At 41.8% G+C, this 117500-nt stretch overlaps 4 protein-coding genes across 4 annotated transcripts; all 4 read right to left on the bottom strand.

Annotated features, from left to right (window-relative positions):
• Positions 1–6028: 6028 nt before the first annotated feature.
• On the bottom strand, positions 6029–7796 carry LOC308101843 (uncharacterized protein; the record flags this gene model as incomplete). Its single annotated transcript, XM_080451346.1, has 2 exons — positions 6029–7359; positions 7640–7796. 2 exons carry the CDS (start codon positions 7794–7796, stop codon positions 6044–6046), a joined length of 1473 nt encoding a protein of 490 aa, XP_080307472.1. The 3' UTR covers positions 6029–6043.
• A 14950-nt stretch (positions 7797–22746) lies between these two features.
• Positions 22747–36533, bottom strand: mogs (mannosyl-oligosaccharide glucosidase). The gene is made up of 5 exons (XM_080451969.1): positions 36396–36533; positions 34486–34855; positions 32290–32513; positions 31682–31875; positions 22747–25523 (listed from the first exon to the last, which is right to left on the bottom strand). The coding sequence occupies exons 2-5, from the start codon at positions 34838–34840 to the stop codon at positions 23753–23755; spliced, it is 2544 nt and encodes an 847-aa protein (XP_080308095.1). The 5' UTR covers positions 34841–34855; positions 36396–36533; the 3' UTR covers positions 22747–23752.
• A 3338-nt stretch (positions 36534–39871) lies between these two features.
• Positions 39872–68055, bottom strand: pdcd4a (programmed cell death 4a). Its single transcript, XM_080445699.1, has 11 exons — positions 67570–68055; positions 58096–58398; positions 57531–57628; positions 53103–53216; positions 52390–52611; positions 51520–51617; positions 50994–51108; positions 46656–46763; positions 45713–45823; positions 44126–44265; positions 39872–42113 (listed from the first exon to the last, which is right to left on the bottom strand). The coding sequence occupies exons 1-11, from the start codon at positions 67613–67615 to the stop codon at positions 42062–42064; spliced, it is 1407 nt and encodes a 468-aa protein (XP_080301825.1). The 5' UTR covers positions 67616–68055; the 3' UTR covers positions 39872–42061.
• An 8292-nt stretch (positions 68056–76347) lies between these two features.
• On the bottom strand, positions 76348–86990 carry LOC308105395 (uncharacterized protein). The gene is made up of 6 exons (XM_080456097.1): positions 86793–86990; positions 81675–81719; positions 80159–80224; positions 79905–80052; positions 79038–79199; positions 76348–78563 (listed from the first exon to the last, which is right to left on the bottom strand). Exons 1-6 carry the CDS (start codon positions 86979–86981, stop codon positions 77308–77310), a joined length of 1866 nt encoding a protein of 621 aa, XP_080312223.1. The 5' UTR covers positions 86982–86990; the 3' UTR covers positions 76348–77307.
• Positions 86991–117500: the final 30510 nt, after the last annotated feature.

Below are 117500 nucleotides of genomic sequence, written 5' to 3' on the forward strand. Positions count from 1 at the left end.
GCGGACCATGGCACACCACCGCGCACTTTCTAAAAGGTGCGCAACTGCGCATAAAATTACGCGGTGATTACCCCACAATAGATCAATTCGGAGGCGAATGTGGCCATATAGACATGTCTCAAGTAGGACCGTGATTATTAATAGGTACTTGAGGTGACCTGATACCTGAGGCCTGAGCCGTCAAGACGTCCCTTGATCCGTAATTTAAGCAAATAAATTCATTTTTCGTACATTTTGAAAGTCATTATTGGATTATTGTTGTAGAGATAGAATTGTTTGGAGTTCAAGCATGGATAAAAGGGAAGCTAGGCCCTTGATGGACCACTAGGGCCATACTTGTCTGACTTAAGATAGGCTTCAGGCATTAAGCAGCACCACAGTTGAGGATAGCTTGACGCTTAAGTGGCTAGAGTGTTGGGACTAGAAGCCTATATTATATGGGCTTACTGGAGGCAATTATTTGATTGCACTCTGAAAAAACTGCATGGTGGCTTACTGACAATTACACCATTTGACATTACAATGGCCTAAGCGTTACAGGTGTTCTGCTGATGCTCTTCTCCAGACTGACTCAGAATGAGCGAACAGTTCAAAACCACTTTGACAGGATGGACACGTTGGCTGTTGTGGGGTTGAAACCCGTAACCTTGCTGCTAAAGTTCAGTGTCTCCACTCACTAAGCCACTTGCTAAATGCCATGATGTCTCATGACCTTTAGGTATGACTGTCTCAACAATGTGGGACCTACTATTTACTGCAGCTATCCATAGGGAAATAAAAAGTGGTCCACAATATATATACCTTCCTGACATGACAGATGTAGACTACCTGGTCTTCCCCAATGAACCAACCTGGTGCCCTCAGCAGACAGTGTGCACACCGGACTTAATGTTTTAAAATACAGTACAAAATAAAATCTAAATAGGCTAAACAACACAAAAGCCAAACTTTATTCACGTGCTACTGCAAACCTATGTTTGTGTTTTTCATAAACGTACATGTAAGGACACATCGTTCTGCTGTGATGCTGATCCAACGGTTTCAAGCCCATCTAATCCCCTTCTCTGTTTCATTTAGAGGGATTCTTTTTTTATTTAATCCTGTGCCAAAAGCCTCATTTGGTACAGCAGATAAATAGACCCATTGACTTATCCAGATGCAATCCCAACTCATGCGATTAATTGGATGAGACAATAAAAGAGTCAAAATGCATTTTGGATATAGCTCCCTCACTGGTAACATGGAATACTTAAATCATATAGAACCACTGAAGTGGGTAAAATACCAATGCAAACAGTAAGGTTAACATGTTTGCATTAGCAAAGTGATGGCAAAGGGTCTAATGGACTTGATGGGCTACTGTTCACAGCAGATGGACAGGGTCACACGTTCTGAGATATCATAGGTGCTCAGTGGGGTCATGAGCCCTTCCAATACAATTACTTAATGGCCTCTACAATTACACACATTGTATAGTGGTCGCACCTATAAATGTCAGTCAGCGGAAAGGAAGTGGGTTGTGGTATGTTGGAGCGTGAGTATAAAAGCTTCATCTGGTCAAAGATGTTCAATAAGGACGACACAGCTGATGAAAAGTCCAAACAGCACTCCATGTACAGATCTATCAAGAGCCATTTTATCAGTATGCAAATGAGTATTTCAGTCGCACCGATGCAGGATTCCATCAGCAGTCACAGTTCAATAACTCTTCACTCTTCAAGTGTCTGGATAATGGTCACTGTGACTGCACAGCATGCAATTCAAAACCTCAACCATCCTTCACTGGACAATGCTAGCCAACTAACAAAATGCATAAGGGACTGAATGCCCCCTCCCCTACACACACACACACACACACACACACACACACACACACACACACACACACACACACACACACACACACACACACACACACACACACACACACACACACACACACACACACACACACACACACACACACACACACACACACACACACACACACACACACACACGCATGAACATCATTGGAGCCCTATTTCATTGTCAGTGATGATGAGTGAGTGATGGACAGGAGAGAATGAATTCACAGCACACTATCCATGTGTGTGCATTTTCATGCTGCTGGTACTGTATGTCAGCTAAAGTCAACGCAAATGCTTACGCACTGCCGTGGGCAGGCAAGAAGGGTGTTCTGCCAACCGGCTTCGTCACAACATCATACAGTAGGTGTCCTATACATACCAGTGCCAAGGAGTCCCTGCTACTGCCCGTCTGCCGGCCACCCGCTTGCCTGCCTCACTATGGCAGATTGCAAGAAACTGGCATGCATGCAAGCACATAGCCAGAGAAACGTGTGTGTGTGTGTGTGTGTGTGTGTGTGTGTGTGTGTGTGTGTGTGTGTGTGTGTGTGTGTGTGTGTGTGTGTGTGTGTGTGTGTGTGTGTGTGTGTGTGTGTGTGTGTGTGTGCATGCGTGTGTGCGTGTTAGGATCCCACTTTGACTTTCATGTGATAAAATACTTTTTCTCAAACTATCTACCGCTGCATACTCTGCCAAAAGCAGGAAGTGATGAGCAGTGAAACAGAGGAAAAACTTCTGTTCTGTTATAGTTGTTGTGTGTATAATAGGGTCAACATTGTTGACCCTATTATACACACATGTTGACCAATCAGCGTAACCCACCACGAGCGACGCTGTTGATGGAATTCACCATGTCAAACATGGATATAATAATACGGTTGCTGCGGAAGATGTGGTAAAATTCCCTGCTTGGGAGACACTTGTCCACGTGCAAAGGAACCAAAACACAGAACACAAACAGACAGTATCCTTTGATGGTCCAGTTTCACTCAACTCCCTCCCCATGAGATCGGGGAATTCCAGCAGGACTACCATTTTGTTTGCCAGGGCAGTTCCTCATTTACAGAATGTGTAATGCAATTTAAAGTGTTGATACAGTTATATTTTGTTGTTGTCTTTGTCCATAAATAAGGTGATGGGGGGTGCCTGGTGGCTCAGACTATTAGTGCACAGATGCCTGTTGTGAGTGCAAAGACCTGGGTTTGAATCTGACCCATCTTGTCTTGCATGCTCTCCTCCACCTCTCTGCCCTTGCTTTCATGCCTCCCTACACTGACCTATGTGAAATAAAGCATAGGCCTAACCAAAAACAAATATTTTAAAAATAAATAATTAACCTCAGTTATGCAGAGCCCTCCTTATCCAACCTTAGACACAGCCCTCGCCATTGGCTCAGGCTGATTTATTGTCAGTTGGACAACTTCGTGCAACGATAATGCCCCTATGATAATGTCTGTGTCCTTAATTCATTCATTACATCTGTGGGTCGATGGGGGGTCCCCAGATGACAATAAAGTGACAATTTAAGGATTTGTAAGACCTTTTTAATAAAAAAAAATATATTATATATTAAAAAATATATATATATACACAGTATATAGTTTTTATAGTTATAAAAGTTTATATAAATTAATATAGTTTGCTGATTAGTAATCAACAAGCTATACTTTAAAGAACTGGTCAAACATTGGCCAAATTGTCAAATAATTTGAGAAAGAGAAAGAAAAAAAATTTGCAAAGCCTTTTGAGCTTGTAGATCGGCTATTTTCACAAAATGTAATGTCTCAACTTCTACAATTCCAAGTGCTTGTCAGGGTGGGGGGTCCCCAAATAATTACATTCAAATATGATTCTTTTGGTGGCTTGCGGCCTGAAAAGGTTGAGAACCAAAGAGCACCTTGCCAAGGACAGTAATGATGGAACTGCTGAAGGAGATGTGACTTTCCTAAGACAAAGTACACGAGACAGGGTTCACTTGGCAGGGACTCACTGTATGATTCTGAACAAAGTGTCACTGCTCTATTAAATAATGGGTAGGCCTGTACAAGACTCTGCTTATATAACGCCCCCTATGGACCAATGTCTGTCATTTGTCATGATCTTATCTATGTTAGTTTTGCCCATACATTCTGTACAATTAACTTTATTTATAGAGATTATGGGAAATAGACTGTCTTTGCTATGGGTAAAAGCTGAAATGTTTACTATCATGTTTCTGGTTTCTGTGCCACATTTCAAGTGGGTTTATCATTACGTCATGATTTTACAGCCTTTCCCCCAAATAAATTGTTAAAAATTGATTGCAAAATAATTTCGTCACATTTTGACCAATCTCGTACCTTTCTCAAACTGTTCATGCATACCCTCTGGACCTGCCCAGCGATTTGAATCTCAATCGGATTTAGCTATGGGAGAAATGTTTTTTCCCCACAAAATTCAAAATGGCCGAAAAACATGACACTGAATTGAAAATGAATGTGGGAGGTAGAAGAGTTCTTGACTTTCTCTACCTTTCACTAGGTTTTTAATTTACCAAAATGTGATGTTTGAATAAGCCGTGAGGAGCTTCAATGTGTTTGAATGAAATGCCTATTGTGAGTCATCGGGACCGAGCTATGAAATGAGAAATGAGCTGAAGATAAAAAAAAAAGAAAGGAGCAGTCGCTCAGCTGGTTCAAGAAAACAATTACTTTTTATTCATAAACCTTTTTTCCTCTCATAAAAATAACAACATCAATATTCATTTAAGATAATGTAGAAACTGTTATATACAAAAACTCTTTATTTAAAAAGTTAATATAACTTAAGGCGAGTTAAATCACTTTTTTTGCAATACCCTGTTAGTGACAATTTCACCAAACTCTCACCATTTTGTTTTTGCTAAAGTGAAACATCACAATATATCTCCAGGGAAATAATACCCAGAGAGCCCCAACCACCCAAGGTAAAAACCTCCACAGGCCACAGCACAAACTCGCAGCAATGTGCGCTACTTGATTACTTCAAAGCAATGTTTGTATCTTCTAGCTCTGCTAGTTATCTCCAGCTTGATTATACATTACTTAATGTACATACTATAAAGTAAAACCACATCATGAAGAAAGCTAATAACACCAACTGTAGTCTAAGTGTGTGTGGTCCCTTTCAGGTAGATAGAAGTTCAATGAAATAAGAATTGATCATATCAACAGAGAAGTGAACAGATATATATTTTTAATATATCAATTTCGTAATATTTAAAATACTCTGCTGTGCTGAACAGTAGCACCCATATTGTTAATGAGTAAGAATGCAATTTGTCCCTTTAAAAATGGAGTTCAAAAGTGTTTGATGTAAAATATACACTTAGCTATAAAAATACAAAGAAGTACATTCCTACAAATATATTTATTTCCCATTTATGATAGGCTATATTTTTCCACAAATGTAATAATTCATACAATTGGAACACAACACAGGGGACTAAATGACGAAAAATATCAATGACAGCCAAATAATAAAAAGTTAAACAAACACCAAATCTTGGCAAAAGATTGACAGCTTATGGTCAAAGCCAATAAAATGTTCTCCTACAATCATGTCATAAACGTTGTCAGTCTCGTTCAATGTGGAGTGAACGACTGGCCTATGTACGCCATTGAAAGAAAAAAAGAACATTGACATAAACATGCATTTTACGAACCATTTTCCAAATCATTGCTCTAAAAGTTCTAAAAGCACAAAATAAAATAATCTTATGTGGAAACGCAATAATCTTTTTTTTTTAAGTGTTAAGTGCAATCCATCCTCAGTTTAACAAGGCGGATGGTAAAGGTTCTCTTGCTGAGGCTGGAGCTGTCCAGCTAAAGCGGTGCTGAACAGTAGCCATGCAATGCCGCACGGGAGTTTGCTTTCTGTTCGCTGGAACAGCAACAAGTCACTGTTGATGTGCTATTAACCCACTTTTTTTTTTAACAGTTTATGCATATTGCATAGAGTCAGCAGCATCAACAGCAGATCACAATAAAGACTAGACAGCAATACCCCTCTCTAACCCCACTCTAGCCCCTCTCGCAAAAAACCTTCACAAACGTGTCACACCACAAACGCCGAGACACTGACAAAGTGTTAGTGATTCAGCTCGCTTTATCTTCCAAGACGGAAAGATTAGAATGTGGACACACAGGGCTATTGTTCTGTGGACTTCATTGGGCTCCTCAGATTCCCTCGGGAAGAGTGAACGGCCACGTGTTGATCACTTGTGGCTTAAGTTCCATTTTCTCCTTCTGTTTCAGATGCACACGCCCGTGCCGTTTCCTCTCGTCGCTCCTGGCGAACCGTTTGCCACAGGTGTCGCAGGAAAACGGCTTCTCGCCGGTGTGAGTCCTGGTGTGGGTGGTCAGGTGGTCGCTCCGGCTGAAGCTGCGCAAACAGATGCGGCACTGAAAGGGTTTGTGACCCGTGTGGATGCGGATGTGCCGGTTGAGCTCGTCCGAGCGAGAGAAGCGCCGGTCGCAGTTCTCCATGGGGCAGGTGAACGGTTTCTCTTTGGCTTGGCCGTTGCCGGCGGCTGGGGCTTTTCTGGCGCGAGGGGCTTTCGGCACACGCGTGGTGTAACTTTGGGCAAAGGAATCTGGCAATAAGGAAGAATACAGAATGGAGTCTATGGTGCTCGGTACAGCAGATGGCGTGTATGAGGAATCACATTGATTAGTGGGCAGTTGGCGTTCAACTGGGAACGTGACTGGTTTCAGGTTAGAAGACAGGCCCATTGGTGCTGGGTAGTTACTGTATATACTGGAGTAGCTCTGAGAACACGTTTCAGAGAAACACGGCTCCTGTTTGATACCCCCTTCCACGTTAAACTCCATCTCTGGGTTGGGGCAAATAGGAGAAAATGTGTCTAAGAGTTCCTTTACATCCATTTGCTGCTCTGGGGGGAAGTCACTCGACATCGGGAAGGACTCGGTTTGGAAGCCCGTGTCCATGTACTCAGATTTGGGGAAAGTACCCCATTCGTAACAGCTGCTCTCAAACTCGTTCTTGACCACCACGGGGAAAGAGGCGGCTTCTGACTTGGGCTCCACGGTCTTGGGGTCTGGGACCTGAGGGGCACAAAAGTTCAGCTGTGGGCAGGCCGTATCTGGAGCCTGGCCTGCTGTCTGCTCTGGAGAGTACACGGGAGGAGCGGTGGAGTTGAAGGACTGATGCCTCTTGGCACCGGGGTCCCCAAAATCGTCATGGCCGTTTTCCACTGGCGAGGGTGATGGATACGTTCCATGGCTGCTGACATTACTCTGCTGTAGTAGGCCTACTTCAGTGATTGGCACCGTAGATATACCAACAATCTCTGTAATCATGTTGAGCAGCGTTTCTGTGCAGCACGACGCCCCTTGAGATGCTTCCACATAGAAGCTGCCGGAGTAGGCGACAGAAGAGGAGGGGGTGGTGTAGCTGTCTTTTGGGTTCTCGCAGGAGTTAAAAGCGAATTCTGAGCTGGATGCTTCGGTTTTGAGGGTGACGGGGGCTCCCTCTGCAGAATAAAAAAAAAGACAACTTTGTCATCACTAATGTTTTATTCTGATAACAAGCAATCAGTGCATATGAAACGAAAAAGGGTGCACCGTTACATAAACATGCACGTGTGATGCCTTATCGCCCTTATTATAGATGCCAAGCATAGCCAAAGTAACCAAGTGCTATGGCTGATATTGAAATCCACACATCTGACTCATTTAATTTGATTCACTGCATGCATGCACGCACGCACATTTCACAGCTCGTGCGCTGCTGTTGCAGTAATGCAAACTCACCATGGCCAAACTGAGCAGGTACCCCCCGCTCTGCATCCGCGTAGACCTCCTTGCTGTCTTTCCGCACGCTATTTTCCATTCCCATGGAAGAACTGTTGCAACTGTCAAAATGTGGGTAGAAAGAATCCTTGGCATTCAAATCCATGTTGTTCAACATAATTGCGAGCTTAGAAGTCCGTATCTCCAATGTGGGTGAGTGGTAGAAAACTAAATAAAAAGCTAAATTCTTCTTTCACCACGGATCGTATACAAATTATCCAAGGAGTGTAAATATGTCAAAAGGTGTAAAAAACAACAACAACAACAACAACAACCCCAAAACAATTCCTTATCGTCCAGTTAATTTGCGTGTCGGGTTATTTGCTGGTCCATCGATATCTGTTGCTGTGAATGTCAGATCAGCGACTACCGTTGTCTCTCCTTATATACACCTTGGCTGTTCTCTCGGCCCTCCTCCCCATTCATCACCTCCAGTGAGAGGATTCCCCGCTGCGTGTAAACTTCATGCCCATACATGGACAGAGGATGTGACGGGCTTCCCCCCGAAAAGGAGCGATGGATTTGATGCCTGCAACAAGTGGCCGTGATCTGGTAGCCACTCCAAGTCTGTTATGTCTGAGAATCAGCGATTGAGCAGTAACCATTTGTGATGTAAACAACATCACACATGTTCTGATTATCTGAAAAAAATGTGCTTGTGGTGGACATTTTTGTCAAAATTCTATTTTTGCCATGGACATACAAAATGAGTAGACAAACACATAAAGAGCTATAGCCCTAAATGACCAGTACAGGTCAGTAACTCTGAGAGTGGGGGTTTGAGAACCACTGTCCTAGACTAGTGGACTCCTAATGTCCCATACATAGTGTCAAAGTAAATCAGTGTCATACATATTCTGAAGAAAACCTGGAGACTGACATGCAGTAATTGGGTCTCATGATCAAAATGAAGAAATGGTGTGTAAAAACAAAATCTATGCATATACACACACACACACACACACACACACACACACACACACACACACACACACACACACACACACACACACACACACACACACACACACACACACACACACACACACACACGCACGCACGCACGCACACGCACGCACACATGCGCTATTGTTTTCCCTATACCCCCTGTATGAGGCTGAGAGTCATTTCGAATAGTTATTATCTACCACCTGTTACTTGCAGACCTCTAGTAGCCGCCGTTCACTACGTCGTTCAAGGATGGAAAAACTTAAGTGTCAACAGTAATGCGAGCATTTGAATAATCTCATAAGAACACTACAGTGATGTCCGATAGATCTCGATATAGATCTAAACTCCCCAAGAATGTAAGAATCACAACATGTGAACTAAAGTGAAACCTGGGGGAACGGACAAATCTGACACATCGTCACAACTGTTCAAATGATTGTCAGCGGGAACTCAAGGATTGAATAATGTATTGACTGAAAGACAAAGGAAGGGGGGATAGATAGCAGTGGCAAAAGTGCATATTTTATCAAGCAGCCATGTGCATGCTGTGGAACTGAAAATAGCAGATCTACCAGCTCATTTATAGCATCTATGGCAGATCTAAACTCATTTGTGTATAGTTGTGTGCTTGTAGATTGGCTGTTTTCACAATTGTATATATATCATTTGACAATTTGGCCAATGTTTGACCAGTTAAAAAAATAATAATATAGTTTTTTGATTACTTTTGATGCAGTACTGGTCTTTTTCTTTGCTTTCTTTAGGTATTAAAAGGGTTACTTAAATTGTCACTTCACTGTCATCTGGGGACCCCCCTCAAATCATGTGGGGACCCAACCCACAGGTTGAGAACCACTGGCCTATGCAACTGCTCTGTTTTTGTCAGCCACTCAATACCGCTACCAGGTCGCTGGAGAACGTGACTGCTCACATTGAGGGAGAATCTCCTTTGCCTTTATCGGTCGATGCCACCCCGAGGTGTTCAATGGTTGACATTTCCCATCCGTTTTTATTTCATGTTCAGTTTCACACCTGTTTCCGGATGCACACAGAAGTGGTCGTATTTTGTGTAATTCTCTGCGTGGAAACTTGGCGAGTTGCTGTTTCAGCACCACGGAGAGCGCCAGTGTGGCGGTGACTCGAGCCGATAGGGTTGTGGCCAATAGGCATTGAAAAATGACCGTGAACAAATTGCAACAGAAACTCTTTAAACTTTTTTTGTTTCAGAAATATGTTAGTAATAACATATCAAAAGTCCTAAGAAATCCCAGTAGTGGAACATATTGAAAAATACTGAAATAGGCGATGTCACAATTTCCCATTGACGCCCATGTTAAAAAATGATTTAAGCATGTTTTCTTGTCTATTTCCACACAAAAGGTTCAGTAGGCTACTGTCCACAAAACTGTGTTGGATGCAATACAGTGCTTGTGCCAAAAAAACTATCAAAAATCTTAACCCTTCAAGTGCCATTTCTGTACATTATGCATGTTTATGCACTCAGTTTTCATGTTAATTTCATACATTATAATGTGAAGCACTTAACGCTGCATTTTCTGTATGTAATAATGATAATAATAATTATTAATATTATTTAAAAAATATATAATAATATACTAAACCCCAAAATAGTATCCTTTCATTCTTAACTGTAACTGTCAAGTATTTATTGTGGTCCAAGTCAATTTGACAGCCGCATACAGCACCGTCTGGCATCATGGAGTCTGGCACCATGGAATCCACCTTAAGTTGCTGAGGACAATCCGTGATCGGCATATGTTGAACTTCATCGTGGAGATGCTGTCAAACTGCAGCTTCACTCTAGACCATATCGATGGCCAGCACAGCAGGCTCAGAAGACTGCGGAATGGTGTCCCCTAAGGGTCTGTTCTCTCCCCAATGATCTGTTTAACATCTACATGACTTACCACACCCAACATCTAAATACAGTTACGTGGACGACCTAGCCATCATAATGTGATCACCAACATGGAAGAAAATACCAACTGGGTGGCCGTAGCTGAATGGGTAGAGAGCTCGCCTCAGAAGCAGAAGGTCCCAGGTTCGATTCCCGGCCCGGCTAATTAGTGAGGTGTGCCTATGCAATACACCTAACTGAAAACGGAAGTCCTCCCATGGGATCTAACAGGCCTAATAATTATTGAAGGTGATGGAAGACGGTCTCAACCAAGACGTGGGCACCCTGGTAGCCTACCTCCGGAGGTGGCATCTGTAGGCAAAATCAAACATGTTCGTTGACAGCGCCTGGAATTCAAGCAAGCCCCACCCAGGAGTTGGAGACTGATGCTGATGCTGTCACAGTTGAAGGCAATGGACCCTCCTGAACCACCTACCCACTGGGGTTGAATGCTTCAAATCATCAATGAAGAAGTGGGGCTTGTCAAACAGCACAGAATGCCAGTGTGGCGAGGATGAGCAGACTGCTAAACATGTAATTACCACCTGTTTCCTATATGGACCACCCGCATAAGCCTACCTCTTCGACGTAGGACCAGAGACCAGGCATGGCTACGTGATGCTGGACATCTGGAATACATCAGATCTGCTTGAGTGATGGTGCCACTATTTGACATATTGGATGTGGTCCACAGTACATTTATACCACACGGTTAAAGTTATAATCAAAGGTTCCTATTTTGGGGTTTAGTAATACGAAAACTATATGGTCTGATGATGATAATAATAATGATGATAATAATAATAATAATAATAAACATAATTATACTTTCATACAGAAAATGCAGTGCTTTCCATCAACAAAATCACATGAACAGTACTACACATAATAATGTATATGAAATTAACATGAAATCCGAGTGCATAAACATGCATAATATACAGAAATGGCACTTGAAGGGTTAAGATTATATATATATACATATGTTTTGCACAAGCACTGTACTGCATCCAACACAGTTTCTGGTTGATTGTGGACAGTACTAAACCTTTTGCGTGGAAATTAGACAAGCTTAAACAAGCTTAAATAATTTTTTAACATGGGCGTCAATGTAAAATTGTGACAGCATTTTTCAATATGTTCCACTGCTGGGATTTCTTAGGACTTTTGATATGTTATTATAATATATTTATGGAAAAAAAAGTTGCTATTTGTTCAAGGTTAACCCCTTATTAGTGTGTTGGGGGGGGGCCCGGGGCCCACCTGCCAGGTCTGAAATTATCATACCATAACATTGTAGGTTACAATATCGGAATACGCCTATGTCCACAAAGAAACCCGCAGCATATAAGCTACTGCAGTTAGACAGCATGGCACATGCAGTGAAATATAGCCCCAGCGATTACTGAAATATTCTTTAATTATTATTTAGGCTAACATACCTATGCCATTAGGACCAGTTGTCCCAAAATAAACCCAATTAGTCTACATCAGTGGTTCTGAAACCTTTTAATTGCAAGGACCCCCATAACTCTGAGAGTGTAGCTACAAATGGAACGCCTTCAAGGAACCCTGAGGGTCCCTGGCAGGCGCGTAGGCAGGAGTTCTCAAAGTGGGGTCCCGGGACTCCCTGGACCCCACTTTGAGAACCACTGTTCTACATCATTGTGCTAGGCTATAGGATCTATACAGTGCAATACTCATGAGCAGGAGCTCTAACAAATGAGCATTGAGTCATCTTTTTGAAGTTACCGTGTGATAATAGCATATACGCTCTTTCATTTGCGGCGTTGACATTCTCCGGGAACAAATTGTTTTCACCTCTGATGTGCCCTCTAATTCTAGGGCCCCCGAGATGTTTAGTCTCACGGAACTGCCTTTAAAGTAATTCAGTCTATCAAAAACCAACTGGATCACGGGGAGTTCACGTCACGAGACGCTATTATGATGACCGCGGCGCTGCGGCTTTAACCTCTCTTTCCTCCCATAAATGCCAGAGCACAGGACCAAAGTAAAAGCATTTATGTAATGTTACCACTTACTGACATAGCACAAGGGCAATCGCATAGCACCTGTAAAAGTAAAAAGACTGCCTTTATTGTTTGCCCTTTTATTCAAATTGCGTGAGTGAGTGGGGGAAAAGGGAAAATCGAGGGGGCGCTTTCGTTTCTCGCACTTGAGATCTCGAGACCAGACAGTGAAACTAATGAAAGTTTACCTCCATGATCTAAGAACATAGACTTCAAAAGTGTTGGCCATGAGAGGAAGATGAAACATATTGTTATAATGAAAGGACATCTAAGCACTCCTTCTGAGTGGATCATTTCAACAAAGTAGAACTGAGACATACGCATTGATATAGTCATGGACTCAAGTAGTATGTCTGCCTTATTAATTAACCAAAACCAATGTACAGTACAGTAGGCTATTCCTTTGAGCTCCTAGAAGACAATGATCTCTAAATGGTACACTGTAATCTCTATAGTACATACATACTATGTGCAACAATCTAAGCCAGTATAGGGAAGGATTTCGTTATGTGCCTCACAATTCAACATAATGATCAGTTCACCACACCTAGTCAACCTAATTTAAACCTAAACCAATCTCAGAATATGCTACTTTCACACTTTTGTAAAGTGGGATTAGGTCTACATAGTTATTCAAAGGCGATCCATAGCAGGTCATGGAGATATAAAAGCATTCATAAAGGTTCTCTAATGGTCTCTAATTTAAAGACAAGCGACTTTCAGTCATTTCCCCCATGTCATAGGCTACTATATCAACATATTAATGTTGGCTGTAAATAAAAACAACTCAAGTAATACATCTTATTCTATACAGAATCTCATGGATATATTCCCCATCTAGATGTGGTGAAAAGCAATACAATTCAGCATGGATTAACAATACACTACTCAAACTGCCATCTTGAGAGATACTAATGGTCTCTTAATGAATGCTGCATGCTGGATGTGCATCTTGTTACTGGTGTTAAACCTACTGTAATTGACATAATTGATGTTGTTATGTTATTCTAGTTGACTGATTGAGGAAATGGGTTGGATTAGTAAATCAATGACTGTCCAATACCAATAGGTAATAGTAGTAGATATTATAAAAAATATTATTATTATTATTTATTGCCATATTTTAATTCATTTTGAAGAGAACCCTTGCAGTTGCCTCTGATGTAAATAATAACATTTTAGCTATAATTCAGTACATCACTTTTTTTTAACAACCTTTTTGGTTGATCTTAACTAAGGCGCATAATAATGCCAGATGCCAATGCATAAAGAGAATGACAATATTCTACATAGATATGGAAACACACATTTAAGACTTAAATGCTTTGCTGAGCATACCATATGGTAATAACATTCATTTCATATGCATATTAATTTAAATTCATCGTCAAGAACTCTGGTGTTCTCGTTCCATTATTGCTATTCCAACTTTCCAAGATACATAGCAGATTATTTTCTAGCAATCCCACAATAAAGCAAAGGGTGGTGGTATAAGATCCAGAGAAATGTGTCTACCCTACCCCCTCCCAAAATTACAATGTGACAACATGTCACATCTTAAGCCCCCCTCCCTCCCCAGGCAATAGATGAGGGAAACCGCTGCATTTTAAAGCCTGGACACAATGCAGCTGGTTAAGAAACCGCAAAAAAAGGGATTGAGAGTGCTAAGAGCAGAGAAACCTCTGCCGGAAACACAACTTGCTATAAATATAAGATACTCGCTTCAGCTGCCAAGATGCTCTCTCCCACCCCCCCCCCCCCCCCCCTCTCTCTCTCTCTCTCTCTCTCTCTCTCTCATGTTGGGTAATGCAATGTTACAAATATATCATTCAAATGCTGGACAATCAAGAAATGCAGGAAGTGAGAGGGAGAGACACAGAGAGAGAGAGAGAGAGAGTGGAAGCATAATTCTTTCTCTCTTTTGAAGAAACCATCTCTCGCATTCTCCCTCTCGCTCAATGTGGGAGTGGGTTAGGGAAGCCCGGTACCTGGCCCCCTATTGGATCACTGTTGGCAGTGGCAGGTTTCCCATTGCGTTCCAAAAATACTTACCCACATCGCCCACCTCGGTCCCCAGCCGCCTGTACTCTCTGCTTCTCCAGCAGGGATAGGTTAGAATCATATATTCCGCTCTCCACTAATCGTGACTGCGGTTGAGGGCATCAGTGATTCTTCAGCCATGCCCCCAGACTCCCCCACACAGAGCACGGTGCTAACATGGCTCCCCCACCTTGGCCCTCTTCTCTGCAGGATCCATACAAATTCTGCAGGCACTTTTGACAGAGCTGCTCTTGGGCCTGAGCGACCTGCTGTTATCTGTTTTGAAATTATGAATAGATAAAAAGTGACAATTAAATCATAATCTCATGTCAGGTATTAATACTTTAGATATTATTTAGCACCATAGGAAATATGCTGTTTAAAACACAAACTGTCAGACCTCTGCTTCGATGGTCAAGATACAACAACGATCATGTTTCTTGTCATGCCTAGACTACTGTAATTCCCTGTATATAAAACAGTTATCTCCCATCTCCGATTGGTACAGCTAGACTGTTAACTAATTCTAAAAAACGCAACCATATCACTCTTATCCTAGCTGCTCTTCATTAGTTGCCTGTGAGTTTCAGTTTAGTGATGATATGCCGGTACCATATGAGCGTGAGCGCAGCCTTAGATCCTCATAGGGCTTTTTTACCTTGCAGTTCTAGCTCTTTATTATCTTACTGCACTTCTTATCTTGTTTAGTAAAGCACTTTGTTAATTTTGTGGCATGCTTTCATTCCACTTCAATTGATGGTACAATAGGGAGTAGCACGTACGTGTCAAAAACGCAAAGACTGTATAATAATAACATTGTAGGCCATTAAAATTCCAACATGGGACTAATCAAAGACACATTTAGCTAATTTTACGATTGCCACGATTCGTTTCGTCAATTAGGATGTAACACTATTATCACACATACGCTCCTGCCAGTTTCTCTCATTCTCATGCAATAACAATGTGTCAAGAAATACACAGTGAACACCGGGTCCTGAAAAGGTAATGAAGAACCCATTGTTTCCTAGCTTTGCTTTTATTCATGGAGACACAATAACAACCAATCTAACATCTTAAAACAAACAGGAAACAGTTTAGGTGAAAAATTAAAGTAAATACCAACATAAAGTGTCTTTGTAAGGTTTTGGGCCACCACAAGCTCTGTTCAATAGGGTTAAGATCTGATGACTGCAAAGGCCATAATGAATCAATTAATCAATCAATCAATAAATCTATGATTCACATTTTTATACTCATCAAACAATTCAGTGACCCCTCGTTCCCTGTGGATGGGGGCAATGGCATCCTGGATCCAATAAGGATAGAAGTGTTTCATCGTGACCCTTCCCTCTAAGGGGACAAGTGAATCCAAACCATGCCAGGAAAATGCCCCACACAACATAACAGACCTATCGGACACCCTCACTGAAGGGGTCAAGCATTCAGACCAGTACCGTTCTCTTAGTTTACGCCTCACATGTATTCACCACTTGTGGAGAATATGGTGAAGGATGACTGATCTGACCTTATCACTTATTTCATTGAATGCAAACCCTATTTGCTGATGTCTGACCTATAGATTGAAATTCGGATGCACTTAAATCACTGTTCCTATTGAAACACTCGCCAGTCGAGTCTGTGACTGAAGCTCCTGCCATCAATGCCCCAATTTATTTAGCGAATGCAAAATCCTTGAGCCAAGTAGTTACCTCCCACGCTGGGCAAGACCTAGCCGGTTGAGTGTCTAAACGGAAGTACCGGAATTTGGCGGAAGTACCGCCAAAGGAAATGACGTTGACGCTTTACAAATCTATTTACATTCTCCGTGAATGAAACGAGTATTGTGATTGGTCGAAAAAGATCGTTTCCAAGGGAAATACGTACAACTTTAGTCCCGCCCCCCTTGTGAAGGATGGCCAAGCAGGGGCCATGTCTGGTCCTGAATCTATTCAGGGTAGACCTGCTGGGTGGGGTCTGACACCAGATGTTTGTTTGGGACCTCCTTGGACTCCTTTTCAAAGCTGATTGGATGGCTAAGTCAGCTGGTGGGGTATTCTTCCAAATTGGTCTTCTAGAATTAGGATGGAAGTCGAGCAGTGAGTGGGTTGAGGATATCTTCATGGATTGGCTTTGTTGTTGCTGCTTTCGGCTTGGGTTTCTAGGATTCTTTGACTTGGCTCTCAGGCATCGTCTCTTAGAATTTAGTCTCCCTAGGCAAACCTGGGTACTGACGGAGGACGCGACGTGAACGCTGACCCAATAACTTTTTCTTGCCATCTTGATTCAACATCGAGGTCAACTCAGCCTGCCTATGCATGCCACAGAGCATGATAGGATGTTAATTGCTTAATTGCATCATGCAGTAAACCTGTATAGGAAGCATGAGTTTGTCCACTCATTTATGTTGTTTTTTCCTTTTCACCTGTCGCGACCTGATAGCCAAATGGCACCAATGCACGATAGCAAGTCCCTGGATTCGCTTCCCGGCTGGCCGGACCATTTGATGCATGTCACCCCCCTACTCTCTTTACAATGTACACCTATCACACACACACACGCACGCACGCACGCACGCACGCACGCACACACACACACACACACACACACACACACACACACACACACACACACACACACACACACACACACACACACACACACACACACACACACGCACACACACACACACACACACAGAAGTAAGAGATAATGAACGAATGAGAGACACAGAAGTAAGAGATAATGAACGAATGAGAGTGAGTGAGTGTGAGTGAGAGAGAGTGAGAGAGAGAGAGAGAGAGAGAGAGAGAGAGAGAGAGAGAGAGAGAGAGAGAGAGAGAGAGAGAGAGAGAGAGAGAGAGAGAGAGAGAGAGAGAGAGAGAGAGAGCTAGAGAGAGAGAGAGAGAGAGAGAGGGAGCTTGCAGCTAACAAAAGTAACTATGGTAACGGCCAGCTCTACATTGCACTAGCTTCCACAGCTCTGGCCAGAAATAAAAAATGTTGGTGCTAAGAGCGAATCAGGTAAAGACAAAAGATCCAGGGTGAGACTATTTATAGTGGGCTTTACATAACACATACACATACACACACAAGCATGCACGTGCACGCACATCGGCACATGCACGCACATGCACACGCACGCACGCACGCACGCACACACGCACGCACGCACGCACACACACACACACACACACACACACACACACACACACACACACACACACACACACACACACACACACACACACACACACACACACACACACACACACACTCACTCCAGCTCATGCACACACACATGTGTTCGCCAAGGAAACCTGGCTGCTCAAACATTAACAGCGAGCTTCTGGAGGGGGGAAAAGGGCCTGTGTCTGAGGGACGTGGGATGCAAAGCGTACTAGCGTTGATAAACTGATATTACAAGATAATGAGTATGAAGAGATGATCATGAAAAAATATGTTGATGGGAATGAGGGAGATGACTGGGTTGACAGAAATTATGAAAACTGAAGATGATGGTGGTGGTGGTGATGATGATGGAGGTAAATATGAACATAATGATAATATAAGAGATTCAGCAGATAGAACTCTCAACTATATTCAGAATATCCAGATAAGTGACTAAATCTATATTAAAGAGGAAGATAAGCGACAAAATCTAACTCCAAGAAGAAGAAGCAAGCAGATAAGAACTCTAAATTCGATCAGAGAAATATAAATAGTGATTATCATTAATAATCATTATTCTACATTCTGCATAACACTATTTTGTTCCCCATCTGACCAGGATTTGAGTGACTAATTCACCCCCAGCTAACCAGCAGATAAAGCAAATCTTCATAACAACAAGGGAGATGACAGTGATGATGATGATAGTAGAACTAGTAGTAAAGAGAGAAGAGGAAGCAAGTCACATTGAGACCAAACGACAAGAATCTAGTAATTTTGTGTCCAAATATTCAAGAACTTGGGAATCCCGTACTACAAGCTTAGCGCATTACGGACACAACTTCTATGGCCTGAAACCCTAGTGCGCCTGCTCTATTCCGGAAGGAGAGTGTGCTTCCGGGAGAGCGTGCCCTGGCTGAGCAATTTTCATTGAAATTATTTTATATAGCTCTATGGATGGAGGTAGCCATTTATGTAGCATGACCATCATACTGTATGTAACATGATGCAACATGAGCATCATACTGTAGCATGATCATAATGAAAACGATGGTAAATGTCTTGTCTATTTGTCTGGGTGTAAATGTAAAATCAAAGGAGAGTACCCCCCACCAAACACTTCTGAGGACATTAACATTTTATGAATGCATTATTACAATATTTGACAATTTAAAATCCCTAACCCTGAAGCTGCAACAAATTCTGTTTGTAGATCTGCTATTTTCGGTGCTCGACACTGGCACACAACTATGTATAGCCTAAATCTAAAAGAAAACACACACACACACACACACACACACACACACACACACACACACACACACACACACACACACACACACACACACACACACACACACACACACACACACACACAAACTATCATAGCACCTCAAAACTGCCAACATCTCCCCAGATGGTGGGAACATATAAATCCCAGATGTACAGTACACACACAGAAGCTGTGTGAGGAATATATAGGTGATCCATGAACAGCAATTTCCTACAAATACAGCCTGCCATCATATCTTAAGCCCCAAATGGAACTATTAACAAAATTATCCACTTACACCTCTGCAATGCTATGCAGCTCTCTATTGTCAGTGAAATGATAGCTGAGCTGTATTCAAATAAGGGCCCTATCAACCTTTCAAATGCCTTATTAATTAGCTCCCTCTAGCATAAGTTCTCAGTAATTACATGATAATGTGTAGCTAGCGCTGAAGGACTCGTAATCCACTATTAAGGCAACTTTACGAACGCTTGTGAAATGTCCATTTTTTATTTTTTTTAACCACATAAACAAACTCTTCAGGGCAATATTCTACAGCTGTATGTGTGCTGTATGCACAAGCCTGTTAGTTGTTACAGGGAAGTCGCAAAATAGCCAACATGTTCCTCTAAGGAAAAGCTCTGATAGGGTGAGATGATATGCAAATTAGACCCTCTCCCTGACTCATCTGTTTATTATGCAGTCACATTAGTTAGATCTGATGCCGCCTGGCTATTATCCCATCGCACCATGGAAAAAAGGGGTCTTGGGTGAGGGGGTTGGATTGTGGAGAGTGCTTTAGTCACACAGAACAGCCATACTCTTCAAAGGAATAAATGCATTTTTTTTTCTCTGACAGTGGTTTGCTTTGAGGGGATGCAGCATCCATTTCCTCAGAGAGAAACAGTAAAACAGTCAGATGATATGGCTCACCAACGCTCAAATCCCATGATGATGTGTTTTGTGTTAAGGTCAAAGGTTGAACGATGGGCTTTGGGTCTCTGGGAGGTATTGATCGCACAGGCTTCTGATGGTACATCTGCTGGTAAACAACTTGTGAGGGCTCTGCTATCTTTCTGAAACCAAGTATTGTGTTTAGTTTCTTTTTTTTTTACTATTTGTATGGCATATTTATATTTAGTATTTTGACATGACAAATTGGGTGATATGCAGCATATGTCCCCACCCACGCATACACACATACACGCATACAACCTTTTATTTAACTAGGGAAAGGGTAAATGAAGAGCTATGGTCTTTTGCAATGGTGCCATGGATGGGATGCAGAATGAAACATTGGTGTTTTTACTGGTTGAGCCTATAAGGCATCTTTAAACATCCGGTAAAGGGTTCCTTATCGCACCTGCTTAAATGTGAAGTCATCTTCAAATGAACACTCTAACTCTAATTGAATTAATATTCTGACTTGATATGAATGTTTTACTCATTACTTATTCACTGACTACAACAAATGTACATGACATTTTCTTGGTCACATTGGTGCAGGAACCACTCAACACACAACAAGTGATGTACTGTAAGTACATAGTGATGTACTTGGTACAAATGGACAAGTCTCAGATCCATTGCAACTGCAATGTGCAGGGCAACGCTGGATAAACAGCACATTTCTGCTATTTGACATTTTGATGAACACATTAATGTCTGTGGATGGAGCTTGTTATATAAGCTACTGAGACTTTGTTTGCCAATCTGTGCCTTCACAACCAGAATGCAGTTAGCCGAGCACTATATTTAGCCCTGCAAGCTTACTGCAGCATGCTGGACCTTAAACTAAGCTACTACACATCTACTGTATCCTATTGAAAGGATTCATGAAAGACTGTAGAACTCAGTGGTCAACCAAAACACACACACACACACACACACACACACACACACACACACACACACACACACACACACACACACACACACACACACATAGAGAGCTCTCTTTCTCTCTCACTCTTTCTCTCCGAGAGCCAACATCAGTGCTCCCTGCACCGAGACACTGGTTATGTCATGTCAAAGTATTAATAAGAAACCTGGCTACTTGTATGGCTCAGTGTGAGAATGTATGTCAGCATGTCAGTGATTGAAAAGAAAATGCCATCCCTCCGTGTTCTCTCCGTGCCTTTTGATGTAATCGAAGTGCTCACAACAATGATGTGCCATGGAAACCGTGAGGGTAAAAACAAATAATTTGCAGCAGATTGACGTCAGCTAGTGACCTTCGGTTTGTGGTCTGACAAAAGGAGAAAGAGCCAAGCTGCAGCGTTTAAGGTCACAGTATGCTCAGGATGTTGATACCGTCTTCCTCCTGGATGGTGGAAGATTTTCTGCAGAACATCTTAAGTGTTGATGGTCACAGGATGACTTCAACAGATGTTTTCACTAAGTTAAATAAGGGCTCTTGTGCTCATAATATTGCTGCAGGAATATGTAAACAGCAAAACATATAAATGATCTTCCGGAACTCAAAGCTAAGCTTTGTACTTTGCATCTGTGATATTTTCTCTGGTAGATTTCTGATGCTGACCTGATACTGATGATATCTGCATGTGATATCACGAGTAACAGTTCAAATTAGACCTAATGTAAATACTGTATCGTCCTCATTGCAATATTGTAATAGTTATATTGTTCAAACAATGCTTTGTGTAATGGTAACTACTTTTAGAAAGTACTTTTAGACAATTGGGAAGACTGAGAAAATGAAGGAGAAAAAAGGGCTTCTAGTGGGATTTAATCTATTACCAATGATAAGCAGAAGCTATACCACTTGGGAAATAAGATTGCACAGAAAGGTGAAAAGTTGCTGATATTGACTGGAGGATCAAAACACAATGCACCTATCTAATACTCGATTAGGGTGCTTCGATTAGGGTGCTTTGAATTGCAATTATCATGGAAAGTCAATTACTGTGTAGTCAAATTAAATACAAGGATTATAACATTGGACTGTAAGACTATATGTGCGCATTTGCAAGTGCATGTTAAAGGGATATTTCTCTTTCAAAAAAAATGTGGGTCATTTTATCGTCTACTCAGGCTTTTGGGAGCACCCCGGACCATTTTTAAGTTGCTTGATTCAGTATTTAGATATTTGATATTCATTTCATCAGACACACCCCCTTCCTATACAAACCCATTGTAACTTCAAACTCCATTTTAAACATGTTAGATTCATCAGAAACACCCGGCGGTATGAGTTACCAGAACCAAGGACAGGTGTTTTCGATGAATCTATCATAGTTAAAATGGAGTTTGAAGTTACAATGGGTCTGTATAGGAAGAGGGCGTGTCTGATAAAATGAATATCAAATATCTAAATACTGAATCAAGCAACTTAAAAACTGTCTGACAAAAGCCTGAGTAGATGACAAAATGACCCAATTTATTTTTCAAAGTGAAATATCCCTTTAAGTACAATGCCTATACTGTATGTATCCTATATTGAAATTGGGAGGACCGGCCAGCCGGCCAGATCTTTTGTATGAACATGAGATGCACAAGCCAAATTCTTGATATGTTAACATACATTACTTGACCAATAAACAGATTCTCATTCTGAAATTTGACGTACCAAGACTCACTAAATATTTACCATTTTATTCTATGCTCAGTGAAGGTAAAATCCCAGTTATGTACATTAAACATGTTAAACTAACACAAAAAGAAACACAATTAGATCATTTATTGTTTAACAAAACAATTCCACAATCAGATTTCATATTATTCCTTGGCACTCAACCCACAAATTGTGTCACACCAATTTACTGGTGCTTCCCGAGACAATTCAGTCGAAGCTAACCAACACGGTGCAGCAGTGGTTCTCAAAGTGGGGTCCAGGGTCACTCAGTATCCTTGAGTGGGTTCCATTTGTACACTCTGAAGAGTTATGGGCGTCCTTGAATTAAAAAAAAGACACAGACTGACTGTCTGACAGACTATAACACAAACGGTTTTCATTCCAAGATCACCAATCAGGAATGAATAGGAGTTCAGACCGCATAACAACACAAATTGCACTCATTTGTGAAATAAGTCCATGGTCTGATCTGCTGTTGTGAATGAGAGTACTAGTCTTCCTGCACAGCAGTATGTAACATTAACCGCATATTGTGTGTTCAATAGGGCTGCACAAATAACTGGGAAGGGGGGTCACTATATCGTCTTCTACATTTTCCAGAGGGAAACATCTTCCCAGACACATCCTGAACCACATAATAGTGCAGATTCATAGGCCTATACATCATGTTACACATTATGCTACCGTTATCCTTTCCTATTAAACAAAATGGCCATTTCAACGTGTATCACATTCCATACCACACACACACACAGTATTCAGAAATATCAGACTTCTCAAAACAAACATCGGCAAACAAAAACTGGTCTACAATCATTTAAATAAAATTCGTTTAAATAAAACATAATTTCATAAGATGCCTGCATGGAACCTGAGGGTCTCATTAGACTAAATAGAGGTTAATACCAAACGAACAATGCTCTTGACAACATGACTCTAACTTTGGGGTTTGCTTTCATATCAAAGGGGTAGGAACATTTGACCAATCAGATACATTTTCTTAATCATCAACACTTTAAGTTGCAAAACATTGTCTGTATGACAAATGAGAACCAATATCTTTTATTTCAAAAGACTTGAGGTGAGATCTAACGTATCAGTACTGTTCAGCCATCATTAAAACTGTCAGGGCTGACCAGCCTGTGAAAGGGTGGCTTCCTTGGCCTCTGCCAGTGCCGTCGTTGTATTGTTCCCAGATATACCCTGTCTCAGCATATTGCCTGTAAACATTGTTGATAATATTTGTCCTGAGTTCCTGATAAAGGACAGCTGCCTTCTCCTGATATGGGCCTTCTTGGTTGCTGTAGTGGTGCAGGGCTCTCACGGTCAGGTAGTTGATGTTGATCCATATGGGGCCCCTCCAGTAAGGGGCGTCGTGTTCCGTATTTCTCTTCATGTACATGGGGTCAGCCCTGGAGAGCGAGCGGAGGCCGTAGGGAGTCCACAGCTTGTCCGAGTCCCTCATATCTCGCAGGATGTGTTCCAGCTTGGGCGAGTTTGGCTCAAGGATGTGCAGCAGGAAAGGGAACAAGCCAACGTAACCAAAAGCGTTTACATATTGCAGTTTGGGGGCACGGCGGACTGAGCGCACTAGTCGTGCCACAGGGAACTGGTGCCGTGGCTGCCCAGGAGGCACGTACACCTTTTCCTGCTGTAAGGACACTGCCTGGGTGTGGTTGCCATAGTCACTGAAGGCATGAAGCTGCTCGGACCAGTAGTACTCACTGAGGAGGCCGTTGTCGCTCAGCACTAGGTGGGTGCGCTCATATTCCTGGTGCGGTTCGCCCAGGAGCTGTGCAATGCTAGCCATGATACCCGATGCCAATGCCATCCAGCAGTGTAGATCCACATGCCGCTCGTCTGCTGAGGGATGGGAGGCTCGTGGATAATCATCGAGCCCAGATGTCAACGTCTTGGGGTTGAGGAAGAGATTAGTATCCTTGTCACGTCCTCGCCAGCGGTACGAGTTGGGCAGGAGCCCAGACTGTGTGGTATTGTACCACTCAAACCAAGTTTTGAGCCTTGGGTACAGCCTTCTGAGAAACGGAAAGGTCTTCTGAGATGACACAGCATCTGGGTTTGAAGAGTACTGCTCAATGAGCTCCTGAAGTACCAAGAAAAGGGTGGGTGGGTTGGCGTTCTCATTTCGCTGGACCACAAACTCAGCGGGGACCTTACTTCGAGCCTCATCGCCGAGGATTTGCTCACGGGGGATCCAGCCCTCAACGTTAATGAGGTCCAGCCAATGAGAGATGGATTCACGGGACACCTGGGGGTCCCACTTGCTCAGCAACAGCTGGTGAAAACCCTCATCCCACAGAAACCCTCTTGGGAAGAAGGAGCGGGAGGGTACAGCAGTGAACAATGTACCATCAGGGTAGAGAAGAGGGTATTCGTTGTAGTGTGACTGGACCACCGACTGACCATAGAAATAGCCCATCCCACCCAACATATTACTGAGGGCTGCCTTGCTGAATTTAACTTGAGCCTGACTGAAGCCTTTGCTCTCGAGGCCAAACGTCTTCTCAAACTTGGCATTAAAGGCAGCTTTCCTCTTTTCCAGCTCCTCCGTCATGGTGGCGCCCACCAGCTGGTTGGGCCGGTCATGAAAGCTTTCGGACTCAAACAGGACTTCAATCTGGAACGGAGTCTGGATGGTCACCTGGTGAACCACAAAGTCACTCTCCTTCCGGGCGTCAGTGGGTTTCTGTTGGTGCTGGTGGTGGGGCGGCTTATAGGAGTCCAGGCCAATGTAATGCCTCTTCTCACCAGAAGGGGGGTTGTAGACGAACCTGCGGTTTAGACTGTTCTTCACAATGTCAGTCAGCTTCTCCAAGCCAGGAGAGACCGTCTGAAGGTAGTTGTAACTGCAAAGAGAAGCATTGATCACACTGTCACTTGGCTTGGACATTAATGACCTGTTTTCTTCACCAGTATAATTCAGTATGTTTGCACAATGGTAAGACATTAACACATTAACTCATTGACTACTGGAGTAAAAAAAAAAACAGTGTTTGCAGCTGTCAAAGCCACAAACGTAGATAAACGGTATGAAATATTATATTATATATCCATGGTATTGCATAAACTCCCAAGAGATGGTTAACCATTAGACACCTAGAGCATGTTGTAGACAAGTATTACATAGTTTTAATGTCATACACTGGTAAAGTAATACAACTTTACCAGTTATTAGTATCTTTTCAATCACCATTTCTTCCAATTCAGCTCCAGCCTCTAGGGTTTTCTTTTAATTCATTCTGTCATTATGTTATTATACTGTGTGAAGGCGCCAGTCCACAGCAGAGAATGACAGATCAGTACTATGCCTGTGTGGCTAGATCTCTATTCTTCAACAAGGCCTTACAGTTTTGTCTCTCCATAAAAGCAGGGAGCTGAGAAAAGGCTTTTTTCCTAATAAAATAACAAGGAAATGAACGGTGCATGTGTTTTTTGCGATCAGGTGATTTCTTGCTTCCCTGCTCCACTGAGGGTCAAATGGTGACTCATATGTTAGCGAAGAGCGCTATCTAGCGTAAAACATGTCCTTGGCGGTGTGGGCATTGGATTGAGACACGTCAAAACCAAGCCCCCAGAACCGAGAGGGCGCATTGGACATGTTGGTCAAACATAGGTACTGCAGCTTATTACGGCTGGGGCCAGACCATAGGCCGTAAAAAATATGGACGAAGGGAACGGTGACGTCACCCATTGGTTTCTACAGACCGTAAATGAAGCCGATTGTTCAGGAACGTGCAATCCGCCATCTTTAATATATACCATTGGGCACGTCGGAACTCAAACGCTATTGCTTGAGACCAGACATGTGACCAGGGAACCGGAAAACAATCCCCAAAGAATGCTATTGGTTGGGTAGCTTGTCAATCAAGAGCGGGGGCGGGGAATGAATACTATTGGTTGTGTAGGTTGTCAATCAAATCATCCCGCCCCTCCTGGAGCATAGCCTACTTTATCGTCAATTTTAGAATAAATGGGACATAATTTAGCAAAACGCATATCATGATGATTGAAAGGAGACTTTAAACTAGCGACTGGAAGCATATAGTATTTATGACCATTTTTATAAAGGTAAGAAAATCTAAAGTCAAAAACCCATCCGCTTACAATAAGAGAATATTCCTTCTGACACCTGCAGGGGTAAAACAGCGCCATACAAGCCATTCATATGAACTGTCTCTCTTACGTATCGGCTTCAATGTAAATATGTCAGGCTGGCCCCTTGGGCCAGACACATGAATGAGCGAAAACGGTTTCGACCAATGGGCTCGACTCACAAGCTTGCGCACAGGGCTGCACACGGAGGTGGCGCCAAACGCATCACATAAGCCCCAAATACCCGTCACATTTCCCAACCCAAGAAGGGGTGAAAAGGAAGTATGCGCTGGGTGAGAAACTCCATACAAGTGGATGGGCGGGGATTTCCGGTGCCCTCTCTATTATTTTTAACTCTATGGTCAAAACACGTCACTGGCAGTCAATGAGTTAAAACATGAGGCAGATTCTCAGTAATTCTCAAACTTTTTGGTAATTCAAAATTATTCAACATTTTTCAAACACTTTCAAGATTTTTCTAAAATGTTCAAAAATAGCAGATGTACAAGCTCGCAGCGCGACACGAAGTGACACACTATTTTTGAATAGCCAATGCTAATGCCGGTATTTTTTTTAAAGGCAGTGGCTCCTGGACCATATCAATATTAATAACCTTTTATTATATAAAAGGTTATTAAAACATTGTACTCATCATGAATATCAAACAAGACATGCAATTGAAGGAAGGTTGAATTTTCCCAAAGTTAAAACATCTGTTATACAGAAAACTGTTATGTATAGAGCTATTGGAAGATGGAATTCATTGCCGAGTTATATTGTTCAAGCCAATACAAAAGAGGGTTTCAAAATTATGGTAAAACAGTACCTTCCAATATTTCATGAACTTTAATGATTTTGTGTTTAACCTTTGACATCTTATTGACTTGTTTGTTATTATCATGAAATGTATGGTTTGGGAAAAAAAAAAGAAAAAAAAAAAAGGAAATAATAACAATAATAATAATGTATGGGTAACCCTTTTCTCCCTTTGATCATGAAATGTACAAAATTGTAAAATTGTAAATGTATTTCTGAATTTTTGTAGGTGAACTATTGTCTTTGTCTGTGTTTGTATCTATGTTCGTTCTGTATGATGTGTATTTGGGTGTGTCGGACCCCAGGAAGAATAGCCATGCTTAGTGCAAGTGCTAATGGGGATCCATAATAAAGTAAAGTAAAGTAAAGTAAATACAGTACATCACACCCACAATATGTGTGAACATGGTTGTGTTTAGGCATTACATTATAGATGGTTACATTTAAATATAAAGGTAAACATATTTGTTTGGGGCATCCTGGTGGCGTGGGGTAAAATACAATTCCTCCATGGCGACCTCCGGCTTGGCCGGGTGCTTCAATGTAGACAACTGCCCGTGTTCAGGGGTGGGAAGCAGGTATGGGAGGGTGCTCTCTGTCGCTGCACTAGTGACTCTTATCAGGTTGGTCAGGGAGCCTGATAATAAGAGTAGAACTGGGAGGGATAGCATGTATCTCTGTACGCATTATGCCCTCCCGGTGAAACTCCTCACAGTCATGTAAAAAGAAGCAGCTGGCGACTCCATGTTTATCAGAGGAGACACGTGGTTGTCGACTCTCCCCAGACCAAGAGAAGGGGAGGGAAATGACAGGGACAATATAGAAAACTAGAGGTTCCGGCCGCTACGCAGGGCTCACATCTAGAGTTTGAGCCCCTAGCAGGGACCCCGCCCCCTGAGTCGATACATTTATGGAAGGATGATTGTTATTGCTTAAACATGTACCGTAAATTTCGGACTATAAGCCGCGACTTTTTTCCCATTTTTCGACCCTGCGGCTTATATAACGGTGCGGCTTATCTATGGATTTTTACAGCTAACGGCCACTAGGGGACCTCCTAAATCTATGGATTTTACACCCGCGGCTTATAGTCCAGTGCGGCTTATATATGTTCCAAACATTCAATTTAGCTGCTGCGGCTTATAGTCAGGTGCGGCTTATAGTGCGAAAATTACGGTAATTTTGTGGGACATGCTATGCTATATAGTTGCTGTTTTAAGATCTGGGAGGGAGGTTAGCCAGCAGTTAGCCAATAAGATTGCATGACCTCAAACTTGAGCATTTAGAGCTTGTAGAAATTGAGAACCAGCTCAATTCAATAGAAGAAAAAAGAACAACAGGAAGGTAACCAGCAAAAGCTAAACGTAAATAGAAAAATAACAATCAATGCATAATGAATAATAAGGGAAATATAATTTGAATAGCATCAGCCTGTCTCTGTTGACAGCAGTCCGTCAAAGCTTACAGTATATGTTAAGTTGTTTACTGCTATCAAACAAGTAGCAAATCTATACTAGCTGTATATTGATCCTTGATGTGCCTTGAGGCTAAACTGTTAACATGCCAAAACATGGTCTCATATAACACAAAGCTGTAGTGCAGTTTCCAGCCATATCATGGTGGATAACAAATACATTGCTAGTCCCTTTCCTTTTTATGCCAACAGTTCACATAATTCATACAGTATGATAAGTGCATACCGTGCCATTTCTCTGTCTGCTTTAGTCTTCTCTGGCCTTTGTGAAACTTTGCAATATTGGTGTTTCATCTGACAGTTGTTTGGAAACATTTTTCCTCCACTTTGTATTCAGTCAAAGATATGACTCCATTTTCCTATTATGTGTTTTTATTAAAAGAAATGTGATGATCTTATATTCCAATGTAATTGTTATCCTTCTAGAACAGGACCTATATGCAACATACATGTTATTTGCATGTTCCTTTACCATCTTATTTTTGGATAAGCAGTTCAGGCGACATACGACACACATTGTTTTTGGTTTTGTGCAAGGAACTTGCACTCATTACAATTTGACAGGCCATCTGTACAACACACACTTGAAAATGTCCTCTGTACTGCCTGTCATGCTGCTTCCACACATTGCCTTCCTGCTGTCGCTTCATTGCTTTTTATTAAAGCCCACCATTTTACACAATTCATTCTGGTGAACACTCATATTTCACATTACCCAAGACTATAACAGTTTTATTGCTCATTTGCTTTCATTTTGAATCTTTACAAGTTCTGTTTTATATATATATATAAATTTTGAGCAGCCAATTATTTTTCCCCTTTTCCTCCCAATTTAGTCGTTATGCCAATTCCCCACACACTTGTGTGTGTGGCCTTGTCAGTGCTTTTTTCCACCTACTGGTTCACCTGCCAGTGAGGAGCTTCACCGAGAGGACGTTAGCGTGAGCGGGTGAACACCCTATTCCTCACAGTTCAACATCCCCTGCTGACAGGCTCCCTGCCTAACCTGTAGGAGTAACTGGTGCAGCGACAGATTTTCCTCCCCGTCCGGCTTCCCTCCGCGAGCATGGCCAATTGTGCTCGTATGGACGCCCAGAAGGCGCCGTGGCGGATTCAAACCCACAGTCTCCGGTGGTAGACAGGAACTTTACCCCTGTGCCTTTTACAAGTATTTCTTGGCATTGACAAATAATATATTCCTGCCATTATAGCCTTATCTATTTCCACAATCATTTTCTTTAGACGGATGCTCTATATTCAGTTATTCACACATGGCTTTGCCATTTTCTCGAATACGTATCCATATATAATCAGTAGAAATATGTCATTAATTTTGCTTAATTGTTGACAAAATACACCAGGAGGCAGGCATCATTTCCACAAGTCAATATAGTGTAGATTAGATACTTTTACATATCAACTACAACTACAAAAACTTAGCAAACGAGGTAACATTACAGTTAATTGCTGATAGCTCTCAACAGCATTGATCTGTTAGCTAAACAGAGAAGTGAGGCTATTGTTGCAAAAACAATAACCAGCTAACATTTCAATTTCATATAAACTAACAGACTACAGTAATGTTTAATAACAACCTTACCCACACGCCACACAATCAGTCTATCTGAGGAGTCACACCTAATATTAACACATATACACCACATCTAGACTAATCCAAAATTAACCACCTTCAAATGGTAAATGGCTCCTTCAATCATGCAATCACTTAAAGGAGTAGTTCACCCCAAAAAATACTTATTTTCTATCAATTACACACCCCATGAAGCCTTGAATTCATGGATTTTCTTTGGGTTTCGTCGCATTCCTAAGCCAATAATTTGATGACCGTGTGTATTTCCAGTAGGAGACACAAAGAGTCTCCTTTTTGTCTCCTACCGGATACATTAGCCGATAGGAGACGGTTATCAAATTATTGGCTTAGGAATTGGACAAAACCAATAATAAATCCATGAATTCAAGGCTTCATGGGGTGTGTAATTGATAGAAAATAAGTAATTTTTTGGGTGAACTACTCCTTTAACATATATAAACCTCACTTGCTGCCATCTTAGCTTGTGTCTTATCATGATACTGTATTCAGTATAGCACATAAAAAATAGTCCATGCCTTGAAGTGAGATTTGTTCTCTTAAAGCTGTTAGAATAAAAGTTCTATCATTTGTATTCATTCTAGACAGGCACAGTTGTCCCTTATTACTTTGAATATCAGTACTGATGTATTGGTAGAAGAGTACACAGATCATAAAGATGACATAATGCCTCTTACCATAGGTTCCCACTTACAGCAAGTTCAGCAGGACTCAGGTAAGATGGCTACCACTACAATACCATTCTAAAATGGCAATTCTTAATTATGTCATTTCTACAACCCACAACTACAAATCCCACAGCACGGGAGGACAGTTCACAAAAACGCTAATAAACAACTTACTTTTGGGAACAGTGACAAATTGGCTTTGTCACTCTCTTCATATGCTAACGGTCAATGTCTGTGTGCAAGTTCAGATTAATTGCGCAACCCACTGAGGAGAAAAATGTGGATCAGACAGAATGACAGACAGAGGTTCTTTCTTTTTATAGTAGGATACTAAGATTATTATACCTGGCATACTTGACACTGGAGGACTCCCCGCCGGTGACAGGCTTGCGGAAGGTGATCTTGTAGTTACCAAGTTCCTCAGAGAACCCAGTGATGGAACTCAGGCGACTCTTCTCTACGTGGGTCTCCACGGAGCCCTGTGTGTCTGCTGCCGCATAGAACATCAGAGAGATGACTGGCGCCTGGGGGGCAGAACTCTGATGGAAAAAAGGTCAAAGGAAACCCGTGACAACCTGTGATTATCATTTGTTTGAGACAGAAAGCTTTGAATACCATCACGTAAAGCAATGAGTTTGGTAATTTTTGGGACAGTTTATAGTGGTGCATAAAAAAAGCTGACAAATTAAGTTCATATAGAAGAATGAAGAAATTTGACATAAATGTTCTTATTCAATTATGCTCATTTGTGGATTGCATTCCTTTTCCACTTTTACACATGCAGTATACGAACACTCCCCTCTGCCTGTACTCTTTATACTACTACAATACTGTATACTTGCTGTCTGACTGGACAGTGTGATTAACAAGTAAAGCTCAAAGTCAACATATGCTTTGAACCTCAACCTACTGTAAAATAGTAAATACAGATTATCCTGCTCCTAAATCCTCACATGCTGGTTGGCAGTGATCCTCCAGGTCCAATCCCCACCATGGTCCCCGCCGGCCCTCTTGACAAATTCTGTGGTCAGGGTGAAGTCAATGTCTCGGACTTCCTGGACGCCGAAGGTGAGGCCATCGTGCATCTGCCAGCCATAGCCTAGCAGACGGTCTCCCTGTTCACAGGTGTGCCTCAGGTTCACATCCATGTCTGAGAACTGACGCATCCACATCAGACCTGGGAGATAGAAAAGGCTATGTGACTTTGCTGGTATGGGATACTCAATTCTCTCTTGTGTAGCACTGTTTGCAGTGGTGTGTTCTCGATTTTTTTGGAGGGTATACTATAACAATTCCCCCCCAGTTCCTCCCACACGTACGGCACGCGCGCGCGTATAATTAATTAATGTAAAAAAATTGCGCATGCTCCGCGCGTGTTTCTGCCCCGCACAAACTCGGCCAGGCCCACTCAGGCCCAGTTTCACAGTAACACTGAGTACACTTACAATATGCTTTGTACTGATTTTCTACTGTTTCTAATGTTAATCACCCCGTAACTCAACCACTTCGGAGCTGCTTTTAGCCTTGGATGCATTTTTTTTGTATTACCATAGAAGTGCAAGGATTGTTATAAATAAATGCTGGTTAGGCTTATCAGATATAATAGCAGTGTTAACAGCGAGCATTCCTGTATCTATTACAGAATAGTATTAACTTTTTCAAGATTTTGCAGTACAATGATGCTCAATTTGAATACTAATGAAGTACTCAATTCAGTGACCTACGTTCAATGAAGTGAATGGCAGGTCGTTGAAATGTGTAAATTCCTTCGCCAGTAGCCATTAATTATCACCTCAAGAACAATAGCCACGCACATGATAAGCCTCAGAGTTAGACTAGTCAGACGGTCAGACAGACCACATTCTTGCTGTTTGTATTGCTGCGCCCCCCAGCCCAGCCACTCCTGGGTGCAGCGTATCAGATACGCCGTTTCAAACTGTTTTTGAATGTATACGGTGGCGACGCAAAAAATCTGCAGGCCATACTGCGTATACAGCGTACCACGGTAGAACACACCACTGACTGTTTGTCGTCTATGCGCACCCAACCTTTTAAGATGAAGTAATAAAATTGGGCTCTGGCTATATATTGGCTGAAAACTACAATTTTAGTTAGTGTTGGGTTATTAGAAAACTGTAAACGGGAAGCATCTTGCGCCAGTGACTTAAAGGATATCCTACACACAATAAAGCATACTACTCTTACTGATTAATTGACAGTATGACAGTAACGGACATTGGTAGCCTACACCTTTACATAGTATGAGGCAATTGTTGGTCTGCTGCAAAAAACACTGGTTCTCAGCTCCACTTGTTTATTTGCTGTTCAACGTTTTGATCACATTGATCTTCTTCATGACATCTTGGTCTGCTCCCATGCTATTTATATGTATTTATCACACGGAAAAGTTTGTAAAATGATTTTTTATATAGTTTTGCTGTTAATCTCGTCATCTGTTTACTTTGGATTCTTCATTCACCGTAAAGGAATGTAATACAAATGAAAAATGTCATTGTATTCAACAAAGCCATGGGGTGAGTAAACCATGGAAATTAAGTATTTTTTTTGGGTGAACCTGCCCTTTAAATGAGATGAATCGTCCACTTAAAGGAGTAGTTCACCCCAAAAAAAAACATTTTCTATCAATTACACACAACTAGACCATACCCGTAGGGGGATATGAGCACCCAAAGTGCACATCCCGTCGTGGAGGCACAGAACACACACAAACACCCGCGCATATACAGATCTAACAGGCGGAGCCGTCCCCCGTCGCCAACACACACACTCAAAGAGTCTCCCACTGAATCTCCTACTGACTGATAAATTATTGGCTCAGAAATGTGATAAAAACTAAAAGATCTCAATGAATTCAAGGCTTCATGGGGTGTGTAATTGATAGAACATTTGTAATTATTTAGGTGAACTACTCTTTTAACCCGTAACTGCTCCCGGGGTGCCGTATTAATGGCACTTCCCCACTGCTCATAATAGTTAGGATGAGAAAAAAAATTCCTTATGTGCAAATGTACAGTGACAAATGCCCCCCCAAAAAACTAAAGGTGCCTATCCTGGGTAGAAAGATTGGTGCACACACACCCAGAAATCTGACATAAAGGAAGAACACCAAAAAATAAGTGGCAAGCTACCTGTGACAGTAGACCTGGGACTCCTGGTTTTCATGCCAAAGTATACCTGAGGCCTGTATGACCCCCAGAATCTTTCAGGGGAGACCTCAGCACTGGTGCTGTTGGCATCAAGGACACGGGGTGAAGGGTGAAGGGTCACCACTCTTTTGGCCAGGGCCGATCGCATGTACAGAGCATAGAAGAACCAAATGAGGCTGAAGATGCAAAGGCCAATGGAGATGTTGATGAATACTTTGCCGATGTCAAGCTTCTTCTTCTTTTCCTTGCGGTGCAACACAGTGGGCTTCTCATCTTTCCGCGGTAGGGCTAGGGGAGCGGATTCCCCAGCCCCCACCCTCTTCCTCTGCTTGCCCATCCGGCCCTACTGGAGCTGAGAAAAAGGACAGCTTTTTCAACTCAAATGAAATAGTAACAAGTAATTACAGTCAAATAGTTCTGTTCCGATATGTCTGTTTGGACACCAGTAAAAGGAGACAAATGCGATTGGACAAAGGACTTCCCACCCAGCATGCATCAGGGTGCACAACACTGACTTCATTCATTGTTGTGTATACTGCCCTTAATATTTCAGTCAGGAATTGGGTTACATGTTTATAATGATCAATGTGCGTTTGTTTGATTATTTTCACGGACACATTTGTTACACAACCATGGGCTTTGGGAGGAAAGCAGACAGAACACCCCCTCTGTTTATATCTTAGGTAGAAGTATAAAGACACCTGGCTGGCTGCAAATAAACCCGCTTCCTGTATTCAGAAGTTGTGATGTTGCTTCCTATGAATCCTCTGCCCACCCAGTCATTACAATATTATGCCATTCATTGTCAATTTCATAAATGTGATGATTGCTTTTTGATTGATTGATTGAATACTTTATTAACAGTTTGTGTGTGTGTGTGTGTGTGTGTGTGTGTGTGTGTGTGTGTGTGTGTGTGTGTGTGTGTGTGTATATATATATATATATATATATATATATATATATATATATTAATGCATAATAACGTTGTCTTCAGAATATCAAACCTTAGCGGCAGACCGGGGGCAGCTTTCTGTGATTGGTCAGTCAGGTCAGCTAACCAGCTAAACGTTGTCAGGTATTTTAACTCACAGTATATTATAATACATTCCATCTCAATCTGGAAGGATTTACCTCGGGAACAGGGTTTATTGAAAAGACGCACATTTTCAACACACAACTGAACTGAACCCACGGAATGACACGGTGACAGGCAGCCGTGACTGAGACTAGCCATGGTTCACATGACGCTCGTCGGCATGGAACCACTTGTTCCTGGTTTGCGAATATTTTACATTTACAACAGCTACATCTATATAAACGTTCAGATTTCAAATATAAAGTGCTAATCCCCAAGCCACTGATGTAACAAGTTAAAGTGAACCAGTCTAAGTGCACGTATCTTTCGTATTGTTCAATAAAAAGCATTTTAATCCGATCGGCGGACATTTTCAATAAAATAACAATTAATGTATCAGAGTGCAATACATCTCCCAACCCATATGGGCGCGTAATTGAAAGCAAACTCGGAGAAAATGGCCACCAATCGGATTAAAATGCTTTTTATTCAACAATACGGAAGATACGGGTACTTAGGCCGGACCGCTTTAACTTGATACATCAGTGGCTTGGGGGTAAGCACTTTATATTTGAAATCTGAACGTTTATGTATATGTAGCGGTTGTAATTCTCAAACCAGGAACAAGTGGTTCCATGACTGTCATGATATGACTGCCATGTTTCAGGGCTATGACTGAGCCCTACAACTAGCACGATGCAACATTGCATCGTTTTCTGTGTCTAATATTAAGGAGTCTGGTTTACGACTATTAGACGTTATAGTGACGGAACGTTCACACATATGTTAGTAATGGTGTGTTGTTATTGTTACTCACCTGTCCAATGTAACAGATTCTCAACTGTTCATTATATCCGTTGCTAGCTAATGCACTAGTAGCTACTTCCTGGTTGTAAGCCTACTGCCCCGCCTCCACTTCACCACCACCACTGACGTGTTACTCCCATGTGTTGACTGCTGGCTGGTTGCGTGGTCCAGTGGTTCTCAATCTGTGGGGCGGGACCCCCACATGACAGTGTAGTGACAATTTAAGGACTTTTAAGACCCTTTTAATACCAAAGAAAAAAAGAAATGGAAAAAAAAAGACAAATTCTGCATCAAAAGTAAACTGAGTATACTATAATAACTGGTCAAACATTGGCCAAATTGTCAAATAATTTAAGAAAGAGGCAAACATTGTGAAAATAGCTCACAACGCCTCGCAAAATGCAAAGCATTGTGAGCTTGTAGATCTGTTATTTTCACAATATTTATCTGTGGAACGAGTCAAACAAAATGTAATGCCTCAACTCCTACATTCCAAGTGCTTGTCAGGGTGGGGGATCCCAAGTTCACATCACACGTGACAGATTATTTTGGGGGGAAAAGAACAGATCAGCCAGCTTTAAGCCTGATTTATACTTAATTGCGTGCCGGTGTCGTGCTCAGTGAATAGCAGATTTACAAGCTCATGTTGTGAACTTGTAGATCTGCTATTTACGGCATGCAACTTAAAATGTTTAAAAAATATTCAAAATATTTTAATTTTTTTCTCAATATTTTTTGAAAATAGCAGCATGTCCCATTTCACGTTTTCAAATGTATAAAAATCTTTTGAAAATAGCAGATCTATGCAACGCATTGTGAGCTTGTAGACCGGCTATTTTATCTCCTGCCTACTGTAGACTTATTCAGTTGGTTCATTCAATTACCTTTTTATAGCTCACAGCATCAAAAAGAAGTGGTGGATCAACTTCTGGCCAATGGATATTACATCAATCATTGCTATGTTTATCGTACAGTAAACTATTATCAAGAACCCACAAAAGGAGAAAATGCTCCCGGTTGTTGTTTGCTTTTAACTCTTGTACCCACTAACTCTTGTACCCACTGGATTATATACTATACGTATGTGCAAATGTACCCTTTCGGGTTGAGTTAAATGAACATTCAGGTTTTTACCATGTATTCAGTTTATTCACTACAGGTAATAATAATACACAATAATAATAATACAATACAATAAAACTATTAATAAGCACAGGTAATAACAACAATATGATACAATGAAATATAATATATACAATAATAATAATTAATTCAGTGTCATTGTTCACAGCCATTGCCAATTCTGCATGTCTCTACTGTGGTCCACCAACCTGGTCCATGATGAGACATGCCAGTATAAGTGCAAAGGTGTATGGGCCTGTTGCAGAGTCTGTTCTGTACAGCAGTCATTTAAGTCCACAAAGCCCAAGACCACTCAGGACTTGTCCTAGCCCTGGTCCAGAGCGTTAGTGAGTTCTCTCGAACTCACTAGCGCTCTGGATCAGGGCTAGACTTGTCCCAAGCCTTATCCAAAACTCCGGCTGGATATTCGGATGATGCGCTTGGTCAGCCATGTCCACAGCATGCTTCCAGAACGTGTCAGACCTGGAGAGTACCGCAGCAAGCTGAAAGAGGTCCGAGGCTGTCGTCGGTTGGCTGTCGTCTGGCCTGTGCAGCCGTTAGCTTTCTTCAAAACTCTTAGTATCGCCTCCAAAGCGTCCTTAATCTCTCCACCTCCCTCCTTGCTGCAGACAGACAATAAATCCTTCAGCAGGAGTTGGTACCTAGTTATTCTCTGGAACGGCTTGATGAGGAAGGAGCCGAGAGAACTGGCCACGTCCAGACCATATTTTAGCTGGATGTGGTGAAAGTAGGATCGAGCGTGTTTCTCCACTACAAGTTCACTGGAAGCAGCCATGTTCATGCAGTAGTTCACATACATGTCAAACTTCTCAGCCCATGCCACAAAGCAACGTCCCACATCAGCTGGAAGCTCACACTCGATCAACTGCTTAAGGAAAACATTTCTATGGAAGTCATGGATGTCCTGCATGTTACCAAAGATGATGGCTTCCTTATTGATGATGCCTGCAGGTTTCTCCTCCACTCCACTGGTCATCTCCCACAGGTAGATCTCCAGGCATTCACGCAGATCTCTGGTGTAGGCTTGCTCCGTCTCCAACAGTTCATCCATGATGAACCGCATCTTCCGGGCAGACTTCTGGTCGTCTGTCAGAGGCTGATGGCCGAGATGAAGTTCACCGAGTTGCTGTTTTGACGGCCGTTTTTGCAGCAACGGTCCCTGGTGTTTGTGAACGGCGTCCTCTTCTGGCTCCTGGAAGCTCTCAATGTTCAATTTTAAGACATTATCCTCTCCGCCGACCGTTAAGAAGTGTAACTCCTGCAGGTCTAACTTGAAGAACGTCTCCTGGTTGAAGAACTCCTCAACGTCTCCAGCGAGCATCATCTGAATCTGTGTGTCTTCCATCATCACTATCATCATCAACTGACAACCTGTGGCTGCGAGCGGCATTTTATAGCCTAGTGTCTGTGACGCAGCATCAAATTCGAAAGATGCATAAAAGAATAACCACGTTAACGCGCCTGTGATTGGCTGAGCGCAGGTCACAGGTTAACTTCATGTCTCGTGATCGCGTCGTGACCACGCCCACCGCGCGTCCGCCCAACCAGCTGGCCTTTAACTTTCAAACATAAACACTTGTGAGCTTAGCTAACGTAACGTTAGCTAACGTAACGTAACGTTAGCTAACGTAATGTTAGCTTAGCTAACGTAATGTTAGCTTAGCTAACGTAGCTAGCTAACGTTAGCTTAGGTAAGTAAGTTCCATGCAGGTATTAAACTGCATAGTAAAAGTCCGGTAATCAAAATTTACTTGAGTAAAAGTCAATGGTGTAAAGTAACTAAGTACATTTACTCAAGTACTGTACTCGAGTACAATTGTTAGGTACTTTTACTTTGAAGTATTTCCAATTGTCTACACTTTTACTTCTTCCACTAAATCTCGGAGGCAAATGTTGTACTTTTACTCTACTACAATTATTTGAAAACTTTAGTTACTAGTTACTTTGCAGATATAAATAATTACATTTATAAAACATACATTAACCACTTGCCGATACAAGCAACAAGTGAGCTTGTAGATCTGATATTTTCAAACATTTCGTACTTTTACAGTTGGTACTTTAAGTACATTTTGATACCAATACTTTTGTACTTTTACTTAAGTAAATTTTTAATTCCGGACTTTTACTTGTGTGAGTATTTCTACGTTGCAGTACTTTTACTTAAGTATATATCAGGCTAGCTAGCAGATCTGTTCTTTTTGGCCAGCGGCATTAACCACACATAAATCCTCTATACACAGTACACCTCTCACACTCACACACACACACACACACACACACACACACACGGTTGTGATGACAAGATAAAGACAATACAAAATCACACAAATGTGATAAAGAAGTGGGGAATAAGTTGTTTTATTGAAATACAACTTCGAAATGAGCTTATGCGAGACACAAAACTGGGAACAATCTGCTAAATCGAAAAATAAAATGTGAAGGTTCTGTCAAAAAAAGATGACTCTTTGTGTATGTACAGAAATGTACACCAAAAAAATGCCTCACATTACTTAAAAATTGACAGCTGCATGCATGAGGGTGTGTGGGTAGCTCTGGATATTTCTGAAACATAAATTGTTACAAATCTACACATTTAGAAAGGATTTCCCCCCTAAATCAATTATTTACATTTGGTTGCATTACAGTGTGCAACAATAACACACATTGCCAGATATCCTATACGTTTTAAAGTCAATGTACCATAAATGGGTTCAGGGTGTGTTCTTTAGGGGTCAAATCTAACAGTGAAACTCTGGCCATCAACTGTCACAATCACATCTTGTTAAACCCACATTGACCAGAACTGACTTTGATACTGGGGGTAGAGTAAAGCAATACAGGAGCAGAACAAAAAAAAGTCAAGTTAATTGTCACAAATCAAATGCCTCACTGAATGAGGGGACTACTGAAAACAGGGGTCTTGTAGTTCTATTAAGATGTGGTGTGTATTTTCCTGCATGATTTAGGACTGATAAGAGGTGACGAGGAGGCTTATCAACCACTCCATTGGCCACTCTTGACGCCTGGATAGGCACTGTCAATCAAAAAAAAGAAAAGACCAACCCCAACCCATCCATTCTGAACTGCCTCACCATAACCCATTAAAACCGGGAAAATATGTGTCATTTTAGATTTTAGATTGAGATTTTAGCAACATACGTTATAGCAACATACGTATTTCAGAAAACCCTTAGGATTTAGAACAATTGTTCTAAAAAATAGCAGATATACAAGCTCACAGCGTGTCACTTTGTGCTGCGCTGCGAGCTTGTACATCTGCCTTTTTGGGGGAAATTTTAATTAAAACATTTTTTAACACACAAATGTTCTTTTCTGGGGGTCCCTCGCACAAAACCTGTTCAGAAGGGGGTCCACGGCCAAATAGATCATCATTTTCGGGGTTTGAGAACTACTTATTTAGAAGGCATTTGTAGAATCGGTCTTAATGGGTTAAAAATGAAAGGTCGCTCTAAAGTAAGGTAAATGCCAAAACCATTAATACATACACAACCATTATAAAAGGCTAAGTAGACCTAAACCATGGCAGGAAAATCCACATCACAGTTTAACACAGAGATGTTATGACCCAAACCCAAATGTCAGCGTTTGCTACTGTGTCAGCAAGTCATTTAAAGAAAAGAGGAAATTAAAAATGCAGTTTTCCCATGTTGTGTCTGCAAAAAGTTAAACAAAAAATAAAGCTCGACAGATCCTCAGCTCTAAGAAACAGTTGGGCAATTCCATTCTTACTCTGAGAAAGAATCTGAACACAAGTACACTGCCCTGAAGTCTGTTTCATTTGAGCACTTCTCAAAGACTTTTGCTTTGACGGCTGCACTTTACAAAATGAACTAGGTTGAGATGAGAGGCTGAGGTGGCAAGAACAAAAGCCATGAAACCAGCAGCGCCAGAAAGAACACAAAGAACATTATCTTTGAATGAAATTACAAATAAATCTGAGGCAGAAAATAAATTGCCACGGTCCTTACTGAGATGCATAACCAAGTGTTTGCTGAGAAAAGGCAAAATGCTGTAATTTTCCACCTCATTTAAGTGTCATACTGTAGCTTAAGTGCTTATACATGCAAAAACAAAAATGATACAACAGAGGAGAAATGTGGTAAAAAGCTGCAGTAGAAGCACGACCAAAACAACCTTCATCCCCAGCGCCAAATATCACCCACATTCAACTCCCATTGAACCCAGTGAACCCCCCCCCCCAGACCCACTTCCTCTGAAGCTTCCACATGAATCACCCATGACTGACAGGTACAAAGAGGCGGGTGGGGCCGCAACCTCCGAAATAAAGAACATTTACAAACCTTTCAATAAAACATAAGAAAAACAGAGAGATGGGAAAACGTGAAGGGAACTCAACGCCCTGGTCTCTCTTAGGGCTGCTTTAAACTATGTGTGGCTTTGTGTTTACTGATGACACCAATCAGGAGCAGAAAAAAGTGAGATTAGAGCGCCAGTTTGCCGAACTTCAGGAAGGCCGACTCCCTTCCCACATTCACTTCCTCATCTTCATTAGTTTTTAATCCTGCCGCCATCTCCCTCACTGACAAAGCGCTTCCGCCCTCTAGTGGATAAAGAAAAAACAGTTAAGAGGCTGACACAGATTGACATTTCTGAGCATTAATATGCTAAATCAGAGTGGTATTAAAGGCCCAATCAGTGATAAAAAACAATAAGAGTACCGAAGTCCTGACGTCACTCGTTCATCCCCTGGGTCACGGAAGTAATTTATCTATGGCGAATAACATTGGGTCATCTTAGAATTGTCTCATAAGAATTGTGGTGCAAAAATAAACAAATTGTCATTGTGCTATTGTCAGGGAGGCAGCTCTGCATCGTTTACGATAGTCAGTCACTCATATTTGATACAGTAGGTTTCTGGTGAAGATTTAATTAATTCGGTGGCGGTAACGTTTTCTTGGCGTCAGTTGATGCTTTATATCCATAGGAGTCAAACCGGCATGCTCATTTGTTTATTTTTGTAACACAGTTCTATGGGGATTCAGAATGGGGGGAAAAAACGTGACCCAGGTAGGATGCGTAAATTACGTCAGACTTCGGTGGGAAGCCCCACAACAAAAAAAGAAAGAAAATAGCAGTTTATTCTCTAGTCTAGTTCACATAGCAGTTCTTCCTGTTCATAGGATAAATCAGGTTTTAAAATGCATTTGCTGTATTTTGGGGCTGCAATAGGTTGTCATTTGTAAACATTGACGGACCTCTTTTTTTCTTATGCAGAAAAAAACAATGAACACGTTTTCAATCAACCAATCAATCTGTTTCAGAATGTGAATATAGCCCTATGTTCAAAACAGTCCTGGGCTGGACCTTTGAAAAAGGAAAATGCCAATATGTTTTGGTTTTTGGCCAGCAATAGTTTTATAATAGGTTAATTCTAGTTGGTATAACAGGTATGAAAAATATATTAACCATATCCTTGACCTATATATTAATAGTTTACTTTGTGTGTGTGTACATATATATATATATATATATATATATATATATATATATATATGTCACAGTACGTTTGGAGAACCAGTACGATTGAAGACAGAGCGCTCGTTTTTAGGCACGGGGCTTCGGGGCGATGCGGGGCTTTTCGAGACAGGGTTTATTAGCGAGGCTCGCGAGGAGGAGGAGCTCCTCCTCCTTCTCCTTCTCCGTGTGTGTGTGTGTGTGTGTGTGTGTGTGTGTGTGTGTGTGTGTGTGTGTGTGTGTGTGTGTGTGTGTGTGTGTGTGTGTGTGTGTGTGTCAGGGAGAAACTAAAACAAAAGCCAGCAGAACACAATAAAAGTATCTTAACAGTCCACCTGATTCGAATGCTATCTGCATTGAATGGGGAAATAGGCGAGTTTATTAGACCTTTGAATGGGCGAAATAGGCGACCTACTTACCTACCCACGATTTATCAGACCATTCATTGGGTGTTATCAAGACATACTAACCTACCAACTGACATGACTTAATAGTTCAGTTTAGGTTTCGCTTTTGGTTTTGGACCCTGACGGAGGCGCGCAGTCACAGGCGAACTGTCACCCCGTGAAGGACCACAGAGGGAGCTAAGGCGACCGAGTTGCCGTCCTGAACGGTGTGACGTTCGCCTGTGCCTACTCAGCGCCGTTTGAGTTATGTACCGATAGGCACAGAATCGTAAATATTGTTGTGCGGACTGCTCCGCCTCCAAGTAGGTCAGTAGCTCCTGAATGAATGGTCTGATAAATCGCGGGTAGGTAGTAGCCTATTTCGCCCATTGAAAGGTCTAATAAACTCGCCTATTTCCCCATTCAATGCATTGATAGCACTCGAAGCCGGTCACACACGCGCGCACGTGTGTGTGTGGTCGCGGCAATATATGCTTGTGCACAAGCCTGGCTTGTGGCTCCCTCTAGTGTTGCTTCTACAGAATTGCTGGGTGGGTGGTAAAAACGAGCGAGCCTTCTTCAATCGTACTGGTTCTCCAATCATACTGTAACATATATATATATATATATATATATATATATATATATATATATATATATATATATATATATATATCAGCAATATTTCATATACTTCTATCTAGGCTCCGACCTGGAGGGACAGGCATCTCTCAGCTGTTTGGTGATGACCGATTCCTGGTAGCAGAGGTCCACAAACGTCTCCATAATGGAGTGAGCGTGAGGTACATCTACGTTGATCTCTGGGAGTGCATCGTACACACGCTGGAAGCCCTGGAGCAGAAACAATGGGCCATATAAAAAGAACAACATCAAATATATGTATGTAAGACATACAGTATGAATATGAAGATGGAAATATAATTTATATATATAGAGAGAGATTGTAGACGTGGATACATGCTTTTATGTATGTTTAATCTTAAATTCTTTGTCTTGATAATTTATCTGTATTCTTTCTTTTGGTGTTTTATGTAATTGATTATCATGGCTTGAGTTAATGTAAAATTTTCTGTTAGTTGTTGTATTGTGTTGAACTTGTAAAACATTAAACATAAAAACATAAAATGTTAGAATTCTTTGTAATCAACATGTTTTTTAAAGCATTATTTACTGTGCCTTCCAAAATTGCTAAAGATTGCAAGCAACAGTATCTAAAAGAAAACAACATAAGATTGCTTCGTGCAGAATCTCTGACCTACAAACTTGAATAAATCGGTATTCTAATTCAAAAGATGTTTTCAAATATACATTTTCTTGGCATTTTCTGCTTTCTTCAGACAGGAGAGTGTAGCAAGACAGGAAACCATGGACAGAGAGAGAGGACAGACACGCGAGAGAAGACAACAGGAGTCAGGTCCTCGCAATTCACAAGGAGCACGTGGCCAGTGCACAACTCACAGGTTTTCAAAGGGGGGGGGCAGCAGAGGGCGGCAATTGGAAATGAGAGTATATTATAATACTGCATATTATACTGTGTGTGTGTGTGTGTGTGTGTGTGTGTGTGTGTGTGTGTGTGTGTGTGTGTGTATATACACATGTATACAATTTACATATCGTCTGTCGGGTGGAAACCTCATATGTCCAAAACAGTTACTTTTCAGGATTCCAGGCCTCGTTTTGAGCTTATATATCTGCTACTTTTGATATTTCTGTGTGACACTGTAGCATGATCAAGTAGGGCATTAATTTACAAAAACACAACAAGTTAGAATATGGAGATAAGAGGTTTCTGCCCGACAGCAACAATTTTAATTTTAATCTCTTTATTTTGGTGCTGAGCCAAACTGCAAGGGCAGAGAAATTATTTAGAAAAGAAAGGGCTCACAACTGGCTTTTAATGTTCCTACTGTTATTGTAACACAATGTTTCGACCTTTGCAGTCTTTTCTCCAGGTTAAAAAGTGGAAGACAGTGAAGGTTGAAACGTTGTCACAATAAAGTCACAACAAAGTCTGATGTAAAGCCTGATTAATACTTTGTCGTGAGACAATGTCACGCATTTAAAATAGCAGACCCACAACGCGCGTTGTGAGCTTGTTGGTCTGCTATTTTCGCATTTGACACTGTCATGCGACGGAGCATAAATTTAAAATATTTTGCAGATCGGCTAGATGTAGTTTAGTTTCTTTGTTTTTTTCAAGCCATTTTTTAAACAGTTTGGTTAACTGGTTGCGCCACCAGGCACCCCAAGAACCAAATTTTCCTAGAGTGGGACTGACCCGGTTCATCTGGTCCACAGTGATGAGGCCACTCTTTCCGAAGGTCTGAAGTAGCTTTGCCATCATTTGGACGGCTGTGTCTCCTTTAGACTCCAGGACCATCACCACGGCCTATCAAATCACAAACAAAAAAGGAGAGAATATAAAACATCTACAACTTTGACTTTTGTTTTTCCACAATAGGGCATATGCAATTCTGATTTTATGCTTGAGTTTCATAAATGCATCTTGACATGAGCCATGGTATGATAATTTATGGATTTTTGTTTAGTGTCAAGGACCTCTAGTGTTCAAGGACACTTGAGTGTGCAATGTGCAACTCTGATCTCTTAGTTTTCAAATTCAATAAAAAGGTCAACAGTTTAGATTAAACTAAACTTAGTTAAACTAAGTCTGTTATGATCACTGATAATCAACTGTGTTTTACTGTTTTACCACAAGGTGGCAGTGCTGTATCTTGGTTTGTTATAGGCTCTGTGCATGTAGTCCAGAGTTTCAGAAGGTGGTATACAAACATGCGTGTTTCCCATAGCTTCGTTTGATGGTTCAGCAGCAGACTTGAACCGGAAACACATTATGAACATGTCATATGTCTTTCTGGTTCAAATCTGCTGCTGAGCCAAACAAACAAAGCGATGAGAAAATGAACCGGAATGGGAAACATGTATCCCACCTTCTGGAAACCCGGGACTACAGTAATGCACAGAGCATATTGTGCAAGTCCCAAGAAAGATAATGAAGAAGGCCCAAAATAGCTGCAAAGACCATACCATCTCCTTCCACTGATCTGAATAAGTTATGGAGGTCCAAGTCATTAACCAGTATGCCAGACCTACATTGAGGGCCAGTTGGATACAATATATACAAGACTAAACTTCTAAATAATAGGGCTCTTTTAATGACTAAATAATTGTATAGGAGGAGGACTGGGCCTGGGTCAAACCTCATAGACCAACTCATGGTGGAAGTGTGGCACCTCCAGGTCACGTAGACAATGTTCTGCTTCCGACAGAACCCCCGATATCAGGTACTCCTTCAGCAGGAGATTCATCTGAAACACAGAACACAAAAGTGTGACAAGCGATTTTGGGTGCAAAAATTTAATAATAATACAATTAATTTATAATGCGCTTTGCACAGGGTTATAAAGTGCTTTACAAAAACATGTAGCAAGAAAGCAACAAGGAAATAATAGTAAAGCAAAAATCTAACTAAACATCAACGCTAGTTCACAATGCTAAATGCAATAACTTGGGCATGTCCGAGGTCAGATGTCAACGTGTCTGCTACCGTAGTGAAGAAACAGACTGTCTGGAAGTAGCCCATTTTGATAACCAAGTTTTAAACTAGCAGTTGTTGATGTAAAATGAATCAAGATTGAACATCTACATGACCTATTTACTGCCTAAAATGAACGGGTTGATTACAAACAAGCTGCCAGAGCTGCATCTCCTCCATGCCAACAGCTCTACTGGCTGGGCAGAGCAGTTGGCCAGAGCTGCGTGGGGCACCCGCAGCCAGTGGTGTAAAGTAACTAAGTACATGTACTCAAGTACTGTACTTAAGTACAATTTCAAGGTATTTTTACATTCTTCATTATTTTTTATTTTCGATTTTCAATACTTTTACTTTTACCCCACTACATCTCAGAGGAAAATATTGTGCTTTCACTCCACTACAATTATTATGAAAACTTTAGTTACTAGTTATTTGGTAGATTTGGATCATTATTACAAAACAGACATTAACCACTTCAGCCCTATATATATTTCGGCCATTTGAAAATAGCCGATCTACATGCTCACAATGCGTTCATTGTGAGCTTGTGGATCTGCTATTTTCAAAAGATTTGTATACATTTTGAACTTGTGAAATGGGACATTCTGCACAATGAGTACTTTTACTTTTGGTACAAAAGTATATTTTGATGCCAATACTTTTGTACTTTTACTCTAGTCAATTTTGATTACCGGACTTTTACTTGTAACAGTATTTCTACATTGCAGTATTGATATTTCAACAATGCAGTATTGTTACTTTTACTTTTAAGTAAAAAAGAAATGAGTACTTCTTCCACCATTGCCCGCAGCCATCCCTGCTCTCTATCCACAATACTAGGGATAGATTGTTTATGCATGTTGTTTAGTATGTTTATCTATCTATCTACAACTGTTGGTTTAATATTCGCTACTTCCTTAGAGCAGTTTGTTTCTGTCCATCTCAAGCGGTCCCCGGTGGTCCAAGCAGATCAAAGCAAACAGCTGCATTTATACATTAATACATTTATAACTTTCAAGTGAAGTTTATGGTGGAAAAGGGAGGAGTCACATATACTATACATTTATAACTTTCAAGTGAAGTTTATGGTGGAAAAGGGAGGAGTCACATATACATATACACACACACACACACATATAATTTATATAGCAATGCTATGAACAACAAACACCCCTCATCGGTTTCCTCTCAACATGTTTGAGGCATGAAGTCTATGCACCAAATTCTGGATATAGTTTGCACCAACAATGTTAAACTCTGCTGAGTACAAACCGGGAACACATTGTGCTACTGTAGTTGAACTGAATATAACAACTAATTTCCTGTTGTTTTTATAATAGGATCTTGTGCTTTTTTATCCATTTCTTTTAGACATTTTTATCCACTGTGTTTCACACGGTGGAATTTTGAACAGACCACAGCATTTCAGTAAGGGAAATCAGCCTATAAAGTCTGTCCAGTGCAATCTCCTATGGAACTTTCTTGGCGCACTGTACTGAATGGCAAGAGAGAAGCACAGGTGCAAATGTGCACACGGATGCACACACCTCAGCTGGGGGTCCACAATGTAGCTCACCTCAACATCAAACCCTAACCACACCATGACTTCAAGAAATCGTCTGTTTTCCAAAAGCCTACACTAGTCTACAGCCACACACAGATAGATGCACAATGTTTTTAAGTGCGATTGTGATTTGTGAAATTGAAACTTGTGATATCCATGGCAGAGCAATTTAGTTTATTCAGAATGGGTGTGGTAATAATGTAAACCATAATTGGGGTGGCTTTAATTTTACCCTTTTCCCTCAGAATCCCAGCAAACAGCTACTGTACTGCCATTATGCAAAGTCTGACCTACACAGAGTTTCCATGTTTTAAGCAGAGCCACAGTATAATTTCAAGCCACTCAATGGGACGTTCAAACAGGCCATAACCCAAGCTTTCCCTTTTCATTATTTGAAAAAAGGAGAGTAGGCAGTCCACTCGCCAGCTAATTTGTACCTTTTCTTTAAATGAGAACAGCAGAGGAACAGTATAGGAAGCCAGGAGAGGGCCCGGAAAGAATTAGATCCAGCGCTAACATGGGTGTATACGAGTCCAGAAGAGGGGGGGTCTCAAGTATCATTACACAACGCTTGGGTGGTGCAGGGGAAATATTACCTGCCCACCACCGGAATCTAGTTGTTCGAATCCACTGCAGTGCATCCGGCTTGCCAAGCGTCTAAACGAACACAACTGGCCTTGTTCAGGGGAGGGAAGCCAGGCCAGAGAGTGATATTTGACAATATAGAACATCACCAAACCCAGTACGTTTATTCTTTTAATAAAAATGTTAACTTCCTGCTGATTTTACTATTTAAGATCCGGATCTGCAAATCCCGTTTCACTGTACAATGTAAGTCAATGAGGAGCATATTTTGAATTCTCAATTTCTAATCAAATGGAGCAATTATGTTTGATTTCTTGTCCACCTTTGGAGTTACATCATGGCAAGGTAACTACACAACCCAAACCTCTACCTAAGTGGTCTTGCCCTTTAAGTCTAGCTTGTCTTCCCTTTTTTCTTCTTTTTGCTAATGTCAATACCCTGTTTCTAAACAGTTCTTAGAACACGATAGGACTCTCCAAGCCCCCAAAATCTGAAAATATTCAACTTTCAGGTGGAGTGCTGTGCTTCAACCACGATTTTCAATAGTCGCTTAGCAACAAGAGCTAGCCAGCACTTCCCACGAGCATCTGTTAGTGCTGTCGGCTAAAAGCAAACTAACTTGTGAGGCTAAGGGATGCTGTGGGGCCTGCTCTGGCTTCAACTCAGCTCAATGTAACAGAATCTAGAGGAAAATAATAGAAAGACTGACAGATTGGGACAAAGATTCCAGAGTCTTTATTTAACTCTGAAGTGTTAAAACATTAACCATTTTTAAATAGTTAAATTGATTTACTGTAGCTGTGCATAGGATACAGAATCGATGAGACCCAATAGAGAGCAGTGAAGAGACCCCATGCCCAATGCAAGCCCACTCTGCTCTGCCTGGGAGGCAGCTGCATACAGCCAAGCAGGAAATCAAAACTGGACAGTGATATGAGTTCTTCAGAGGGGTTATGTAACATTCTAGAACCCAGGGCAGGGTGAGATCACACTTCCTTTCCTAAACATACAAAAATGCATGCTATAATGCAGTCTTGTACAACACATGCACACAGTTACATAAATGTACACAAAAATGATCTTTATAGCACGCACATTTTACAGTAACATGCCAAACACAACCGTCTCATCCAGGGAACAGCAATCCCACACAAAGCCATGCTAAGAGAGATCACGCCTCATCGGGGGTGTGGGGGCGTGTCACGAACATGAGTGTGGTTTGGCTTAATTTGTTTGCACGATGGTAAAAACACAGAAGCACTGATAAATAAGTTGTCATCCTTATAATACACTTTTGCAACTTTCTGATGTTAACATTTTATATGCATTTCCAACGTCTCCCTGCAAAACAACCAAATCAAAGCAAGGATTAAACCCCCCAACAAGTTGCAAGACCAGCTGCACAGTGCACACACGTTAGGTTGAGACCGGACTTCCGTACTGACAGATATCTGTTCCTTCTTTTTCAAATCCAAATTCCCAGAGGGGAAGGTTGCTCTGCCAACACAGCAAGCAAGTACAGGGCTGGCCTGTGGCTCTTTACCCAGTGTGCACTTCAGCCGTCTGTTGATGTTATGTAAGAGCAGAGAAAGGCTGGTTGCAGGTACATGGTGATTTGTATCTGTACAACAAGCTCAACATTAGAGGCCCATACATTCTTCCATTCTTTTACAATATGTAAGCACATGGCTTAGGCTTACATATTCTATTGTGTATTGCAGTTATTCATCACTGTGATTTTTTTTTTTAATTCACATTTTATACTATATACTTACTTGAGCAGTTAGGGATTAAGTGTCTAGTACAAATGGCACTTCAACAAGACATGACGCAATCAATGTGTGTGGAGCTTACCTCTTTGACAAGGTGTTTGACAGGTCTGAGGCCACCACCCACACCCCACACGTTGTCTAGCCTGACTATCTCCTTCTTCATGGAGAGGAGCACAGCGGCACGGTCCAGCGCCGCTCTGCAGTGAGAGAACAATGCCAGACATACAACATAGACAAACATGAAAAATAAGGAAAGGAATTAAGTACTCTAAACAGATTTATCTTTTTTTGTAAACATTGATGAAGGCATGGTGAACTTAATGTATTGATTTTTACTTGCATGGGAGGCAGAGTGAATTTATCATCATTTTGGGGGTTTAAGTTCTAATACTTCTGTGTAAAAACTGAAAAAAATTGTGAAACTGCCAATTGTGTAATCTGCATTTGCAAGATTGTGAATGACCACACAGTTTCTATAAATCTTTTAACTTCATTATTCAGTTCAGCGTGCCAGTTCAACATGCCCCGACATTAAATTACAGTCTTAGGGAAATTTGCGAAACAACTGCATTAAAGTCTTTAATTTGCATCAATCAACTTGTGCTCACCTGGCGTAGTCACAGTCCACCTTGCCCTTGTAGCGGTCCAAGAATGACATGGGGAGGGCATGGTCTGCTATAGCTCTGGCAATAAACTGACCCAACATCTGAGGACGACAGAAGGGAAAGGTTTATTTGTTGTTGTGTCACACAACCATTTCCTCATCTAAATGCAGGGTTGCATTGCTCATGGGACGGCCTTGCACGCCGCGCAGGAACCTATTTGAACAAGAGCACGCGCAGGCACATGCATAGATTTAAAACAACTTTAAATTCACACCTCAGCAAAGTTTACAAAGGCTCCCGACTCATACCAGATGAATTAACATAGGAATGAGCATATCAATTGTCCATTGTGTGACCTGTAGTGTAGGTGTTATTTATTAAAATAAGAGTGCAACCACGTTCCAATCCAGCAATGCAACACTGTCTAAATGTAATATGGTGGTATGGACATAGGCGTAGGCGTAATAAGCTATGGCTTCAGCCTATTACTTCTTGGTCAGAAATTTGGTTATTTTCTCAATTCGTTTTTTTTGTTTGCATTACCTATGAAATTTAAACTATGTTACCACAAAAATGTACTGAAATAAACTAAACAGAGCAGCATAACAACTAAAATCTAAATATTTTTTGTTGGATATTGTGATTAAACCATGAATTAATCTAAATGAGTCATACTTTATTGCACATGAGGCATCTTACATAAACAGCTTCATTTTCTTCAATTACTTTATTTTGCCCATATTGTAAGGCCCATACATGATGATCACCACTAGCATGGCAAACTACTTTATGGGAATTAAGATCATGGATGGAACAAGTATTTGACCTATGAGGGTGCTTACATGGACACCACTGCCAGTTAGTCAGGCCTACCTGTGGAGCTTCTGGTGTGTCCAGAATGAGGTCTGGTAGATCTCGGATTATCTTGTCAAAGGCTCGGGCCATGTCTGACTGGGACATCATTTTGCCGGACAGGTCAGAAAGCAGGCGGGAGGTAAGCTCTCTGTGGCTGGCCTTCCCCTCAAGGGACAGGGAGACAGCCAGCGAGGAGAACTCATACTTATTGGAGCCCAGGTTCAGTCCCTTCAGCAACATCTAAACAAAAGGCAACATTGTTTTAGAAATCAATGTGGGAAAGTCATCTGTAAAACAGTGACGCCCTTTAACAGCAAAACCTAGCTTTCCAAAAATTGATTAAAAAAGGAAAAGATGGCTCATGGATGTGGGGTATTATTTACAACCCTCCCTGTGCCCTTAGGTCCCTAGATGGGGCTCTTTTAGAGGTCCCCAAAAAAATACCCTCGTAATCAAGGGAGAACGAGCCTTTTCCTTTAATGCCCCAAAAGGAATGCCCTACCCAAGAGTATTCCACAAGCGGATACTATCATATCCTTTAAATCGCTTCTTAAAACATATTCTTCCAGAAAAGCATTCTTGTAAAGCACCCTATACAGCCTAATCCCCCACTTTTCTTGTTGAATTTCTGTATCAGTTTTAGCCATTAGACGTTGGCGTTTTATCTTGTCGATTACCAGTGCCTCTCAGGTTTTGCGTGATTTTAAGTGTCTTCATGCTGTGTCACTTACCTGGACTTCTTTTGTGTCTCCGTGTTCAAAGTATTCTTGTACAATAGGGTTGACAGTCTTCTCGAGCTCCTTTTCATCCAACTCTGGCACCACTGTGGCATAAACTGTGTCCCCCTGTCAAAGAACAAACTGTTTCACATCATCTGAAATAGAAACATCACCGCTAGGATTTGCACTTAGGCTTTTACACTCTGAATGTACTGCTACAATTGGCCATATTCACACAGTGGCCATCATTCAAATCATCACGCTCATTAGAACATGAAGAGTATGATGTAAGAGCAAAACGGCCTCTGTATGAATATGGTCAATTGTATTCATCGCTCCTACATGTCCATGTATCCTCAGTAGTCCTGCATTAATAGCTCCGTTTGATCGTAATGCACCTGATGTAAAGGAATCTTCCCATGTACCTCACACTTGACAATTCCCATTCTGATAAGGAAATACAAAGCGAGAACATGAACACTCACATGTCACTTGCATCAGATGTTTTCTTTACCTTGCTATAACTTCCATCAAATGCTCAAGTCAATATCTAGCATTCCTTACTTAAATACCATAGCTTGGACAAATACTATCTGGAACATATGCATTATTTACATGTAACTTGAAACTTCAATTCCTGTGTACAGTTGTTGTCAAGAGTACCAGTGAATGCTGGATTGACCCGCTTTCCGGTGTGTGTGAAACATGGTAGGTTTGGAGAACAATTGTTAACTTTCAGTGATAACAATCTTGACACCAACTAGAAGGGAGAAAAAGTAATCTTTCACTAGGGGTATGAGTGAAGCACTCATGATATTTTGTCTAAATTTAGATGGGAATTGGAACACACACACACACACACACACACACACTTCTGGGTGAGAGCCCATTACTCTGACTCAGTTTCGAGCCCATTACTCTGACTCACTTTCCTGTTTTGAGAAGTGATCCTTGACTGTTTCCCCCCCCTTTTTTAACTGAAGGGAGTCGAAACAAGACCTTTCCCAACATACGTGAGGATATATATCCCTCAAAATGTCCCCAATAAAGAAAGGCAATTGCTGAACAGGCATTTCTGTACAACATAATAAATGGCATGCCATTAATAATACATGATTGCATTTTAGCATCATTATCATGCACATTTGTTTATCCACTTGGAGCAACTTTACTCTTACAACTGCAAATAAATTGTGGTATAACATGGGCGGAGGCATTTTCGCCAGGCCATTTCTATTAAGGAAGTTTGATAATGGTATTGAACCATTAGCAAACTTTTTTGTGTCTAGGAGAAGGAAATATTCAAAGGACACTATAGCTACAGAACTGCAATTTATAGATACATTTTGAAATATCGCCAAATCAAAACCAAACAAGCCCATGACACTTTTCAACCCTTAACACTCATTAGAAATCTAACAGATAGATTTTGGTCCCATCAAATGCCTCGGTTGCCCTTTACCACACTGCCCCTATTCTATTCCACTGTGATTAGAGAGGCACAAATAATCCAAAATTGTGATTTATTGAACTTGGCAATTAATTCAAACAACTTATTTGGTCAGCTGTTGCACCTTGCCCATGTCTCCTCACCAGTAAACAAGAGTTGATAACCAGAACATTGATTGTACAACACAATAAAATCAAAAGGGCATACCATACCATTTGACTAAAGATATGGCAGTGATATGGTATAAGTGGCAAAGACATTAAGGAAATATAGAGATCTTCTGACCATACCACATCAGGGCCAAAAGACATGACTGAGGTCTGTTTGAGCTCTTCTGAGTCTATTATCAAGTGGGCCATACGCCTTGACAGATGCTCCATTCCCACTACGTCAGTGCCATGTCAGGCTGACCAGAGAACAGATAGAACTGGCCTTGGGCGTTGTGCTGAACTTTTTCTTGATAACAGGGTTAAAGATTGAAAATATAGTGTGATTGTGGTGGGCACAGAGCCATGTGTGTTCAATGATAGTCTAGCTATAAATAATCTTCATGTCAATTCCTATGGACTTTAGCCTTTTGCAGGCCTTTTTTGGCCTGCAGCAAAAAAAAAAGAAAACGATCTAGCAAGAAGCGCAGATCAGATGATAACACAGCTAATGCCATCTGTTGCCGTGGACATAGAACATGAATTAAACTGTTAGCGCCCGTTCACAGCAGGAGGGTAATTAATTATGTCATACCACACTGTGCCATCGTTTTCAACAAAGGATAATGCATTGTGTGATTCATTAGACAGACAGGTGTGCATATGCTTGTAGTCTGTATGTGGACAATTACTGGCTTGACCAGAGCGTGAGGCCCCTTTTATTCAACAGTGTGTCGTTTACCCAGTAGGGATGTATACCGGTTCTCGTGCGAGTACGGCCCCGGTGCCATTTGAGTTGGTGCCAGACCGGTGCAAGCGTGACGTAGAATTCGGTGCTGTAAAACGGTACCTAGACAGTCAATGTAGGCCTGAGCTGTGGGCTATGGATGGGATCACAACTGCAGGCACCCTCGCTGCATAAAGAGGGAAATGTGCGTAGCATTTTAATAATGTAAACATGTTTCTTTGATTAATGAACGGCCCAAACTACACAGTCTACCGACATGACACATCTGACGACGTTGTCAGCTGTCCATCTGATACCAACTCTGCAGCCGCACTGAGGCGCTCTATATTAGATTAGATAATACTGCTTTTCAAATATAAATGTATTAACCTCTGTAAACTAAATTAATCCATGATGCCAGGGAGAGGGCTGATGAAATAATTTGATTAGAGTAGGTGTATTTGATCACGGAGTGGATATTTTTTAAACAAATACCACAATTGCGGATTGTTAAGATGAGCATTTTACCACATAGAGAATTAGCGCAAATTAAGTCAAGCTGCTAAATGCTTATGCATGTGTCTTGCTATGAACATTTTTGTAGATAAAGTAAAGTAGACGCCACTGCACTTCAGTCACGACAGCCAGCCCCTCCTCCTCCTCTCACTAAACAGACTATGTTTTCTGTTCCTTTTTTAGAATTGAGAAGTATCGGTTCTGGTACCGGTATCGGATAAAACCTTACGATACTCATCCCTATTCCCCAGCAGCAGCCCTTCAGTATCAGCATGTTTGTTTGGAATGCGCCATGAGAGGTGTAATCTAAACATACACCTCAGCTTTGTGATGAGTGGGCTGTTTGTGTGTGGTATCTTTTGTTCCCACACTAGTGGTCTGACCAAAAGCAGCTAACACTTTTCTGGTGGTTTTTATTCACTGGCAACTGGGGGAAACAAAAGCCCCTTTTACACAGCCTGCTCAAGGCGGGAATGTTGCACCATCATTCTGTATAAAAGATACGGACATGGAGCTGGCAGCGGAGGCAGTCACAGTGCCGAATGAATGCCTGTGTAAAAAAGGCACAGCCACCATGGTGGGACAAGCATGTGAAGTCCGCTTTTCTGCCTTGAACCACTTCCTGCTTCTCTTCAATTTCTTCTCCAATGCATTGCTGCTCACACAAACACGTTTGCACGTCTCCATCATTTTAGCATTACACATCAACATGTTAAAAGCATAGTTTTAATGAAAACGGTAAAGTATAAATCAAAAGATGACACCGACATTGCTCATCTTAGATCCACAGGTGTTGCCTGGGCTGCAAAAGCCTGATCGCACCAGGTAATAAGGTGACTTTTAGGAACAACCAAGAGGGCCTAATCTGAGGCTCAAGGCTGCACTCGGGCTCATATGGGACCAGCATATATAAAATGTAAACGTAGGAGCCTGTATAGGCGATAGTTGTAAATGTATCAAACCTACTGATAATAGCTGCCAAAAAGCATAGTTTAACACTGATGTGCTAAGGCTCATTTATGCTCCCTTTACTTACAAAAACATGATCCGTATGATGTAACAGTCTCTGCTCACATTCTTCCATGTGTCCTTTATGTTGGCATGGATTGAAAGCAATACTTCCACTAGAGGGCAGTTCAGAGCCAAAACCTTCTGACAACTAACATGGCAAGGGTCACCTAGTCTCACGTGGCCAGACTGTTGCCTCCCACAATTTTCAAATGTTTCCAGTCATACAGTCTGGGACACGGAAGCGCTGATCATGATTAAAATATAAAGCGGAGCTGAACACTCTCCCCACTTCCGTTTTGTCTTTACAGTTGCGCAAATTTATCCTAATATAAATCCAAATCATCTAAGCATATATAGCTTGCTGCTTAGCAGAAATGGAAATTAAAAAATTAAATGTAATGATATTTTTAAATATTTTTTCGTGAACGGAAGTGCCAACTTCCTCTCTCCGATTTCGGGAGGTGTAGTTCCAGACTCTATATAGCATTCGGAGATTGTAAAATGGTTGTCTGGCTACACGAGACTAAGGGTCACCCAACACATTGGTTGATACTACTACACAAAAAGAGACACAAACATGCGCCCCATACCTGTTTAGCTTCATCGTAGTTTGGGTCTCGTGCGTCAGGCTCCTCAACTTCATAAACCTGCCCTGCTGCCCCCCACACTCCTTTACCACCAGCACCACCTGGCCAAAAAATACCACTGCTGTTAGCATAGTACAGGTCTTACTCAGAGCTAGCGTAAGCCTTGATTGGGTGCCATAATTCATTTGCCTTATTTAGTCAACTTATTTTTGCATTTTGTTAACCTTAGCTTACGTTTTGAAAGATAGTTCTGCATCCTTATTTAAAAAATGTCCAAAGCATTTCTTTAAAAATGTCAAAAATAGAAGATCTACAAGCTCACAATGCGGCACACTAAGAGTTTGTAGATCGACTATTTTAGCTATGTGTTATATGATTGTTGCCGATATGTAATGTATTGTATGTGTTGTCGATGAATCGTGTACCATAACCCACAATGGAAACAAGTCCCCCAAGGACTTCTAGCTGAGCTTTTTTGACTGTACTGCCGTACTGTTATCAAACATATTAATAAAGTAATCAATCAATCAGTGGACAGATCCAAGATGAAGAAAGCAGGAGCTCTTACCTTTCTTCGGCAGGCCCCGGCCTTTGCCGGCGCGTGACTTGCGGTCGTTGGTGTTGGCTTTGGCTTTAACGCCGTTGGGGTCGCTGTCTGCCAAGTCCCCCGACTCAGAGATCGACTCACTGTTTGAGTTTCGGGATGAGGACTTGCGCAGACGACGTTTAGCTTTGGCCTTGAGCCGGGCCTCGTGGAGAAGCTTCTCCTGGGGCGTCCAGTTACCATTGACCTCCACTTCATGCAGCCCATCATCTTCATCGCCATACATACTGCCATTATTTGCTAGGTCACCGTCTAAGGAGAAAACTCCTGTGAACAGCCAGAGGGGAAAGGGTGGCCAGAGTCAGTAAAGCTTGATTTATATCCATCGTGCGACAGAGTATAAAATTTGTCTTTCTACTTTGACAGGATGTGGAGATAACCTTGAAAGTGTTATGGACACTGCAATAGCTACAGCAGTACTATGGATACTGCAATAGCTACAGCAGTACTGTCAACAATAGATACCAGGCACAGATTGAGTCGAGTTTGAACCTTAGGAGTCTGCAATCACACAAACACACAGGACATACTTTTTAATGACTGTAACTTAACTGTTATCTGTCATCTATACTACACCCATGTGCATGTTGTTGATTTCAGAATGATGCAATGTTTACAACCTCCGGCACCATATTATAAATAATATCCATGTGTAAAAAATAATAATAATAATGTTACAATAAGTACTCGCAGTACTATTGTGCACCCATTGCTACAATAATGTCTCTATAGGCCGATGTACTGGAGTAAAGCCAATGGCTCAGTGAATTGCCCTTACAAAGCCTGTCTATCTCTCTGAGTGGGTTATCAAAAAAAAATACTGTGCAAACAACAACAGCTGTTGGATATGGTCTGTTTAGTGTCACCTCTCCATGCAAGGGAGGTAGTCTAGTGAGAAGTCTGAAAACAGTGCTCCTGTTCAACCTAATTTATACTGTCGCACGACTGTGTCTTATTTTGAAGCTTGGAAAGAAGTTATTTCTGATGAGCGACACTATCATGCGACAGAGTATAAATTAGGCTTTAGTGTGTGTCCCTTCTGAAAGCATCCAGAACATGCTGTTTCACAGAATGGCGCCAGAAACGGGTGAGACTCTAATGAGACACTTGCAGCTGTTTGGATGCTTGGTTAAAAGGGGAATTTCAGCCATAATACATCTGAACTACATTGTTCCAGCCCTCCATGTAATTCTCTCCAAGGGTTTTCAACAGGTTATGCGTTTCATTAGATACTTGTTTATAAATGTGTTATTGAAGTCCTAGAAAGGCCAACCACACTAGACTAGACTAGGCTTAAAATGTTACGTTGTAATCTGAGAACCATCTGCTTACAGCAGCAATTCCTAGCGAAGTTTTGGGCCACCCCCATTTCCAGCATTTTACTAAGCTGATTTTCTAATTATATGGAGTAGCGGTCCGCCTTGTGATATAAGTGGGAAAATTCTTAACTCTCAAATGAGTGCAATATGTGAGATTATGTGTCCAATAAATCAACTGCAAGTGGTAAAATTCTAGAGTGAGTAGTGGAAGATTTCAAATGTGTTCAACTTGAGTTAAGTTGTAGTTGCACAAATCCCATCCATGATATCTATTGCCCCATTCTGAGGCACGTATCTGCCAATACAAGTGCAAACTGCAAACCTTAAGTCCTTATGATCCATTTATAACACAACGCATAAATGTGTAGTCCAAGCTGAGCTCTGCATTCCTTCTGAAGGTCATGCAACACCCCAAAATGTCTGTGCAGATTAACACAACACCTGGGCATCCAGCTAACCTTTACAAATGCGAGGGGTTAGATTTGCAGCAACATGCAAAACACATGCACAAGTAGCTACATTACAGCAGGACAATATTACAAGAAATATCAGATTGCAATCATTTGGCAACTGTAGTAGTAATTGAACTTATGTGTTCACAGCGTTTATGTGTTTTACGGTTTGATTTGTATGCTATTCGAGGATTTCTCCAAAAACGTTCAAGTAATTAGTAATTCATTACGGTAATTATTATAGACTAATATTGCAAATTTGCAGGTTCTTGAGACTGATAATGCAATCTAGAATATATTTTTTAAGCACTCCTTACATAACAACTACACACTCTTCCAGTGCTCTTCTGCCATTCCGCTCTATCGAGTGTTTGTAAACAAGGATAAGTTGTGATGGTCAAAACTAAAAGCAGGCCTGGTTCCATGGAAGCAAAAAAAGAGAAAGAAATCTGTAGAACTCTGCAGAAAGCAACAACAACAACAAATAGGAAGGAATAGAGTGCTACTGTTGGCATAGGAGGACGGAGGGAGGGGGGGAGAAAAGGGGGGAGCACATGGTGGAGAAATGCTGACACCAGCTTCTCTTTCTCCTTCGGTGTCTCATGGCACTGTCTAGAGCGGCACAGCGTGGGTCTGACTACATATGGCAGTGTTGTTGGGCTTACAGCTAGTCACATGACCCAACTGTGGGAGATAGGGCAATGAACATTGGAGGGGTGTAATGAATACCCCAGAGTCCTTCTACAGCTAGCCCTCTACCAAACGCCAGTGAGTATGAGAAGTTATGGGGGTTCTGACAACGTTATGTTCCTATAGATTACAGGACACGTAGCGGGAAGGGCAAGGGAGGAGAGAGGGAAATTGGCCAAACCACAGACCCAAACCAACCGTTACTCCTCGCTCTTCTCAGCACTGCAGCCTGTACTTTCCTAGTATACTATACTGTACTGTACAAACCAATTGCAAGTCCTCACTCTCAGCATGTATCCCACTACTAGGCTAGTACTACTCGCTCTTATGCTGTATCCACTCACACTAGAGCTGACAAAACTAATAAACAGACAAGCATGGCCAGCTACATTGCTGCCGAGCCACCGTTGAGTGTTGCTCAAGCCACACTACGTGTAACATGAAAAGGGTAAGGGTTAATTTGCACAGGGAACTGGTCTAGCGGCAAAAATGAGTTCGCTTTTATTTACAAAGGGAGCAGGAATTTTGGGGAGAGAAAATGGTGAAACAAAAACATACGATTGATTGACGCTTCACTGCGTCATTGCAGGACTGAAAGTTGAATCCAGCTCAACTTTCTTTTGAAGCGCGTCTGCACACCCATCATGCAGTGACAACAAGTGTCAGGCATCAGTTTGTAGCTTCATATTACTGCCTTGAAAATGACTTTAGTCTGTCAACTTTGTCACCACTAGTAGTGTGAATGCAGCATTATATATATATATACAGCCTATACTATAAACTCAGTGAATAGAGAATCTGAGAAAGGTATCATGGTGCATACCAAAAACATTTTTTATTTAACTCTGAGACTACCTGTTGGGGTCTTTTGGGGAAATGTTTTACAATTTCAGAGCACTGAGAATTTTATGGTGTATGTGGTTTAGTATGATTTGATTCATGGGATAACATTTTTACCATATAAAATCAAAACCCCACGCATTATCTGTGCCTACAAAATCGTTGCAATGCTTAAAAGACATTACAATAATAAAAAACTGTCCCACAAGTACTCTATTGCTATTTGCAAATTCCAAGAGGCTACAATTCTAGTCTTTCATTATATTCAAACTGAACAAATCTCAGAGTCAGACATCAACATCACATTTTTCCTTCCACAAATTAAAGTATGCAGTGCAGACAAAATGTGTTCACAGTCCACACAGCCATTCATATTGGACAATTCGGCAAATGATTGCTAATATCATGCACAAACTACTAAATGCTAGCAAAAACTACCTAGGCTCCACTCTGTAAATATAATGCTACATTTTATGCACCCACTTCAATTAAACATTTTCAAGGCAGAAAGTTTGTTAACCGACTTTTGCAGAGGGCCATTAATCCTGTATGCAAGTACATGCCGATGTATGCACTGACTCAAACTGCTGCAGAACAGGTAGTGCTCTACTCTCAAACACTCCCTGGGCCTGCAAAAATGTATAAACAACTGACCACGTGTCATCTTCTCCTCTTTCGCTCGTACAGACCACACGCCCTGCCAGGACTGTAAATTAACATCCAACCAATGTCAGCCAGCCAAAAACACACCCAGTCCATTGGAAACAGCTAAAAAAGGCAGGGCAGAAGAAAATTGGCGTGCAGCCAAGACAGCCATCACAAAAGGGGCAAAAATGCAATGTTACCTAGCTAATAAGTATGGGTAACTTGATACCAATACAAGACTAGACTACATGTCTTTGGGTATCTGTAATGCAGATCTCATTGTCTTAAGATCCAAGAGTTGGGTTCCATGGCTGCAGAAAGAAATTTATTAATTTAACTTATTAAAAAAAGGGTTTGCTTTTCCTTGTCTTGCTTGCTGCATCTTCCCGTTTTCATATTGTCACCATGTTGTTATGCATCATGCGGATCCTATTGATGTAATTTGTTTTGCAGACTTTTTCTGTTTTGCGTATTGTATTGGGAGATGGTTTTGCTGTTCTCACAGCTCGCTTCCCCTTCTCCAATTGAAGCAATAAAAGAGCAACATTCGCCTGCTGCCATGTTAAACATACCCTGTACTGTCTGCCACCTGCACACTGACCAGACAGAAGGCATACCAATCCAATACAGCACCACAGAGGAGACAGGCAAGTGATGTGCGGCGTTACCTTCCATTTGCTCTACCAATCCACCCCACCAACTCCACCACAGGCCACAAGGTCAACCAACCCACCGCCACAGTGACCAGAGGACCGACCCAAACCCAAGTGTTAAACCCTCATGACAGCAGTTTAACTATTTTAACCCCCGACGTCCCTATTCTAGCCAGTTCATTATAGGCAATTATTTGTATTCACAATTTTCTAAAACAGCAAAAATACTGTTTGTGGGCTACTAAGGGGGAAATTTCCCTGTGTAGCAGTCAGCCGCGAGAAGAGAGGGCATGCCATTGGCTGACTGATTAGCAAGGGGGTCAGTAGTGCAAAGAAGTTTTTTCCCCCAGAGCACTCATGAGATTGCCCTAGTTTTCTCAAAATGTTAATGGCTGCCTGGTCTAAGATGACCATGCTCAACAGACTGTGGTCACTAACACCTGCCCCCCCCCCAGCACACACAGACACCCCCCCCAGGGTGTTATGGTAGAAAAGGTAAACTGCACATTATGTACTCTATAGTCAAATTAACAGCTGCACTATGAAATGGACCAAGTAAGAGACCCCTACAAGGCCCAACAGTGGTTAAGTACAGAGGGACAGAAGGGTGCGGTGGGTGGGTGGGTGTGTTTAGCTGAAGGGGCTCAACTGTCATTTCTTACAGACATCGTGGAAGAAGCTTTACAGGTCACAAGCTCAACTCTGACATTTTAGTAGTAGTCTCTACTCTGTAGGTTTGTCAAATTTGTATTTAAGATTTACCACCACCAGGTGCAAGATCAGAGTAAGACAGGGTAAAATGGTCAAGTAAATAGAGTGCCTAATAAGATTTGGTGGTTTAATTTGAACCAAATCAGAAAACAAGACGACTTGTTATGGTCAAACACAAGTGAATGCTTGTTCATGCCTGTTGCGTGAACAAAATATATGAATAAAAGCTGCCAAGCTTCTAGCAAGCCACACCGTTCTAATCTGTACCACCACGATCATTACTGTAACATTTAGACCACCCCAACAATACACCACACTAGACTTCCATATGTTACAGTTTAATCAAAACTGACTTGTTGCTCTACATTGAAATAGGTTAGGCCTATACTAGCTTAATTCATGAGCCTGAATTTGACTTGGGCCGCCTGACAGCTGCAGTGCAACAGCACAGATAACGAGCAATGTTAGTTGGGTACAAAAGATTAGAGCTAGAATAACAAACGGTTAAGATTCAGATAATGACTTTTTCAACAAAGCAAAAATGTTGACCAATGTTGCTGCTAATTCAAGTTCAAGACTTCATTGCATTACTATACCTGCCCACAATGAAACGAAATGTACAGTACAAACATTAACCACTTTTAGCCCTATATACACAGTCACACACTTCATCAAACATAGTGAAAATAGCACATCTACAGGCTCACAACACAACATGTAGCTTGTAGATATGCTATTTTCAACACTTTTTTGGAAAGCTTTTGAAAACCTTCCCAAAATAGGGACTCCAACATCCCTATGGTCAGACTCAGAGCCATGCAAAAGGTAAGAAATTATCATTCCAGAATCGTATGTCCCCAGTCGTCAACAACATGCAAATTGCAAAAGCATGTAGTAGGGTGGGCAGGTCATGGCGTGTGTTTATGCATTAGGGTTGCGAGGAGGGAGGGAGGGAGAGGCAGGAGTTGACAAAAGAACAGAGTGAGACCTCAACGTACATTATGTGTATTCAGCAGGCCATGAACAAATCAGGCTTGACATTTGTGGCAGAGTGTGTTCCAGTTTTCCTCTGTTTACACCAGCGTCACAGAAATGCCCAGACAGGTAAAGAGTAGAGACGCTGCAATGTTGTTAACGATCCTATGACATGATCTCTGTGTGCTACGGTATTAATCAGTGCCATCAGTCAGATGATAGGCCTATGTCACCCAAACATGCATTTTTCTATATTTAGGGATTTAGCTGTTGCTCTTATCCAAAGTTACATTCACAGAGTGAGCAGCTGGCAGACAGGTCAGAATCTTATTTAAGATACATCTACTCTACAGGATGTAGGGTCTTTGTGTCACATGTTTGTCTTACTATAAGCACTATATATATATATATATCCCTACAGCCAAAAATAGCCTACACTTGAGTGAAAGGTAAAACAGACACATCTATGAGGGCTGCATGGAAGTAATGTCAACTGGCTTCTCTAAGCATGGTCTCAAAGCTACATTGAATGTGATATTGCACTGTAGTTATCACGGCATTTGTCACTTTTTATTCTTTGGCAGTGCCTTGGCAACCATTCGCCTGTTTTGTGTATTGTATTACAGTATGTACTAATATTGCTGTGTGTAGGGGGGGCATAAAAAAGTGTACAATAATGTCTGTCTTGTCCTATGTTTATACTTGCTATGATTATATGATCATCGAATAGCACTAACATTTATCTGCTTGACCAGATACATGTGTTGCTTTACTTTCATTTGCGTAAGCACATATTGATACACTTGACGCCACGTGCAATATCAGATAGACTGACGACTGACATCTGTGCACAATGATACAAGATGCATGTTGTTTTCCTTTCCTAATCATTACGTTTATTCCCATTTCTTGTATCTTCTGGTCACATAATGTGTCGAGTACTGTATATATATATATGTAACGCCCGGGATTCGAACCCGGGTCTCCCACGTGGAAAGCCAACATCTTAACCACTGAGCCAAAGGGATATCCCCATCGCTCGGGGGAGACATTAGACTTTCAGGCCATCGGGCTGAGGTAGTGAACCACTCTGTTACACATATGAGTGTAATAAACGTTAGAATGTGTGTGACACAGCCTGTTGTGATCTTGAACCATCCCATACTGAACTTATTGTCAAATCCCAAACAAATAGTGGGTTATTATGGCCATAACGTAACTTATGAATCTCAGATCTTAAAACACAATTCCATTTACTGTCCATGCAGTAATAATTCAATGTATGGTTTAGTCATTTCCAATTCTTGATATACCGTATGAGCCAACTAGCCTACTTGAAAGCAGAAGTGTGTGTGTGTGTGTGTGTGTGTGTGTGTGTGTGTGTGTGTGTCCAACAAGTCACACAATAGAGTCTTTGAATGTGTGACCACCACATCAACTGAGCTGCTTTATGAAGCATGACAGATTTTCCCTGAGAAGTTAACGGAGTCCCGATACATAACACTCAAGGAGGCCAACATAATCTATCCATTGTGTGACATTTTAGCATAAGGGCAGACGTCATTTGTTGTTTTTTACAACCACAACAGAAAATAAAACGTGAATGTGACTGCAGAGCAATTAACACACGCTGTACAGGCTGTGCTGCTGAGAGAGATCGTTATGGCATGCTACTAACTAAACCATTGAATTACTGCAGTGCTGCTCTCAATACAAGTCCATTTCTTATATAACATTAAGTGCAAGGCCATTGAGATTATGTAAGGTATTTCTATTGGTCCTCCTATAGTAGTAAGCTACACGCTTAGCGTCACTGTTACATTAGTGGCGTCACGTCAAAGACTCTGACAGACTGATGATCACTCTAAATGAAATAATGTCTTTACACGCGCTATTCACAACAAACGTCCGTTTGCGCACGTTACAACTGTTACAATATGGATACGGTAGGTATGTACAATTTGACCGGGTGTGAACCGATATATTATAAATAGATAGTGTGAACTGGCATAATATATGGTGCATGGTGTTGCGCGTCCTGTAAGTTAATTAAATCTAAATAATAATCGAAGGGAGAAAAAAAGGTGCAAAAGAATGTGGCTTGTGATGATCGCACGTCACCCAGAAAGGGGGGCGTGTTGTTTCCAAAGCAACATTTTACACTCTGTAGTACGACGGTGTCGCATGCCAAAGAGAACTGAGCTACCCGGATATATGATAACTCTATGGTTAACTTGGTGTAGTATGTCAAACAAAAACACAATGTAGACCATCGTGGACACCCCAAAAAAAAGATCTTGTAGGAATGTAGGGGGGAAAGGGCATGCAGAATGCAGACTAGGTTCAACAGAATCAAGCACACAAACAACAAGGCTTCCTAAAAGCGGAAGTAGACACTGTGGGGGTGGTGGTTGAGCCAATCACGAGAGTGAACGGGTTAAACGTTAACGTGCTCGGGCCAGACGACGAACGACTGATAACAACAACAAGCCAGTCAAAACATACACGAAGCTCCGAACAGACGGACAGTGTCATCATCATGTCAAACAGAGACCGACGTCAAAGTGTGCAGCACGATCGCTCTGAATGGCAGGTCTCTGTGTGTGTTAGAGCACATGGTGGTGGTGTATAGCATGCTTCTGCTACTGACTGCAGCCCATCCCTTTCGCCAGGTTTTGTGAGAGAAATAAGCCACCAGGTCTATGTAAACAAGCCCTAAAAAAGCGAGCCATTCGCCCTTTACACATATTACATTGGCTATTAGAAAATAGCCGATCAACAAGCTCGAGCTAGTAGATTTCCATGTCATCAAATATTTTCAGATGGGGCTCTACTCTGCAGACAAATCCATATTAATTTGGGGGTCCTTATCATGAACATATGTGAGACCACTGGTTCAAACAAGACGAAGTAAGCCCAAAATAAGCACCTACACTTTGGAAACGTGCCCAAAAAACGGCAACCACCAATATTTACAAGCAACTTTACAGAAAAACAGTTGCTTATAATAAAGCGGACATGGCAACCCTGACAACAGGACAATGGATCAGGGGGTGCACGCCATGTCCTCCCCCCCAGATTCGAGATTCCCCCCCAAATGCAGCTACACTCAAATGACTTGTTATTATCGATGCATTTGCGTCATTGACTCACCGTCGTGTTGTTGAGCGGTGGTCCATGTCTCCACTTCGGTCGCCATGGCGCTCTTTAAAAAAATGCTTCTTTAATATTATGTTTTATCTGTTTTTTGACCGTGAAACAGAAATACTCACAATGCGCGAGGCTCTTCCAAATAATGGCTACAGAACCCAATACAAAGGGTGCAAAAAAAAGAGCAAAAATGTCAATAAAACGGGAAAGGCGAGGGGTTTGACAAACAGCACGTGCTGGAAAAAAAACAAAACAAAAAAACACCCTGTTCGCCCACCTGAAAATACAATCTGCTAATCAAATGCACACACAAAAGAATACAAACGTCAAATAAATCACAATGAATCGACTACGCAAAAAAAAGACTATTAATTGCAGCCCTCTCAGAGGTCTGCAAAGAGTTAAGTGAAGATATGAGAATGCAGTGAGAAGTGAGTTAGCTTGTGTGTTCTAAACGAGCAGTCTGTGCAAGATAAACAAAGTGTGTTTTTAACTTTGGAAGGCTGTCTGCAAGAGTCATGTGTGCAAAGCGCGGACGGGGAGTGGTCAGAAGAGGGGGCAGGTACACAGCCGGTCTGACCAATCACAGAGGAGGAAAACACAACGAAGTCCCATAATGCATGAACATGCGTACATCCACCATGACACTCACTCACTCTCACACACACACATATACACAAACAAACCAACCACACACACTGCAAGTTGATGAAAAAAGTGCTTTACACCAGTGGTTCTCAAACTTGTTGGTGCCAAGGACCGCCACCTGTGAATGTTTTGTGCAAAAAACTGTATAGAAATGTGTGTCAAAAAAATGCAACATTTTAAAGATTTTTTTGAAATGTTCAAAAATAGCAGATGTAGCTTGTAGATCTGCTATTTTTTAATAGCCAATGCATACAATATGGTTAAAGGGCTTAAAATGTATTAACACATTTAGATGGGGAGCCCCTGGAACTCCCTCCAGGACCCCTTGGGATCCCCCGCACCCCACTTTGAGAACCACTGCTTTACACAAAACATTTAAGTATGTAACTTTGCCCTGTATTTTCATATAATATAATATAATAGATATAATATATACATTTTACCTCTCATCATACTAGCACTTATCATCCACTGGAGTAGTGTGGTGGTGCAGAAACACCCTGCTGATAGACAACATTTAAGACATAAACATACCTTTTGTGTTTCATTGATTGAATACTTTATTAATACATTACCTTTATTAACAATAATGCTAAAAGGATAACACAAAAAGCCCAGGGGGCTTGTTGCCATTGTGGTCATATGTATTCAATTCATCAACATAAAGACATTACTAGGAGCAATAAAAGTATATTTACAGAAAAACAGTGTGGGGGGGGGGGGTGATTTCTGGTGGCAAGCTAGAAGACTTGTCTAGGTCCAGTTGAAAATGGCAGACAGGTACTCTTTTATGGAGGTTTTGAAGGAGGGTAGGGAGTCACACTTTTTGATGGCTGGTGGTGGTATTGCATTCCACAATTTGGTAGCATAACAGCAGAAAGAATTCATCCCCATGTTTGTTCTGAATCTGGGGGGAACGTGATCAGTGGAGCTCCCTCTAGTGCTGTGCCCGTGGGCGTTTCTCACTCTAGTGAAGTAGTTTGACAGGTACATGGGCACTGGTCCTTAAGTATCTTGAAAGCCAGGTTTGTTTTGAGAGGTCTGTCATTTAAATTTTAGTGCCTAGAGTGTTAGAGTACAATGAGGTGCAGGCACTGTTAAAATCATATTGGATGTGTGCTCCTGCTCATCAAAGCTCATCAAAGGAAGCAGAAAACAGAAAGATGGGCAGAGGGCATTAGAGCCCAACCTCAACACCAGCAAGTCCAGTGTCCAGCTGCACAGGTTGGGGTTGAGTCCTATTGTAGGTACCTAAGTTTGATGTCAAGTCTGGAGAGGACTATGAAGTGTTGAACGCAGTTGTTGTCTACGAACAGCATTCGCACAGGAGTTCCTCTTCTCCAGGTGGGCGAGGGGCCTTAATATGGCTGTTGAAATTAAGGTGTGAGTCCAGGACTACACCACGATTTCTGGCTTGGGTTGTGGTTTTTAACATTACCAATTGATGAGCACTGACTTTTTGCTTTGTTTTGTTTGTTAAAGACAATTTAATTAATCCAATCATTGATTTGTTCAAATCAATGATTTGCACTTTAATCAGTGTATTTGACCTTTAGTCTCTGGTGATATGCTTATGTAAATCTGTGTGTCGTCTGCATAATTATGGTAACACATTTTGTTGTTTTCCATAATATATGCCAGTGGGAGCATATAGATGTTGAAAAAAAGATTGGGGAACTCAGCATGTAATTTTTGTCTGTTCAGATGTGTAATTAGTAATTACCCATAGACACAAAGTAGTCCCTCCCTGTCCTTTATGATTCAAACCATTAGTGCTGTGCCAGAAAGTCCCACCCAGTTTTCCTGTCGGTCTTGTATGGTGTGGTCAACCGTGTCAAATGCAGCACTGAGATCTAGTAATATTGGAATGAAATTCTGCCAATGTCTGTGTTTAAGTGGATGTCATTGAAGGCCTTAATAAGAGCAGTCTCAGGGCTGTGTTGTGGCTGAAATCCTGACTGGAACATATCAAAGCAGTTGTTTAGTGCTAAGAATTTGTTAAGTTGTTGAAATACAGCTTTTTCTGTGATTTTATTTAAAAATAAAGGTTTGATATGGGCCTATAATTATTAATTAGTGACGTGTCTACATTATTCTTTTTTTAAAGGCTTGATCTGACTGTAGATTTCAGGGCCTTTTGGAAAAAACCTGAGAGAAGAGACATGTTGACAATTGGTAGAAGATCTGAGGCCATGCAATATGAAACACAACACAACAGCAAGAGGAAGATTTCTGAATGATGTCCTCCAAGTATTTATGGTTGATCGGATATATTGTGCCATGGTATTTGAATTCGTTTTAAGTGAAACTAAACTAAAACACAGAGTGTTAATTTAACTATGAGAGCATACAAATGGAATTAAATGGACCAATACGTTTTTGTTGTTGTTGTCAGATTAACTAACTAATGTAATGTGTTTTTTTATATAGCTTGAGGAACCAAATACAAGGGCGCCACTTCTCCACTCAATGGCCGCCATGTTCTTTTCTGTTGCCCTATTACTTTGAATGGTGTCTACGTGACTTATAGTTTTTTTCTGAGTGATGACAGCAGTGAATGAATAAAGATTTGGTTGTGGGACATCAAAAATAACTGTTGAGCAACCTGGAGGTGTTTAACTTAATTCAGCCAAACATTTGGTATCGAATTAGGTGTGAAATGACTGAGCGATGTGTAACCCCATAATCAGCCCCTGCATTTGCTGAAAAATAAGTTTCTGCATAATGCCGTCATCCTACATCGCACAAAGGAAAGTCAGCAGTGTAGAGGTGAATATTTCTATCCATCAGCACATTTGAAGACACCAAACAGCATGGTATAGTTTTCTGTAGCTGCACATTCTTTTCAGCTTGCTTTCAGTGTCTTGTGCATCACATATGTCTGTGAAGTTTCCTTTATAGGATAGTCTCACCACAACCCACCGCTCCAGTGCTGTTTCTGCTCTGTGGGTGAAAGTCAGGATTGCTGCTGTATATTTCACGTTTGTTCTGAATAGATGCATCCATCACACTGGGCTTCTCTGCAGGAATGAAATCTTCCTGGCTCTGTTACGGTCCAATGACCTTCAGCACAGCAGCATCATGAAATGAAACCTCATCTATCTGTTCAAGAAGTAACGCATGTCCCAATTCTCCCCTGGAATCTGGTTCCCCCTTTCACGTCTTTAACCTCGGCTCTCTCAAATATGTCCTCAGCTTGATTTATATCAAGTGGTAAAAATCCATCTAAGCTTCTTCTCAGCTCTCGTCCTTCTGGTACTGGTACTGGCTCCTTCTCTCCTACAGTACATGTCACTGTACAGTATATTTGCAGTATATTTGCACATACATGAAATCTGTCCTCCGCATTTACCCATCCTATAATCTCTAGGAGCAGTGAGCAGCCATTCTGAGATCACATAAATATTGTCTTGGTAACATGCCCATGTACAACCCATGTACTCATTGTTGGTGCTTAATTGATAATCTACAAAATTAACTCAAAAGCCTTGTTTATGGCATCTTTCCTTGGTACAGAGAGCAGAAGAGAGGGTGTTAGCTACAGTATTACTTGGAATAGATTAGTTTAATTGGTCAAGTATCATATCCAGGACAACTATACAGATCTTTCAGAGTAAATGGAAGATGTTACCATCTTAATATAGGACAGTGGCCTGGTGATTAAAGTAACCATCCCATAATGCAAAAGTCTGAGTTCATTTCTCACAGTGGCACCATGTCCTGTCAACACTGGATGATAAACTGACTGAAGCGCTAAGTCCCCGGGTATTCACATGTATTTGTCAAACCAACATGCATTGGAAACACAAACAATATACACGCTTAATTGTGTAGGACTTGGTAACATTTATTTTGACACAACATTTCCATAGCTGTTAATTAATAAAGAGAGGCAGATGCCCATGTCCAACATGGTTGAAAACTGAAAAAGAAATGACATATCCTGGGATGAAATAAAGAATTGAACTGAACCTAATTATAATGCAGCTAAAACATAAAGTAAAGTATGGAACTAAATAATTACCTAACAAAACAAATACACAATGTGACAGCATCTCATTGTGAACATGTACATCAGTATATGCATAAATGAACTGTGCATGCAGTACATAAGAATACAAAATAACAAAAAACTTCAGTATGGCAAAATATGTAAAAAGGCTTGGATATTCATATTAACAGATATTTTCATGTTATAACAAATACCAACAACAGTCAACTTTGGCCTCATGATAAGCTTTAATGGCAAAAACTAGCCCGAATACGTACCATACTCTCTCTGGAGAGAACATCACGCTCAACTCTACAGGGAATTTTAGGGAAATCTAGCATTTCAATGTGGTGTTGCTTATCGGAAATATCACAGAACAAAATGACAGGGGATCTTCTGAGTACACTGTAACAAAATGAAAAGAAAATGCATATACTATATATACACACACAGTGTGTGTGTGTGTGTGTGTGTGTGTGTGTGTGTGTGTGTTTTACCAGAAGACCTCTGAAAATCCCCTACAGTAGATCATATCCTCATATCCTATGACCTACAGTGCAGTGTTCTGCCGATATACCGCTACACTAACTTCATGTTCAGGCATCATATTCCTGCATACCATTTGATAATTCTCCTCCCATATAGAGAACGGCACATATCAAGGTCTATGGCTAAACACCACAGCAATAAAGCTGACAATAAACTCTCTCACACATGCGTACTAGACAAAGAAGAGCTCCAGTTAGGAATTATACAGTTGAACACCCTTTAAAAAAGCAACACTTTTTTTTTCTTCTCAAATAATAGTCATATGAGATACTCCACTTTACAACCACGTATATATAGATACAGTCTTGTTGTCTTTGCCATGGCAGGTATGGAAGTCAAAGGTAAACTATTTCTGTTTGTTTGTTTGTTACCACGGTCGTAAACATTCTTGAAAAAGCCTGATGCAACAGGGCATCATTTCTTTTTTTCTGCACACAATTGTTCAACAAAACCGATGTGGGCTCTATCCGTGTTGTTTTTTATGCTTCTGCTTGTTTCTAAGCAATAGAAAATGATGTCATTACAAATATAGAGTAAATATTATCTAGTTACGTTGAAGGGAACAGTCCTTAAGTCCTTAGAAGTCATAATAACAAGGTAACAGTCACATATCAGAGGAAACAAAGATGCAGACACAACAGGTGCATACTGCTGCCGACAAGGTGAGAGATTAAAGGGGTATTTCACCTACACCACATTTGAATTTGCTCATTTGAATTAGTCCCAGCCCTCAGTGTTGTTGATTCTACCACAGATATTGTAGTCAGTCATAGGATGTGTCTGGAATGTTTTGTTTTTGATTTGATTAACACTTAAGTCACAGTAGTTTGAGACGTACACGTATATGTTCCCCGGTAGCATCCCTCAGTGACATTATTGGATGATTGGTATATTTGTTTTGGTTTCCCATGTGGGAGACCCGGTTTTGAATCCAAGTGTTAACATTTGGGGTTCATCCCGCATCAGGTTTCCCATTTTGAACATCGTATTGACTACAATCAGAAGCCTCTGCCCAGCACAGGTTATGGATCAGTAAAGAGGTAAAAGTCATTGTCACCACATGTCCTTTCCTTTCAACCAGCGTTGACTAGAATTAGGAAAAAGTATGTGAATACTATACTATTGCTAAATACTTTTCTTTTTTTGCAAGTCTCACATGTACCATGTATATTTTATAAAGAGACTGCTTTAAGTACTGGTAGAAAATACATTTCTCCCATTTGGTGTACATCAATAGACAACTGGCAGAAAAACACAGTTAGCAGCACTAAATGAGAGAGCGCCTAATGCAATCAAAGTATTCATTTAGGCACAATATACCATAAGAAAAAATGCAAGTTACAATTTTACATACAATGTTAGCTAGAACTAAATAAAATAAAATAAAAACCAAACAAAAAACTATCAAATTGTAGACGTTTCCATACTTGAAACAGAAGAAAATATGCAATAGCCAGTGGTCTTTTATACTGATATGTTCAGATTCTGAGCTTTCTATTTAGTGCTTTTCTATTTACCTGTCAGTGTCCTATGCGATCACTAACAAGGCACACTTTTAGAGAGGTCACTCTACAAATAAGACTGTCCAATTAATAAATAAATACAAATATTTTAAGTAAGGAAACGTCTTAGCAGGGAGGAAAAAATATGTAGATGAAGCAAAGTCCACATTGGATCACTTCACACTGCAGAAATATTACAATATTTTTTTGTTCAGCCCAATGTATACAAGCCTATGATCTGATCAGATAAGTAATTAATGCATTAATTAATTCATATCAAGCAGATCAAAACGCACGCACGCACGCACACACACACACGCGCGCACACACACACACACACACACACACACACACACACACACACACACACACACACACGCACACACATACACACACACACACATGAAATCCTCTACCATCTTCATAAGGAGGATAACAAAGCCAAAACTATCAAGCTGAGCCAAGGCATGACTACACTATGACTTCAAACAGACGCTGTGAAACCAGGAATTCAGCAAGCGACAGATCACAGCGATGATCACATGACCTCTGCTCAACCATGAAGAGGTGCCAAACATACCTCTGTCTGAGAACAAGTATAATACATACACAAAGTGAGACCAAAACAGTGTAAACTTGAATTGAGACTCCCTCTCTCCCTCAAGCTTGTTCAACAGTACAATTGCTACTGAGACAATGGTTTAAGTCAACTGTCATCATATTGTAATTACTGAGTATGTGTGTTGTATTCACAGTGAGTACTCAGACAACAAGTGATGCAGAGAATATGTTGTTGCGATGCAGCACCGTACAGATGGGCATCTGTTGTTAACTTCACAAAACATAATGAACCATACTACAGAACATCTTAGAGGCGAGAACAGCACATTTGTGTAAAGTGAACACGTTATAGCCACAATAATAATCATCACACAGTACCAAAAAATGTCATGTTTTGAAGCATTTCATCTTAGACATTAACAGGACACAAGATCCAGACTGACATGACAAATGGGCACTTCATTTTAAAATAGAACCACCATCTTCACCAACATCATCAAAGTCACACACAGCAGAGTACTAGGTTATTTCCCATGGTCTTGGTAGCAAATTTACAGAAGTTACCAGTAGCGTAAAGTTCTTCGTAAACAGTTTCTTATTTGGTCCCCCCCCCCTCCCCCCCAAAGCACTACTTTTACATTCAGAATCAGTGATGAAGGATAGTCTCAAAGTTCCTGCTTATTAAAAAAAGTTAACAGTCCATCATTGGAGAAAGCAGGTTGAAAAAACACTGCTAATGGGGCAGCAAACGCCCTACTACATGTGAATTAAAGTACTTCACATCCTATGTGTGTTCACAACAGTGAAAGTACACAAAATGCAGTTAACAGTCTAAATCAAACACAGATACTCGTATTCCCATCATAAAGCTTTGTCACCCAACACACTGTCTCCTTCAAAATGTGTATTCCCTCCGTTTGAGACACAAGCAGAGGACACAGCCTACAAATCCATAGTCACCCACCAAATTCTAAAATAGATCACAACCCTGAACAGAATTTGTGTTATTTTTGTGATCATGGGACTTTAGTGGCCATGACCAGGTAGTATCCAGGGTAGCAAAAATTGTATCTGGCATGTCATCCAGACACATTTGTTTGCAGCTGCCCAACTAAGAATGAATAGGCCAATGGACTTTGTATACTTATACAGTACATTGTACATGCTTTTACTATAACATTATCAGTGACATTGGAGCGAACTGTCATATTCCATGCTACAGTCACAAAATCTGTCTCCCATTCAGTATAGCGTAGCTCTACAAAGGGTTGTTTGATGCAACAGGCTCTTGTTTCTACCTTCTTCAAATTCGCGTGAATCAAACTATGATCCAGACTGTATTATCAGAGGCCAACTCTTTGAGATCATAGGAGGAATATCTAAACAAATTCAATACATGTGTACTGTAATAACACCTATAATGTTCAATAGTGGGTTTTATTTCTCTACTTTCTTGACAATAGTTTTCCAACATTTTCTGACAATGAGAACATTTGATCATTATCACATTTCTGAAATGTTGATTTAAAATGTGAGACCTGCTCAACCAAAATCAGTTGAATGTCACTGAAAATTATCATCAGAGATTATAGGAGATTCTTTCTAACGATGCCAGTACTATTTTGTACCCAAAGCATTCAAATTACATATTGATTGTCATCAAATTATATAAGCAATTTCAGCAACATCCTACTGCACAGTAAAATCCTGTAAAAAGTGTTAATTGAACTGAGTGTACAAATGAAAAAGGATTTTACTGTGTGATATGGGTGGAGCAAGGAACATTTTAGTTTCCCTTTAACTGATTAAATATGAACAGTTGAAGGAATTAGTTGTCCTTGATACACTAGACACATTTTGAATTAAAACTGCAGTCTTGGCTCTCCTACACACATCACCAACACATCTAAGAGTGGGCGGCTAGTGGTCTACATCAAAGAGAGACTGAGCAAAGAGAGAAAAGAGGGAGCAGAGAGGCAGAGCCAGGGATAGTGGAAAGGACAGACACCATGCCACAAGCACAGCTGTGTGAGCGTGTGACGTGTGACGTGCGTGTGCTGACTTCGCCCAACTTTTCCTTTTATTCCACTGGCTCCAGTCAGATCGGGCGGTGGAAGGAGACAGAGGAACACGACTTGTTTCTGGTGTTTAGAAATATAAAAACAATTCACATGAATAAAAAAGCTAAAGCGTTTCCATCCCAATCTTTGAGGTGTTCCCTTCTCTCAACATTCCTCATTTGAATTAGAGTAAACACAACCACATGAGCTACAGTATATGATTCTCGTTCTAGCCCTCCTTCCATAAAATATACTGTACATCCAACAAGGCCTCTGTGAGATGACATGGGCTCTCCACCTTCCAGTCTTGACCAGTAGAGGGCGACATCAGGCCACACAAAAGAATGCCGCCACACTACTTTGCACTCAATGCAAGTTTTGTGGTCACCTAAGTTGAAGTAGTTCAACTACATCGTATGTAGACACCAGCTCACGAGGTCTCCACCGTGATAATGGCTTCAGTTGCCTTGGCGACGACGGCAGTGTTGGAGGAAGAGGAGGGGGCGTGGCCAAAGTCCCCCGCCAGCTGTGACTGGAGGGCAGTGGTCTGCGCTCGCAGCGAGCAGTCCACGCTGTCATGAAGCAAGTCCTCTCCTTCCCCCGCCTTGTTACCCATCGCCTCTTTCTCTCCTCTTTTAACCAAAAGCCCCTTTTCCAGGTCCTCCTCCCGACACTCCTCTTCCTCTCTCTTCTTAACGTGGCAGCGGCACACCTCAATGCCCGAGTCGCCCGTTAGTCTACGATGGCGGAAGTGATCCTCTTCATCTTCATCATCTTCCTCGTCGTGGTCTTCCTCCTCTACTTCCTTTTCCTGTTTCTTCTCGTCTCTGTCGCTGCGGTGCTCGAAAAAGTCTACATTAGAGGAGAAGAGGGCGTGTTTAGGGGATGACAGTGTGGACCTGGGGGAGGGCCTCCGGTCAACAGGGGAACGCCACTCCGCCGCTTCCTCGCCCTGGACGGCGGTGGCTCCCAGTGGGTCCGACAGAGCGAGAGGATGGACCCGATGACGAGGAGGAGGAGGAGGAGGGTGCAGGGAAGGGGAGAGAACAAGGGGAGAGAGCGTAAGTCGAGGCGGGTGAGAGTGATGAAGGGCGGGTAACGGAAGAGACAGGACTGAGGCCGGTGCTGGGGAGGCGCCTCCTTCGCCGCCGCCGTGTACCGGGCGCCTGAACACGGGCACAACATCGGGAGTGGTGGCGGGTATGAGATCCGGCGGAGCTTGCAAAGGAGGCGGGGAAGGGGTGGACGCAAAGGCGGCGGCATCGAAAGAAGCCCCGACCCTGGGCGCCATGGCCCGCTCCGCCCCGGCCTCGCTGGGAGTGGTCCCGCGACTGCTGTCGTAGGTCTCGTCCGTCACCTGGACAGAGAAGGAGGTGCTGGAGGGCGAGGTGAGGGAGCAGGACTCACAGGAGCAGCTGGTGTAGTTGTCGGAGCTCTGGGAGGAGGTCATTCCGCTAGGACCCGGGGGGGCTGCAGGGCCCAGGTAGGGGGGGCACGCGGGTGGGTGTCGATAGGGGTGGTGGGGTAGATGAGGGTGGTAGTGAGGGTGGTGGGAGTAGGAGGAGCTTGGACCCCCCATGGAGCTGCCTCCCTGCAGGGCGAAGACGGAGCTGTAGGGCGGAGGAGGCGTGCTCGGCTGGGCTGCCACCTCCTCATAGGAGGGAAGCTTGAAGGATGCCAAGAAACCTGCGTCATGAGAGAAGTGTCAGATCAGGGAGGTTCTATTTCCATTCAGGAAGTTGGAATTGAAACAATTCCTCCCTCTGTCCCTTTCCTCCTTGTCCATTCATACACACACTATAATTCTTGCTCTCTCTTTCTAACTCTCTTTCTAACTCTCTCTCTCTCGCTCTCTGTCCTTCCCTCTCCCTCTCTCCCCCCCCCCCCTCTCTCTCTCTCTCTCTCTCTCTCTCTCTTATCTTTTGATTTCCCTCTTCCTCTCTGTTTAAGTTTACTTATTTCACTGACCTTCTTTCCCACCATATTTCATGATTATCTCCATCCACGCATGCAGGGATCAATCCCCACTGCAGTCCATGACTCCTATCAATAATCTTTGAGGAAGACACTGATCCCTTACCTCCCCTTCATTTAAGTCTGGATAAGCTTAATGCCTAAAATCTCACTAAATTCAGAGGAGCCTAATGTATGTAAACGTACTGAGGTCGAGCATGGAGGTCGGGTAGTTGCAGGCTCCGTTGTATGCAATTAGGTTGATTTCTCTCTGCCTCTGCTGTTGCTGGATACGGAGCTTGGCTCGCCGGTGCCGATATGCACAGAAACAACTGAACAGGATCAGAATGGTCCACAGCAACCAGAACCCTGCAGTAAACACAGTTAACAAAGACCAAACATGAACCAATGTAAACACAGGAGTGTGAGCTCTTTAGAGAATGAATGAACGATGGCTTCAGTCTGTATACAATAATAAAGCTGCCCTGTAACCAGTGCCGTGGGAAATGACAAACTACATGAGAAATGGCTGTGAGTTAGCTAGATTCTGTTATCCATGATTATTACCAGCTCAGGTTGTTGCTTTGAGCCTCCTATAGATTGTTCAATCAGGGCTCCACACGCACGCACGCGTGCGCGCTGCGCGCGCGCGCACACACACACACACACACACACACACACACACACACACACACACACACACACACACACACACACACACACACACACACACACACACACATACACACACACACACACACACACACCAATTCTACAGATATTTAGTGGGTCATTGTGCCTTTGGTGCCAATCCCAGCCTATCTGCTGAATTTCCATGTTAATCAGTCAAGAAACATGATAGCTTGTTTCTTGATGCCTTGTGACAGCAACCAATCAATCAACTTTAATTTTGACAGAGCACAACATAACTGCAGCCACCACTTGTGGTTGCAGCGATATTTCTCTCACATGGAGCACCTACTCAGTGTATTTATATTTGCAATATATGCAATATATTTTGCATGCTTAGACCTGGAAACTCTTTATACAAAGAAGCATGGTCAGTTGACTTACACCAGAGTTCATAGTAGTAGGTGCAGCAGCCAGTCTCTCCACAGCAGTGCCCTGTCTCACACAGGTAGCCTGGGTTGTTGTTGACCCCAGGGCAGTACTTAGGACTTACTATAGGCTCACTTCCAGAGCCCCCATGAAACTTCACCCCCTGGTGGACAAAATGCCACATGACAGTATAACTACCAAAATAAATCACTTGGGCAGTTGAACTGTATTTTAGAGCAGTTATGTCTGAAAATGTGGGGGGTACCCACCTTATTAATTGTACCCATGTCAGAGCTTGTACCCATGTCAGCATCATTTTGAGAAGCTGTCACTGTCTGAAATAAGAAATTGAGAATTGTGAATTCTTTTCATAAAAATATGGAAAACAAATGCCAGTGTGATCAAGAGTCATTAGTCCCTGAAGGCTGGACCAGGCAGAACACCTGGTAGTTGACAGTGGTAGAATAAATATTTATAATTTTAAACTGAAGCCTGGAACTAACATATATATGGATTATGAGTGAAATCCCTCTTTAAGGATCTTAAGTTTGGGTTGAGGGGGGCCTACATAGACAGTGGCAAAACCAGAATTATAATGTGATGAAGAATTACCATCTTCATCTTTATTTACCATACATGAGCCTGAGCAATGTTCACTAATGTAATTCAAGACTCACTTTATTGCCATATCAACCACAGTTGCTAGGGACTGGTCTCCATGTGCTCCACAGAGACGTACCAGAAAAGCATGTGTACACGTAACGCTCTTACAAACACACATATAGCTTACTATAGTAGGCTGGGCACTTAATAAATATATCTAAACCGACATTTACAATTTACAATCTAGAACCAATTTACAATTTAGAACCAATAACTAACGTAATCTTGCTCATATAGGTTAATCAAATAATCGAGAAGCAAGTTTTTTAATGACTTTTGTTATTTCTTATACAGTATATCAATGAATTGACACAAAATAATTCTAATAGATTTTTTATAATCAATAATAGTCTGATTAATCACTTAAGCCCTGTATTATACTTAGTTGTACAATGGTAGCATGTAAAAAAAAAGTGAAAATAGCCAATCTACAAGCTCACAATACGTTGTGTCAAATAAATCAATGCAGTCAATGCTCTGTCTTAGAAGAATTATTATTTAGTACTAGTGATTTGAAGAGACCAGAACCTCATAATGCCCTAGGATAAGTCCTCTAATTACTCTAATGTCATTATGCTTTAGCACAGCAGAATTGTTGTTCTGTAGCCAATACGTCTCCTTTTGGCGTGTGAGTTGTTTAGCCGTTTTTACAAAGAGTTTAGGGTTGTTCCTGGTGGTTCAGACAGCTAGTGTGCACTTTCCAATGTGAAGTCAATCCTATTTGCATCGTCATAGGTTTAACTCCTGTCATCCACTCTACTTTTATTATCCTTCTTAACTGCACTGTCCAATATATCAGAAATGGCTTGAATAATCTATAAGACAGCCAACTTTCTGATGTGGTCAAGGGTCTAGATCTAGGTCATGACCTTGCTATCGCATAACAAAATGTTTTACCTAAAAGCTCAGAACATGTCGCGATGTGACACATTGTGATACGCTGCTCGTACTGTAAGTTATTTTCAAACATTTTGAAGATTTGAAGATTTGGAAAAATCTTTGCTTATAATGACATTTCCAAAATAGGGATGCTAGGTTGAAAGTGGTTAACTAATTGTCAAAGCAGAAATGCCTCAGTTAAGATAATCATCAATTCATGTATAAAACGGTGTGCCTTCCTACCGCAGTGGCCTCTGTGCCATCCAGGCCCTGCAGGGACATGGTCATCTGTGGAGGTGAGAAGGAAATGCAACAGTTAATACCACTGTTTAATACAGCTGACATTTTAAAATGGTGGATGGGGAGTAGGGGTGCAGGCCGGGCATATACCAGAGAGCAAGAGGGAAGGGAAAATAGAGAGAGGGGGAAAGAGAGAGAGAGAGAGAGAGAGAGAGAGAGAGAGAGAGAGAGAGAGAGAGAGAGAGAGAGAGAGAGAGAGAGAGAGAGAGAGAGAGAGAGAGAGAGAGATAATTGGAGCACCAACGTGAAAGGGACAAAGAAGAGAGATATGAGAGCATGAGGTTGAAAACGAACTAACCCTATTGATGCTGCCACCACCCTCCTCCCCTCAGATCACTCTAACATACCATTGTCTTGATTAAAATACAGGTATGTATTTTTTTATAATCATCTTTTCTTGCAACACTATTTCTTATCCTAGCACATTCTCATCACACAAACGTCAATGGATTACAGAAATGTCTACTGTTTGATAATGTCAGTGATTTAGAAATGATCACATACTGTAGGCCTACTCCCACATTTTTCCTATGAGGACACTATTGGTCTGTAACACCTGTTATAAAAGACTGATCTGTTTTCTCCAGTAGAAAGTTATTACCTGTGTTATACTAGTAATGAGGCATGCAGAGAAGTGTTTAGAAGCCCATTCCCCAGCCAGCAGGCTGTGGATGTAACAGTCCTGCCTCCTCAAGGATACAAGAGGACAATGACTCTTCTATCTGAGCTTGCATCTTCTCACAAGATACCAGACAGACAGACTGATAGACATGGCACCGAAACCCCATAGAAACATCCAGGATGGCCAACCTCATGCATGCAAGCATGTACGTCCCCCCCTTCTCTCTCTCACTATCTCTCTGTAATCTATGAAATAAAATAGTGAGACAGACAGACAGACAGACAGACAGACAGACAGACAGACAGACAGACAGACAGACAGACAGACAGACAGACAGACAGGTACTGTAGATAGCATCAAGCAACGGAACATAGCACCATAATTCATTCTCCTTCTTGATAGGCCATGTCAAACTCCCACAGACCTACCTATCCTGTTCAAGGCCAAGCCTGTCCTGTGTCACACAGAAGAACAAAGGGTCATATCACAATCCCAAGACGATTTGTCCAAGAGTCTGCAGTAAAAAATCACTAATCCAGTCTGTGCCAAGTATCTCAGAAGGCTAAAGTGGTAGAAAAACATGCTGGACTGTGAACGCTACATCAGCCCCATATATGCGACACCCTGTTGAAACAATTCGCACTCCACTGCGTGGCTTCCGTCTTTGTGAGTGTCACACAGAGCTCTTGCATGACAGAGAAAAGAAAAATGCCTATCTCAGGGGCCAGTGTCAAACACACAATGCTAGCATGAAGCCTCTGAGGGCACCGAGTTTAGATTCTTTTAACAATGGACCCTGAAGCCCAGCAATAATGGGAACTCTTTTGTTTAGAGGTAGCTGTTGACTAGTCTGTATTGAGAACCACTTTATACCAAATACATGCTTTGTGTGTGCTCACGAGCACATGCAAGATATCCTAATATGCAGGTTCTGTATTGCATAACACACAATACTACAAAGACAAAGTAGGTTGGAGAGCAACTAATGAAGCGGATCAGAATAAATCAGGGGACTGCAGCAGTAGGTGCACAGCGCTCACTGCACAGGCACGTCAGCCTTCTGCCAGAAACTGATCTGATGTTGTGGTGAGCAACAGCCAACCCATGTGACCAGGAGCAAAACATTGACTTCATCTAAGCCAGCCCTACTTAGGAACAGTAGTGAGTAAAGGCAAAAAGAAAGAAATAGAGGTAACATATAGAATACACATTAAAAACAAAACACAAGAACAACAGAACAGAACTTTTGGCAGTCATTTCACTTAGAAGTGATGGTTTTGTCACTTTTGTGACGCAAGGCAATTTGGTAGCAATATTTTCAGCTGATTGCAATCAATCCTGGTTTAAAAAGATGAGTTGTTAACTGTTTGTTTTTCAAGGGCATGCATTGATAGACAGGTTTTTGCACAGCTGGGGACCCTGGAGGGTGCTGGTGGATAAAATCGATTCGGTGGATGGACCGGGGGTCTTCAATAATGACTAAAAAGGTTAAACACACACTTGATGGCTGTAACCCTACTCTTGAAATGCGCAGCCAATCATAAAAATCTTCATCTTTAGCAAATGCTGATGGGCACTCAGGTGGTGCAAGGGTATGGTACGTGCTAGCTCTGATCCATAGCCTAGAAGGAGTTCTCCTTAAGGCTATGGGACTTTCGATTCTTTGCGCTCGCACCACAGGCTGCACAAACTCTCGTCTGCAGTAAAAATTAAAAATACACTTTCGCTACTCACCAAAACAAAGACGGTTTTATGGAGTTGAAAGCCAACTCTACTAAGTGGGAACACTCTGAGCAAAAAGGAGGTTGTGCCCCCAGAGGCAAAGACAACGTTTTCCTTTTTGTTTTACCAAATGGGTTCCCAGATTTGTCAAACTAACCCTAACCCTGACAATATTCCTATGACCCTAGAAAGAGTCTGTATGAGGGAAGTGCTAGGACAAGAAGCAAGACAGACAAATCCTACTCACTCTTTCAATTAGAGCAATATTAGAGCAAGTAGATGGTGCAAGATGTTTTTGATTGACAGATTTTTTTTTTGCCGATAAAGTATTGTTTTGGAACGTGACGGCGGCGCGCCGTCTCAAGCGAACTTGCGCCATGAGAGGCACCGCTGAGCGAGCTAAAGCGAGCGAGTCGCTGTGCCGAACGTTGTGAAGTTCTCTTGAGCCGGCTTAGCGCCGTTCACGTTATTTACCTGTCAGAATCTAGTTGTATAAAAAGATCACGCTCCCATTGGGTGCTCCTCACTGGCAGGTGAGGATACAACAGCAGTGACAACACACAAATGTGTGTGGGGAGGAATCAATTGGAATAACAACTAAATTGGGGGGGGGGACATGACAATATCCATTATCCAAGCTGGGCACTTGTTCCTCAGTGTCTTGCTCAAGGACACCTCAAAAGGTTCACTAGTTACTGCCAGGATTTAATCTGTCACCATCAAAACGGTATAAGAAAACATGTACCGTTATGAACAGCCAGGCTCCTGTTCATGCGAGAATTTCACTTTGCAACGCTTCCGCGTCCAGTGTGTGTGAACCCGCCACACATCACCCTTCTAACCTCTAACCACCAGGCTGTCTTGTAGCCCATCGATGTAGTGTTGAGTGAGTTCCTGTGGTTCAGACCACCAGCATCGTGTACAAGCTATGTTTTATGATCATTCAGGCATCCTTGGAGACCACTCGGAAACCACAGGCTTTGCTCTAGCACCTCGGTGGGGCCCAATCAAAGGTCTTTGAGGTAAAGCCACAACAGCACATTCACAAGCACACGTTTCCTCACTTCCTCACACCCAACGCATGAGGGCTTGCACCTTTGCATGTATGCACATGTGAGTGTTTGTACGAGTATGTGCGACCATAAATATGTACAGTATGTAAGCACGTGTTTGAGTGTGTGAGTGTGTGTGTGTGTGTGTGTGCGTGCATGCGTGTGCGTGTGTGCGTTTATGCAGGTGTCATGCATGCACACACAATCATGCACTAACTATACATGCACGTGTGTAGACACCTACAGTACATAAATGCACACATGCCAGCCAGGTATGCATGTGTGAATATTATGTAATTGTCCACTGTATACGCACAAACGCATACGGTACGCAAATGTGACTGGGAGAAAGCATGTGCATGTTTGCCTGCACACATGCCTCTGAATGTGTGTGGGAGGTAAGGGGGACTTTGTCATATCTTGTGTATCCAAGGCCATGTCCAAAGTAGCCACAGAAGATCTATGTCAGGGAAAAGAAAATATTTTTTACACTCTCCTTTTAACACATTATCTAATATCTATATACATTATCTGTATACAGACATACGTGTTGTTGTTATCCCCTACTTTGAAGGTGGGCTATGTGTGGAATTCAACCAAATATTCTAGTAAAATGCTTTATAGTAGCAAAAAAGAAAAGAAAAGAAACTGGCTCGTAGACAAAGTGACAAACATAAATGTACACAAAAGTTCCCATACAGAAATGACCTAAAGAAAGCCGGGAGTCACAACACGATGACAGTAATCATGGCCTTGACTGTACAATGTTACAAATATGACATGATAAGCAAGATTAATAATAATAATAATAATAATAATAATAATAATACATTTTATTTATATTGCACTTTACATTTGAAACAAATCTCAGTGCTACAGTACAGAATAAGTTTGGCCTGCTTTCAACAGATAGTGTTATAGGTAGACCTGTTACAGTACAGTACAGTACAGTACAGTACAGTACAGTACAGTACAGTACAGTACAGTACAGTACAGTACAGTACAGTACTAGGTTATTATACTGTACTGCTCCATTACTAGTATTAGTCCAAGGAGAAAGGCTCTCTGGGAGAGCTCTCTGAATCAGCAGTATGGAATTCCTCTGGTATTCCTTAGCTCAACTGTAAATTAGCTTCAATACCACCGCGTGCCAGGGAAACCTCTTTTAATTATGGGCTGCATAAATATAGGTTAATTCCTTGGTGCATTGTGGCAATTTCTCCACACACAAGTGCAAATAAAGGGTATAAATCAGCTTCACGTGGAAGTGCGGCAGTAGTAGGCAAGTAGGCACAATTCTCAGTAGGCAAGAAGATTATCACATTACATGCCTGTTGACCTCAAGGAATCAAATTCAAAACACAGCTGGTCCTAGTACCATATTGCTAATATATTACTGCAGTGCCAGTGTTGGTCTGAAATCTCAAATGAGAGCTAAAATACAATTCTTTGCAGCAAACATTACTTTTTTTTAAAAATGCCTTGTCGCAAAACAACTTAAGTAAAGAAGTAGGCCTTCGCAAATAAGGGTAGGCTAAACTGTTTGCCAACAACTCCCAGCCCAGGCCAATGGAAACTACCGCCTGATGCAGTTTGTATGTGACGTGCAGATGTTTACATCATGTAGTTGTAAAAAGACAACGTCCTCCTTCCTTCCTTCCTTACCTCCTCAGCCTTCAACCCGAGGCAGAACGTCAGCGTCTTCTCTGGATCCATGGCGGGGAGGAAGGAGGGAGACGGACTGGACACGGAGCTAAAATACAAAACAAAACAACAGAAAAGAAGAAGAAGGACCTGGATCTGATTCTTCTGCCGAGCCCCCCATGTCTCTCTCTCTCTCTCTGTCTCACTCATTCACTCACTCTCTCTTCCCGTGGCTGCGACCTCCCTCTCCGCCATTCCCCCTCCCAGCAGCCCAACCCACATTATGGAACGGAACCGATACCATTGATTACAGTAAAAAAAAGAAACGAGTCGGTACTGTGGCGTGTGTAAAGATCATATGACAGAGGAGACGGGATGTGTGTGATAGTTTATACATTGGGGGGCGGGAGTGGTGGGGGGGGGGGGGAGCATGATGTCACCGTGTTGTTGGTGGAAGAGAAGCTGCGCGCTTTGATTGGACGGAGCTCCTAGCAACAGCCGCAGAGGTCATTAGTGCAAATAGTAAATTAGCCTACCTGATGATGAATAATGTCCTATCATGGTCCTACTACTATACACGATTATTTTTTCAGACTGGTTTACTTTGTCTTATATTTCATCCAGTCTTCCATCCATCCATCCATCCATTCATCCATTGGCATTCATTTATTTTATTTTATTTTATTTTATTTTATTTTATTTTATTTTATTTTATTTTATTTTATTTTATTTTATTTTATTTTATTTTATTTTATTTTATTTTTATTTTTTTTAATTTTATTTTATTTTATTTTATTTTATTTTATTTTATTTTATTTTATTTTATTTTATTTTATTTTATTTTATTTTATTTTATTTTATTTTATTTTATTTTATTTTATTTTATTTTATTTTATTTTATTTTATTTTATTTTATTTTATTTTATTTTATTTTATTTTATTTTATTTTATTTTATTTTATTTTATTTTATTTTATTTTATTTTATTTTATTTTATTTTATTTTATTTTATTTTATTTTGCAAAACATATGTGTGTATGTGTGTGTGTGTGTGGGAGGGGGGCGACTGAATGAGGTGCACCCACATGAGGAAATTTGACAACGCCACTATGCCAGGTGTGATGGCAATTGGCAAGAGGCCACTCACTGGCCTGTTTTGTGGTTCAAGAGCATAGGTTCAAGAAAGAAAGAGTCGACGTATAATACAAATCGGGCTTAATTTGGTTGCATTAATATTTCACTAGTATTTTCACATAAACAAAAAGTTGCTCTGAAAGGACCTCACTGAGGAATCTGACCCTAACTCCAGATGAATCAGACTCATTGTCTCTTCATCTCTGAGACCATGTGCTAGCCCAGTGGTTCCCAAACTTTTAGCTCGAGACCAAAAAGAGGGACCCAAACTAGTGAAAATAGCAGATCTACAAGCTACAAAAAAAGCAACAAAAAAATCAGAATTTGTTTTTAATTCATGAAAAGTTTAGTTTTTTGGGGGAAATTTGTTTTAATATTTTGAACTAATTGAAAAAATGGAGGAAATTGATAAAATAAAGGGGTTATTTACTCGCGACCCATAAAAATGGACCCACGACCCACAAATGGGTGCCGACCCACTGTCCCACTGTTTGGGAAACAGTGTGTTGGCCTATTTCTTGCTCTTTTCAATGCCACAGTGACACCAAACCGTCCAAACCATGGTCACCATGTGCCAGTAACCCTGTGCCTTTACGAGTGTTCACCACTGGATGGCAGCGGAGGACCAGGTTAATGACTTGTTTTCTTTTTTCTTTTTCTGGGCTGTTTTTCTAAAGTCTGTGAGACTTGACTTGCCCATGACCCATGACCCATGACCCATGACCTGCTGTTGCTACTTCGTAAATACAGTGAAATTCCACTGACTGACTTATTTTGATCAGACATGGAAAGTTATTCAATGATGACATTCATCTCACCAACTTAACAGTGCACTATGGTTCAGTTCATTTATAGCTTGTTACGCCCTGTGTGTGTGTGTGTGTGTGTGTGTGTGTGTGTGTGTGTGTGTGTGTGTGTGTGTGTGAGAGTGAGTGAGTGAGTTAGAGAGAAGAGAGAGAGAGAGAGAGAGAGAGAGAGAGAGAGAGAGAGAGAGAGAGAGAGAGAGCTATATCCCCCTGCCCTGCCCCACCTATTTTCTCTCCTCATCTAGTGCCTGGTTGAAACCCTCATGACAACCAAGTTCCAAACAGTGGAACAGCCAACTCCTCCTCATTATTTTTAGCTTATGAATGTGTGCGTCAGCCCCATTATGTCATAGGTATAGATTAAAGGCAGTAATAACAAGCAGGGCGTGTTGCTTTACCGAGAGGTGTCAGAAGGCAACCACCCATGGGTGTTAATGAGCGCTAAATAGAACCCTTTTTGATTGATTGAATGCTTTATTAGTCAGAAATGTAAACAGCAAGAGGTACAGTCAGACATTTTGTCTAAAAGGATAACACAAAAAAGTCCTGGGGACTTGTTTCCATTGTGGTCCTATAGTATTCAATTAGTCAAAAATAACACAAAAATACTTATCATCGACAAATACAAAACACCATTATGTACAAAGGAGAACAAGGGGAAAATGTCACCTCCCTTCTATGGGAAAATGTAGTTTACCTCCCCTTGTGGTCTCCTGATAGATGGATTTTCAGGCCTGAAACGAGCCAGTGATCCACGTATCGAAATATTTAATTGCCCAGTCTGTGCCATGCCAATGTGCCACATTCAATGAGCATATACAGTACACCTTTGATATATTTATCTGCAGTGCATAATTACTCCAAGACTTGTTGTGACTCTGGAGGGTTGTCCGTGTGGTTTTCAAGTTAACCACATAAACCCTCCAGACCACAAGGTTCTCAACCTTTTCTGAGCACTTCTGTCTCAAAGAAGTTTTTGTGGACCCTCTCCACAACCAGCAAGTACCTAGCCTTAGTAAACTGTACCAGAGTTGGCTCTGTAGTTTTTTTACTTCTTACATTTGGCTTATGTTCCCCCCAGAATAGGGTTCTGGGGTTCAAGTGGTTAAAGGCCCAATCCTCAATCCAATTTCCCTGGACACTGGGAAGCAAGATGTTGGTTTTTGATCAAACCAGGTATCAAAACTGTCATACAAAGGCAGCGAGCAATGAAAACTCAAGAGATTACTAAAATGTTCATCTCCATATTATCCAAAGTGTTGCTTGATCTTCTCCATGGATACTCATCATACTGTAGCTCTCGATGGGATTGGAACTATATTAACATTTAACATCCATGATTCTTCATATTAAACACACAAGAAGGACTGTAAGAAAGACATCCAAACCAGCAGGTCTTCTGGCCACAGGGTGCTGTGATGTGACGAAACACTGAAGATTGTTTGGTCAGCTTCAGCTTGTTAGTTAAGGCAAACAATGACACAAAATCACATTTCCACTGAGCTGTCACAAAACACACGCACGCACGCACGCACGCACGCACGCACGCACGCACGCACGCACGCACGCACGCACGCACGCACGCACGCACGCACGCACGCACGCACGCACGCACGCACACACACACACACACACACACACACACACACACACACACACACACACACACACACACACACACACACACACACACACTCACAGGCGCATGCTGACACTTGCATATGCACACAGTAGCACGCACTTCTTATTTCCTTTCACCCACCAACAGTTGAAATGACACACACTATACAGTGTCCATAAGCCACCCTCCTATCTCCCACCCCCTTCTTTCTCTCCCACCCCCTTCTCTCTCTCTCTCTCTCTCTCTATCTCTCTCCTCGACTCACTGTAAAAGGCCTAGTACCAAAAGCTTCAGTAGAAGCTCTGGCTCACACTTCACCTTCGCCCTTCCTCCCTCCCTCCCTCTCTGCCCCACCCCCCCACTCTTTCTACCCACAGTGAGGAAATGGTTCCAAACAGCAGGCAAACATCACCCCAACTTGCTAAGAAAGTTGATTACATTATTTCCCTTTAACCACTTTCAACCTGGTGTCCCTATGTAATTTTATGTTATTTATTTATATTTTATTTTAAGAATACTTAATAATTGTTGATAAAAAAGTAATCCCTTAAACTAAGGTGGGGGGGGGCATTTCCACTCTCACAGTTCTTTCATGTAACAAGTGATGACGTGCAATGCATATACAGTAGGTACAGTTTATGGGACTCCCACACTAGTTGGAGGTTTCTTATGTGAGATTAATCTCTCAAGACAGATTCAGTCAGCACCACTGCCTTAAACATGTAATGCTGTTGTTAGTAGGAATAAACAGGTGCACCCGGGAGGAAGTGGACAAAGAAAGGGGAGGAGCCAAACCAAGTTCTTGTTTTTTTTACAAAATGGGTTCCCAGATTGATGTGAGATATACGGTGAAGATACAGAGGAGACAGACGCAGGTCAGCTGCTGTGACCTATGAGGTCAACAGGGAATTGTGTGGCTTGAGTGGTGGGTTTTAACCACTTAAGTGGTTTTAACCATAAGTAGCCTTAAACCATAAGTAGACCTGTGCGTCGGGCACCGGTCTACTTGGGAACGATGCAAGTCTGTCTACTTATTTCCCTTTAATGCCCATATATGGAGATCTCTATACATGTCTGTCCTTGTATGGTTTGCTGTGTCATGCTATTTTCCCTTTTGATTTATCTAAAGAAATTGTGAATACAGCATACAGTACTGCATGGACAGCAGTCCAGTATGCTGGTTTGTTTGAAGAAGAAAGGAAAAAAAGAAAAGAAAAACCACATACTGTGTTGCACTTTTTGAATTTAAACAAAACATGTTTTAAATGCACATGTGGGAGTTTTGAAAGTTTTGCAAGGTCTTGAAGAGCTTGTCTCAGTACCTTGTCTTCTACTTATCTGTCACCAATGATAGGCGTGCAAAGGATTTACTGTTTAGATGTCGTTGTTGTTGTTGTTATGGCCTATACTGTAGCAATGTAATTTTAACCTAAGCATGCATTACAAAAACAAATCTAAATTCATTACATATGCAACCCCATTCCAGTGGAAACAGTATTCTAAAGTCAAGGGTGTTGATGTGGAATTTGATTACATTGAGTCCAAGGCACTGACAGTTTGAGCAGTTTGGATACGGTGTCTGTTAGACTTGATTTACAGAGGTGTAATAGAGAGGATCAGGCCAGGAATATATTTTTGTGCAAAAGTGTGTACGTGCGTGCGTGCACATGTGTTTTTGTGAAAATCTTTGTGCAGTGGTGGAAAGTAACGAAGTACTTCGTACTAGGAGGGCTGTGGACAGTTCAGAAACTTGCCTTGACATCATTGCTAGACAAGCTTGGTCATTTCAAACACATTTTTGTATTAATGCAAGAACATTGGCTTCTATTTCAGCGTGCTAATTATCCAGGAAGAGAAAGGCTGTAGTTTCTATTACAGCTGTCACTGTCACTGGTAGGCAGCTTTCTGAACTGTCCAAAGCTCACCACCAATGAGACACAGTAGAGTAGAACACAAACGCTTACTGACACTCACTATAAGATGACACAAATTGTGCCATCTTATAATGAGCATTAGTAAGGAGTCAAGGACCAATTATATGAAGAAAAAATATAAAGTTGAAAATGGATGAAGCGCTCCTTTAATACAAAACAGGCGTTAACCACTTAAGCCCTATTTTATACTTCGGCTATTCGGAAATAGCCGATTTACAAGCTCACAACATGTCACAGTATATTTTTGTAATTTAGTCATTTGGTAAAATTTTGAATACAGGAATTTTACGTGTAACAGTATAGTATTTTTATATTGTGATATTGGTACTTTTATTTAAATAAAACCTCTGAGTCCTTCTCGCCGCCACTGTTTGTGTGTAGTGTTTTGGAAAGAGAGACAGAGAGATAAGAAAGACACAGACAGACATACAGAGAGACTGGCTTCAATGAGTTATGATGAGCGTGACAACTCTGTGACTTATCAGGCCTGCGTTCACCCAGGACAACCTTTGTCCTCAGATGATCCAGGGTTCTGCTCTCTGTTCCAACATGCTTCCTCCCTATCCTGGCCTATAATAGTCATTTACTCTCAAAACCACATGTTCTATCCCTCTCGTACATGAGAGTTCTAGGCCCACAGGAACATCCCCTGGGCACTATGGCTGTGACCCTGGAACTCCTTATTATACGCTGCTTGCAATCTGTGTGATCGAGGATTTGAAGCATGTCTTGTTGTTGCAGTTGCTCTGAATAGCATTTTATATGAACATCAGCTAATGAATTACTAAAACGTAATGAATGCTTGCACCCTTGTCTATGCATATAGAGTTTGTCTTTATCCTCCACTGTGACAGCATTTGCATCTTGTGACAAGCTGGGGCTGAATGACGAAACAGACACAAGCTGTGAAAAGTTGTATGCCATCAGTGGCAGGCAAACTGTGATGCTGTCAAAAATAAGATGCTTAATATGCGACAGAAAAGGATGTTCCCATCAGAATTTGAGTAGGAGAAGGAAGAGACATCATGCTCACACGCTGTCAGTGAAATAGGCCAATTAATGCACCTCTGTTTGCGTCCTAAAGGAAATATGCCTATCATAGTGTACTGAATGTTATCTCACAGTTTCATACTAGCTCGGTCTTCTGTTCAGTTCAGTTCGGTTTTAAGTCCAGAATCTTAATAAGGCGGGTTAGTTGTGAGCTTGTAGATCTGCTAATTTCAGTACACGACACCTGTGTGCAACTAAATATAAATCCGGCTTGAGTGGTACATTTTCCCACAGGAGACATGGGATCAAATCCAGGTGGTTTTGGGATTGGGTTTCCTGGAGGGGGATTCCCCTTTGGCCGAGCAGTAGATGTTTGGTTTGCTAGACGGGAGACAACTTCATGTTGTAAACAGTTTAGTTTCCCAGTGTCTCTAAATATGAAATGTGTTTAAAATAATATGCAAGTCAGAACTTTAGACCAAGTCAAAGAGAAAGGACAAGATATGGTTCCCATTATGCTGTTTGTTGTTTTATTCTGAAACCCATTTGTGAATTAGAGTAGTTATTTAGAGTAGGTTATTGACAATGATGCCATTCAGGAGACATATAGGCAAGAGAAAAGCACAAGGCGTGCAACTATCAAATGGAACTCCAAGATTGGTTCATATACTGTACGTCTATGGGTTAGTTCAGGCTAGAACACTAAAGTCATGCATCAGCTGATTGGTCCAGCTGAACCATCTGACAGCTCATCAGCTGATCCCACCAGATGACTCAATCACAAATCACTACTCAGCTAAACACTCAACTCATTGCTGCTATCTCAGGTCAACACAAATTCAACCTCCTCCGGCTATTACTTGTACAGAGGTGCCATGCTATTCTGAACTATGCCTGGTTTTGTGCTATATGGTTTCATAAGTCTGATACATTTTTATGTTATTGCAGCACACCCCACACAATCTTTCTGGAGAGCATTCTCCAGAGCCCTTGGTGCACCTGAAACTTAAACCACTCTGTCGCTCTGGATGGGAGAAGCAGTCAAATGCCTATAAGTAAACTAGATGCACCAAATCAGATTGCAGTGTGCAGTAAACATTCTTTTATCTCCTCTCACCACATTCTCAGCTCATACCCAGTTCCTGGTTGATATGTGACATTTAAAAATGCCAGTGTGTATTTGTAACATCAAAGGACATAAGGGCGTCAGTTAAGGGCAGAGTTGGGTGGAGAGGTCTCCGAGTTATGCTTCTTACCTGGGGCCTGTAGGTTGATATGAGCAACAAGAATGCTGCAGCTGTCTTTATTCTTATTCTTTATTTTATTTTAGAATCACAGCATAAACAAGGAAGATTTCAGAATTACAGTAAAAAACGTAATTTACTTATCAATTGTATAGTCCCTGTCACTGCGAACCCCAACTTGTTAGTCTTGGGGAGAGTATAGACAACCTCCTCCAATATGGAGTCACCAGTTGCGTCTTTTTTCAGATGATCATGACAGTGAGGAGTTTCACTAGGAGGGCGTAATAGGGCATATAAGTGGCGGCCATATTCTGGTTCCACTTCAAAATACTCAATGCATTTTTCGCATTGACATTTCCAAAAATATTTATATCAATTCATTTAAGCCTAGAATCAAGCCATCCAGGGTCCTGGTGAATCATGACCATAAAACGTTTGATTCTGTGAAAAAACTTTTTTGAAAACGGCAAAACAGAGGGTATTTATTAAATATAGTATATCATATAATCAAATATAAAATAAAATAAAATCACAAAAAAATGTTTTATGGCCAGGATTCACCAGGACCCTGGATGGCTTGATTCTAGGCTTAAATGAATTGATATAAATATTCTTGGAAATGTCAATGGGAAAAATGCATTGAGTATTTTGAAGTGGAACCAGAAAATGGCCACCACTGCTATGCTCTATGCGCTTGGAGTGGAGGAACACGCTATCCCTCCCAGTTCCGTTCCCTCCTGAACTAGCGTGCTGACCAACCTGTAGGAGTCGCTAGTGCAGTAGTCTCACGTGGCTAGACTGTTGCCTCCCACAATTTTCAAATGTTTCTGGTCATACATTCTGGGACTCGGAAGCTCTGATCATGTGTTTAAAATATAATTCGGAGATTGTGGAATAGTTGTCTGGCTACGCGAGACTGCTAGCGCAGCGATAGAGTACACCCTCCTCCCCATTCAGCTTACCACCCGCAAACACAACCAATTCATTGGAGCGCCCAGTCAAGCCAGAAGCACTGTGGCGGAAATAGGAATCGAAGCACAGTCTCCACGGTTGTGGGTAGGAACTTTACCTCTACACCACCCGGGCGCCACTGCAGCTCTTTTTAAACATACTTTTGTTTGGGCATTTCTCCTAGGGCAATGAAATAGATAGGAAAGTCAGGGCAGAGAAAGAGAGGGATTACATGCAACACAGGTCCCCAAACCGCCAACCACAACCAATTATATGGCCAGTACTCTAAACCATTCAGCTATGGGAGCGCCCTGAAGGCAGCCGCTCTTAACTGGTCCAACAACCAGCTAAAAGTTCAGCGATTGGTCTTAGGTTTGCCTGGTAAAATAGTTTACTTTGAAACTTGCTTTAACGCAATGTTTCCCCGAGACCCAAACTTACAAGAACGTACCACAGTATTTAATAGTGAAAATAGCTGATCTACAAGCTCACAATGCGTCACATCTTTTTAATTTTTTTATAAAATCTCTTGAAGGTTCTGAAATTAAAATTAGGATATTTCCTTGTGACCCATAAAAATGGGTTAACAACCCAAAAATGGGCCCCAACCCATTGTTTGGGAAACACTGGACTAATGTAGACCAAGGTATATAATGGGAAGAGGCTACTGTGGCATGTGTCCTGATGAGCCATCCCCTCCTCTGTCCACCTCCTGACCAAGCTTAAGGAAAACTTAAGGAAAATGACCAATATCACAATAGAAGCAAATACTCTGTATTGGCATCAGACCTATGACAGGGTGTACATGAAATTTGGCACCGATCGGTCCAGCAGTTCGCAAGATAGCTCTGGACACACTAACACACACAGACCGACCAGATTATACAGTAGACGGCTAGCCTCCTGCATAGCCACGCTGTAATAACAGACAAGACAATGTAGTACAATGCTACTACAATGGTTGGTAAATAGCACTATCAGGTATCAGGTATGGAATTGGGAATTGGGAATCAGTTATTGGGAATCAGTTATTGGGAAGTATTGCAGGGTTAACAGTACGGTAGTTGTGTAAAACAACTGATTCATTTAATACCAGATAATTTCGGTGCCGTATTGACCCCGGCTATTAGTGTTCTAGTGAGGTCTAATGTGGTCTAAAGTCACCAGGGTCAGCATTAACATGCTAAGACAGGGCCCTCTGAAGCCAGACACAGGACACATGGCTCCTAATCCCCTTGTGAGAGGCCCCATACATACCCGTACAGGGTAGGTAAATAGATCTGCAGATAGGAGAGCAACCAGTGCTGCAAGTATAGGGTTGCAAGATGAAATTTGATCAAAACAAATGCAATGGAAACATTTTCCATGCTGTATCTATTGCATATTTCCAGCAAGCTATAATGGCCAAACAAAATGCAAAGCTTTCCAGAGATCTTCAAACCCAAGACATGGTACTTCTAAGTAAGTATGTCTAAAGTATTACACAAGTTTTTATTGTATGTTTTTTTTAATGTTTTCGAGTGAAGTACATTGAGCTTGACTGTGTTATGACATATGCCGTACAAATAAAGCTTGACTTGGCCTGACGGTGCAGAATGTTATCAGAGGCACTGTAAATCAGCTGTAACTGTGCTAATATGACACAGCTGTCAGACAGCACTGTCTACTGATATAGAGAGCATAAAAAACATGTTTGCGCAGCAATCATAGGCTTAATTTAGAAATCATAAACATTTGTCATTGTCTTCAAGTGGTTACACAAAGCCAAATACAATCACTCCCCTGTCATGCTTTGGGGAAAAAACACATTACGTAGCTATACATCACATTGCAGAGGAGTAGACTGAAAGCTATAGCTGTGATTCATCTATGTGGTTATACTGTACTTCTAAGCTTAAAGTTTATGACACCTCTCATTTAAGTCATGTGAGGAGATCATGTGTTGAGTTGTGGGTGTTTTTTGTGTCCAGCTGTGATGCGTTTCAGACAGTGACAGTAGTAGTAGAATATATTACCTATCATTGCTGTCGGGCAGAAAATATATTTAATATTTTCATGCTTTTTCATGCTTTTTCTTTTTCATAAATCACTATTTTATACTTTGTTGTATGACTGCATGACAATGCCACACATTGTGAGCTTGTAGATCTGCTATTCTCGCTTATTTATTTTTTCTCGCAAATGTTCACCTATAAAGACATGCCCAAAATAGAGACGCCAGTTTGAAAGCGATTAAGTCTGTCTGTGGGTTTGATAAATATTTAAGTTATGTTTGGCAGGTTCATTTATCCATTTCCTGAAAAGTAACGGTTTTGGACAGGTTTCCACCTGACAGCAAAGCCATGTATTCCTAACCTAATGCAAGAGGCATTAATGGGTTCTTACGATTCCTATGACTCACTTAGTTCTTACAAGTGGAAACTACCAGGTTGCTTAATGCTGGTGATTTAGGGACAGAAACTGTAATCCATGGTGTCAGAGTAAGTGTCAACAGTCAACACACTGTATAGTGGGAGATGTTGAAATGCAAGAAACAGGTTGTGTGGGGAAACATCACATGCAGTCACAGAGACCTGGGCAGTACAAGCTCACACTGTAGATTATTGCCAACTTCCTAAATGTAAGTGAGGCCTCCCATGTGAGAAGACCATGTGACTTATAGTGAGATATATTGTTTACGCCGTGGTGCCTATGCAGCGAGACATCTACAGTAGAAGAGGGTGTGTGTCTGTAAGTCTGCGGCTAATCTCGCAAACCAATGGACCGATCAGAGACACATTTCATGTGCACGATGCCAGTAGGCCAAAGGAAGTAAATCTCGGGCAATATTTATGTATACATATTTTGTACTTTATACTGCCAGTCAAAGGAGAGGAAAATAACGGAAGTCAATAAGACGTCACAGTGCCATGACATCACAGTGTCAAAATGATATCATCAACATGACTTCCAAGATTTACGTAAGCCAAGCTGTTATTGGGCCCATCTTGTTTATGCTAATGCATGTCCAGGGGTATTTGGCTCCATAATATGAGTCATATTCTATGGCAGTGGTCCTCGAGGGGGTTCCAGGGGGTCCCCAGCAAAATTTGTCAATACAACATCAGAATACTTTTAACCCCTTTATCCATATTTTATACGTTGGCTATTCAAAAATAGCAGATATACATTTTTCAACAGTTTTTGAAAGATCTTGAAAGTGTTTGAAAAATGTTGAATAGTTTTGCCTTTATTTTTTTGGCTTTCCTGATCTATTTAAGTGAAAATGGACAGGAAAGAGGGAGAGAGAGACGGGGAGAGGCACGCAGCAACGGTCGTCAGGAACGGGACTCGAACCCGCGACCCAGGCTATCAGAGCCTAAGTGCCCGGATCGCTAAGCCAGTGATCCGGGCCAGTTTTGACATTTTTAACACAAATCTTCTCTTCTGGGGGTCCCTGGCACAAAACATTTTCAGATGGGGGTCTGTGGCCAAATATCAATTTGAGGGTCCTTGGCTTGAAAACTTTGAGAACCACTGTTCTATGGCAAGAAGGTCACACACTGAACCTGCAAAATACTGAGTTGGTGTCTCTTTGCATAAGCCTACACCATTGACAAGCTAGCAGGAACTCTGCAGAGGTGATGCTTTTGTTGTTGTTGACACCGGAGATCTCAAAACCCACAGTTGAGGAGATATATGCCTTTGTCTTTGCATAAACCACAATTCATTTTCAATCGGCCAGGCAAAGAGACAAGCTGGAAGGAGTGTAGTAGTGGCTGGTCACACCCAGAATCTGCTCAATTCCGAGCTGTTGGTAGTGCTGTTGATGACCTACTTGTCAAAAAAAAAGAAGACTTAAAATACATATTTCTTTGCACTGACTTCAGCTCACATTGCATTCCATCAAGCACAGAAGGAAATAAAGACTGGCTTTTCTAGTGTTGGCTGTCATTTAACCCTGCCTGTTTGACACTCTTTGAGATGTTTTTCACATAGGTGGAAAACATAATCCCCTCTGTACTGAGTGGGAAGGAAACAAACAAGAGTTGTGTGCAGGGAGAGGACACACATGACTACACAGCACCTCTACACGTCTGTCTGTCTCTCTTTTTGAAACTACGATGAAATAACAGGGCCTTACTCCTCAGAAGTGTGTCTCACACACGCACACGCACACATGTGCGCGCACGTACACGCACACACACACACACGCGCACACACACACACACACGCACACACCCCGTTTGGCACCATAGCCTAGGCAGAGGTCTCATGACAAGCCTTGGCAAGTCAACCGTAGTTAACTTAATGAGGGGAATACAGACCTAGACGCACACGTGCATAAGCGCATGCATGCATACAGGCAAAAGCACATCATGTGTGCCCGTGCATCACACACACACACACACACACACACACACACACACACACACACACACACACACACACACACACACACACACACACACACACACACACACACACACACACACACACACACACACACACACACACGCCATCAGACATGATTACAGTGTTGTTGAGTGAAACAACCAAAACAGCATGTGAGAAGCGTTCATGCTAGTTATTATGCTACCTCACCATGCTTCCTGAGATTTACAGGAACACTTATACAAGGAGTATCAAAGGCTTCTGCCATAGAAAGTCTAAACAAACAAAGTGCAGAAGCCCGTCTATTTCAGCAACAGACCTTTAAAAGAAACTACTACGGGGGCAGAGAAGAGCAACTTCCTGAGGAAAAAATAACTTCAAAGGTTATCTCCTGGTGGCTCACTAAAGTTACTGATGGTACAAAAGTGTGTAATGCATCATCTGCAGAAATTAAATCTAAACCCTTGTCATGACATATTTGACCTTTAACCTCTTTCATCATGGCGTCCCTAATTTGGCCATGTATCAAAATCTTCAAAAATCTTCAAAAAGAAGATTTTGTTTTAAAATTTCCAAAATAGCACAAATAGACAATACAGGCTCACAATGTGTCACAATCGCGTCACGTTGTGAGCTTATAGATAGGATAGTTTCACTATTGGTCATAAGACGAAGTATGGTGCGTGAGGGGTTAAATGCATGATTGTTGTTTGCCTTGTTAACTTTAATTTGAAGCTTTATGGCTACTACTTTGCATCCCTGTGACCATGAAGCTTGTAATTTTACAGGAAGTTGTTTAGAGATTAGCACATCAGGAACATTTAAAGCATTTACACAAAATGTCGAAAACCCTATTGTATGGTTTATGGTTGACAGAAACATGTCAATACAATATAACTTGTAACAGTGTAACGACAATGTTATTTTGACAAATAAACTTGTTTGTCTGTTCTAGTTCCTTTGTCTTAATACAGTTGTTTTGTTTTGCTTTTGTAAAGCGACTTTAGGTATCTTGAATAGCGGTATATAAATCTCATGTAGTATTATTATTATTATTATTATTATTAGTATTAGTAGTAGTAGTAGTAGTTGTATAGTACTATTATTATTATATTATCATCATCATCATCCTTCGACTGTCGTCGAGATCCTAGATGCCACGTCTTTCCATCGGGTCCTATCGACCATTGCTGCTCCCAGTTCTATTATATTATATATTATCAACCTAATCATTATTATGTTTAAGAGCTAATTTATATTGTGTTGCACGACCTTCTTGTTCAAAGAAAGTAACCTATTTCATCTGAAAAAAACAATTTTCATCGAGCGATGCGGCCATGCGACAAATTATAAATTAGGCTTTGCAGAGCCACATAGCTGACCTGGGACCAAATTCCATCTGTCCTCTTGGCTGACTCTGGCTCAGCTTTCTAAACCATCCAAACTTAAAGGATAAAAACAAGGTGGAATGGACTGCCCATTTTGTTCCTACAAAAACATAAGTGGAAATTAATAAAAGGTACTGACAGATAAAATGTAAAAAAAAAAAAAGCTTCCAAACTGTTTGATAGGTTTGTGAAACCTGAACTTTCAGAGATAAATTGCTAAAGATAAGTGACCCGTAACAATTACTCTTTTTGGGTCATTTCTCTCAGAGACCTTAACTTCATAATCAAGCCATTTCTTTCTGTCAGGCAGCAAAAGGGGCCTCTACCCCTACACATACCCCTACCTGCTGAGTGATGTGAGGGTATGGCCTTGTCTACTGCTCCAACGTGTGTGTGTGTGTGTGTGTGTGTGTGTGTGTGTGTGTGTGTGTGTGTGTGTGTGTGCGTGCGTGCGTGCGTGCGTGCGTGCGTGCGTGCGTGCGTGCGTGCGTGCGTGCGTGCGTGCGCGCGCGTGCGTGCGCGTGCGTGCGTGCGTGCGTGCGTGCGTGCGTGCGTGCGTGCGTGCGTGCGTGCGTGCGTGCAAGCGTGCGTGCAAGCGTGTGTGTGTTTGCGAAAGCTCGAGAACCAAATGTATACTCATACATAGAGGATAGAAAAAAATCTAAGTAAAATGGATTTCAATTGTAGGACAATTACATGTTCTCACATACAGTAATTGCAGAGGTGTTTTGGGATTCAAATTAAGGTTAAGTTCAAGAATAAAAAAATCAAGAATCAACTTTATTGTCAAATCACAGGATTACATGTAAAAGAAGTGGGTGGAATTTGTTTTCATAATTCTGTTGTTTTCAGAAAGGGAGAAGAAGAAAAAGGGGCACAGACAGAGAGAGGGACAGCAAAGAGAATAATCAAACGGTAAAGAAAAATCTAAGATATCTACATATATACACATATAGCATAAATCCACCAGCTACAGTATACATGAGGTTAAATATAAGACCTGAGGCCGATTCTACAAATGCCTTCTAAATCAGTAGTTCTCAAACTTTTTCAATTCAAAATTATAAATACAAAAATCAAACCCTTCTTTATTTATTAATTTTTTTCAAAAATATTCAAAAATAGCAGATGTACAAGCTTGCACTGTGAGTTTGTGTATCTGCTATTTTTGAATAGCCGACATGAAAAAACATGACACAGTTGCTTTCCCGGTTTTAATGGGTTAAACATAAGGTGCTGCCCATACCCTGTAGGTAGGGTTGGTGAAAGGGCCTTTCTGTGTGGAGTTTGCATGTTCTCCCCGTGTCCCCTAGGGTAGGTACCCTCACAAAAACATGCAGTAATACTGGTCTCTATACTGCCTCCCCCTGGTCAACCGGGGCGCCTGATGGAGGGGAAAGGAACTGGTTGGAATAACGTGTTCCTTCCACGTGCTACGTCTAACCAGGGAAACTCCCCCCTGTCAGGTGATAAGAAGCGGCTTGCTAGCTCTCATGCATTGAAGGAGGCATGAGCTCGGCTCTAGGCTTACCCTAGGCTGGCAGAGAGAGTGTAGCGCCCAGGATTACTTAGACAATTGGCACTGGGTGAAAAAATGGGTTACAAAATCGTGGGATAAAAATGTAGTTAAAAAAAACAAAACCTAAGGTGCAAAAGTGGAAACACTTTTGTATGTTCACGTAGCAGCAGGTACTGTACGCTGTACATGAGATTAGACATAAGTGCAAAAAGAAAGTAGCAACGCATTGGCAGGTCCACATAGAATGGTAGACATAGGGCAGAAACATCACAGGCAAATATCTACATGGCAGATATCCACAGGGAAAGGAAAGTCTGCATATAGAGGAATACAGTAGATCCACATAAAGGGAGGAAAACTGTCTGTTTCAAAGGTTAGGCAGGGAATTAATGTAATCAATGAAAGGGTCCATGTTTTGTAATAGAGCTGTGTGCGTGCTTCTCCAGTCTAGTGGAGTGGTCCAGGGAACTTAGAGGTTTTTACACATGGAGAAAATAAAGTGTACATTGGGTGGCTCTATGGGCACATTTTATAAGACATGGCAACTATTTCTGACATATATGAAAATGCTAAAAGTATGTACTCTTCCATAATTGATTCTCATTCAAACCAAATTGCAATGTAGATTGACTATGGACTATGGTCCGAATTGCCGTTCTGCACACCGCACCTTAGGGTCATATGAGAGCCAAAGTGCCTGTCTTTGTGTGATACATATTGAGTTATAGGGTGTGAGGGTTCACACTAAATGGGGGTTTTACTCTCATTATATGCACTGGAGAACAATCTGAGTATGAAGTGAACACAGAAGTTCAAGTGAATAGAATACAATAGAAAAGGGGGAGGGGGAGTTGAATATTCTCTCCATCTCCAGATAAATTATGCAAGTCAGGGTCAGAATGGGTCCAGAGCTAATTGAGTTCCATCAGCTTTGGCTATAGGGACAGCATGGATTCATAACAACACAGAGAATGGGGGAAGGGAGCTCACAAAAGGGGCAAACAGAATGGAAAGTCATAAAGAAAGGAAGGCCAACAGAGAATGAAAAGGAGGACATTGTGGAAGAACAGGGACCAGAGACGGCTATGACCAGAATTTAGACAAACTTTGGATGAGAGAAACTGAGGGCCTCTGTACCCCGCACACAGTCAAATACTCTTACGTTATATACATCTGAGAGTTTGCAAATGACACGTAAGGGTCCATTTGTCTTTTAGTTGCAAATAGATAAATTGACACTTGAACCTTTCTCCCTCCATCACCTTTTATCTATTCCTCCACCAATCCTTCTCTCCTCCCTCCATCTCTCTCTGTCTTTCACCATCTTCTCTCTTCTCCCCATCAATCTGTTACTCTCTCCCCGCTCTCTTTTTATCGCCATCTCTAACCCCCCCACACACACACACACACACACTTCTCCCCTCTTCCCTTCCCTGGACCCTGATGCCTTTCTCTCAGTGACTGGTGCTGCTGACACAAGGCCTTTTGTCTGAGGCCCAGCACAAAACAAGAGCTGCCTGGAGAGAGGACCCTCATCACTACAGACGACCCAGGATGGGTGTCTAGCTGTAGAGAGGACAGCAAATGGGCATCAGGCCCAGTTTCAGCCTTCTGCAGACTGCTCGCGGTCCAGAATAGCCCAGGCAGAGGTCAGAATCAAAATCACTTTATTCACTGCAGTGCAGGACAGGAATGTGTCTGGGTGACGAAGTGAGGCCGTCCCTGTACAATGTCTGAACTGAACTACACATTTTTTACCTTGTCTGCTTTCTCTCAGAGTTTGTTTTCGAGGCAAAACCTTTTTTATCATTCTTATCCTATCATTCTTTTTTAATTCATTTTTTTAACTTTCTTTTATTATTAATTTACAAATATTTAAAGGTTAGATTTCAGATTTGGGGATCTATACATTTGACTTTTATTTGAGGAAGACAATAGGCTTCATAAATATACGAGACACCGAAACAAGCCGAGGCTCAAAACAGCCCTTGCTGTTCATGTCAATTAGATCCAAAAAGAATCAATAAATGATTGAGAATGAAAAAAAAGAAAGAAATCTAAGGGAGCCAAATGAATGATGTCCCGTTTAATGGTGACATGCATGTAGAGGACTTTGACAGATCATATCATCAGGGTAGTGTCAAACACTGTGGTACAGTCAATAGTCCCTTAAGTCCTGCTTATGTAAAGTGACTTACTCTTTCTAAGAAACTGCAAACATAGAACTGAGGCTGAGCATGGACTCAACTCATCTCCTACTCCCTAAGCAACTCCATTGGATAAAAAGTTGTTACTTCTTACACTAAATGAGCGAAATCTCTGTCCGTGTGTCCGCCTGTGTGTCCCTCTGTAGGGAAACTCAGAGCATGAGCGTTGCAGACGATCCGAGAGAGTGCCGTGCCTGCTGTCGAGTTGGTCAGAAAGGCGTTTGACCAAAACCGCCAATCCAATCGATACACCCATATATAGGCATATATGGACATCCGGTTGTCCAGAACCGTTGAATCGACCACTATATGCCCATATATGGGAACGACCGACTTCAAACTCGTCATGCGTATCGGTATAGGACCTGGGGGCGTGATGCGCCAAATGGAATTCTGCAAATCCCCATATATACTGTATATGGAGTATGTATGCTTGTCAATATGACGTCGGACACTGGTCTAGACTCCATATTTGGCAGTGACACAGAACTCCATATAGGGGCATTAAAGGGAACAGACAGATACAGAAATCTCCATGGGTTAAAAAGGGACAGACAGGTACAACGGGTAATCTAACAACGGGTACAACGGGTATTGGATAACTGGGTGGAATATGCTTTTTACAATTTGCATTATTTCTGAAATTTTAATGTCATGAAAATCCAGCCACCGGTTCTCGAGTTATATTGCTAAACGTCAGGCCTTGACCTTGATTGTGACCTTGACCTTTTCGATTCGAAAGTGAATCTTCTCTTCGTGGCAGCCTCCTGATCAATCATTCCCACTGAGTTTCATGACATTCTGCCCATTATGCTAACTAGCTAATTAGCTATGACAAATTAACACACAAATGGAACGGGACGAAAACATAAACCCATTCAATTCCTTTGAGGGAGGTAATTAAAATAATAATAATGAACTAATGACCATTGAAGTTTTCCCTTAGGGGGAACAGAGGAAACAGAACATTGTCATTTGTGAATGATTATGTGCATTGTGCATACATGGGTTTTAAATTCACTTTGCAAGAGAGCAGTAACCAGCGAGGGGTTGTAGTGAAGTCATTTCTGGCACAGTGATGTACTTGAGGTTGCCAGGGGCTTGGTGACATTCACAGCAAACTATGATTTATAGTGAGACTTTGCCACTGCATTTGGGACTTAGTAACCCCTTTCATTTACCCTACGTGTGTAGGGTAAATGAAAACACATATTCTACAAAGTTCACTTCAAGCAGTTGCTCCAAGACAGGTATGGCCCCACCCCCTATAATATTGAAATGTAGAAGAAAGTCCAAAAAGTCCGAAAAGCCAAAGTGAAGTAGACCCAGTCACCTGTCCGTTACTTTAGCTTTTCGTGGCTTGAAGAAGAGTTATTTGTGGCCTTGACAGAGGTGCTGCAGCATCCTAAAAAGACACTTGCTGCTTTTCTTTAGCAGTTACTTGTAAATAATGCGAACAGCCAGAGGGATGCCTGCAACTTTCTGTGTCACACCTGACTTTGGGGAGACGATGAATGCTTGCCAAAAAGGAGGCAGTTTTTGCAAATATACAGTTGGTTCTCTCTCTCTCTCTCTCTCTCTCTCTCTCTCTCTCTCTCTCTCTCTCTCTCTCTCTCTCGCTCTTTCTCTGTGTACCACAGAGGTAAGAAAAGGCTTCGAATCCACCGACCAGCTGGGTGGTGGGGGTTGTATGGGGATGGCAGAGTTGAATGAAAGTCTCTCCCCGCAGCCTCAACAACAACCATCAACACACCCCTGCACCAAGCATATAGCACTTCACCCTAGTCCTCCAGGAGAGCTGTTCAGCATCCAACGTTATGAGCTTGTTGTGGTTGTGTACAGGGCAGCCTGAGAAAATGTGTGAAGCAGGGGGTTGCTATAAAATGTGTGTGTGCATACTAAGTCAAGTTTCTGCTTAGAAAACAAACACGTGTTCAGTCAAATTTACTTGCAAAAAGAAGCAAAATAGATTTTTTCACTTTTCTAGTGACATGAAGCCCCCTCCACCCCACCCATCCCCAGTCCACCCCTGCACCCCACCCTCGCTCTCTCCGGTTCTGTGGCTGCACCACACCAACATCCACTGAATTCTTGAGAAGTGGAGTAAAAATCTGGCCTGTGTTTGCCACAGGCTCACTCACTTTTCCCTTCACTCCTTTCTCTCCCTCCCCACTCCCCTTTCTCTCTCTCTCTCTCTCTCTCTCTCTCTCTCTCTCTCTCTCTCTCTCTCTCTCTCTCTCTCTCTCTCTCTCTCTCTCTCTCTCTCTCCCTCAGTTTTTTTCTTCTTTCTTTTGGAGGCCTGGGACATAGTGACCCACTTCGAGTTCCTTCCTCTCCCCGTGAAGCCGCTGAGTGCGTATAAAAGTTAATGTTAGCGTCTAAAAGCGAATAGCTTATGCAGGTCTTCTATTGGTCTGTTTTTAACAGGTCAGTTCCTTTATCTCTCTCTCTCTCTCTCTCTCTGTCACCCTGCCTACCTCACTATCTTTATCGCCCTCACTGTCTGTCTGTCTGTCTGTCTGCCTGTCTGTCTGTCTGTCTGTCTGTCTGTCTGTGTGTGTGTGTGTGTCTCGCTGTCCAGCCTGTTCTGCCACACCCCGCCCCCACTCTGTCTGCCTGCGCCAGGCTAGTGTGTCTTGTTTGCGAGCAGAGGAGTGGAAAGGACCGGGGATCTTTGGCATGGGGTCATTACCAGAGGACCCCTGGCACTCTGCTGTTCCCCTCCTCTACATTCAAGGAATGTTTAGCTTGCAGCTCTGGCTCTAATGAAATGCTCATTCATCTGCACAGGGCATGACTTTATTAAAGTTTTTGATACACAAACAGCAGGGTCTTGACAAAGAAATGCATCTTTCTTGAAACAAGCCTTTCCTATGCTGCTGGTGCTTCACAAAACCCAGTCTAGGGGACTGAACAGTTACACTATTTTTTTATCATTCCCCCCCTCATCCCTCCCCCCCCCCCCCTTATTTGTGCGAGACATGTGCACAGCTGTGCCTGTGAACAGTGGAAACATTTGCAAGCATGCAAAGATTCATGGGTGACTCGCATACTCTGTAATTTAACACAAAACCTACAACCTGTGTTACAAGGTCTACCTGATGCATTCCTCTAACGAAAAGCCTCTTTCCGCCCTCCCCTTCCTAAAATCGTTCTTTCTGTCTTTCTTTCTGTCTTTCTTTCTTTCTTTCTTTCTTTCTTTCTTTCTTTCTTTCCCTCAATTCCCTCCATAACTCCAGCAGGGTCCCTCTCCTTCCTCTGGCTTGTTTTTCGCCCTCCATTACCTTCCCCCCACGGCTGGGCTGACTCTGGCTGGGCTGACTCTGGCAGGGCCCTGGGTTCAGATCCGTGCGAGCAGCAGAGCAGAGCAACACAGAATGTAGGTCATTCAGTCGGTGCTGAGTTACCGATTAGAAACAGCTGTGCATTTGTGGGCCATTCTTTCTCTCATCTGTTTCTCTCTCTCTGTCAGTGTCTCTCTGTCTCAGCACACTCTCTCCTCTCTGTCTCCATCTCCATCTCTCTCTCTCTCTCTCTCTCTCTCTCTCTCTCTCTCTCTCTCTCTCTCTCTCTCTCTCTCTCTCTCGCTGCTCTGATATGTTGGACAATCAGTCATTGCCTCCCAGAGCTGTACTGAGTATTGAGATAACTGTGCTGCCAGTTTTAACAGCCTACCCCTGCTCCCAAGCCCCCTCCCCTCTTCACTTGTCTACCTTTCCTCCACTAAAACTGATGAATAAGGGGATAGCATGAGAGCTGCGGTCAGCTGTAATTCAGTCTGTGTTGAGTGGAAACACACACACACACACGCACGAGCGCGAGCGCGCACACACGCACGCACAGAATATTACATAGAGCATTTATATGTCCTCCTGCTGATGTTATCTAAGGATATCAAGCAGATAATAGCTATCTCAATTTAAAGAAACATTGATTGATATTGATTTACTTTTGTGCCATCTCAAAATATGACTTTAAATTTGAATGAACACAGACAGCCAATGAGACACAGATGCTGTTGTTCTGCAGAGCAGTGCACTGTTCTCTCATGATTTTCTCTCCTCACGTACATTCTTTCTTCTTTTCTTCTTCTAGCTCGAAAGTGTTTTTTTTTATTTTCTGTCTTAAAAATATCCCTGGAGTTTCATCAGCCTGCCTCTATTCAGCTGAGATACAGTATAAAAACAATGTGTGTGTGTGCGTGCGTGCGTGCGTGCGTGCGTGCATGCGTGTGCGGATGCATTGTGCATATCTGCGGTTCTGCCAATTGTTTCGAATAAAAACATTGCTCAACTCCAGTGTGTTTCCATCCTCCTGCTGCGCTGTATGATAGCTGAATGTTTACAGTACTAGAGTGAATTTAATATCCACAAGCATACAAGTGCACACCCAAATGCATGCACACATGCATTCACTGGACGAGTGGACAAGCATACACACATACAGTAAGTACAGACTAGTGTATAGGCCTATGCAGCCAGGATGCATATGCACGCTTGCTCGCTTGCTCGCAAGCACGCACGCACGCACGCGCACGCACGCACGCACGCACGCACGCACGCACGCACACACGCACGCACACACACACACACACACACACACACACACACACACACACACACACACTCACACCACACCACACCACACCACACCTGAGGGCAATTACTTGTGTATTTATGTTGGGGCCTCGGGGTCTGTGGGGACAGCACCTGTCATGGCCTCAGTGTGGAGAGACAAGAGCTGCGGACTGAGACTGAGGCCCCACTTCTGTAGATACCCACATTCAAAATTTCACTCCTGACACACACACACACACACACGCACGCACGCACGCACGCACGCACGCACGCACGCACGCACGCACGCACGCACGCACGCACGCACGCACGCACGCACGCACGCACGCACGCACGCACGCACGCACGCACGCACGCACGCACGCACGCACGCACGCACGCACGCACGCACGCACGCACGCACGCACACACACACACACACACACACACACACACACACACACACACACACACACACACACACACACACACACACACACACACACACACACATGTGCATGAACACATCACACTCACATGAATACAAACCTTTTCCTTTTTTTTCCTGTGGAATATGTGCTTGAGGTGCTGCTAGGTTGCCTTCATGTCTGGAGGGGTTTGACTTTGTGTTTATTATGTATCTTTACCCTAACCCCAAGGTTAACATTTTTTGTGTTTCTTTTCAATCCTATTCTATGCTATTCTATCTACATATTTTCATTTAAATATAAAACAATGAAAATGGAAAAAAAAAAAAAAACATAAATGTTATCGGCTCCCACAACCACTCACATATGTGCCGTTGTGCACAATACCACACCTACATTTGGCAAACTTGATTAATTCCCGAGAGGGAAACTTAATTAACCACTGCACACCAACACCACCATAAAAACATATACAAACATTAGCGACAGTAGTCACAACAGAACACACACATAAATCACACACACACACTGCTTAGTATAACCCAATACAACAAGAGAACATCACTGGAAAGTCTACATCGTGTCGTTAAAGACTTGATAGCTGCAGGCATGAAATACTTTTTTAAACATTCAATGGAACACCTTGGCATAATGATCCCGATCACTAAGCACATTATAAGGCTATTAAAACACCATTGAGAGGGTGGTGGTCATAATGCAATATAGCCCTGTTCTTATTATTTCTGGTTCTCGATTTAATGAGACCACTTTATGGATCCCCCTCTTTTATCCACATGAACCCTGTAGAGTTCCTATTCGAGGCATTAAAGGCAAACATTATGCAAAAATAGTTGAACATCCGGTGAAAATAGCTCATCTACAAGCTCATCTTCAAACTCACAACGTGTCAAAATTCGCATTGTGAGTTTAGTCAGTTTACAGATTACATTTTGGTGAAGAGATTTGGTGTAGAGGGTAAAAAAGGAAGGGACCATCCTTGGGGACCCCAGTCAACAAAGTCTATAGGGCATACTTGATTAATATGAGGCGTTTCCCCCAGCAAACTCTGACACAGAAACAAGAATGCTCTGATAGTACAGATAGGAGTTTCCTACTAACAATAGAGGATCAGAGTTTCCTGAGAGAGAACAACCTGGATTGAGCATATACTCTGGAATGATGCAGCACAAACAAACATGGCGCAAAGCTTGGCTGATCTGTGTGGCCGATGGGTTGGGCTTGCCAATCAGGTGAGCCGATGCCTGTGGACACAGACAGACAGACCCGCAGACAGACAGACCCGCAGACAGACAGACAGACAGACAGACAGACAGACAGACAGACAGACAGACAGACAGACAGACAGACAGACAGACAGACAGACAGACAGACAGACAGACAGACAGACAGACAGACAGACAGACAGACAGACAGACAGACAGACAGACAGACAGACAGACAGACAGACAGACAGACAGACAGACACACACTGTTTTGTGAATTTATAGATAGATGGTATTGGAATTGTCTTTCCAGACTAAGACTGAGCAGTCCTCCTGACCTGTTGACCTTTAATAATCCGAGAGGTTCTTTGGTTTTACCATTTAAGTTCAAGTTTCATTTTCATTTCATGTATTTGTTGATTTGGGAGTGACAGCATGTATTAATGAACAAAATGTATGATGCAATGTAAATACACAGGATTCAGCAAAGAGATGCACATTTTCATCCATAGACCCCAACACAAAAACAGGTAACTTAAAAACAAAATATACAAGATAAGACATCAATACCACCAGACACCATACATCTAAAATCGCAGGAGCAGGGTTAAAAGCTATAAGAGTTAGTCAGTCCGTCGTCTGAGACCATAAATATAGTCTTTACAAATGGTTGCACGATTGTTGTTCTAGTGGGCAACTTTTTACGTTGTGTAACCCATTAAAATCCATTAAAAAATTTGCATTGGCTATTCAAAAATAGCAGATATACAAGCTCACAGCGTGTCACTTCGTGCCTGGTGGCGCTATAAAAGGCAGATGTGAAAAATGCAGGGCAAAGGTTTTTCCTTGGCCTCTAGGGAGTGCGCATACACTGTTTTGGTGACAGATTGGTGCAGTTATAGGTAAAAACACGAATCGGCCTGTTATAGTGCCACCATGAGGCTGATTTGAAAACTTTCAAGTGGCATTTCTTTCTCGGCATAGTGGGAATGTCCGTGCAAAATGTCACGGAAATCGCGCGCTGTGTTCATGATTTGAAGCATTTTGTTGAAAACGGAGCACGCCTGCAAACTTTGGAAGTCAATTTTAGCCAATCAGGATGGAATATGAAAAATCAGAACTTTTTTGTTTAATGACTAGCGAGATACTGTGTACCGATTCGCGTGATGTTCGGACAAAATCGGTAGGAGTACTGTCAAAAAATGTGTTTTGCAAAAATCTGCCTCCTGGTGGCGCTATAACAAGCCGATCTGAAAATTTCGGGTCAGAGGTTCTGCTCATGCATCCAGGGAGTGTGTGTGCACAGTTTTGCTGCGAACGGCCCAACGCTGCAGGAGATTAGCTGGTCACAGCAGACACACAGACACACACACACACACACTCACGGACAGACGGGGTGCAAAACATAGTCTCGGCCACGCCTAGGGTAGGGTACAATGAAAATAAAAAGGGTGATAAACAGTGCCTTGTGTGGTGTGCCTGTAAGATGGAGTCAGAGACCTTATTATGCTGTGGGGGGGGGGGGGGGGGGGGGGTCAAACTGAATTTCTCTTTTATACAAAAAAAAAGTGTTGAACTTGGAGCCTAAACTTGGAATTGAAGTATGTTCTCTGCTTGTGTAAGAGGCCAGGGGAGTGGTCCTTCTCTCTTTGTGTAGCAAATGTAAAATGTTAGAGAGGGAATCTCTCAGTGAACTTGGAACAAAGAATGAGGGAAATAAGTTGGAATGAATCTCCCCGTGGTGGAAAGTAAGTAAGTACATTTACTCAAGTACTGTACTTGTACAATTGTGAGGAACTTTGACTTTACCTGGCTTATACATTTTTGATACTTTTCTACTCCACTACATCTCCACTACAGGCAGTTATTAGGTTTTACTACAATTATGATAGCTTTATTGCTGGTTACTTTAAATATTTATGTTATTATTAATAAACAAACATTAACCACTTAAGCCCTATTTTATACTTCTACAAGCTCACAGAAAAAGAAGTTTGTATTTTTACTTTGGTACTTTAAGTATATTTTCATGGCATTTTCAAGTCACATTTTGAATAAAGGCCTCTGTTACTTTTACTTGTAACAGCGTTTTTAATATTGTGGTATATTGCTACTTTCAGAAAAGAACGGAGTACTTCTTCCACTACTGTTGGGATGGCTCTCCACAGTCCAGACCCCCACCCTATTACCTTATGATTCCCCCCTCCCTATTGCCAGCGCAGCTACGGATGTGGGTCACACCCAGTACCTTCACAGCTGGGCTGGAGTCAAGTCAAAATACCAGATGGGCAAAATAAATGGAACACACACATACACATTTAAACACATACTCACTCATAAGCATGCATGCACAGACAACTGTGCACACACGCGCACGCATACAGTCTAACACACGTGCACACAGCCACACGCACACACACACACACACACACACACACACACACACACACACACACACACACACACACAATGTAAACAAGCATGCAGGCACATGTGAACACAAATTATTACACACACACACGCGCGCGCGTACGCACGCACGCATGCTCACACACACACACACACGCACGCGCATGCATGCACGCACGCACACACACACACACACACACGCACACACGCGTATGCACACGCTCACATACCCTGGCCTCGTCTTAATAACACACATCACACACATGTCCCTCAGGCATGCTAATAATGACAGGGGTGTGTGGTCTGGTATGTGTCATTCACATGTTCTGTCTGATCAATGATGAGTTACGCTACATGACGAAAAGGTCAGCAACACGTGTCAAATGGCGTGTGTGAGCGTTCAACATACACAAACATGAACACATGCACCAGCAAACCAACATGCAACACGCACACAAAGTCACTTTGCCAGAAAGACCAGAAATGTGAAGCCTAATTTATAGTAGACTGCTTGCTATTCAACGTGTTATTTACTTGACAAACAGTTCTTTTCAGCAAGCAACACTGTTGCAGGGCGGGGCTGTTAAGCCCAGCTGATGGCTGCTCAGATGGTCACGTTGAGTGCAAAGAGGAGCAGGACATTTAGGGGTTAAGTGTCTTGCTCATGGACCAGAATGGAAATAAGCTCCAATTCTTTTTAGTGTTTTATCCTAAATATAATGTTCATGTGCAGTATATGTATTTTTTTCAATAAAAAAATGTCTATCCCACTCACATGCCCACTCACAATAAAAAACATCTCAGCCCACTCAGCTACTGCACCCCACTTAAGGAGGGGGCAATCTGGAGTACCCATAGCTGGTCTGACAATGACCAGATATAATCAACACGTTCAGTCTGTCTTTATCAACAATGAATTAATAAAGCTACATCAACCTCCACAGTCATCCACACACACTGAAGTGGACTAAAGGACATGGGGATTAGAATTTATGTGTTCAGCAAACCATTCTAATTTTATAACAATAATCCAGTATCGTGAGGTTGTGGGTGGTCCGTCACCTTCCATCTTCAGTCCCCACTGCCCACCCACGGGTGAGGACAGGCCTGGTTTGCATATTTACGGGGGAGGGGATGTTTGTTGTTGGAGACCCGCTGTTTGGGTGTAGGCTTTGGCTAAAGTTCGCCAGTTGCCATAGCAATGGATATGGTTGTTTTATTTGAGGCTGTTCACCCCCCACCTCTCTCCCCGACCTCCTGAACACACACATCCCCGGCTCTGACTTCCTCAAGTTCCTTGAGTTTTTGCTGGTGTTTGGGTTTATTATCGTGTGTGTGTGTGTGTGTGTGTGTGTGTGTGTGTGTGTGTGCGTGCGTGCATGTGTGGGTGCGGGTGTGTGCATGCGTGCGTGTGTATTTGTGTGTATTTGTGTATGTATTTGGGTTAATGTTTGTCTCTCCTCAGGCATGCAGCCTATGTGCTTGTCTGTCTGTGTGCTTTGTATGTGTGTGCTTGTCTTTCTGTGTGTCTGTCAGCTAGTGAGCGTAGTGTGATGATTTCCAAGTAGCCCCTCTTCCTGTCTTGGCTAGCAGCTATCTATCGTCACCATGATACTGAAATAAACATGACCTTTTAACAGACTAAATCACAGTGACGGTCACAGCCACAGGTCACATGATGTCAGCTCAGATGAAAGGAAAAGGCTGGATTTGGAGCTCAATTACTGAAATGAACTAACCATCATTTGATAAGTCACACCAGCTCTTAATGTCTTAATGAGTTAGCCGGGTCACTGTCAGTATTCGATCAATGCTTCAAATATTTTAATTAATATGTAATTAAATTATATATATATATATATATATATAGGCTACTGTATATAATTAGAAACAAAAAAGAATGCATGCTCACATAGAGCTTATCTGCATCATGCATACACCTGTATGAATGAGGTTTCAACTATGAAATATTTGCATGTAAATACTTTTTCGTATTGTTTATTCATCACCTCTTGTGTAAAGACCTTAAGACATTTTTTCAATTGACATTTTAAGATGTAGAGTAAATCTCACATAAGCACATGATTGCTGCTTCATTCACAAACTGCGCACCTGGCATCTTGCTCTCCAAGCCATATTACCCCCTGTCTATGCTTTATTTCAGATAGGTTAGAATAGAGATTAAAAGCGTGAAAGCATCTGTGTCATTTTAGGTTTTAGCGTTGGCTATTCAAAAATAGGAGATATACAAGCCTTGTACATCTGCTATTTTTGAACATTAAAAAAAAAAAATCTTGAAAGCGTTTGAATTTATTTTTATAATTCTGAATGAACACAAATCTTCTCTTCTGCGTGTCCCTGGCACAAAACATTATCAGATGGGGGGGTCCGCGACCAAATATATATCAATTTTGGGGTCCTTGGCACGAAAGAGTTTGAGAACTACTGACTTCAGGCCTCAGGTCTTAATGGATTATACCAGGGACAATTAAGTGACTTGACACTTTTTTGTTCCTCATAGACCTACTTGCAGATTATGACATTTTGCACCTTAATCCCATGTACAACGCACTGACTTTTGTCTTTTTTATAGTGTGTTTTTCAAGCACCTTAACTAGCGTCCATAAGTATATCATGCACAATATACATCTGCTGCTATGCTCACGCACCTTTATATCTTATCTCAGGACGGGTACCATGTGTAAATATGTAGATTAGATTTTGTTTTGTTTTTTTGTTCTCTTGTTTGATCTCCTTTCCCCCTTCTTCTTCTTCTTCCCTTTCTTTTTTTCTATGGAAATAACGATACAATGGGAACTATGCATGAAAACAAATTCCACACACTTTTTTACTCCTGTAAACCTGTGATGTGACAATAAAGCTGATTCTGATTCTGGGTTAAAACCCGGGCCCTTGTGCTCACAAGGAGCATATGGTCTGCACACTAACTGGCCATTTCAACTGCTTATGACAGCTTTCCTATTCTAGCTGTGTCCTCAGCAGGTTGGCTGAATTCAGCAGCGCAGTCACTCAAGCATTCTTAAATGCTGCCGGAGGTCCCGGAGGTAGCAGAGAGGACATATGCCACAGCAACATGGTGCTGTTGGGTCAATCCAAGCGGAGGTGTATGGCATGGCAAATGATGGCATGTACCCTAGAGGTTATAGAATCAATCCCTCCATCTCAAACAGCAATAACAACCCTAGAGAGGGCATTTACCATTGATACAACACACCGCTGCTGGTGGTGTTGGTACAGCATAGTGATGCAGGGTCAGTATCTGTTTCATCTGTGTGAGCAGTAGTCAGATCTTTTGGAGTATACAACGCTGATGAAGGCTTGACGCCGAAACGCGTACGTTGTTCTGTCTGCTCTGCAGTATATCATGCCAACTTAAATATATAAATAAAAGTGCCTTAAAGGACAGTTCCGTGAGTGCTGGTATTCTCTTATCCACAAGTTTCCTCGGGAATTATGGGCATCACTTCCTGTCGATTTGATCAGTTATCAGGGATTAAATCGACAGGAAGTGATGCCCATAATTCCCTAGGAAACTTGTGGATGGAGATTTATTGTAAAATATCTTTTTGAGTAACAACCAGTAATATGGGGCGTTGGGACAGGCTTGGAAGCTCTGTGCATGCGAACACATACTTACACACATACCCACCCAAACACACAACATGCACGCACGCACGCATGCATGCATGCATGCATGCATGCATGCATGCATGCATATATACACAGAATGTCAGCCAGTGGTGAACATGTAACATATTGGATACACATGTGTCTCAAGGAGCCATTTTAAATTCTTGCTTTAGAACCATTCTGAAAAACCAATGTGCTTATGTGTAAACCAATAAAAACACATTCATGCTTGTAAATAGCTTTTCAACGTATTTATCGCCTATATTTATATATGACGTATACAAACAAGCGTCTT

The sequence above is a fragment of the Gymnoscopelus braueri genome (genome assembly GCF_963280865.1).
Source record: "Gymnoscopelus braueri genome assembly, chromosome: 2".
Taxonomy (NCBI): Eukaryota; Metazoa; Chordata; class Actinopteri; order Myctophiformes; family Myctophidae; genus Gymnoscopelus; species Gymnoscopelus braueri.

Excerpts from the sequence above, each read along its gene's own strand:
- mogs (XM_080451969.1), bottom strand. The coding sequence starts at position 34,840 with ATGGGCAAGCAGAGGAAGAGGGTGGGGGCTGGGGAATCCGCTCCCCTA. Across the intron at positions 31,876-32,289 it reads GGATCACTGCCAACCAGCAT|AGTTCTGCCCCCCAGGCGCC; the intron begins GTGAGGATTTAG and ends TTTTTCCATCAG. Across the intron at positions 25,524-31,681 it reads TCCAGTGTCAAGTATGCCAG|TTACAACTACCTTCAGACGG; the intron begins GTATAATAATCT and ends TTCTCTTTGCAG.
- pdcd4a (XM_080445699.1), bottom strand. The coding sequence starts at position 67,615 with ATGGCGACCGAAGTGGAGACATGGACCACCGCTCAACAACACGACG. Across the intron at positions 58,399-67,569 it reads CACCGCTCAACAACACGACG|GAGTTTTCTCCTTAGACGGT; the intron begins GTGAGTCAATGA and ends GGCTGTTCACAG. Across the intron at positions 52,612-53,102 it reads GAGACACAAAAGAAGTCCAG|ATGTTGCTGAAGGGACTGAA; the intron begins GTAAGTGACACA and ends CCTTTTGTTTAG.
- LOC308105395 (XM_080456097.1), bottom strand. The coding sequence starts at position 86,981 with ATGAGTGAGACAGAGAGAGAGAGAGAGACATGGGGGGCTCGGCAGAAG. Across the intron at positions 81,720-86,792 it reads TCGGGTTGAAGGCTGAGGAG|ATGACCATGTCCCTGCAGGG; the intron begins GTAAGGAAGGAA and ends TCACCTCCACAG. Across the intron at positions 79,200-79,904 it reads CTACTACTATGAACTCTGGT|GGTTCTGGTTGCTGTGGACC; the intron begins GTAAGTCAACTG and ends TGTTTACTGCAG.